The sequence below is a fragment of the Chamaea fasciata genome, unplaced genomic scaffold (genome assembly GCF_029207755.1).
Source record: "Chamaea fasciata isolate MVZ Bird 193981 ecotype frontalis unplaced genomic scaffold, bChaFas1.0.hap1 SCAF_31, whole genome shotgun sequence".
Classification (NCBI taxonomy): domain Eukaryota; kingdom Metazoa; phylum Chordata; class Aves; order Passeriformes; family Sylviidae; genus Chamaea; species Chamaea fasciata.
The window spans coordinates 175,066-286,307 of record NW_027094116.1 but is presented as its reverse complement, the minus strand read 5'-3'; the positions used below and the strand labels follow the sequence as shown (position 1 = coordinate 286,307).

The following is a 111,242-nucleotide window of genomic DNA, read 5'->3' as shown; positions in this document are numbered from 1 at the left end:
CCCACATCTCCATGCCCCACAGCCCCCACACACCCATATCCCTTGGATCCCATGCATTGACACCTCACACCTCCCAATGCATCCACCTCTCTCAGCTCCCACGTATTCCTGATGATTCCTGTGGCCAGCACCAGCCCAGCCCAGTGTGTGGAGCCACACTGAGGGTCCTCATCCTTCTTTCCCCCCACCCAGAAGCAGGAGAAAATCACCCACGGGAATGTCTCTGCTGAGAAGGGTCTGCTGGCAGTGCTGACATCGGCCACTGGCTGCCTGAGCTTGCAGAAGGAACAACCCCTTCCTTCCTGCCTTCCTGCCTTCCTGCCTTCCTGCCTTCCTGCCTTCCTGCCTTCCTGCCTTCCTGCCTTCCTGCCTTCGTTCCTGCCTTCCTTCCTGCCTTCCTTCCCGCCTTCCTTCCCGCCTTCCTTCCTGCTTTCTCCCTTCCTTTCCCTTCCCTTCCTCCCTCTCACCCGGGACCCGGGGGTGCACTGGGAAGTGGGGATGGCAGAGATGGAATGGTGGCAGCGGAGAGGGTTCCTGGGTTGAGACAAGGACCAGGAGAGATCACTCATCAAATCCTGTAATAGGTAAAACAGCATCAGAATTGGAGAGAAAAAGTCCTTTCAAGGATCTAAAGACAGGTTTATTAAGAAAACTACAAGAGAGAAAAAAAAATAACAAGAATCACAAAAATACCTTCAAAACACTTCCCCTCTTCCCCAAAAACTCCTTTCTTTCTCTCTGACAACATGCAGAGAAAACAAAACTTAGACTTCATGTCAGTCACTACCTCTAAAATAGTCTTTCATCAGTTCTCTCAGAGAGACAAGTCTCATTGGGTCTGTCATGGAAACTTCCCCACAAGAAAGAACAGTTCTCTTGTGGCTTTTTCATTCTCACAAAACCAGCCGCCTCTGAATCTGCATTTGTGAAGTCCCTCCCATATCACACAGCCTTCCCACAGCTGCGTAATGGGCCATGTAAACTCATGGGGTACCATTTTAAAGATGAACGGTTCAAAAGCAAAGGTTTTCTTCAACTCTAGGAACAGGGATCTTTCTCTTTTTGGGGGCAGGTCTTCTTCTCTTCTCATCTCTCTCTCTCTATTCAAGCGTCTCATAAGATCACAACTACTTCAGTATTTACTTTGTTGACCACAAATGCCTTTGCTCAGATCTACAATTTGAATACTCCCATCTCGCCATCCATGCCTTCCATGACTTAGAGGGATATTCTAGGATATCACAGTCCATTCCCATGGCTTACAAAAGAATTTCAGCCGAAAACCAAGGCATCTTCTCCTTCTCTTGCCATCTAAGATTCAGCTCCTCCTTCACTGACTATATCGTCATATTGTCTCTCTATTTGTCTTCCCTCTGTCTTTGTGTCTCACTTAAGAGAGGATTAGTGGTTTGTAAGTTCCATCCCTGCAGAGGAAGAGTTTCCATTCTCCCAGTCTGCAGAGGCCGTGATGGTTCTCCCGGGCAGTGGCCGAAGGTGGTAAATTCAGGCCGTGCTGGGGCTGGGCCAGGATCTCCGGGGTTCTGGCTGCATTCAATTTCCAGCTGCGGGGCCGCTCCGCACGGCTGCAGAGCTGCCCCTGCTCTTGGCCGCAAGATCTCTCCAGCTGCTGGGGCCTCTCCCTCCGCAAGGGGTCTTGGTGCCGGTGTCTGGAGCTGTTCATAGTAAAGAATTCTTCCAAAGCCGCGCTGGGGGCTTCCCCCGTTCCTCTGCCCGGCTGCGCTGGGGGCCCGGCCCGGCCCTGCGAGGCCTCCCGGGGCCGCCATGGGGGCGGCTTTAGCGGCAGGATGTCAGCAGCCGCTGGAGGCCCGATCCGGCCGGGACGGGGCGTTCTCTCTTCCCCTGCCCTGCCCGGGCGCCGCCGGGCCCAGCCCTGCCAAGGCTCCAGCAGCGGCCGGGCCCGGCCAGGCCGCACCAGGCCCGGGGCCACGCGGCGGAGCGGGGCCGACCCCGCCGGCACCTGGGGACCTCTGCCCAGGTGGGAAGGGAAGAGAACTTTCCCGGGATTCTTCTGATTTCAACCTGTGTGGCCACAGAGGCGTACCTAGCTCATTAATTTGTTCAATAGGTTGTCGATTTTCAAAGATAATCGCTGATTTTTTTGGCCAAAGCTATTCTTCAATCAATGCAAAACCAGCACAGGCATGTACTATAAGAGAATGAGTCATGGGTGAAACCAAGCAAAAGAACTCCCAGAACATGTAAACTCGAAAGTATTTTTGAAATATGCATAATCTTCTTGAATATGTATTCAATCAATACAATGAAAAAGGTACACAAGAAGAATTGTTATAGAGAACTGTGCGCCTTGGGCTGTTGCCCAGCACCCAGCACGCTGTTTGCTGTCCCTTTTCTACCTTATTAATATTTAAAGATAGTAAGGAGTGTGCCTTGTTTCTCACACAGTTTAATCAAAATGCTGAAGTTCAGGTACAGTAGAAGGAAAAGGGTCATGGGCCGGCCCAGCACTGGGTGAGGGAAGGACGAGCCCAGTGGGGTGCCGTGAAGAGGAAGAAGGGACCGCTGAGGGGAATCGATGTCCCCCAGCGCTGCCAGTGTCCCCAGTGTCACAGCCCACTCTCAAAGGTGTCATGGGGATCCTACTGTCCCTCATGGGGTCCTGGCAGGTCTGCGTTGGTCACTTGTGGATCCCGAGGTGTGGCAGGACCAGGGGACACCAGTGGGGGCCCTGAGAGTGACACCAGTTGTGGGGACCTGAGTGGGGGGTGACACCTGGGGATGATGTTTCTGTGTCCCCCCTGTACTCACCCCCTGTCTGCTCAGTGCCCATGACGTGGGGGTCCAGCACTGCCCCCTCCTCTGGGGGGGTCCTGTGGGGATAAGAGGGGTCTGAGGGGTGTCTGGGGAGGGGCAAAGGAGAGTCCCAGCCAGAGCCCCCCACTCACCTGTCCTGGGGCTTCCTGGCAGCTGCAAGATTAAGGAGAGAGGGTGACCTTGGGGACCCCAGGACCACTGAACCTTCCTGGGAACTTGGCAGCGTCAAACACCCACAGGACCCCTAATTTCCACTGAAGCCCTGATTCCCAACAGACACCTGATTCCCCCCCAGTCACTCCAAGCACCCCTGGAACCCCCCAAAACTTCTGCAGTGCCCCCACCACCCCTCAGTGTCTGTGACCCACTGTGCCCCAGAACCCCAAGCCAGGCAGAGAGAGGCACCCCCCAAACTCCCCCAGGCCACCAGAAAGATCCCCCAACATCCCTGCATGGCCCTTGAAGACGTCCCCAAACCATCCAGGAGTTCACAGTGGCACCCCAATGCTCCTCAAAGCCCACCCAGGGATGGCCCTGGAACACAACTAATTCTCCAAATTCTCCAAATTCCCCCCGAATCCCCCAGGACCCCCAGCCGAGCTCACTGTGGGCTCAGTTTTCCCCAGCTCAGGGGCCCTGGGTGCTGGCCCAGCTCTGCTCCCACTCTGGGGGCTTCCCCTCACTCCAGGACCCCCATTCCCCCCGTTGTCACCCACCCCAGCGGTGCCAGCAGTGACAGCCCCCGATGACAGCCAGGAGCAGGAGCAGGAACAGGAGGGTCCTGCCGACATTCACAGCCACTGCTGGGGACAGAGGGGGACACATTGGGGTCAGTGTGAACCCTGGGGGTCCTGAACACCCCGGTGACCCCTTGTGAGCCCACCTGTGACCCAGGGTGAGTCAGGGGTCACCTCCAGGGCCAGCTCAGGGCTGAGTGCCCGGAACACGCTGTGCCCGTCCTGTCCCAGCTGGTTGGTGGCCACGCACTGGTAGGTGCCTGAATGTTCCACACTGATTTTCCCAAGCTCCAGAACGGGACCCTTGGCCACCTCCTGGCCATTGTGCAGCCAGGTGAAGGTGACAGGGGCTGAGCCCACCTGCACCGAGCAGCGCAGGGTCACGGGGTCACCTGCATGCACCTGGTGTGACAGGGGACCGGGGGTGATGGTGACATTGGCCACGGGCACTGTGGGGACACAGACAGGGCTGGCATCTGGTGAGGTGGGATGGGGGTGCTGCGGTTGGGATCACCCCCAGCCCGAGGGTCCTGCTCACCCAGGACGGTGACATTCAGGGGGACACTCTTGGCCACGCTGTCCCCATCACTGACCCGGCAGTGATACTGGCCACTGTCATTGTCCCCAACGCGGCGCAGCTCCAGGTTGGGGCCGGTGCCCAGCAGTGTCCCTTAGCCCCCACGGTGCCAGGTGAAGGACAGGGGACCTGTCCCCGCGGCCACCGCACAGCTCAGCACCAGGCAGTCCCCCAGTGCCACCTGTCCCCCGGGGGGCTGTGCTGACACGGACACCCCCGAGAGCAGGATCTCTGTGGGAGAGGGGACAGCAAGGGTCAGTGAGGGACACCAGGGGACAATGAGGAACACGGGGCAGGAGGGGGGGGTGGAGAGGGGCAGGGGAATCCCAGTGAATAAGAGGGGGGGGCAGAGCCTGGAAAGGAACCCTAAAGAACATGGGGGGGTTCAGGGAGGGGACACCTGGAGAGGGGGGGGGGAACCCAGGGAGGGTGTGGGGACCCAGGGAGGGGATGGTGTGACCTGGGGACCGTGAGGGCAGAGCAGGGAGGGGTGGGGTTGACTCAGAGATGGGCGAAGCGACCCAGTGAGGGATGTGTAGATGAGGAGGGAGACTCAAGCAGTGATGGGGGGACATAGGAAAAGTTTACAGGAAAGATGGGGGTGCCCACGTAGGGCTGGGGGATCCTGTGAGAGAGCCGGGAATGGATTCAAGACACGTAGCAGAGATGGGGGATGTCAGCAGTAATGGGGGTCTGCAGGCAGTGCTGGGGGTCCCCAACCAGGGGACCCAGGGAGGCTGTGGGGGTGAGGCTCACCGTGCACTGTCACTGTCACCGGCGCTGACTCCTGCCACCCCCGTGATACCCCGGAGTTCACCCAGACCCGGCAGCGGTAGCGGCCGCTGTGGTGCAGGTGCAGAGGGGACAGGGACAGCTCGGTCCTGGGGAGGGTCTTAATCAGCTCCTTGTTCCCACGGTAGAATCGCACCTCAGTGACCAACAGGTCCCACCGGCATTGGCAGCGCAGTTTCACCGTGTCCCCCTCCAGCAGTGGCCGTGCCGGCACCTGCAGCACCAAGGGGCCTATGGGACAGAGGGGTCCCATCACACTGGGGTGGTCTCGTTTTTGTGGGGACCCCATTGGGTCACAGCCAGAGCACCAGGGGTCCCCAATTCCACAAACAGGGTCCCCCCGCACTGGGATGCTCTGGGATGTCCCCGTGTGCAGGGGACAGGCTCAGGCCACACCAAGAAGTGACCTATGGAGCGGAGCCCACCCAGAGCCCTTGGGGTGCCACAGGTGGTGGGTTGAGGACACCCAAATCCCCCTCACCGTCTGAGACTGTCACGGGGGGGCTGAGCCCACTGCCAGGTCTGTCACACTCGTAGCTGCCACTCTCGGTAACAGTGAAGTGATCGGGCCCCTCCAGCCACCAGCGCTGCCCGTCCCTGTACCAGGTGGTGGCACCGGCAGGCCCCAAGCCCAGGCAGGTCAGTGTCACCCGGTCCCACGGCACCGCCGGCCTCCAGGGGGGCTCCACCAGGAGCTGGGTGGTCTGGGCACCTGCGGGTGACAGAGGACACCAGCCTGCCAGGGCCACCATGGGGCTGGGGACAGCAGGGTGGGGACATGGCATCCCCTGAGGACTCACCAGCGAGGCCGAGGGTCTGGGCTGGAAGGGAGAAGGGACAGGGCTGGGTGGGGACAGCAGCACCTGGGGGACATGGTGTGGTGTCTGTCCCCAGACTGTCTGCAGTGGGAACACTGGTGTAGCACAGAGGTCTTGAGGACAGTGACACCTCGGTCACCCTGGGCTGAGGCAGGACATGGGGACACTGTGGACACCCCATTCTCCTCCAGGTCACCACCACCATCCTCACAGCCCTGGTCCCATCAGCAACATCCCCATGGCCCGTCATCCCATTCTAATGGAACTTATCCCCACAGCCCATCTGCATTGTACATGGCTCTTGTCCCTGGCCCTGCATCCCTGTGCCCCTGTCCCTGTCCCCACAACTGCTACAGCCCCAAGGTTCCTTTGCCACATCCTTGTCCCCACATCTCTATCCCCCTTTTCCTGTCCCCACATCCCATTTCCCCTCTTCTTGTCCCCCTTTTCCTGTCCCCACAACCACCCCACTCCTCTGCTCACACTGGGGTCCATGCCCATGCACTGGCTCTGCTGGCCTTGGGGACCTCAGGGGACCCCCCAGCCCCCCTGTGCCCCCTCCCCACCGGTCTCTGCCTCACCAGGGCCCATCCCCGGGGTGTCAGGCCCGTGCCCGGGGCACTCACCCCACAGGAGCAGCGCCACCTTCCCGGCCATCCCTGTGTCCCTGGCCATGTGCACTGGCTGTCACTCACTGCCAGGGGTGGCTGTTGGCTGAGTGGCAGTTCTTTGGCAAAATGGGAAGGAAGTGAGGTCAGGTCTCATCCTCATGCGTAGGTGGCACTTGCTGGGGTCAGGTTGGCCACAAGCTGGTGACAGGCTGTGGGCAGGGTGGGGACAGGGTGGGGACAAGGCTGGGTGGCACAAGATGGGACAGGGGGTTCCAGGAGTGGGGGGCTTAATGGTTTTGGGGAGCCAAGGATGGGTGTCCAGGGGAATGGAGCTACTGAGGAGTGGGAGTCACCAGGGATGGGGGTGTCATGGGACTTGGGGTCCCCAGGGCTGGGGGACTCAGGGATGAGAGTCCCAGGGGAACATGGGCTCCAGGGACTTCAAGTCATGGGATGGGTGTACTAGGAATGGAGTGCAGGGGGAATGGGTCAGGCTCGTGGGAATGGGGATCTTCTGTGAGAATTCATGTCCTGGGGGAAGGGGGGTTGTAGGGCATGTCATTTGTGGAGAGGGTTCCTCTGAATGGGGGTCCTGGGCCATGGAGATCTTAGGGAATGTAAGTACTCGGGTGGGGGTTCCAGGGAGAGGGGACATAGGAAATGGAGGTCCTATGTTTGAGTTCCCATGGGAATGGGGGTCCAGGGATGGACAGTGGCCCGATGAGCCCATGGGTCACAGCTCCTTCAAGGGGTGTACCTCACCTTTTGGGTAGACCCAGGGACCTGCACTGACCCCCTCATATGTGTCTGGTTTGGGGGAGGCACGACAAGGCAATTCTGAGGGGCTAATCCCCAGTGATATTTTCCTCTCCACATTATCCATTTTCTTCCTCATTCCCCTCAATTTCACAACGCCCCAGTTCATGCCTTGATAACCCTGGGGGGGACCTGAGCAGGGAACGGGTTGGGAGAACCCCACCATGGGGGAAGCAGGGGTGAGGGGTCTACAGGGAGGGGTGGGAGGCTGTGGGGGATGGGGGTGTCGGGCTGTGTCCCTCAACACTTTCACTTTCTCTCTCCTGCAGCAGAAGGAAGAGGCCGTTTGTGCTGAGTGTGACACGGGGGGTGGGTTCTGCCTCACAGGGGACACATGCTGGCCAAGGGGTCCTGTCCTGGGGGATGGCAGCTCCGGGAGGGGTCCAGACTTCTCCATTCTCACTCATCCCCTGCAGGATGTGAGCCAGCAAGAGCAGCTTGGGAATGGAGCCCCAGGCAGGAAGGAGCTCCCCAACTCCTCCTCCTTGAAGCCAGTGGCCATCCAAGTGCGGGGCCCAGCCATGGCCCAGCCCCAGTGCACAGGGATGGGCGTTGGCCAGCCCTGCTCTGGCCAGCCCCAGGTGGCAGCCACGACCTGAGGCTCCCCCCGCCCCCTTGGCTTTGATTCTGGCAGCTTTCGAGCTGCTGCAAAGGTGACAATTCTGTGGCAGGAAAAGGCCTGGCTGTGGTTTGCTGGGCCCTGCAAGAAGCACAAAAGCCAATGGGAGCCCAAGCAGTGGCTCTGCGAGGGCCTTGGATGGTTTTCAGAGCAGGGCTGGCTGCAAACCCCCCTGCAGGGGCAGCTGTGAGGGAAGCAGTCCGGAAATGCAGCAATTGATCATTTTGTCCCTCTCAGCAAGGGGCTGAGAGAGCCCCAGAAGTTCTGCAGATCCCACACCCATCTGCTCAACAACACGACCGGGACCCTCCTTCCTGAACAAAACCTGCAGCCCTTTGGAACCTCCCAGAAAGAATGTTTGTGTTCTGGATGTGGACACCAGAAGAGGGAAAAGTGTGGAAATACTGAGCAGGGGCTCCAGCCGTGGATCTGGTGAACAGGGGTGTCCCAGCAGGAGCAGGGAGTGCCCAGGCAGGGGAATTCAGGGCAGGGTGGAGTGCATTTCCCAGGGAAGCAGACCCTGAGGGACACACGGGCATTTCCACGGATTCCTGTGCTCTGTTCCAAGGATGGACAGAGTTTCTCCCCTGTTGGGAGCAGAAGCCATGGGAAGTAAATCAAGTTTCAGGGTGGGAAGGAGGAAAATGGGCAGAGTTCCTAAATGTGGCCCAACCAAAGCCTTCCCTGTGGGCTGGGTTGCTACCCGCAGGCCGGGAATAATCCCATGGACCTGCTGGACACTCAGGGAGATTCCACACTCCGTGTTATCCACAAGCAAACGCTGCTCTGGGATGCACCAATGGGCTCCTAAAGGGAACCAGAAAGTCTCGTTTCTCTGTGATTTGTTTATGTTTTTATTGTGACTTGCTGGGAGGACAACAATTAAAAGTATTCTGTCAGCCAGATCGTTTTCTACATTTTCAGCGTGATTTTGCTGATTTTTTTTTTCACTGGGATAAAAATGCTGTGGGGAAACATTTTTGCCTTTATTTCCTGCATGTCTAATTTTGTCTCAACCAACTGGGCGTCTGGTAATTAGAGCAAATTCACCTCCATCTCTGAATTCCCTCTAGACATGGAGACCCCCATTCCTTCGGACCCCCATTCTCAAGAACACCCATTTTTGGCTCTCCACAACCCCTGAGACCCCCACTCCTGGGAACACCATCCCCCACTTAGCCGCCAGACCATCCCATAATGTCCCCAGCCTGTCCCCTGCTGTGTCTCCACCTTTCCCCCACCCTGCCCCCACCAACACGTGGGGATGAGGTGCGACCTTTCTCTTCATCCGAAGAGCCGCCACCCAGGGGACCGGTGGCCACAGCAGCGAGTGACAGGCAGTGCACATGGCCGGAGACACGGGGATGGCCGGGAAGGTGGCGCTGCTCCTGTGGGGTGAGTGCCCCGGGCACGGGCCTGACACCCCGGGGATGGGCCCTGGTGGGGCAGAGACCGGTGGGGAGGGGGCACAGGGGGGCTGTGGGGTCCCCTGAGGTCCCCAAGGCAGGGACAGGGGAACAGGGATGCAGGGACAGGGACAAGGGTCACATACCATGGGGATGGGGCATGAAGACAGGTGCCATTAGAATGGGATCATGGGCACAGGGCAATGACGATGTGGCTGTTGGGACAGGAGCTGTGAGGATGGTGGTGGTGTCCTGGATGAGCATGGGGTGTCCACAGTGTCCCCATGTCCTGCCTCAGCCCAGGGTGACTGAGGTGTGTCTTACCTCAACACCTCTGTGCTACACCAGTGTTCCTTTGGGGACAGTCTGCAGCGAGACACCGCACCGGATTCCCCAGGTGCTGCTGTCCCTGCAGGGCCCCCCCCATCCAGCCATTGTCCCTTCTCCCTTCCAGCCCAGACCCTCGGCCTCGCTGGTGAGTCCTCGGGGGATGCCATGTCCCCACCCCACTGTCCCCAGACCCGTGGTGGCCCTGGCAGGCTGGTGTCCCCTGTCACCCACAGGTGCCCAGACCACTGAGATCCTGGTGGAGCCTCCCTGGACACCAGCAGTGCTGTGGGACCAGGTGACACTGACCTGCCAGGGCTCAGGGACTGCCGGTGCCACCACCTGGTACAAGGATGGGCAGCGTTGGGGACAGCAGAGATCCGGACACTTCACTGTCACCGAGAATGGCAGCTACGAGTGTGACAGACCCGGCAGTGGGCGCAGCCCCCCCGTTAGAGTCTTAAATGGTGAGGGGGGATTCAGGGTCTCCAGCCTGGCACCTGCAGGGTCCCCGAGGGCTCTGGGTGGGCTCTGCTCTATGGGTCACCTCCTGGTGTGACCAGAGTCCGTCCCCTGCACACGGGGACATCCCAGAGCATCCAGGTCTGAGGGGACTCTTCCCTTGCAATGGGTGGCCCCTGATGCCCCCCAGTGTCATCAGGACTCTTCAGATGCCCCCGGTGTGACAGGACCCCTCTGTCCGCCAGACTGGCTGGTGCTGCAGGTGCCGGCGCGGCCGCTGCTGGAGGGGGACAGGGTGACACTGCGCTGCCGGAGCTACCAGGACAAATCGCTCACCAATGTGCACTTCTTCCGTGAAGGGAAGGATCTGGGAGGGCCCCATGACAGGACCGAAATGTCCCTGTCCCCTCTGCACCTGCACCACAGCGGCCGCTACCGCTGCAGGGGCTGGGTGGGGGCTATAATTCCACAGTGGAGGGAGTCGCAGCTGGTGACAGTGACAGTGCGCAGTGAGTGCAGGAATGGGGACAGGCAACCCTGACATCCTCCAAGGGTTTCCCCCCTCTACCTGCATCCTTCATCCTTCCCTTCACTCCTCCCTGCGTCACCCAAAATTTCCCAAGTGCCTCCTTGTTCCCCCATGACTGCCCAGTTCCCTCTTCACATCCCTCATCCCTCTCTCTCTGTCCCCCCACCCCTCCCTGGGATCCCACACCCCTTCCAAGTTCCCCGCTCAACCCTCTGGTTGCACTTCCGTCCCTGGGTCCACCCACCCCTCTCCAAACCCCACATCATTCCCTGAGTCTCCTCAGTCTCTTGTGTAGTCCCCCATCCCTGCCTGACTCTCTCCACCTTTCCATGGGGTCACTCCATGGTCACCAGATCCCAACGCACCTCTCAGGGTCCACTTCTCCCTGAGGTCCTCTGTGCTCCCCTCCAATCCCCCCTCCTTCCCGTCTTGTGTCCTCCACCCATCATGGCAAGATCATCTTACCTGTGTCTCCCCGCAGAGGTCCCCGTCTCGGGGGTGTTTGTGTCAGTGTGGCCCCCCGGGGGACAGGTGGCACTGGGTGACCGCCTGGTGCTGAGCTGTGCCATGGCCATGGGGACAGGTCCCCGGTCCTTCACCTGGCACCGGGGGGGCTCAGGGACACCGCTGGACAGTGGCCCCCACCTGGAGCTGCGCCATGTTGCGGACAATGACAGCGGCCAATACCAGTGCCGGGTCAGAGATGGGGATAGCGTAGAGGAGAGTGTCCCCCTGAATGTCACCGTCCTTGGTGAGTGTGACCCTCGGGCTGGGGGTGGCCTCACCCACAGCATGCTCCAGGAAACTCTCATCCCCGTGTCCCTGTCCCTCTTGCTGGCTGCCAGCCCCTCCCCCCACCCTCACCCTGTCTGTGTCCCCACAGTGCCCGTGGCCGATGCCACCATCACCCCCGGTCCCCTGTCACACCAGGTGCACGCAGGTGACCCCGTGACCCTGCGCTGCTCGGTGCAGGTTGGCTCAGCCCCTGTCAACTTCACCTGGCTGCACAATGGCCAGGAGGTGGCCCGGGGTCCTGTCCTGGAGCTTGGGGACATCAATGTGGGACATTCGGGCACCTACCAGTGCGTGGCCACCAACCAGCTGGGACAGGACGGACACCGTGTATTCCGGGCACTCAGCCACAAGCTGGCCCTGGAGGTGACCCCTGGCTCACCCTGGGTCACAGGTGGGCTCACACAGCATCATCCTGGTGGTCTGACACCCCCGGGTTGTCGGTGACCTCAGTTTTCCCCCACTCTCTCTCTGGCTGTGACAGAAAGGGAACAGGAAACAGGAGGGGTCACCTGAGGTCACAATGTTTGCAGGACCCCTGGGGTGATGGGTGACCCCTCTGTGTTCCCCTTTGTCCCCAGCAGTGGCTGCAGGGGTCAGTGGTTCCCTGTTCTTGCTCCTGCTCCTGGGTGTCATCATGGCCTGGCACTGGTGGCACCGCATTGGTGGGTGACCATGGGGGGGACGGGGTTCCCCGAGAGGGGTGGGAAGCCCCCAGACTGAAGGGGTGATAGGGTGGTACCCACAGCTCCTGACTTGGGTTGTGCTGAGCCCCCAGTGTCCTTGGCTGAGTGTCCTGGGCGATTTGGGCAGGTGTGGGAGGGTCACACAGCAATGTTGGGTTTTCTTTTGGGGTCCTGGGGGATTTTTGAGGGTCTCCCTCCCTGCTGCGCTTGGGGTACTGGGTACTCAGGGCACCGGTTCAGGGGTTCTGGGGGGCTCTAGAGATGCTCAGAGGTCCTGTGGGAATTGAGGGTCTGGTGGTGATTCAGGCTTCCCACGGGTGGTCAGGGCCCTGGGGATCCCACAGTCACCCCTTCCCTCTCCTTTGCAGCCACCAGGAAGAAGCAGGAAAGGTGAGTGGGGGGCTTCATTCACAGCCCCTCTTCTACTCTCACACCCTGAACCCTCCATGTGCTCCCAAAACCCCTCCATCCCCACAGGGCACATCCACAGCCCCTGGCCCCCCCAGAGGAGGAGGAGGTTCTGTACACCCATGTTGTGAAAACCGAGCGGGCAGGGGGTGAGTACGGGGACAGGGAAATACAGGGACACGTCACCCGCTGGTGTCACCCCCAGCCGGGTCCCCCCAGCCAGTGTCTCTCACAGGGCTCCCCAGTGCTGCCCCGCCCAAGGACACCACGGTGACCTATGCAGAGCTGCCAGGACCCCATGGACGACCACAGGATACCAGCAACATCTACGAGAGTGTGCCGTGACACTGAGGAAACTGGGGGGCACTGGGGGACACCGGGGATCCCCTCACCCTGGGCTTCTGTGGTTGCCATCCAGCCTGAGGTGGTGGTCAGGAGAAGGGGCTGGTGCACAGAGCACCCAGTGCTCCCCATTCCATCTCCCAGTACACCCAGGGGCTCCCCCTTTCCCTTCCCAGTACTCCCATAGTCCCAGTGGCGGCACATTCCCCCTCCCAGTGCAAGGAGGGCACACGGTCGGTTTCGATACACTTCAGCCCAAAATGCAGCTTTTTGGTTAAACTGGCACAAGTGGTGTTTGTTCAGCCCTGTTGGGCTTTAGGAATGGAATTCTCCAGTTCTGGCTTCCACTAAACAACCAGGGGCCTGGAGAGCCCCGAGGGTGGAGGGCCCGAAACGGCCAAGGGGAGACCCCGGCAGGGCAGGGGAGCAGAGACCCTGGGCTGGGCTCTGCAGAAAGGAGGGACTGGCACGGTGGTCCCAGAGCACGGGGAAGGGGCCCAGCTGCCATGGCGCTGCGAGTGCCGGGACTGTCACGGCGCGCATGAACCGACTGTGAGAGCGTGTCCCAAGCCACTGTCGCCATGTGTCGGGACAGCCCGTGGCCAGGGTGACGCCCCCACAGCTTTGGGCACTCGGAATGGGCGGGGCAGGGGCGGGGCAGAGCCCTGTCCATTCCCCGTGCCCTGTGCAGGTGAGGAGGGCAGGGATGGAGCAGCTTTGGGGACACCTGGGATCAATACAAGGTCATTCCCCACAGCAACACCATGACTGTGGGCAGAGCCCCGGCTCAACATTGCCACACTTTTCCCTCTGGTCTGGTGGCTGCAGCCAGAACCCAAATATTCTTTCCATGAGGTTCCAAAGGGCTGCAGGTTTTGTTCAGGAAGGAGGGTCCCGGTCAGGTTGTTGAGCAGATGGGTGTGGGATCTGCAGAACTTCTGGGGCTCTCTCAGCCCCTTGCTGAGAGGGACAAAATGATCAATTGCTGCATTTCCGGACTGCTTCCCTCACAGCTGCCCCTGCAGGGGGGTTTGCAGCCAGCCCTGCTCTGAAAACCATCCAAGGCCCTCGCAGAGCCACTGCTTGGGCTCCCATTGGCTTTTGTGCTTCTTGCAGGGCCCAGCAAACCACAGCCAGGCCTTTTCCTGCCACAGAATTGTCACCTTTGCAGCAGCTCTCAAGCTGCCAGAATCAAAGCCAAGGGGGCGGGGGGAGCCTCAGGTCGTGGCTGCCACCTGGGGCTGGCCAGAGCAGGGCTGGCCAATGCCCATCCCTGTGCACTGGGGCTGGGCCATGGCTGGGCCCCGCACTTGGATGGCCACTGGCCTCAAGGAGGAGGAGTTGGGGAGCTCCTTCCTGCCTGGGGCTCCATTCCCGAGCTGCTCTTGCCGGCTGACATCCTGCAGGGGATGAGCGAGAATGGAGAAGTCTGAAACCCTCCTGGAGCTGCCATTCCCTAGGACAGGACCCCCTGGCTGTGCCCCCCAGGAGAGAACCCGCCCCCCCATTTCACAGTCACTGCCCATCGCTGGGTCCCCCTTTCCCCTGGGAACTAAACCGTGGCGTCCTCATTCCTTATGTTCCCCCTCCCGTGCAGCCCCATCTCAGGATTGCCATTTCACCAGGATCTCCGTGGCCCCAGAGCCCCATTCCCAAGGAACCCTCTCCACAAATTCCATCCCCTACAATGCCCCTTCCCCCAGGACCTGGATTCTCTCAGGACCCCTCATTCCCACAGGACCCTCCCTTCACCCTGCACTCCATCCCTGGCACACCCATCCCATCACCCCAAATCCCTGGAGCCCACGCTCTCCTGGGACTCCCTGCACTGAGTCCCCCGAGCCCTGGGGTCCCCCATTCCCATGGCACCCCTCTCCTGAGTGACTCCCCCTCCTCGGGACTCCCATTGCCCTGGATGCCCATCCCTGGTTCCCCAAACCCCCTGAGCCCCCCACTCCTGAGAACCCCCTGTCCCACCTTGTGCCACCCAGCTTTGTCCCCAGCCTGCCCACAGCCTGTGGTCACTCTGCCACCAGCAAAGGCCACAGCCATGTTGGGGACGCGGCCTGATGTCACTTCCTTCCCCATTCTTTGGAAGAGCCACCACCCAGGGGACCGGTGGCCACAGCAGCGAGTGACAGCCAGCCTGGATGGCCAGGGACACGGAGATGGCCGGGAAGGTGGCGCTGCTCCTGTGGGGTGAGTGCCCCGGGCACGGGCCTGACACCCCGGGGATGGGCCCTGGTGAGGCAGAGACCGGTGGGGAGGGGGCACAGGGGGGCTGCGGGGTCCCCTGAGGTCCCCAAGGCCAGCAGAGCCAGTGCATGGGATGACCAGGGTCATGGGCTGGCAATGGGGACAGGAGAAGGGGGACAGGACGGGAGGGGCCAGAATGTGGGGAGAGGAATTATGGGGCTGGTGCAGCTGTGAGGACAGGGACAGGGAAACAGGGATGCAGTGACAGGGACAAGGGGACAAGCACCATGCAGATGGAGCATGGGGACAGAGGCTGTGGGACTGGGGGGGTGACCTGTGCCAGCACGAGGTCCCCATGTCTGGGGTGTCCTTAGTGTCCCCATGTCCTGCCTGAGATGGGGTGACTGCAGTTCCCCAATCTCCGAGACATCTGTGCCACACCAGTGTCCCCATGGGGACAGTTCAGGGACAGCCCCCACACCCTGTGCCCCCATACCTGTCTCCATGGGGCCACCCCACCCAGCCCTGTCCCTTCTCCCTTCCAGCCCAGACCCTCGGCCTCGCTGGTGAGTCCTCGGCAGATGCCATGTCCCCACCCCGCTGTCCCCAGCCCCGTGGTGGCCCTGGCAGGCTGGTGTCCCCTGTCACCCGCAGGTGCCCAGACCACCCAGCTCCTGGTGGATCCCCCCTGGAGGCCGGAGGTGCCGTGGGACCGGGTGACACTGACCTGCCAGGGCTCGGGGACTGCTGGTGACACCACCTGGTACATGGATTGGCAGAGCTGGTGGCCGAACGGACCTGAAAATGTCAGTGTCACCTATTCTGGCACCTACCGCTGTTACAGACGTGGCAGTGGGCTCAGCCCCCCTGTGACAGTCTCAAATGGTGAGGGGGCTTTGGGTGTCCCCAGCGTGGCACCTGTGGGACCCCGAGGGCTCTGGGTGGGCCCCGCTCCATGGGTCACCTCCTGGTCTGACCAGAGCTCGTCCCCTGCACACGGGGACACCCCAGAGCATTCCAGTGCAGGGGGACCCTGTTTGTGGAATTGGGGACTCCTGGTGCTCTGGCTGTTACCCAATGGTGGGTCCCCATGAAAATGGGACCCCTGTGGTGTGACAGGACCCTCGTGTCCCCCAGACTGGCTCGTGCTACAGGTGCCGGTGCAGATGCAGCTGTAGCGGGGGACACAGTGACACTGCACTGCCGATGGCGGCAGGGCCTGTCAGTCACCGAGGTGTGATTCTACCGTGGGGATGAGGAGGTGAGGATGTCCCTCAATGGCACCGAGCTGTCCCTGTCCCCTCTGCAGCTGAGCCACAGTGGCCGCTACCGCTGCGGGGGCCGGGTGTCCTCTGACGTATCATCAGAGTTGCAGGAGTCGGCGCCACTGACAGTGACAGTGCACGGTGACCCTCCCCGGGTCCCCTGGTTGGGGACACTCTGCCCCGTCTGGGGACCCCCAGCCCTGCCTGCAGTCCCCCATTACTGCCCAGACCCCCCATCCCTGCCACGGGTCCCTCATCCATCCCCGGGTCTCTCACAGGGCTGTCAGATCAGTGGTGGCCACACTTGTATCAGCAGGTTCCGAGCACTCAGAACCAGCGCTGGCGGAGGCAGCCATGCGCCGCGCACCGCGCTTTTCCAGGGCCAGGTGCCTCTGGCGGCAGGGGCGGCCCGGCGGTGCAGAGGAGCCGTGGGGGCCGCCGTGGGTAGCGGCGAGCGGGGAGCGGGTTGCGGCGAACGGGGACCCGGCACAGGAACTCCCGGCAGTCACCAACCCAGCGGAACTGACCCAGTGGGATGGGATTCACCAGACCACAGGAGAGTTGTTTATTTCCTTTTGTTTTCCAGGGAGAAAGAATGGTCTGTTTTTCTCTTTTTTTCCTCTCGTTTCCTTTCTTTCCTTTTTTTCCCTTTCCTTTTCCTTCTGGCTGATTGGGAAGGTGGGCCTTGTCAGGTGAGCCTGTAGTTGGCTGGTTGGGAAGGCGGGCCTTGTTCAGAGGGCCTGTGATTGGCTGGTTGGGAAGGCAGGTTTTGTTGGGAAGTGCTGTGGTTGGCTAGTTGGGAAGGTGGGTCTTGTGGAGAAGATTGTGATTGGCTGGTTGGGAAGGCCTGTGGTTGGCTGGTTGGGAAGGTGTGTTTTTTCAGGAGACCTGTGACTGGCTGTCAGAAGAGGACTGGGAGCAAATAGAGAATCCCCAAGGAGAAAAGAAGGAATTGAAGAGATATCAACACACATACCCCCCAAACAGCCCCCTGGGCAGTAGCCAAACCCAGTGGAGATGTAACCTGAACACCAGGAGTGAAAATAAGGTGTTGGGGCTTGGTTTCTTTTTCTTTCATTTTCTTTCCTTGTTACCTGTGAGACTTTTTCTCCCATTGAGTTGCTAAGAAGCACTGATGGCTGCGTGCTTGAGATGGCAGGGATGGGAAAACTCTCGGCAGGGATGGGAAACTCTCATTCACTCGATCTGCGCCTTTGGATGGTGACGGTGGAGCGGCTGCTTGGGGAAAGGAATTCACTGCTGCTGCAGATGCCCGGCTCAGTCCTGTTTCTTCTGGTGTGGGGTGAGCCTCTGCTCCTGGGAGCAGCCATGGAACTGGGATCTTGTTATTGCCTGCCTCACTAAAAGTAGGGCCTGTCGCTGTGCTGGCAGCAGGGTGGCTGTTGTCCCTCCTCCTGCTGTTTCTTCAGCACTGCTCTGAGTCTTTTCACTACTCTGTAGCCCACAACCCCTGCCTGCTGAGACATCCTGCATCTTCAGCCACAGCTTGGGAGTTCCTGATCCATCCCTTCCATTCCTTCAGCCTCAGCTCTGGAGTTTCTGATCTATCCCTTCCATCCCTTCCCATCTGGGACAGAGCCACCATGACTGTGCGCTCCCTGAGCCCACCCCAAGCGCCCCCTGCAGCCGCAGAGGGATCACCTGCCCCGCCCACCGGAAGCCACCAGCGCCCCTGCTGGCTGTGCCCGGAACTGCACCAAAAGGGAAAGTGCCGCGCTCAGGGAAGCTGTTACGGGCTTCCTGGTTCTGTTTATTATTAATGCTGTGGTTGTTGCTGGTTGTTTGCCTTGTTATACATACCAGTAAAGATCTGTTATCCCTATCCCCATATCTTTGCCTGAGAGCTCCTTAATTTTTCATAATTATGATAACTAGGAGGGAGGAGGTTTGCATTCCCCATTCCAAGGGACGCCCTGCTCTCCCCAGAAGACACCTGTCTTTCAAACTAAGACATACTGGCAGCCAAAAATTGACGAATTCTGTTCCTAAAGCCTGACAGAGCTGAGCAAAGAAAAACATTTGTGTCCGTTTAACCAAAAAGCTGCATTTTTGTTCCAGGAGCAGGAAACCAGGTCCTGTGCTGTGGCCCTGGTTGGTGCCTGAGGTGTTTTGGTTTCTTGAAATTCCTTTCCCAGGGAATTTTCTGTAAACAAGAGACATGTTTTGGTAAGGGCAAATTGTTTGCGTTTCTTTCCCTAGGAGGGACTTCTTCTTGACGTCCCTCTACTCTGACCAATGTGATTGAGGAGGTTTGTCTTTGTTTCATGAATCCAATTGGTCTCTGTAGAATAGCATGAGAAGGGAGACACATCCCAAGAATGAAGGAGTAATTTTCGGCCTTCTCAAGTCAGAGTCTTTGTGTTGTTCTGGTGCACAACAGCGTCACTGTGCTCCTTTGGAAATGGGATGGGCAATGGTAAGCCACGTAGTGTACTGGGAACATTGGGAAGGGGATTGCAGGGCCACGGGGAGCATGGGGGTTGAGAGGACTCAATCTGATTTTCATTTCTGTCTCAACACACGCTATACATGAGCAAATAAAAGCAGTTAACCGTGACACAAAAGCAGCAATTTTGCTTTGGGTCTCTTGGGGGGATCAGGGGCTTGCTTGGAGGTTCAGCTTGGTCCTCCTCTCTGCCTCGCCTTTTCCTCCCGGTGGTCCTTCTCTGTCTGCAGCCGTTCTTCCCTGCTTTGCTGCTTCTGCGAGGCAGCTCATTCCTGTGACGACCTGGTGCTCTACCGCTTCCCCAACTTGGTGCTCCTCTGCTTCCCCAACACGGTGCTCCACAGCTTCCCCAGCGGAGCAGAGGCTGCCTGCACACACCTGCCATCTCTGCCATTTTGCCCGTGTTCCCCGCAGCAACGAGCCTGCTGCACCCCAGAACCTGCCTGTAGCAGCCAGCCCAAAGCCACCAGTGCCACAGCACTAGCCCACAGCCAGCACACAGCCATGACTCAGCGTTGCCAGAGACACGCAGGTGCCGCCACTTGGAAATCCCACCCAGCCACTGACAAAAGCCACGAGGGCTCACCACACACACACTCCATCGGCCGAGCTGATGCCAAAAGTGCGCCCGGGGTTCTTGTGGTAATGCTGTCCCTGTCTTCTGTTTCTCTCTCTGTCTCTTTCCCTCTCTATTCTCTCTTCTATCTCCCTCCCATAAGAACACTTAGCCTCCTTTATCAATAAACAGTTCTCAGATATAATATTGCCGCATTTGTGCTTCATTTTAATCCGAGAAATCGATCAGAAAGAATCCGCCCCGACTGCCCCTTTTACAGTGAGATGGGACAGGGAGAGTGGGAGGGGGAATGTGGAACCCCTGGGTGTGCTGCCAGCACTGTGGGGAGAGAATGGGGAAGCCACTGAGGGTACTTGGAGCATTTGGATGGGGGTTGGGGAGGGGATGGGGGAGCCCCTGGGGGCACTGGGAGAGGAAATGAGGAGCACAGTTTGCCCTGTGTAGCCTCCCCCTGACCCATGACCACCTCCCTTGGAAGGATGGGCAACCACAGGAGCCATGGAGGGAGCACCTCCAGTGCCACCCAGTGCCTCCCGCTACCCAGAGTGTCATGACGGTTGATGTAGAGTGTCATAGATGTCACTGGGCTCCCATGGTTGCCCGTGTGGCCCCTGCAGCTGCATGTAGGTCGCCTGAGGATCCTCCCTGGGGGATGCCAGGGGCTCCGGGGGGGCCCTGTGGGAAGAAGTGAGTGTGTGGAAGGGGATGAAAGGTTCTGGTGGTTTGGGTAAAAGATGCATCATGCCTGGAGCCTGCACTCACCTTTCCTGGTGCTTACTGGTATCTGCAAAGGAAAACTGAAGTGGTAACTTTGGAGTCCCAATAGGCCCCCATCCACCCACAGGAATCCTGAACGACCCCCAGGCCTTCAATTCTCCCCCAGGTCCCCCCAGTATCCCTGATGGCCCCCAGAACCCCTGATTCACCACAGTGCTCTGGACCACTTGAGATCCCAGAATCCAGAGCCTGGCAGGGAGGGGAACTTTCCAAATTCCCCCAGGATCACGGAGAGAAACCCCAACATGCCTGCAAGACCCTCCAACACCACCCCAAATCCTGGAGGATGCTGAGCAAAAGGCCTGAGCACTCAGCGCTGCCCAAGTCATTGACTGTTGGTGCCACCAATCACCCTCACATTCCAGGTGACCTCCCACCTCCCCAGGGCCCCTGTTGCCCCCATTGTCACCCACCCACGTTGTTCCACCGATGCCAGCCCACAGCTCCAACAATGAGCACGACCAAGGACAGGACGGAACAAGCAACCCCTGTGGCCAATGCTGGGGACAGAGGGGGACGCATTGGGGACACTCTGAACCCTGGAGGTCCTGAACACCCCGGTGACCCCGTGTGACGCCACCTCTGCTCCAGTGTCCACGTGGTGTCACCTCCAGGGCCAGCTCGGGGCTGAGTGCCCGGAACATGCGGTGCCCGTCCTGTCCCAGCTGGTTGGTGGCCACGCACTGGTAGGTGCCTGAATGTCCCACATCGACGTCCCCAAGCTCCAGGACGGGACCCCGGGCCACCTCCTGGCCATTGTGCAGCCAGGTGAAGGTGACAGGGGCTGAGTCCACCTGCACCGAGCAGCGCAGGGTCACGGGGTCACCTGCGTGCACCTGGTGTGACAGGGGACCGGGGGTGATGGTGGCATTGGCCACGGGCACTGTAGGGACAGAGACAAGGCTGATGCTGGGGGGAGGGGCTGGCAGCCAGCAAGAGGGACAGAAACAGGGGAATGATCGTGTCCTGGAGGATGCTGTAGGTGGTGTCACTCCCAGTCTGAGGGTTCTGCTCACCCACGACGGTGACGTTCACACGGACACTCTCGGCCACACTGTCCCCATCGCAGACCCGGCAGTGATAGTGGCCACTGTCATTGTCCCCAATGTGTCACAGCTCCAGGGGAGGGCTGGTGCCCAACAGTGTCCCCAAGCCCCCCCGGTGCCAAATGAAGGACAGGGGACCTGTCCCCACGGCCACCGCACAGCTCAGCACCAAGTGGTCCCCCAGTGCCACCTGTCCCCCGGGGGGCTGCACTGACATGGACACCCCTGAGACAGGGACCCCTGTGGGAGGGGGCAACAGCAGGTGACAGTGAGGGACACGGGGGGAATGAAGAGAGGCAGGGGGACCCCAGTGAGAAAGAGGGGGTTCAGAGCTGGGGGGGGCTTGAAAAGGACCCCAAGGAAGGATGGGGGGTTTGGGGAGGGGACACCTGGAGAGGGATGGGGGGACCCCAGGGAGGGTGTGGGGACCCAGAGAGGGGATGGTGGGACCTGGGGACCGTGGGGGCAGAGCAGGGAGGAGTGGGGTTGACTCAGAGACGGGCAAAGCGACCCAGTGAGGGATGGGGGGATGAGGAGGGGGACTCAAGCAGTGATGGGGGACATAGAAAACGTTTACAGGAAAGATGGGGGTGCCCACGTAGGGCTGGGGGATCCTGTGAGAGACCCGGGAATGGATGAGGGACCCGAGGCAGGGATGGGAGATCTGGGCAGTAATGGGGGTCTGCAGGCAGGGATGGGGGTCCACAAACGGGGCAGAGTGCCCCAACCACGGGACCCGGGGGGCTGTGGGGGTGAAGCTCACGGTGCACTGTCACTGTCACCGTCACCGGTGCCGACTCCCGCCACTCCCATGACTGTGATACGCAGGAGTGCATCTGGCCCCCGCAGCGGTAGCGGCCACTGTGGCTCAGCTGCTGACGGGACAGGGACAGCTCGGTGCCATTGAGGGACATCCTCACCTCCTCGTTCCCACGGTAGAATCGCACCCCGGTGACCGACAGGTCCTGCCGCCATCGGCAGCGCAGTGTCACCGTGTCCCCCTCCAGCAGCAGCCGCGCTGGCACCTGCAGCACCAGCCAATCTGGGGGACACGGGGGTCCTGTCACACCACAGGGGTCCCGTTTGTGCGGGGAGCCCCCATTGGGTCACAGCCAGAGCACCAGGGGTCTCCAATTCCACAAACAGTGTCCCCCCGCAGACTGGGATGCTCTGGGATGTCCCCGTGTGCAGGGGATGGGCTCTGGTCACTCCAGGAGGTGACCCATGGAGCGGAGCCCACCCAGAGCCCTCGGGGTCTCACAGGTTCCCGGCTGGAGACCCTGAAACCCCCCTTACCATTTAAGACTGTCACGGGGGGGCTGAGCCCACTGCCACGTCTGTAACAGCGGTAGGTGCCACTCTTTGTGACATTGAAGTGGCCGAGTCCCTCCTGCCGCCAGCTCCACTCATCCATGTACCAGGTGATGTCACCGGCTGTCCCCGACCCCTGACAGGTCAGTGTCACCCGGTCCCACAGCACTGCCAGAATCCAGGGAGGCTCCACCAGGAGCTGGGTGGTCTGGGCACCTGCAGGTGACAGGGGACACCAGCCTGCCAGGGCCACCATGGGGCTGGGGACAGTGGGGTGGGGACATGGCATCCCCTGGGGACTCACCAGCGAGTTCGAGGGTCTGGGCTGGAAGGGAGAAGGGACAGGGCTGGGTGGGGGTGGCACCATGGGGAGACAGGTGACGGGCCACCGGGTGTGAAGCTGTCCCTGAACTGTCAGCGGGGGGACACTGGTGTGGCATAGATATCTCGAAGATCGGGGAACTGCAGCCACCCCATCTCAGGCAGGACATGGGGACACTAAGGACACCCCAGACATGGGGAGCCCGTTCTGGCACAGGTCACTCCCCCAGTCCCATGGCCTCTGTCCCCATGGCCCATCTGCATGGTGCTTGTCCCCTTGTCCCTGTCCCTGCATCCCTGTTTCCCTGTCCCTGTCCTCACAGCCGCACCAGCCCCATAATTCCTCTCCCCACATTCTGGCCCCTCCAGTCCTGTCCCCCTTCTCCTGCCCCACCGGCATCCCACAACACTGATTACCTAATTGCACTGGCTTTGCTGGCCTTGGGGACCTCAGGGGACCCCACAGCCCCCATGTGCCCCCTCCCCACCGGTCTCTGCCTCACCAGGGTCCATCCCCGGGGTGTCAGGCTCGTGTCCGGGGCACTCACCCCACAGGAGCAGCGCCACCTTCCCAGCCATCTCCGTGTCCCTGGCCATCCAGGCTGGCGGTCGCACACTGGCAGTGGCGGCTGTCCCCTGGGTGGTGGCTCTTCGGCCAGTATGGAAGGAAGGGTGGTCAGGTCTCATCCTCATGCGTAGGTGGCACCTGGTGGGGGCAGGGTGGCCACAAACTGGGGACAGGATGTGGGCAGGCAGGGACAAGGCTGGGTGGCACATGGTGGGACATGGGGCTCTCAGAAGTGGGGGGCTCAGGGGTTTGCGGAGCCAGGGATGGGTGTCCAGGGGAATGGGGGGTCCCAGGGATGGGGGGACTCAGGGCTGGGAGTCCCAGAAGAATGTTGGCTCCAGGGATTTGGGGGTCATAGGATGGGGGTCCCAGGGATGAGGGTGCCGGGGGAATGGGGGATTATGTGGGAATGTGAGGGTCCTGGGAGAAACAAATCCATGGGTGAAGAGGGATTGTAGGGGATGGAATTTGGGGGAGACTGTTCCTTGGGAATGGGGGTCCTGGGCCATGGAGATATTGGAGAATGGCAGTCCTGGGATGGGGGTCCCAGGGAGGTGGAACATAAAGAATGGGGGTCTGTTGGTTGGGTTCCCAAAGGAATGGGGGTCCAGGGATGCGCACTGGCTGGTTGGGTCCATGGATTGCAGCTCCTTTCCTGGCTACCTCAGATCTTGGGGTGACCCAGAGCCACGCAGAGCCCACTCAAGGTGCTGGTGACCTGGGGATCACCACAGGCAGATTCCGAGGGGCTCTGGGTCGCTGTCTCCCCAGCCCCCCAGGAGCTTTTTCATCTCTTCTTTTCCATTTCCTTCTTTTCTCCCACAGTTTCACACCTCTCAGTTGCATGGCTTGATGATTCAGGGGAGCACCTGAGCAAGGAACATGTTGAGGCGACTCTGGGGAAGAGGAAAAGTGGGTTCTGGGCCAGCAGGAGGAGATATGGGGGCTGTGGCGGATGGGGGTATCCAGCGTTGCCCCCCCCCCAACACTTTCTCTCTCCTGCAGCAGAAGGAAGATGCCGTTTGTGCAGAGGGAAGAGTTCTATTCTGGGGTCATCCAGGAGGGTTGTGTCCTGTTCAGGGGTTCCTTGTTCTGGGAGTGAAACATCCTGGGGGGATCCTGTCCTGGGGGGGACACATGCTGGCCAATGGGGTCCTGTCCTGGGGGATGGCAGCTCCAGGCGGGGTCCAGACTTCTCCATTCTCACTCATCCCCTGCAGGATGTGAGCCGGCAAGAGCAGCTCGGGAATGGAGCCCCAGGCAGGAAGGAGCTCCCCAACTCCTCCTCCTTGAAGCCAGTGACCATCCAAGTGCGGGGCCCAGCCATGGCCCAGCCCCAGTGCACAGGGATGGGCATTGGCCAGCCCTGCTCTGGCCAGCCCCAGGTGGCAGCCACGACCTGAGGCTCCCCCCGCCCCCTTGGCTTTGATTCTGGCAGCTTGAGAGCTGCTGCAAAGGTGACAATTCTGTGGCAGGAAAAGGCCTGGCTGTGGTTTGCTGGGCCCTGCAAGAAGCACAAAAGCCAATGGGAGCCCAAGCAGTGGCTCTGCGAGGGCCTTGGATGGTTTTCAGAGCAGGGCTGGCTGCAAACCCTCCTGCAGGGGCAGCTGTGAGGGAAGCAGTCCGGAAATGCAGCAATTGATCATTTTGTCCCTCTCAGAAAGGGGCTGAGAGAGCCCCAGAAGTTCTGCAAATCCCACACCCATCTGCTCAACAACCTGACCAGGACCCTCCTTCCTGAACAAAACCTGCAGCCCTTTGGAACCTCCCAGAAAGAATGTTTGTGTTCTGGATGTGGACACCAGAAGAGGGAAAAGTGTGGAAATACTGAGCAGGGGCTCCAGCCGTGGATCTGGGGAACAGGGGTGTCCCAGCAGGAGCAGGGAGTGCCCAGGCAGGGGAATTCAGGGCAGGGTGGAGTGCATTTCCCAGGGAAGCAGACCCTGTGGGGCACACGGGCATTTCCACGGATTCCTGTGCTCTGTTCCAAGGATGGACAGAGTTTCTCCCCTGTTGGGAGCTGAAGCCATGGGAAGTAAATCAAGTTTCAGGGTGGGAAGGAGGAAAATGGGCAGAGTTCCTAAATGTGGCCCAACCAAAGCCTTCCCTGTGGGCTGGGTTTCTGCCAGCAGGCCGGGAACAATCCCATGGACCTGCTGGACACTCAGGGAGATTCCACACTCTGTGTTATCCACAAGGAAACGCTGCTGTGGGATGCACCAATGGGCTCCTAAAGGGAACCAGAAAGTCTCATTTCTCTGTGATGTGCTTGCGTTTTTATGGTCAGTGACTAGTTGGGAGGGCAATGATTAAAAGGATTCTATCGATCAGACCATTTTCTACTTTGTTAGTTTGATTTTTGCTGAGTTTATTTTTTCTTGGGAAAAAATGTGATTTGGGAAAATATTTTTGCCTTTATTTCATGGTTGTATAATTTTGTCTCAACCAATTGGGCAACAGGGAATACAAGCAAATTTCGCCTGGCATTTACCATCATCAGGGCAAGATTCCACTAGATGCCCCCTTAAGTTTGGGCAGCGCAGAGATCACAGGGCCCCACTGGGGCCGGAGGGAATGCTCAGGGTTCCCCCCAGGACAGAGGCCCCCAGGATGTGCCACCTCTGGGACAGGAATCCCCAAGGACATGGCACCCCCAGAATGAGGAACCCTCTGGGACAAGACCCTGGGACACGACCCAGGTGTCACCACAGCAGAGGAGCCCTTTTCCCTCAGGGCAGGACCCCTCTGGATGTGTCCCCCAGGACAGAACCCACGGCCTCAGCTCAGCATAAACGGCCTCTTCCTTCTGCTGCAGGAAAGAGAAAGTGAAAATCTTTCATCCCCCACAGCCCCCAAACACTGCCTGCACCCTCCAGCTCCCTTGGCCCCTTCCTGGGATCCCCCCACCGTTACCTGCTCAGGTGTTCCCTGGGATGGCTGAGCCAGGAAATGAAGGGATGGGAAAAGCCCAGGGGTGTGTGGGGCACAGACCCAGAGCCTCCACCCTGGGGTGCCCCCCTGGCCATGAGCACACTGTGGGGGCTGTGCTGGGCTCTGAGTCACCCCAAAATCTGAGGCACCCAGGGCAGGAGCTGAGACCCCCGTGCCCACCCAGCCACTGCCCATCCCTGGGACCCCCATTCCCCTGGGAACCCAACCATGGGACCCCCATTCCCTTGGTCTCTGCTCCCTGGGACCCCCATCGCAGCACTTCCATTGCACAGGACCACCATTGCCTTGATCCCATCCCATGGAATGCTTCTCCTTACTCTCAGAACCCCAATTCCCAGGGACCCCCTTTTCTCCCCTGGACCCCCAACCCTGGGACCCATATTCCATGACCCAAAACCCCTGGGGAAAAATTTTCCTGCAGGACCCCCATCCGTGAATCCCCCGAGACATGGAGACCCCAATTCCCCTGGACCCCCATTCTCCTGGACACCCGGCCTTGGTTCCCCACATCCCCTGAGGTCCCCACTCCTGGGAACAGCATCCCCCGACTGAGCCCCCAGACTATCCCATAATGTCCCCAGCCTGTCCCCTGCTGTGTCTCCACCCATCCCCCACCAAGGGCCACCTACACGTGGGGACGAGGTGTGATCTTTCTTCCTTCCTCCTCATCCGAAGAGCCGCCACCCAGGGGACCAGTGGCCACAGCAGCGAGTGACAGCCAGTGCACATGGCCGGGGACACGGGGATGGCCGGGAAGGTGGCGCTGCTCCTGTGGGGTGAGTGCCCCGGGCACGGGCCTGACACCCCGGGGATGGGCCCTGGTGAGGCAGAGACCGGTGGGGAGGGGGCACAGGGGGGCTGTGGGGTCCCCTGAGCTCCTCAAGGCCGGGACAAAGGAACCAGGATGCAGGGACAGGGACAAGAGTCACGCACGTACCATGCAGATGGGCCAGCAGGACTGGTGCCATGGGAAAGGGATCACAGACGTGGGGCCATGGGGGTGTGGCTGTCGGGACAGGTGCTGTGAGGATTGCGGTGGTGACCTGTGCAAGCATGGGGGGTCCACAGTGTCCCCATGTCCTGCCTCAGCCCAGGATGACTGAGGTGTCTCTGTCAGCAAAACCTCTGTGCTGCACCAGTGTTACCCTTGGGGAGAGTTTGGGGACAGACATCACACCATGTCCCCCCAAATGGTGCTGTCCCTCCAGTGCCACCACCGCCCTGATCCCTTCCCTTCTCCCTTCCAGCCCACACCCTCGGCCTCGCTGGTGAGTCCTTGGCAGATGCCATGTCCCCACCCCACTGTCCCCAGCCCCGTGGTGACCCTGGCAGGCTGGTGTCCCCGGCAGGCTGGGGTCCCCTGTCACCTGCAGGTGCCCAGACCACCCAGCTCCTGGTGGAGCCCCCCTGGACACCGGCGGTGCTGTGGGACCGGGTGACACTGACCTGCGAGGGCTCAGGGACTGCTGGTGCCACCACCTGGTACAAGGACAGGCAGCGCTGGGGGCAGGTGTTCTGGGAGAACTTCGTTGTCACTGAGAGTGGCACCTACACATGTGACAGACCCGGCAGTGGGCTCAGCCCCCCCATGATGGTCTTAAATGGTGAGGGGGGATCTTAAATGATATGGGTTCTTCCCTGAGAGGTCTGGGGGGCTCACTTACAAGGATTGCCTCACACCTGTCGTGTGGCAAGAGCCTGTCCCCTGCACTCAGGGACATCCCATTGTATCCCAGGGTGATGGGACACCCATGGTTACACGTGTGCCGTGGGGTTGCTCCTGGTGCCCCTGAGATCCTCCCATGCCATGGAGACTCCTCCCAGATGTCCCCGGTGCCATGGGTGCCCACCTTGGACCTGTCTGGTGCATCTCAGTTCAATGGGACTCTCCTGTCCCACAGACCAGCTGGTGCTGCAGGTGCCAACACAGACAGTGCTGGAGGGGGACACGGTGACACTGCACTGCCGGGTCAGGCCAGACACATCGGTCAGCAGGGTGCAGTTTTACAAGGACAAGAAGGATCTGGGGATGTTCCTCAGGGGGACCGAGCTGTCCCTGTCCCCTCTCCAGCAGAACCACAGCGGCCGCTACCACTGTGAGGGTTTGGTGAGCTTGTGGCCATTATCATCATCTCCAGTGACAGTGGCAGTACACGGTGAGCGCACCCACGGCTGGAATTCCAGTATCCTGAAACCTCCAAAGCCACATCCCAGGGGACTCAGAATCAGTCCTTCCCTCATCTCCTTCCCAGAGCTCTTCACGGTGCCGGTGCTGGAGGGTCCCCCCGAGCCCATCGAGGGGTCCCCCCTCAATCTCAGCTGCCTCAGCACCACCAGCCCCCTGCGGCCCCCAGCCCACCTCCTGCACCTCTTCTACCGGGACGGGCAGTTGGTGGGGGGCCCGCAGGTGTCCCCGCAGCTCCTGGTGCCCGCCGTGGGGTCTCCTACTCGGGGAATTACAGCTGCCATGTGCGCTCCGAGGGGGAGGCCGTGCAGAAGAGCAGCGCCCTGCTCCACGTCACGGTGCACAGTGAATGCAGGGATGGGCACGGGGAGCCCCCACAGCCTCCTCGTGTCCCCTGCCATGCCTCGGGACCCCCATTCCTGCTTGGACCCCCCATGCCTGTCGGAGGACATGCATCCTTTCCCAACTCCCTCGCCAAGTGCGCCAGCCCTTCCTGGGTACCCCCATCTTTCTGATGAAATTTTTCCACGTCCTTGTATCACTGCTCAGGTCCCCCTCCATGTCCCTCCATCCCTCTCTGGGTCCCTTCACCCATTCCTGGTTCATCCCCACTCTCCTCTGATCTCCCCTCATGGTCCCCAGGTCCCACCATACCCTCCCTGTGGTGCCCCCTCAGCCCGTTCCAGCTGTCCCCTCCCTGAACTCCCCACCATTTCTTGGGTTTTTTTCCAAGCCCCCCATCAGCTCTGGGCCCTCTCTTCCTCACTGGGGTCCCCCTGCCCCTCGAAAAATCCACCCGTGTCCCTCACTGTCCCCTGGTTTCACTCCCTCCCGCAGGGGTCCCGCTCTCGGGAGTGTTCATGTCAGCGCAGCCCCCCGGGGGACAGGTGGCACTGGGTGACCGCCTGGTGCTGAGCTGTGCCGTAGCTGCAGGGACAGGCCCCCTGTCCTTCACCTGGCACCGGGGGGACTTGGGGACACCGCTGGGCACCGGCCCCTGCCTGGAGCTGCAGCATGTTGAGGACAATGTCAGCGGCCAATACCAGTGCCGGGTCAGTGATGGAGACAGTGTGGCTGAGAGTGTTCCCCTGAATGTCACCGTCGTGGGTGAGTGTGACCCTCAGGCTGGGGGTGGCCTCACCCACAGCATGCTCCAGGAAACTCTCATCCCCGTGTCCCTGTCCCTCTTGCTGGCTGCCAGCCATTCCCCCATCCTCAGACCCATCTCTGTGTCGCCACAGTGCCCGTGGCCAATGCCACCATCACCCCCGGTCCCCTGACACACCATGTGCACGCAGGTGACCCCGTGACCCTGCGCTGCTCGGTGCAGGTGGGCTCAGCTCCTGTCAACTTCACCTGGCTGCACAATGGCCAGGAGGTGGCCCGGGGTCCCATCCTGGAGCTTGGGAACATCAGTGTGGGACATTCGGGCACCTACCAGTGCGTGGCCACCAACCAGCTGGGACAGGACGGGCACCGCGTGTTCCGGGCACTCAGCGCTGAGCTGGCCCTGGAGGTGACACCACGTGGACAGTGGAGCAGAGGTGGGGTCACATGGGGTCATTGGGATTGCAGGACCCCCAAAACGACAGGTGACCCCACTGTGTCCCTTCTGTCCCCAGCAGTGGCCACAGGGGTTGGCGTGTCCCTCCTGTTCCTGGTCCTGCTCGTGGGTGCAGCTGCGGGCTGGCACCGGTGGAGCAACATAGGTGGGTGACAATGGGGGCAACGGGGGCCCTAGGGAGGTGGGAGGCCACCTGGAATGTGGGGGTGATGGGTGACACCCACAGCTCCTGGTTTGGGCAGTGCTGAGTGCTCAGGGTCCTCAAGGATTCTGGGTGTTGTTGGAGGGTCTTGCAGGGATGTTGGGGGTTCTCTCAGGGATCCTGGGGGAATTTGGAGGGTCCCCCTCCCTGCCAGGATTGGCTTCTTGGCACTCACAAGGTCCAGAGCACTTGGGTGGTTCAGGGGTTCTGGGGGCCATCAGGGATGCTCAGGGGTTCTGGGAGACTCTGAGGGCCCAGTAGGGTGCCAGGATTTCTGAGGGGGCCTTGGGGATCCCGCAGTTACCTTTCCCCTCTTTCCTTTCTAGAGTCCAGGAAGCAGCAGGAAAGGTGAATGTGGGCTCAAACCACACTGTCCCCTTTTACCCCAACCCCAAGACCTCCCATTCCCCCCCACACATCCCCTTTATCCCCGCAGGGCCCCCCCGGATCCCCCGGCCTCCCCAGAGGAGGGGGAGTTGCTGTACACCCACGTCGTGAGCACCAGGCAGACGGGGGGTGAGTACAGGGTGGGACACACACACAGGGACACGTCACCCATGAGTGTCACCCCCACCCAGATCCCACAGCCAGTGTCTCTCGCAGCGTCCCCCCGTGCCACCGCGCTCCAGGATCCCCAGGTGACCTACGCGGAGCTGCGGGGACCCCATGGGCGACAGCGGGAACTCAGTGACACCTACGGGAATGTGCTGTGACACTCGGGGCTCCAGTGGGCACTGGGGGGCTCTGGGGGAACTGGGGGGCAGTGGGGGACCCCACCCATGGGCAGTCACACATGTGTCCCCCCTCCTGCTCCCATGGGTGCTCAACATTCACGGGTAGATGAGCACAAGGGGGTGGTTACGTGTGAGGCTGCACAAGGCACCCAGAACTCCCCATGCCCCCAGAATGTCCAAGGGCTTCCCCACCCTCCTTCCACTACCACAACTGGCTTCCCATTCCACATCCAAGTGCTCCCAGCGCCCTCAGAGACTTCCCCATTCTCTCCTCACTGTGCTCCCAGTACCCTCAGGGGCTCCCTATTTCCCCTCCCAGTGCCTCTCCATTGCTCCCAGTAGATCCGGGTGTTTTCCATTCTGTCTCCCAGTACCCCTGTGCTCCCACTGGCTCTGCAATCCCCCTCTCAGCACTCTGAGAACACCCATGGACTCGTTTCCCTGTTATTTGGCCCAAAATGCAGCTTTTGGTTCAACTGGCAGAAATGGTGTTTCTTTGTTCAGTTCTGTCGGGCTTTAGGAATGGGATTCTCCAGTTCTGGGCTGACACTAGAACCAGGGGCTGCTGCCCCTCCCCTTGCCAGTAGAGGCACAAAAGGCAAATGTCCCAAAGGGCTGACAGAAAACAATTTCCTGCAAACAGCAATGACAGAACAAAACCAACAGCAGCAAGGTTCAGAATCCCTGAGGGTCAAAAAAGGAACAATTTCCAGGGAAAGCCCCTGAAAGGGGAAAACTCGGGATCCTTCCCCCAGATAGTTTCTTCCACCAGAGGAACCTGGCAGGGCCCTGGACCTTCATTGCTCTGATGGCCAAAGCAGCTTTCAGGAGGCTCTGGATTCTCTTCTCCCCTGTCCCAAACATGTCCTCTGCTGTGTTCCGCACACGATGATGTCTCAAAGGCCCTGTGGGTGTTCCCGAGCCTCCCCCTTTTCCAAGCCTGTCAGAATGAGTGAGTCCATGGCACAGGGTGGGTCTGAGTTTCCAGTCGGTTCCAGAGCTCTGGACATCCCTCCAGCTCAAGGCAAACTGTGACCTGCCCTCTGCTGCCAAAAAGATGTATCCTGCTGTAAAGGTGTCTGCCAAGGCAGGCTGGAACCTGCCTTGGAATGGAAAATTTGACCACCTTCCCTCCAAAGTATTATCATTTTGAAGTTAAGGGGCTTCCAGGCAAAGACATGGGAAGAGGAATAACAGTTCTTCACTAGAATATCTATAACAAGACAAACAAACAACACCGCCACCAACAACAAACAAAAGCACAAACCCAGTCCCAGCCCTCTCGGGGCTGCAGGCACTTCCCCTGCGGTGCAGTTCCGGGCACAGCCGGCAGGGGCGCTGGTGGCTCCCGGCCGGGCAGGGCGGGTGCGATGATTCCCCCGCGGCTGCAGGGGGCGCTGTGGCAACAGCTCGGCTGTCTCTCTCTCCATGGTTAATGGAGACTCAGCGGGCGGGAGAGAGAGAGAAGCGTCCTTCCCTCACTGACGGGGCTGGGGGGCAGCTGGGAACGGTGCCGCTCCGGATGGCAAAATGGGCTGCGGCAGGAACCCTCGGAGTGGCGGCTGGAACGGTGGGAGGAGGCACACCCAGGGTGGCAAAGGAAGTTTATCAAAACCTCCCAAGCTCTAGCATGAGCTACGAGGCTCAGGTGGGACACGGGTTGTTGGGTTCAAGTGTAGGAAAAGCCAAAGCAGCCACAGAAAACAGCGGAGCTGGGCAGCCACAGCCGTGCTCCAGCAAAACAGCTGCCGCACGCAGCCAGGAGCCTTGTTTCTCGCAGTTTAATCAGAAAGCTGAATTTTGGGTACAATAAGAGGGAAAAGGGTCACGTGCCAGCCCGGCACTGGGCGAGGGAACGAGGAGTCCTGTGGGGTGCAGTGAAGAGGAAGAAGGGACTGCTGAGGGGAACCGGTGCCTCCCAGTGCTGCCGGTGTCCCCAGTGTCACAGCACACCCTCAAAGGTGTCATCAGGGTCCTGCTGTCGCTTGTAGGGTCTCGGCAGCTCCATGTTGGTCACTTGTGGATCCCGAGGAGGGGCAGGGCCTGGGGTCACTTGGGGAGGCCCTGAGAGTGACACTGGTTGTGAGGGCCTGGGTGAGCGGTGACACTGGTGGGTGACGTGTCCCTGTCCCCCCCTGTACTCACTCCTTGCCCACTCGGTGCCATCAATGTGGGGTCCCAGCACTTCCCCCTCTTCTGGGGGGGTCCTGTGGGGATAAGGAAGGTCTGAGGGGTGTCTGTGGAAGGGGGAAAGGGGAGTCCTTGCTGGAGACCCCCACTCACCTTTCCTGGGGCTTCGTGGTTGCTGCAAGGAAAAGGAGAGGGGGTGACCATGGAGACCCCGAGACCCCTGAACCTTCCTGGGACCCCAGCAGGTCCAACCAGCCACAGGACGCCTAAACTCCCCCAGGACCCCAGAAAGATTTCCCTAAATCCCTGCACAGCCCTCCAAGAGCTGCCCAAACCCTCCAGGAGCTCCCAATGCCACCCCAATGTTCCTCAAAGCCTACCCAGGGATGGCCCTGGAGCCCAACCAAGACCATCGAAATTCCCCCCAGACCCCCCAGGACCCCCAGCCGACATCACTGTGGGCTCCGTTTCCCCCAGCTCAGGGGCCCTGGGTGCTGCCCTGTCTCTGCCCCCACTCTGGGGGCTTCCCCTCACTCCAGGACCCCCATCCCCCCCATTGTCACCCACCCTGGCGGTGCCAGCAGTGACAGCCCCCGATGACAGCCAGGAGCAGGAGCAGGAACAGGAGGGTCCTGCCGACATTCACAGCCACTGCTGGGGACAGAGGGGGACACATTGGGGTCACATTAAACCTCGGCGATCCTGAACACCCCGGTGACCCCATGTGACCTCACCTGTGACCCAGGGTGAGCCAGGGATCACCTCCAGGGCCAGCTCAGGGCTGAGTGCCCGGAACACGCGGTGCCCGTCCTGTCCCAGCTGGTTGGTGGCCACGCACTGGTAGGTGCCCGAATGTTCCACACTGACGTTCCCAAGCTCCAGGATGGGACCCTGGGCCACCTCCTGCCCATCACGCAGCCAGGTGAAGGTGACAGGGGCTGAGCCCACCTGCACCGAGCAGCGCAGGGTCACGGGGTCACCTGCGTGCACCTGGTGTGACAGGGGACTGGGGGTGATGGTGGCATTGGCCACGGGCACTGCGGGGACACAGACAGGGCTGAGGCCAGGAGGAGGGGCTGTACCCGGCCTGGGGGAATGAGGGAGTCTGTGTGGTGGCACCTGGAGACAGAGGGTCTCCTTCAGCCAGGACAGTGACCCCATGGGGTGGAGCCATCATGTGCTGTGGGATGAGGGCATGTGATGGATGAGGGGGGAGGGCTGAGGATGGGATGAGGCTGAGGTGAGGATGGGATGAGGGCTGCTGTGTCCAAGGGTGGTGGTGGCCGTCACCTCGTGGGGGGCACGGAATGGCGTGGGTGGGATGTGATGGGTCTGATGACGCAAAGCAATGGGGACATCACCCCAGTGCCAAGGGACTCACTCGCCTGGAGAGTCACGCTCAGTAGGGTGAATGTGACCTGATGGGGAGTGGGGCATGTGACAGCTGGCATTAGGGATCCATGGCCTGGATGTCCTGGGTGGGGACACCTGGAGCCAGACGGTCCCAGTTCCCCTGGGCTGTGACAGCCAGGGGTGGGGGCTGTGACCTGGGGTGGATTGGGGATGGTGTGGGGGGTTGGGGTGGAATGGGAATGTGTGGAATTGGGGATGCTGTGGGTGGGATCACCCTCAGCCCAAGGACAGTGAGGTTCCATGTGGGGCTCTTGGCCACACTGTCCCCATCACTGGCCCAGCACCAGTGTGGCTGTTCTCCTAGTCCCCAAAGTGCCACAGCTCCAGGTGGGGGCTGGCACCCAGCAGTGCCTCTGAGCCCCTCCGGTGCCAGGTGAAGGACAGAGGACCTGTCCCTGTGGCCACTGCACAGCTCAGCATCAGGCAGTCACCCTGTGCCACCTGTCCCCCAGGGGGCTGCACTCCCCCCGAGAGTGGGACACCTGCGGGTGGACACACGAGGGATTGGGGACATGGGATGAGGAGTGGGGGACACCAGGGAGCAGAGAAGGACTTAGGGAGGGGGAGGATCAGAGAGGGATGGGGGGATCCCTGTGAGGAAGAAAGGGGCCCAGAGATATGAAAGAGGCTTGGAAAAGACTGGAAGGGACCCCAGGGCAGGGTGAGAGATTCAGCCAGGAGACACATAGAGAGGGTTGAAGGGAGCCACAGGGAAGGTTTTGGGGACCCAGACAGGGATAGTGGGACCTGTGGACAATGGAAGGACCTCAGAGAGGGAGAGGTGCAGCTGGGGAGGGGTGAGGGGACCTGGTGAGGGATGCAGGCAGCAGGGAAGGTGATGGGAGGACGCAGGGAGAGCCCAGGGAAGGCAGGGCAAGACACAGAGGGTTGAGCAAGGATGGGAGACCTGGGATGGCTGTGGGGGCTCCCCGTGCCCATCCCCGCACTCACTGCGCACCGTGACGTGGAGCCGGGCGCTGCTCTTCCGCACAGTCCCCTCCTCGGAGTGCACCTGGCAGCTGTAATTCCCCGAGTTGGAGACCCCCACGGCGGGCACCAGGAGCTGCGGGGACACCTGTGGGCCCCCCACCAACTGCCCATCCCGGTAGAAGAGGTGCAGGAGGGGGCCTGGGGGCCGCAGGGGGCTGGGGGTGCTGAGGCAGCTGAGATTGAGGGGGGACCCCTCGATGGGCTCCGGGGGACCCTCCAGCACCGGCACCGTGAAGAGCTCTGGGAAGGAGAGGAGAGGTGAGGGCTGTGACTCTGAGTCCCCTGGGAAGTGACTTTGGGGGTGTCAGGATATTGGAGTTCCAGCAGTGGGGGTGCTCACCGTGCACTGTCACTGTCACTGGTATTGACAGTGACAGCCCGAAGCTCATCAAGGCCCCACAGTGGTAGCGGCCACTGTGGTTCAGCTGCAGGGGGGACAGGGACAGCTCGGTCCCAGTGAGGAACCCTCCAGGATCCTTCCCGTCCTGGTAAAACCGCACCCTGCTGAACGACATGTCCTGCCTGACCCGGCAGCGCAGTTTCACCGTGTCTCCCTCCAGCAGTGTCTGTGCTGGCACCTGCAGCACCAGCCGGTCTGTGGGACAGGAGAGTCCCTTCAAACTGAGTGGCACGGGACCTCTCCAAGTTGGGTGCCCATGGCACTGCGGAAATCTGGGTGGAGTCTCCATTGCACGGGAGGATCCCAGGAACACCAGGAGATGCTCCGTGGCACAGGTGTCACCACGGGGGCCCCATCACACTGGGATGCACTGGGATGACCCTGAGTGCAGGGGACAGGCTCTAGCCACACGAGCGGTGTAAGGCGACACTTGGAGTGGAGCCCACGCAGACCCAACAAGAGGCCACCCTGATCATTTAAGATCCCCCCTCACCATTCATGACTCTCAAGGCAGGGCTGGACCCACTGCCAGGTCTGTCACATGTGTAGGTGCCACTCTCGGTGACAGTGAAGCGGTCGCTTCTGTTCTGCCCCCAACGCTGCCCGTCCTTGTACCAGGTGGTGGCACCGGCGGTCCCCAAGCCCTGGCAGGTCAGTGTCACCCAGTCCCACAGCACCGCCGGCCTCCAGGGGGGATCCACGAGGAGCTGGGTGGTCTGGGCACCTGCGGGTGACAGGGGACACCAGCCTGCCAGGGTCAGTGCGGGACTGGGGACAGTGGGATGGGGACATGGCATCCCCTGAGGACTCACCAGCGAGGCCGAGGGTGTGGGCTAGAAGGGAGAAGGGACAGGGTTGGGTGGGAACAGCAGCACCTGGGGGACATGGTGTGGTGTCTGTCCCCAGACTGCCTGCAGTGGGAACACTGGTGTAGCACAGAGGTCTTGAGGACAGGGACACCTCAGTCACCCTGGGCTGAGGCAGGACATGGGGACACTGTGGACATCCCATTCTCCTCCAGGTCACCACCACCATCCTCACAGCCCTGGTCCCATCAGCAACATTCCCATGGCCCGTCATCCCATTCTAAAGGAACCCATCCCCACAGCCCATCTGCATGGTACATGGCCCTTGTCCCTGTTCCTGCATCCCTGTGCCCCTGTCCCTGTCCCCACAACTGCTACAGCCCCAAGGTTCCTTTGCCACATCCTTGTCCCCACATTTCTATCCCCCTGTTACTGTCCTCACATCCCAGTTCCCCTCTTCTTGTCCCCCTTTTCCTGTCCGCACAGCCACCCCACTCCTCTGCTCACACTGGGGTCCATGCCCATGCACTGGCTCTGCTGGCCTTGGGGACCTCAGGGGACCCCGCAGCCCCCCCGTGCCCCCTCCCCACCGGTCTCTGCCTCACCAGGGCCCATCCCCGGGGTGTCAGGCCCGTGCCCGGGGCACTCACCCCACAGGAGCAGCGCCACCTTCCCGGCCATCCCCGTGTCCCCGGCCATGTGCACTGGCTGTCACTCGCTGCTGTGGCCACCGGTCCCCTGGGTGGCGGCTCTTCGGATGAAGAGGAAGGAAGAAAGGTCACACCTCGTCCCCACGTGTAAGTGGCCCTTGGTGGGGGATGGGTGGAGACACAGCAGGGGACAGGGTGGGGACATTATGGGATAGTCTGGGGGCTCAGTGGGGGATGGTGTTCCCAGGAGTGGGGGCCTCAGGGGATGTGGGGAACCAAGGGTGGGTGTCCAGGGGAATGGGGGTCCAGGGGAATTGGGGTCTCCATGTCTTGGGTGATTCAGGGATGGGGGTCCTGCAGGAAAAGGTTTCCCCAGGGGTTTTTGGTCATGGAATATGGGTCCCAGGGTTGGGGGTCCAGGGGAGAAAAGGGGACCCTTGGAAATTTGGGTTCTATGGGAACAAGCAGCCCATGGGATGGGATCAAGGCAGTGGTGGTCCTGGGCAATGGGAGTCCTGGGATGGGGGTCCCAGGGAGCAGAGACCAAGGGAATGGGGGTGCCATGGTTGGGTTCCCAGGGGAATGGGGGTCCCAGGGATGGGCAGTGGCTGGGTGGGCATGGGAGTCTCAGCTCCTGCCCTGGGTGCCTCAGATTTTGGGGTGACTCAGAGCCCAGCACAGCCCCCACAGTGTGCTCATGGCCAGGGGGGCACCCCAGGGTGAAGGCTCTGGGTCTGTGCCCCACACACCCCTGGGCTTTTCCCATCCCTTCATTTCCTGGCTCAGCCATCCCAGGGAACACCTGAGCAGGTAACAATGGGGGGATCCCAGGAAGGGGCCAAGGGGGCTGGGGGGTGCTGGCAGTGTTTGGGGGCTGTGGGGGATGAAAGACTTTCACTTTCTCTTTCCTGCAGCAGAAGGAAGAGGCCGTTTATGCTGAGCTGAGGCCGTGGGTTCTGTCCTGGGGGACACATCCAGAGGGGTCCTGCCCTGAGGGAAAAGGGCTCCTCTGCTGTGGTGACACCTGGGTCGTGTCCCAGGGTCTTGTCCCAGAGGGCTCCTCGTTCTGGGGGTGCCACATCCTTGGGGATTCCTGTCCCAGAGGTGGCACATCCTGGGGGCCTCTATCCTGGGGGGAACCGTGAGCATTCCCTCCGGCCCCAGTGGGGCCCTGTGATCTCTGCGCTGCCCAAACTTAAGGGGGCATCTAGTGGAATCCTGCCCTGATGATGGTAAATGCCAGGCGAAATTTGCTTGTACTCCCTCTTGCCCAATTGGCTGAGACAAAATTAGACACCCAGGAAATAAAGGCAAACGTCTTTTTCCCACACCCTTTTTTCCCACTAAAAAGAAAATCACTAAAATCAGATGACATGCAAAATTGTCTGGTCGATATAATCCTTTTAATTGCTACTCTCCCAAAAAGTCACTCATAATAAAAGCACAAACAAATCCCACAGAAATGAAACTTTCTGGTTCAGTTTAGGTGCCCATTGGATTCTGGCAGCTTTCGAGCGGCTGCAAAGGTGACAATTCTGTGGCAGGAAAAGGCCTGGCTGTGGTTTGCTGGGCCCTGCAAGAAGCACAAAAGCCAATGGGAGCCCAAGCAGTGGCTCTGCGAGGGCCTTGGATGGTTTTCAGAGCAGGGCTGGCTGCAAACCCCCCTGCAGGGGCAGCTGTGAGGGAAGCAGTCCGGAAATGCAGCAATTGATCATTTTGTCCCTCTCAGCAAGGGGCTGAGAGAGCCCCAGAAGTTCTGCAGATCCCACACCCATCTGCTCAACAACCTGACCGGGACCCTCTTTCCTGAACAAAACCTGCAGCCCTTTGGAACCTCATGGAAAGAATATTTGGGTTCTGGCTGCAGCCACCAGACCGGAGGGAAAAGTGTGGAAATGTTGAGCCGGGGCTCTGCCCACAGTCATGGTGTGGCTCTGGGGAATGACCTTGTATCGATTCCAGGTGTCCCCAAAGCTGCTCCATCCCTGCCCTCCTCACCTGCACAGGGCACGGGGAATGGACAGGGCTCTGCCCCGCCCCTGCCCCGCCCATTCCGGGTGCCCAAACCTGTGGGGGCGTCACCCTGGCCACGGGCGGTCCCGACACATGGCGACAGTGGCTTGGGACACGCTCTCACAGTCGGTTCATGCGCGCCGTGACAGTCCCGGCACTCGCAGCGCCATGGCAGCTGGGGCCCTTCCCCGTGCTCTGGGACCACCGTGCCGGTCCCTCCTTTCCGCAGAGCCCAGCCCAGGGTCTCTGCTCCCCCGCCCTGCCAGGGTCTCCCCTCGGCCGTTTCGGGCGCACCACCCTCGGGGCTCCCCAGGCCCCTGGTTTTTAGTGGAAGCCAGAACTGGAGAATTCCATTCCTAAAGCCCAACAGGGCTGAACAAACACCACTTGTGCCAGTTTAACCAAAAAGCTGCATTTTGGGCTGAAGTGTATCGAAACCGACCGTGTGCCCTCCTTGCACTGGGAGGGGGAATGTGCCGCCACTGGGACTATGGGAGTACTGGGAAGGGAAAGGGGGAGCCCCTGGGTGTACTGGGAACAATGGGAGGGGGAATGGGGAAGCCGTGGTGGTACTGGGAGATGGAATGGGGAGCACTGGGTGCTCTGTGCACCAGCCCCTTCTCCTGACCACCACCTCAGGCTGGATGGCAACCACAGAAGGCCAGGGTGAGGGGATCCCCGGTGTCCCCCAGTGCCCCCCAGTTTCCTCAGTGTCACGGCACACTCTCGTAGATGTTGCTGGTATCCTGTGGTCGTCCATGGGATCCTGGCAGCTCTGCATAGGTCACCGTGGTGTCCTTGGGCGGGGCAGCACTGGGGAGCCCTGTGAGAGACACTGGCTGGGTGGACCCGGCTGGGGGTGACACCAGCGGGTGACGTGTCCCTGTATTTCCCTGTCCCCGTACTCACCCCCTGCCCGCTCGGTTTTCACAACATGGGTGTACAGAACCTCCTCCTCCTCTGGGGGGGCCAGGGGCTGTGGATGTGCCCTGTGGGGATGGAGGGGTTTTGGGAGCACATGGAGGGTTTAGGGTGTGAGAGTAGAAGAGGGGTTGTGAATGGAGCCCCCCACTCACCTTTCCTGCTTCTTCCTGGTGGCTGCAAAGGAGAGGGAAGGGGTGACTGTGGGATCCTCAGGGCCCTGACCACCCGTGGGAATCCTGAACCACCACCAGACCCTCAATTCCCACAGGACCTCTGAGCATCTCTAGAGCCCCCCAGAACCCCTGAACCGGTGCCCTGAGTACCCAGAACCCCAAGCGCAGCAGGGAGGGAGACCCTCAAAAATCCCCCAGGACCCCAAAAGAAAATCCAACATCGCTGTGTGACCCTCCCACACCTGCCCAAATCGCCCAGGACACTCAGACAAGGACACTGGGGGCTCAGCACAACCCAAGTCAGGAGCTGTGGGTACCACCCTATCACCCCTTCAGTCTGGGGGCTTCCCACCCCTCTCGGGGAACCCCGTCCCCCCCATGGTCACCCACCAATGCGGTGCCACCAGTGCCAGGCCATGATGACACCCAGGAGCAGGACCAGGAACAACAGGGAACCACTGACCCCTGCAGCCACTGCTGGGGACAAATGGGAACACAGAGGGGTCACCCATCACCCCAGGGGTCCTGCAACCATTGTGACCTCAGGTGACCCATCCTGTTTCCTGTTTCCTGTTCCCTTTCTGTCACTGCCAGAGAAAAAGTGAGAGAAAACTGAGGTCAACGACAATCCGGGGGTGTCAGACTACCAGGGTGACGCCGTGTGAGCCCACCTGTGACCCAGGGTGTGCCAGGGGTCACCTCCAGGGCCAGCTCGGGGATGAATGCGCGGAACACACGGTGTCCATCCTGTCCCAGCTGGTTGGTGGCCGCGCACTGGTAGGTGCCCGAATGTCCCACACTGATGTCCCCAAGCTCCAGGACGGGACCCCGGGCCACCTCCTGGCCATTGTGCAGCCAGGTGAAGGTGACAGGGGCTGAGCCCACCTGCACCGAGCAGCGCAGGGTCACGGGGTCGCCTGCGTGCACCTGGTGTGACAGGGGACCGGGGGTGATGGTGGCATTGGCCACGGGCACTGTGGGGACACAGACAGGGTGAGGGTGGGGGGAGGGGCTGTCAGCCAGCAAGAGGGACAGGGACACGGGGATGAGAGTTTCCTGGAGCATGCTGTGGGTGAGGCCACCCCCAGCCTGAGGGTCACACTCACCAAGGACGGTGACATTCAGGGGGACACTCTCGGCCGTGCTGTCCCCATCACTGACCCGGCACTGGTATTGGCCGCTGTCATTGTCCCCAACATGGCGCAGCTCCAGGTGGGGGCCGGTGCCCAGCGGTGTCCCAGAGCCCCCACGGTGCCAGGTGAAGGACCAGGGACCTGTCCCCATGGCCACCGCACAGCTCAGCACCAGGCGGTCCCCCAGTGCCACCTGTCCCCCGGGGGGCCGCACTGACACGAACATCCCCGAGACGGGGACCCCTGCGGGGAGACACAGGTAAGATGATCTTGCCATGATGGGTGGAGGACACAAGACGGGAAGGAGGGGGGATTGGAGGGGAGCACAGAGGACCCCAGGGAGAAGTGGACCCTGGGAGGTGCGTTGGGATCTGGTGACCATGGAGTGACCCCATGGAAAGGTGGAGAGAGCCAGGCAGGGATGGGGGACTACACAAGAGATTGAGGAGACTCAGGGAATGATGTGGGGTTTGGGGAGGGGTGGATGGACCCAGGGGCGGAAGTGCAACCAGAGGGTTGAGTGGGGACCTTGGAAGGGGTGTGGGATGCCAGGGAGGGGTGGGGGGGCAGAGAGAGGGATGAGGGATGTGGAGAGGGAACCGGGCAGTCATGGGGGAACAAGGAGGTACTTGGGAAATTTTGGGTGACGCAGGGAGGAGTGAAGGGAAGGATGAAGGATGCAGGTAGAGGGGGGAAGCCCTCGGAGGATGTCGAGGTTGCCTGTCTCCATTCCTGCACTCACTGTGCACTGTCACTGTCACCAGCTGTGACTGCATCCACTCTGGCATTACAGCCCCCACCCAGCCCCTGCAGCGGTAGCAGCTGCTGTGGTGCAGCTGCAGGGGGAACAGGGACAGCTCGGTCCTGTCATGGGGCCCTCCCAGATCCTTCCGTTCATGGAAGAAGTGCACGTTGGTGAGCGATTTGTCCTGGTAGCACCGGCAGCGCAGTGTAACCGTGTCCCCCTCCAGCAGCAGCCGCGCCGGCACCTGCAGCACCAGCCAGTCTGGGGGACAGAGGGGTCCTGTCACACCGGGGGCATCTGAAGAGTCCAGATGGCACTGGGGGGCATCAGGGGCCACCCATTGCACGGGAAGAGTCCCCTCAGACCTGGATGCTCTGGGATGTCGCCGTGTGCAGGGGACGGGCTCTGGACACACCAGGAGGTGACCCATAGAGTGGAGACCACCCAGAACCCTCGGGGACTGTGCAGGTGCCAGGCTGGAGACCCTGAATCCCCCCTCACCATTTAAGATCTTCATGGGGGGGCTGTGCCCACTGCCGGCTCTGTCACACTCGTAGCTGCCACTCCTCGTGACAGTGAAGTGGTCAGGTCCCCTCTGCCACCAGTACTGCCCATCCTTGTACCAGGTGGTGGCACCGGCGGTCCCCGAGCCCTGGCAGGTCAGTGTCACCTGGTCCCACAGCACTGCTGGTGTCAAGGGGGACTGAACGTGGAGCTGGGTGGTCTGGGCACCTGCGGGTGACAGGGGACACCAGCCTGCCAGGGTCACCACGGGGCTGGGGACAGTGGGGTGGAGACATGGCATCTGCCGAGGACTCACCAGCGAGGCCGAGGGTCTGGGCTGGAAGGGAGAAGAGACAAGGGCTGGATGGAGGGGGCCCTGCAGGGACAGCAGCACCTGGGGAATCCGGTGCGGTGTCTCGCTGCAGACAGTCCCCAAAGGAACACTGGTGTAGCACAGAGGTGTTGAGGTAAGACACACCTCAGTCACCCTGGGCTGAGGCAGGTCATGGGGACACTGTGGACACCCCATGCTCATCCAGGACACCACCACCATCCTCACAGCTCCTGTCCCGACAGCCACATCGTCATTGCCCTGTGCCCATGATCCCATTCTAATGGCACCTGTCTTCATGCCCCATCCCCATGGTATGTGGCCCTTGTCCCTGTCCCTGCATCCCTGTTCCCCTGTCCCTGCCTTGGGGACCTCAGGGGACCCCGCAGCCCCCCTGTGCCCCCTCCCCACCGGTCTCTGCCCCACCAGGGCCCATCCCCGGGGTGTCAGGCCCGTGCCCGGGGCACTCACCCCACAAGAGCAGTGTCACCTTACCGTCCAGCCCCGTGTCCCCGGCCATCCAGGCTGGCTGTCACTCGCTGCTGTGGCCACTGGTCCCCTGGGTGGCGGCTCTTTGGACAAAGGGGAAGGAAATGAGTTCACGTCTCGTCCTCATGTGTTGGTGGCCCTTGGTGGGGGCAGGGTGGGGGAACAGGCTGTGGGCAGGCTGGGGACACTGAGGGACATGTGGGTGATGGTGGGACGTGGTGGGGACCCGGTAGGGCCACGTTGTTGCCAAAATTTGAAGGCTGGGAGCTGTAGGAAGCCAAGCATGGATGTCCGGGGGGAATCAAGGTCCCCAGGCTGCGGGGTCCCCTGAGGTTTCCAGTGGAGGTCCCAGGGGCTGGAATTCCCAGGATGGGGGTCCTTGGGAATGGAGGTCCTGAGGAATGGCACTCCCGGGATGGGAGACCCAGGGAGGGGGGGCAGAAGGAATGGGGGCTCCCATGGTTGGGTTGGCAGGGAAATGGGTGTCTCAGGGATGGGCAGTGGCTGGGTGGGCCCGTGGGTTGCAGCTCCTTCCCTGGCTGCCTCAAATTTTGGGGTGACCCACGGCCCAGAGCTGCCCCCCTGGTGTACTCGTGGTTTTCTGGAGGTCACTACAAGTGGATTCTTAGGGGTTCTGGGTCTGTGACCCCCCCAGACCCCAGAGCCTTTTTTCTCTTCATTTCCATTGCCCTCCTTTTTTCTGTCACATTCGCATCCCCCCAGTTCCCTGCTCAGCGATCCTGGGGAGCTCCTGAGCAGGTACCGAGTTCAGGGGTTCCCGGAGAGGGGAAAAGGAGGTGTGTGGGCTGAAGGGGAGGTGGGGGATTTGGGGGCTGGGAGTGTCCGGCCGTGTCCCCCCACACTTTCACTTTCTCTCTCCCGCAGCAGAAGGAAGAGGCTGTTTGTGCTGAGTCAGACAGGGAGGGGCGGGTTCTGTCCTCGTGGGACACATCCAGGGGGTCCTGTCCCTGTTCAGGGGTGTCCCTGTTCTGTGGGTGAGACATCCTGGGGGTGGCACATCCCAGCCGGTGGCGTCCTGTCCTGGGAGAAGGGCAGGGAGGGCTCAGTCCGCGAGCTCCGTCACGGCCGAAACGGACTCGACTTGGGGAAGTGAATTGAATTTATCATTCCTCAGTTCAGAGCTGAAAAAGGAGAAGTGAAACACCTTCCCCTCTCGGGAACTGCTCCAGCGGGGGCTTCCCAGCCCTGGCAGCGCGATGGCAGCCGCGACGTGCGACAGTGACCCGAGGCCGGGACTCGGCTCCCGCCGTGCCGGGGGCTCCTCCCCGGGCTCCCGGGTCCCCTCGGCCCTCCCGGCACCTCCGTCCCGGCGCCCCCCGCCCGCCCCGGGGCCGCGCCCGGCGGAGGCTCCGCGGCAGCTCCGGGGCTCAGACGCCGCTCGGGGAGCGCCGGGTGCGGGGCTTTGGGCACCGGGGGGCTCCGGGGGGCACCGGGCAGGGCTGGGGCTGGGGCGGGCTTTGGGGTTGGATTTGGGGACACCTCCGGCTGCCCTCAGCTCTGTCCCGGGGCTCCAGCTCGGCCCGAGGGCTTCGGCAGCTGCGGGATCGGTGCCCGTGGCCACGGGGCGGCACCGCCGCAGGACCCCGAGCCCTTGGCCGGTGTCACCGAGAGGGGACAAACAGGGAGCGGCAGCTCCTTCCCCTGAGCGGGGCAGCTGCGACGGAACCAGTCCGGAAATGCCCCAATTGATCATTTTGTCCCTGTCCCCAAGGGACTGAGGGAGTCCCAAAAATCCTGCAAATCCCACACGGATCTGCTCAACAACCTGACCGGGACCCTCCTCCGTCCGAGCTGACCGGGCACAGCTGAACAAACAAAAACCATTTGTAGAAGATAAGCTGTATTTGAATCATCCAGACTGAGCCATATTTCTGAGGCCTCTAGGCTGTGGCACTGAGGCCTGTAGAGGTTGTGGCGCAGTTAGAAATTCAGTGCCAGGAGTGTGTCGCATTTAGGAATTATCACTTAAGGTGTTAACAAGGGTCAAAGGGTTTTATAGTAGTTAGTAAGTATCGTAATTGGCGTGGACACAGTAGCTACCTTAAACAGTTTATTAAACAATAAGTGTTTGCATTCTTTCCTGTGCCGTGTGCCTATTAGAATTCACTTGTAACTGTAAACTATATAGAGTGTATAAAACTGGCCCTCTTACACACAATAAAAGAGAAATGTAGCAGTAATCATATTGATCGAACCTGCATTTGCTTTGACGATTTCCCTTCATTATCGGGGTTCCCCTGCGACTTCGACCATTTCTCCCGGTTTAATCAAAAAGCTGCGTTTTGGGTGCAATGGGAGGGACAAGGGTCCTGTGCCCCCTGGCACTGGGGGAGGGAGTGGGGAGTCCCTGGGGGTACTGGGAGCACTGGGAGCACTGGGACGGGGAGCTCTTGGAAGCCCCACATGGGACCCCCCACTCGTGGCCCCCACCCAGGCACGGTGGGCACCACGGGAGCTGGGGGGGACACACACGGGAGTTGCCCTCACACAGGGGCCCCCAGTGCCCCCAATGCCCCCAGTGTCACAGCATGTTCCCGTAGATGTCACTGGGGTCCTGCTGTCGCCTGTGGGATCCCGCCAGCTCCGCGTAGGTCACCTGGGGGGATGTGACACGGGGGGGCCCTGCAAGAGACATCGGGTGTGGGGACATGGGTGGGGGGTGACACCCGTGGGTGACGTGTCCCTGTGTCCCCACCCTGTACTCACCCCCTGCCCGCTCGGTGCTCAGAACGTGGGTGTAGAGCACCTCCCCCTCCTCTGGGGGGGCCGGGGGATCCGGGGGAGCCCTGCGGGGATAAGGGGGTGTCTGTGGGGATGAAGGGAGATTGGGGTGAGGGTAAAATGGGGGGTCAGACCTGGAGCCCCCCACTCACCTTTCCTGCTGCTTCCTGAGGGCTGCAAAGGGAACAGGGAAGCATGAATGGGGGGTCCTCAGGGCCTCTGAACACCCCCGGGACCCCTGACTACCCCCAGGACTCCCAAGCATTCTTGAAGCTCCCAGAAATCTTTGAAGCACCCCTTGAACCCCCTGAGCCTCCAAATCCCACAAACTTCCCAAAAACTCGCATCCAAAGACTCTGGGGGCTCATCTTCACCCAAGTCAGGAGCTGTTGTTGGCACCCTATGACCACATACTCTGGGTGGGCTTCACCCTAATTCCTGGGACCCCCATTCCTACTCATTGTCACCCACCCAGGCGGTGCTGCCGGTGCCAGCCCACGATGACAGCCACGAGCAGGACCAGGAACAGGAGGGACCCGCCGACCCCGGCGACCACTGCTGGGGACAGAGAGGGACACAGTGGGGTCACCCAGAACCCCGGGGTCCTGCATCCCCCGTGTGACCCTGTGTCAGCCCACCTGTTACCCAGGGTGAGCCAGGGGTCACCTCCAGGGCCAGCTCAGGGCTGAGTGCCCGGAACACGCGGTGCCCGTCCTGTCCCAGCTGGTTGGTGGCCACGCACTGGTAGGTGCCCGAATGTCCCACATCGACGTTTCCAAGCTCCAGAATGGGACCCTGGGCCACCTCCTGGCCATTGTGCAGCCAGGTGAAGTTGACAGGGGCTGAGCCCACCTGCACCGCGCAGCGCAGGGTCACGGGGTCACCTGCATGCACCTGGTGTGACAGGGGACCGGGGGTGATGGTGGCATTGGCCAGGGGCACTGTGGGGACACAGACAGGGTGAGACTGGGGCGGGGGGCTGCCAGCCAGCAAGAGGGACAGGGACACGGGGATGAGAGTTTCCTGGAGCATGCTGTGGGTGAGGCCACCCCCAGCCTGAGAGTCACACACACCAAGGACAGTGACATTCAGACGGACACTCTCAGCAACGCTGTCCCCATCGCTGGCCCGGCAGTGATACTGGCCGCTGTCATTGTCCCCAACGTGCCGCAGCTCCAGGTGGGGGCCAGTGCCCAGCGGTGTCCCAGAGCCCCCACGGTGCCAGGTGAAGGACCGGGGACCTGTCCCCATGGCCATGGCACAGCTCAGCACCAGGCGGTCCCCCAGTGCCACCTGTCCCCCGGGGGGCCACACTGACACGAACACCCCCGAGACGGGGACCCCTGCGGGGAGACACAGGTAAGATGATCTTGCCATGATGGGTGGAGGACACAAGACGGGAAGGAGGGGGGATTGGAGGGGAGCACAGAGGACCCCAGGGAGAAGTGGACCCTGGGAGGTGCGTTGGGATCTGGTGACCATGGAGTGACCCCATGGAAAGGTGGAGAGAGCCAGGCAGGGATGGGGGACTACACAAGAGACTGAGGAGACTCAGGGAATGATGTGGGGTTTGGAGAGGGGTGGGTGGACCCAGGGACGGAAGTGCAACCAGAGGGTTGAGCAGGGACCTTGGAAGGGGTGTGGGATCCCAGGGAGGGGTGGGGGGACAGAGAGAGGGATGAGGGATGTGGAGAGGGAACCGGGCAGTCATGGGGTAACAAGGAGGTACTTGGGAAATTTTGGGTGATCCAGGGAGGAGTGAAGGGAGGGATGAAGGATGCAGGTAGAAGGGGGAAGCCCTCAGTGGATGTCAGGGTTGCCTGTCCCCATCCCTGCACTCACTGCGCACTGTCACTGTCACCAGCTGCGACTCCCTCCACTGTGGCATTGCAGTGCTCACCCTGCCCCTGCAGTAGTAGCGGCCGCTGTGGTGCAGCTGCAGGGGGGACAGGGACAGCTCGGTCCTGTCGTGGGGCCCTCCCAGGTCCTGCTCCTCATGGTAAAATCGTACTCCAGTGGCTGTGCTATCCTGCCAGCACCGGCAGCGCAGTGTCACCGTATCCCCCTCCAGCAGGGCCCGTGCTGACACCTGCAGCACCAGCCAGTCTGGGGGACAGAGGTTTTCCGTCACACCGGGGGCATCTGGAGGGTCCTGATGTCACCGGATGCCACCAGAGGCCACCCATTGCAAGAGAGGAGCCCCCTTGCACTGTTATGCTTTGGGATGTCCCCGTGTGCAGGGGACGGGCTCTGGTCACACCAAGAGGTGACCCATGGACTGGAGCCCACCCAGAGCCCACGAGGTCCCTGCAGGTGCCAGGCTGGGGACACACAACCTCCCTCACCAATGACCACTCTCACAGGGGGGCTCCGCCCACTGCCAGGTCTGCTACACCTGTAGGTGCCACTCTCCGTGACAGTGAAGCGGTCGCGTCTGTTCGGCCCCCAGCGCTGCCCGTCCTTGTACCAGGTGGTGGCACCGCGGTCCCCAAACCCTGGCAGGTCAGTGTCACCTGGTCCCACAGCACCGCCGGCCTCCAGGGGGGCTCCACCAGGAGCTGGGTGGTCTGGGCACCTGCGGGTGACAGGGGACACCAGCCTGCCAGGGCCAGCACGGGGCTGGGGACAGCAGGGCGGGGACATGGCGTCGCCCGAGGACTCACCAGCGAGGCCGAGGGTCTGGGCTGGAAGGGAGAATGGACAGGGCTGGGTGAGGGTGGCCCTGGTGGGAAAGAAGCGACAGCAGGCACAGCACAAAGTGTGGTGCCTGCCCCATACTGCCCCGAATGGAACTCTGGTGTAGCACAGAGGTCATGAGGACAGGAACACCTCAATCACTCTGGGCTGAGGGAGGACATGGGGACACTGTGGACATCCCATGTTTGCACAGGTCCCCCCGAGCATCCTCAGAACGCCTGCTCCCACAACCACATCCCCATGGCCCGGTGCCCGTGATCCCATTCCGAAGGCACCTCTCCCCATATGGCATATGCATGGTACGTGGCCCTTGCACCTGTTCCCGCATCACTGTTTCCCTATCCCTGTCCCAACGCTGGCACAGCCCCAAGGTTCTTTTTGCCACATCCTTGACCACACATCTCTATCCCCCTGTACCTGTCCCCACATCCCAGTTCCCCTGTTACTTTCCCCATGGCCATCCTGTAACTGTGGTGACATGATGGACTAGCTCTGCTGGCCTTGAGGAGCTCAGGGGACACCCCAGCCCCCCTGTGCCCTCTCCCCACCGGTCTCTGCCTCACCAGGGCCCATCCCCGGGGTGTCAGGCCCGTGCCCGGGGCACTCACCCCACAGGAGCAGCGCCACCTTCCCGGCCATCCCCGTGTCCCCGGCCATGTGCACTGGCTGTCACTCGCTGCTGTGGCCACCGGTCCCCTGGGTGGCGGCTCTTCGGATGAAGAGGAAGGAAGAAAGGTCACACCTCGTCCCCACGTGTAAGTGGCCCTTGGTGGGGGATGGGTGGAGACACAGCAGGGGACAGGCTGGGGACATTATGGGATGGTCTGGGGGCTCAGTGGGGGATGGTGTTCCCAGGAGTGGGGGCCTCAGGGGATGTGGGGAACCAAGGGTGGGTGTCCAGGAGAATGGGGTCCAGGGGTATTGGGGTCTTCATGCCTGGGGGGACTCAATGATGGGGGTCCTGTGGGAGCATAGACCTCAGAGATTTCAGGTCATGGGATGTGTGTCCCAGGGTTGGGGGTCCAGTAGAGAAAAGGGGACCCTGAGGAATTAGGGTTCTGAGGGGAAGGAGAAGCAGCCCATGTGATGGGATCAAGGCAATGGTGGTCCTGGGCAATGGGAGTCCTGGGATGGGGGTCCCAGGGAGCAGAGACCAAGGGAATGGGGGTCCCATGGTTGGGTTCCCAGGGGAATGGGGGTCCCAGGGATGGGCAGTGGCTGGGTGGGCACGGGGGTCACAGCTCCTGCCCTGGGTGCCTCAGATTTTGGGGTGACTCAGAGCCCAGCACAGCCCCCACAGTGTGCTCATGGCCAGGGGGGCACCCCAGGGTGGAGGCTCTGGGTCTGTGCCCCACACACCCCTGGGCTTTTCCCATCCCTTCATTTCCTGGCTCAGCCATCCCAGGGAACACCTGAGCAGGGAACGGTGGGGGGATCCCAGGAAGGGGCCAAGGGGGCTGGGGGGTGCAGGCAGTGTTCAGGGGCTGTGGGGGATGAAAGATTTTCACTTTCTCTTTCCTGCAGCAGAAGGAAGAGGCCGTTTATGCTGAGCTGAGGCCGTGGGTTCTGTCCTGGGGGCACATCCAGAGGGGTCCTGCCCTGAGGGAAAAGGGCTCCTCTGCTGTGGTGACACCTGGGTCGTGTCCCAGGGTCTTGTCCCAGAGGGTTCCTCGTTCTGGGGGTGCCACATCCTTGGGGATTCCTGTCCCAGAGGTGGCACATCCTGGGGGGGCACTGAGCATTCCCACTGTCCCCAGTGGGGCCCTGTATCCTCTGGGGTGTTTAAACATAAGTGGGCATCTGTTACGACCTTACCCAGATGATGGTAAATGCCCGGCTAAATTTGGTTCAATTCCCTGATGGCCAATTGGCTAAAACAAAATTATACAACCATGAAATAAAGGCAAAAATACTTTCCCAAATCACATTTTTTCCCAAGAAAAAATAAACTCGGCAAAAATCAAACTAACAATGTAGAAAATGGTCTGATCGATAGAATCCTTTTAATCATTGCCCTCCCAACTAGTCACTGACAATAAAAACACAAACAAATCCCATAGAAATGAGACTTTCTGGTTCCCTTTAAGAGCCCATTGGTGCATCCCATAGCAGCGTTTCCTTGTGCATAACACTGAGTGTGGAATCTCCCTGAGTCTCCAGCAGGTCCATGGGTTTGTTCCCGGCCTGCTGGGCAGCAACCCAGCCCACAGGGAAGGCTTTGGCTGGGCCACATTTAGGAACTCTGCCCATTTTCCTCCTTCCCACCCTCAAACTTCATTTATTTCCCATGGCTTCAGCTCCCAACAGGGTTGAAACTCTGTCCATCCTTGGAACAGAGCACAGGAATCCGTGGAAATGCCTGTGTGTCCCTCAGGGTCTGCTTCCCTGGGAAATGCACTCCACCCTGCCCTGAATTCCCCTGCCTGGGCACTCCCTGCTCCTGCTGGGACACCCGTGTTCCCCAGATCCACGGCTGGAGCCCCTGCTCAGTATTTCCACACTTTTCCCTCTCTTCTGGTGTCCACATCCAGAACACAAACATTCTTTCTGGGAGGTTCCAAAGGGCTGCAGGTTTTGTTCAGGAAGGAGGGTCCCGGTCGTGTTGTTGAGCAGATGGGTGTGGGATCTGCAGAACTTCTGGGGCTCTCTCAGCCCCTTGCTGAGAGGGACAAAATGATCAATTGCTGCATTTCCGGACTGCTTCCCTCACAGCTGCCCCTGCAGGGGGGTTTGCAGCCAGCCCTGCTCTGAAAACCATCCAAGGCCCTCGCAGAGCCACTGCTTGGGCTCCCATTGGCTTTTGTGCTTCTTGCAGGGCCCAGCAAACCACAGCCAGGCCTTTTCCTGCCACAGAATTGTCACCTTTGCAGCAGCTCGAAAGCTGCCAGAATCAAAGCCAAGGGGGCGGGGGGAGCCTCAGGTCGTGGCTGCCACCTGGGGCTGGCCAGAGCAGGGCTGGCCAATGCCCATCCCTGTGCACTGGGGCTGGGCCATGGCTGGGCCCCACACTTGGATGGCCACTGGCTTCAAGGAGGAGGAGTTGGGGAGCTCCTTCCTGCCTGGGGCTCCATTCCCGAGCTGCTCTCACTGGCTCACATCCTGCAGGGGACAAGTGAAAATGGAGATATCTGGACCCTGCCTGGAGCTGCCATCCCCCAGGACAGGATCCCCTTGGCCAGCATGTGTCCCCCCCGGGACAGGATCCCCCCAGAACAGGACCCCCCTTGCTGTTCCCCCCAGGACAGAACCTGTCCCCCCGTGTGTCAGCCACTGCCCATCCCTGGGACCCCCGTTCCCCTGGGAACCCAACCATGGGACCCCCATTCCCTTGGTCTCTGCTCCCTGGGACCCCCATCCCAGGACTCCCATTGCCCAGGACCACCATTGCCTTGATCCCATCACATGGGCTGCTTCTTCTTCCATAACCACTCTTCCCAAGGGTCCCCTATTTTTTTCCCCTTCACCCCCAACTCTGGGACCTACATCCCATTATCCGAAATTCATGGGGACCATGATCACCCCGGAGCCCCATCCCTGAATATCCCCAGGCATGAAGACCCCAATTCCCCTGGATCCCCATTCTCTTGGACACCCCTCCTTGGTTCCCCACATCCCCTGAGCCCCCCACTCCTGGGAACACCATCCCCCACTGTGCCCCCAGACTATCCCATAATGTCCCCAGCCTGTCCCCTGCTGTGTCTCCACCCATCCCCCACCAAGGGCCACCTACTCATGGGGACGAGGTGTGACCTTTCCTCCTTCCTCTTCATCCGAAGAGCCGCCACCCAGGGGACCGGTGGCCACAACAGCGAGTGACAGCCAGTGCACATGGCCGGGGACATGGGGATGGCCGGGAAGGTGGCGCTGCTCCTGTGGCGTGAGTGCCCCGGGCACGGGCCTGACACCCCGGGGATGGGCCCTGGTGAGGCAGAGACCGGTGGGGAGGGGGCACAGGATGGCTGGGGTGTCCCCTGAGGTCCCCAAGGCCAGTAGAGCCAGTGTATGGGCATGGACCCCAGTGTGAGCAGAGGAGTGGGGTGGCTGTGGGGACAGGAAAAGGGGAACTGGGATGTGGGAGCAGGAGCAGGGAGATAGAGATGTGGGGACCAGGATGTGGCCAAAGGAACCTTGGGGTGGTGCAGCAATGGGAACAGGGACAGAGGAACAGGGCTGCCAGTACAGAGAGAAGGGCCATGTACCATGCAGATGGGCTGTGAGGACAGGAGCTGTGAGGCTGGTGGTGGTGACCTTTGAAAACATGGGGTGGCTGTGGTGTCCCCATTCCCGGAGTGTCCACAGTGTCCCCGTGTCTTGCCTCAGCCGAGTTGCCAGGATGTCTCTGTCCTCGAAATTTCCATGCCAAACCATTCCCCATTGGGACAATTCTGTGATAGTCTCCACATCCCATCCCCCAGGAGCTTCTCTTGCTGGCCTGCCACCCCAACCCAGCCCTGTCCCTTCTCCCTTCCAGCCCAGACCCTCGGCCTCGCTGGTGAGTCCTCGGGCGACGCCACGTCCCCACCTCGCTGTCCTCAGCCCTGCGCTGACCCTGGCAGGCTGGTGTCCTCTGTCACCTGCAGGTGCCCAGACCACCCAGCTCCTGGTGGAGCCCCCCTGGAGGCCGGCGGTGCTGTGGGACCGGGTGACACTGACCTGCTGGGGCTTGGGGCCCACCGGTGCCACCACCTGGTACAAGGACGGGCGGCGCTGGGGGCAGAAGGGATCTGACCGCATCCTTGTCACCAGGAGTGGCAACTACACATGTGACAGACCCGGCAGTGGGCTCAGCCCCCCCGTGTCAGTATTAAATGGTTAGTGGGGCTGTGAGGTTGGTGCCCCATGAGGGCTCAGCGTGGGCTCCTGTCCACGTGTGGCTTCATGTCCCAGTCCCCAGCACATGTGGACATGCCAGTGCATCCCACTGTACCCCTGTGCACACCAATTTGTTCCAGTGCACACCAGTTCATCCCAGGGTGATGGGTTTCCCCCTGGTATTCCTAGGGGCCTCTGGTGTAATGGGGACCCCCCGGACCCCTCTTGAGTCCCTCAGTGTGAGAACCCCCCTGCCCCACAGACCGACTGGTGCTGCAGGTGCCAACACAGACACTGCTGGAGGGGGACACGGTGACACTGCGCTGCCGGGTCACGCAGGACATGTCGGTCACTGGGGTGCGATTTTACCACAAGGAGATGGATCTGGGGCGGCCCGTCAGTGGCACCGAGCTGTCCCTGTCCCCCCTGCAGCTGCACCACAGCGGTCGCTACCTCTGTGGGGGCTTGGTGGGCTCGGGAATGTCACAATGGCACAACTCAGCACCAGTGACAATGACAGTGCATGGTGAGCATCCGCACAGCTGCCACCTTGATATCCCAACACCCCAACACCTTATGCCTTGACAATCCCAAAGCCACTTCCCAGTGGACTCAGAGTCACAGTCCTAACCTCCTGTCTCCTTCCCAGAGCTCTTCACTGTGCCGGTGCTGGAGGGTCCCCCCGAGCCCATCGAGGGGTCCCGCCTCCATCTCAGCTGCCTCAGCACCCCCAGACCCCTGCGGCCCCGAACCCGCCTCCTGCACCTCTTCTACCGGGATGGGCAGTTGGTGGGGGGCCCGCAGGTGTCCCCACAGCTCCTGGTGCCCGCCGTGGGGGTCTCCGACTCGGGGAATTACACCTGCCAGGTGCGCTCTGAGGAGAGGAAGGTGTGGAAGAGCAGCGCCCGGCTCTGCGTCACAGTGCACAGTAAGTGTGGGGATGGGCACGGGGAGCCCCCAGAGCGTCCCTGGGTCCCCCAGCCCTGCCTGGAGACCTCTATTACTGTCCGGACACCCCACACCGGTGGTGGGTCCCCCATGCTTTCCTGGATCCTTTGCCGGGTTCCCCAGCCCTGCGTGGGTACCCCCATCTATCCTGTAAACTTTTTCCATGTTCCCCAATCACTGCTCTGGTCCCCCTCCATGTCCCCCCTATCCCCTCCCTGCATCCCCACACCCTCCCTGGAGTCTACCATCATCCTTCTCCAGGTGTCCCCTCCCTGAACCCCTCATCATTTCTTGGCATTCATTCCTAAGCCCCTAGCTCTGCATCCCCTTTTCCTCACTGGGAATCCTCTGCTCCTCCCAGAACATCCCCAAGTCCCTCACTGTCCCCTGGTGTCCCCCTCTCCCCTCAGGAGTCCCACTCTCAGGGGTGTCCGCGTGGGCACAGCCCCCCGGGGGACAGGTGGCACTGGGGGACCGCCTGGTGCTGAACTGCACAGTGGCCGAGGGGACAGGTCCCCGGACCTTCTCCTGGCACCGGGGGGGCTCAGGGACACCACTGGGCAGTGGCCCCCACCTGGAGCTGCGCCGCGTTGGGGACAATGACAGTGACCACTACCAGTGCCGGGTCAGCGATGGGGACAGCATGGCCGAGAGTGTCCCCCTGAATGTCACCGTCCTGGGTGAGTGGGACCCTCGGACTGGGGGTGATCCCACCCACGGCACCCCCAGCCCACCTTGCCAGGTGCCAGCCCTGTCTGTGTCTCTGCAGTGCCCGTGGCCAATGCCACCATCACCCCCGGTCCCCTGTCACACCAGGTGCATGCAGGTGACCCCGTGACCCTGCGCTGCTCGGTGCAGGTGGGCTCAGCCCCTGTCAACTTCACCTGGCTGCACAATGGCCAGGAGGTGGCCCAGGGTCCCATCCTGGAGCTTGGGGACATCGATGTGGGACATTCGGGCACCTACCAGTGCGTGGCCACCAACCAGCTGGGACAGGACGGGCACCGCGTGTTCTGGGCACTCAGCCCTGAGCTGGCCCTGGAGGTGACCCCTGGCTCACCCTGGGTCACAGGTGGGCTGACACAGGGTCACACGGGGGATACAGGACTTCTGGATTTCTCGGTGACCCCACTGTGTCCCCCTCTGTCCCCAGCAGTGGCTGCAGGGGTCGTCGGGTCCCTCCTGTTCCTGCTCCTGCTCCTGGCTGTCATCGTGGGCTGGCACCGGCGGCACCGCCTGTGTGGGTGACAATGAGGGGGAATGGGGGTCCCAGGGATTAGGATGAAGCTCCTCCAGAACACACGGGCCATATGGTGTCACCAACAGCTCCTGATTTGGGTGAAGCTGAGCCCCCAGAGACCTTGACTGGGGGCCCTGGGAGATTTGGGGAGCTCCTGGAGGGTCATGCAGGGATGTTGCGGGTTCTGTCAGGGTTTTAGGGCAGTTTAGGGGCTCATGGGGTTCAAGGGTAGTTCGAGGTTTTTTAGGAGCTTCAGAGATGCTCGAGGCTCCCAGGGGCAGTCAGGGGACCCGATGTTATTCAGAGCCCGTGAGGACCCCACCAGTCACCCTCCCCTCTTCCCTTTGCAGCCCTCAGGAAGCAGCAGGAAAGGTGAGTGGGGTCTCAAGATCTGACGCCTCATTTTACCCTCACCTGAGACTCCCCCCAGCCCCACAGACACTCCCTTATCCCCACAGGGCCCCCCAGGATCCTCCGGCCGCCCCAGAAGTGGAGGATCTGCTGTATACCCACATCGTGGGCATCGAGCAGGCAGGGGGTGAGTACAGGAGGGGCCAGGGACACGTCACCCACGGGTGTCACCCCCCACCCAGGTCCTCATATCTGGTATCTCTCGCAGGGCCGCCCCGGGCCACATCCCCCCAGGTGACCTACATGGAGATGCTGGGACCCCACAGGTGACAACGGGACCCCAGTGACATCTATGGGAATTTGCTGTGACACTGGGGGACACTGGGAGCACTGGAGGTCCCTGTCCAAGGACACCCCCTCTGTGTGCCTCTCCCAGCTCTTGTGGGTGCCCACCGTACCCAGGGGGTGGCCACGAGTGGTGGGTCCCATGTTGGCCCCACAGCTCCCCGTTCCAGTGCTCCCAGTGCTCCCAGTACCCAGAGGGGTTCCCCATTCTCTCCCTCAGTGCCAGGGGGCACAGGACCCTTGTCCTTCTCATTGGTTCCAAAATGCAGATTTTTGGTTAAACTGGGAGAAATGGTTTTTGTTTGTTCAGCACTGCCAGGTCAGCTCGGATGGAGGAAGGTCCCAGTCAGGCTGTTGAAGAGATTGGTGTGGGGTTTACAGAGATATGGGAACAGGAATAACAATTCTTCACTAGAATATCTATAACAAGACAAACAAACAACAACACCGCCACCAACAACAAACAAAAGCACAAACCCAGTCCCAGCCCTCTCGGGGCTGCAGGCACTTCCCCTGCGGTGCAGTTCCGGGCACAGCCGGCAGGGGCGCTGGTGGCTCCCGGCCAGGCAGGGCGGGTGCGATGATTCCCCCGCGGCTGCAGGGGGCGCTGTGGCAACAGCTCGGCTGTCTCTCTCTCCATGGTTAATGGAGACTCAGCGGGCGGGAGAGAGAGAGAAGCGTCCTTCCCTCACTGACGGAGCTGGGGGGCAGCTGGGAACGGTGCCGCTCCGGATGGCAAAATGGACTGCGGCAGGAACCCTCGGAGTGGCGGCTGGAACGGTGGGAGGAGGCACACCCAGGGTGGCAAAGGAGGTGTAGCAAAAACTCTGAAGCTGTAGCAGGAGCCGTGGGGCTTGGGTGGGGCACGGGGTGTTGGGTTCAAGGGTAGCAAAAAGCCCAAAGCAGTCACAGAAAACAGCGGAGCTGGGCAGCCACAGCCGTGCTCCCGCAAACAGCTGCCGCACGCAGCCAGGAGACGCGCCCTCTGGGAAGGGTGAGGTGCTCTGGGTGCTGGGTTCTCCTCTGAGACACCTGAGAATATGGTGAGGGTCCTTTCCCTGAGGGAGTTTAAAAGATGCCAGTTCAAGGGCTGCCCTTCTCAGCAAAGCCTCACTCATGGTAGGAGAAGCAGTGAAGGGTGGAACTCTGCGGTGGCGGCCAATTGTCCCCAGAGCAACAGCAGCACTGTCCCACCTCCAGTGCCAGGAGCAAGAGAGAGAGGAGCCAAGATCAGCCACTCACCCTCCAGCCAAAATCTCGTGGTATGTCTGCCCTTGCCAACAGATGTTGTTCCTGCACCCTGAGGAGCCCCACAGCAGAAGGGTCCTGGGAGAACCCCAGGCAGAGATTGAGCTGTGGAATTCCCTCTGTCTCCACAACAGCTCTGCCAATGCCCAACGAAGTCTTTTGGGCTCCCTGAAATCCCCTCTCCTGGGAGAATCAGTGCCAAGGATTCCTGGGGCAGAGTCTGACATCATAGAAGGGAAATATGTGACATCACAGAGTGGGCTGTGACATCACAGGGCAGCTGTGTATGACATCACAGAGCACGTGATGACATCCTATGATAGTTGTTTGACATTCACAGAGATGACTGTGACATCTCAGAGTGGTGGTGTCACATCATAGAGGAGGTTGTTACATCACAGAGCAGGCTCACAGCAGGTCTTTGAGGTCACTGGATTGGTCACTGCTGCACTCCCCTCTCAAAGCTGCCCTGCAGAGAAGCCCCCCTGTGCTCCTCATGCAGAGTCTGGTTCCCTGTCCTCCTAGGTTCCCTCCTGCCCCCCAGCAGCACAGCCTGCCCCGGAGGACGTTCCACAAGATCAGTCCCCAGAACCTGACATGGGGATGACGGCTGGAGCCACAGATGGGGTGGGACCGGAGAACAGGGACCCCCCAGCAGCATTCCCGTCTCACCCCGTTGGGGAGCCTGGGCCAGGGCTCCTTCCCCAGAGCTACAAAGGCCCCAGACAGGACCAGGATGAGGAGGACAGACCCCGCCAGCCCCCAGTGGTGTTCGAGGTCATGGACAGCAACCACCAAAAGGGCCTTCAGGGGAGGGGCTTTCACAGCACTCCCCTCCCCAACCTGTCCTGTAACCCTGTCCACTGACTCTCAGGCATCCATATCCCACATCTCCATGTCCCACAGCCCCCACACACCCATATCCCTTGGATCCCATGCATTGACACATCACACCTCCCAATGCATCCACCTCTCTCAGCTCCCACATATTCCTGGTGATTCCTGTGGCCAGCACCAGCCCAGCCCAGTGTGCGGAGCCACACTGAGGGTCCTCATCCTTCTTTCCCCCCACCCAGAAGCAGGAGAAAATCACCCATGGGAATGTCTCTGCTGAGAAGGGTCTGCTGGCAGTGCTGACATCGGCCACTGCCTGCCTGAGCTTGCAGAAGGAACAACCCCTTCCTTCCTTCCTGCCTTCCTGCCTTCCTGCCTTCCTTCCTTCCTTCCTGCCTTCCTTCCTGCCTTCCTTCCTGCCTTCCTTCCCGCCTTCCTTCCTTCCTTCCTTCCCGCCTTCCTTCTCGCCTTCCTTCCTGCTTTCTCCCTTCCTTTCCCTTCCCTTCCTCCCTCTCACCCGGGACCCGGGGGTGCACTGGGAAGTGGGGATGGCAGAGATGGAATGGTGGCAGCGGAGAGGGTTCCTGGGTTGAGACAAGGACCAGGAGAGATCACTCATCAAATCCTGTAATAGGTAAAACAGCATCAGAATTGGAGAGAAAAAGTCCTTTCAAGGATCTAAAGACAGGTTTATTAAGAAAACTACAAGAGAGAAAAAAAAAACAAGAATTGGAAAAATACCTTCAAAACACTTCCTCTCTTCCCCACAAACTCCTTTCTTTCTCTCTGACAACATCCAGAGAAAACAAAACTTAGACTTCATGTCAGTCACTACCTCTAAAATAGTCTTTCATCAGTTCTCTCAGAGAGACAAGTCTCATTGGGTCTGTCATGGAAACTTCCCCACAAGAAAGAACAGTTCTCTTGTGGCTTTTTCATTCTCACAAAACCAGCCGCCTCTGAATCTGCATTTGTGAAGTCCCTCCCATATCACACAGCCTTCCCACAGCTGCGTAATGGGCCATGTAAACTCATGGGGTATCATTTTAAAGATGAACGGTTCAAAAGCAAAGGTTTTCTTCAACTCTAGGAACAGGGATCTTTTCTCTTTTTGGGGGCAGGTCTTCATCTCATCTCATCTCTCTCTCTCTATTCAAGCGTCTCATAAGATCACAACTACTTCAGTATTTACTTCGTTGACCACAAATGCCTTTGCTCAGATCTAAAATCTGAATACTCTGATCTCGCCATCCATGCCTTCCAGGACTTAGAGGGATATTCTAGGATATCACAGTCCATTCCCATGGCTTACAAAAGAATTTCAGCCAAAATAAAGGCATCTTTTCCTTCTCTTTCCATCTAAGATTCAACTTCTCCTTCACCGACTTTGATGTCTTCATATTGTCTCTCTATTTAGCTTCACTCTGTCCTTTTGTCTCACTTAAGAGAGGATTAGTGCTTTGCAAGTTCCATCAGAGCAAAGGAGGAGTTTCCATTCTCCCAGTCTGCAGAGGCCGTGATGGTTCTCCCGGGCAGTGGCCAAAGGTGGCAAATTCAGGCCGTGCCGGGGCTGGGCCAGGATCTCCGGGGTTCTGGCTGCATTCAATTTCCAGCTGCAGGGCCGCTCCGCACGGCTGCAGAGCTGCCCCTGCTCTTGGCCGCAAGATCTCTCCAGCTGCTGGGGCCTCTCCCTCCGCAAGGGGTCTTGGTGCCGGTGTCTGGAGCTGTTCATAGTAAAGAATTCTTCCAAAGCCGCGCTGGGGGCTTCCCCCGTTCCTCTGCCCGGCAGCGCTGGGGGCCCGGCCCGGCCCTGCGAGGCCTCCCGGGGCCGCCATGGGGGCGGCTTTAGCGGCAGGATGTCAGCAGCCGCTGGAGGCCCGATCCGGCCGGGACGGGGCGTTCTCTCCTCCCCTGCCCTGCCCGGGAGCCGCCGGGCCCGGCCCTGCCAAGGCTCCAGCAGCGGCCGGGCCCGGCCAGGCCGCACCAGGCCCGGGGCCACGCGGCGGAGCGGGGCCGACCCCGCCGGCACCTGGGGACCTCTGCCCAGGCGGGAAGGGAAGAGAACTTTCCCGGGATTCTTCTGATTTCAACCTGTGTGGCCACAGAGGCGTGCCTAGCTCATTAATTGGTTCAATAGGTTGTCGATATTCAAAGCTAATCGCTGATTTGTTTTGCCAAAGCTATTCTTCAATCAATGCAAAACCAGCACAGGCATGTACTATAAGAAAATGAGTCATGGGTGAAACCAAGCAAAAGAACTCCCAGAACATGTAAACTCAAAAGTATTTTTGAAATATGTATAATCTTCTTGAATATGTATTCAATCAATACAATGAAAAAGGTACACAAGAAGAATTGTTATAGAGAACTGTGCGCCTTGGGCTGTTGCCCAGCACCCAGCACGCTGTTTGCTGTCCCTTTTCTACCTTATTAATATTTAAAGATAGTAAGGAGTGTGCCTTGTTTCTCACACAGTTTAATCAAAATGCTGAAGTTCAGGTACAGTAGAGGGAAAAGGGTCATGGGCCGGCCTGGCACTGGCTGAGGGAAGGACGAGCCCAGTGGGGTGCAGTGAAGAGGAAGAAGGGACCACTGAGGGGAATCGATGTCCCCAGCGCTGCCAGTGTCTCCAGTGTCACAGCCCACTCTCAAAGGTGTCATGGGGATCCTACTGTCCCTCATGGGATTCTGGCAGGTCTGCGTTGGTCACTTGTGGATCCCGAGGTGTGGCAGGACCAGGGGACACCAGTGGGGGCCCGGAGAGTGACACCAGTTGTGGGGACCTGAGTGGGGGGTGACACCTGGGGATGATGTTTCCGTGTCCCCCCTGTACTCACCCCCTGTCTGCTCAGTGCCCATGACGTGGGGGTCCAGCACTGCCCCCTCCTCTGGGGGGGTCCTGTGGGGATAAGAGGGGTCTGAGGGGTGTCTGGGGAGGGGCAAAGGAGAGTCCCAGCCAGAGCCCCCCACTCACCTGTCCTGGGGCTTCCTGGCAGCTGCAAGATTAAGGAGAGAGGGTGACCTTGGGGACCCCAGGACCACTGAACCTTCCTGGGAACTTGGCAGCGTCAAACACCCACAGGACCCCTAATTTCCACTGAAGCCCTGATTCCCAACAGACACCTGATTCCCCCCCAGTCACTCCAAGCACCCCTGGAACCCCCCAAAACTTCTGCAGTGCCCCCACCACCCCTCAGTGTCTGTGACCCACTGTGCCCCAGAACCCCAAGCCAGGCAGAGAGAGGCACCCCCCAAACTCCCCCAGGCCACCAGAAAGATCCCCCAACATCCCTGCATGGCCCTTGAAGACGTCCCCAAACCATCCAGGAGTTCACAGTGGCACCCCAATGCTCCTCAAAGCCCACCCAGGGATGGCCCTGGAACACAACCAATTCTCCAAATTCTCCAAATTCCCCCCAAATCCCCCAGGACCCCCAGCCGAGCTCACTGTGGGCTCAGTTTTCCCCAGCTTAGGGGCCCTGGGTGCTGGCCCAGCTCTGCCCCACTCTGGGGGCTTCCCCTCACTCCAGGACCCCCATCCTCCTCATTGTCACCCATCCCAGCGGTGCCAGCAGTGACAGCCCCCGATGACAGCCAGGAGCAGGAGCAGGAACAGGAGGGTCCTGCCGACATTCACAGCCACTGCTGGGGACAGAGGGGGACACATTGGGGTCAGTGTGAACCCTAGGGGTCCTGAACACCCCGGTGACCCCTTGTGAGCCCACCTGTGACCCAGGGTGAGTCAGGGGTCACCTCCAGGGCCAGCTCAGGGCTGAGTGCCCGGAACACGCGGTGCCCGTCCTGTCCCAGCTGGTTGGTGGCCACGCACCGGTAGGTGCCCGAATGTCCCACACTGATTTTCCCAAGCTCCAGAACGGGACCCCGGGCCACCTCCTGGCCATTGTGCAGCCAGGTGAAGGTGACAGGGGCTGAGCCCACCTGCACCGAGCAGCGCAGGGTCACGGCGTCACCTGCATGCACCTGGTGTGACAGGGGACCGGGGGTGATGGTGACATTGGCCACAGGCACTGTGGGGACACAGACAGGGCTGGCATCTGGTGAGGTGGGATGGGGGTGCTGCGGTTGGGATCACCCCCAGCCCGAGGGTCCTGCTCACCCAGGACGGTGACATTCAGGGGGACACTCTCCTCTACGCTGTCCCCATCGCTGACCCGGCAGTGATACTGGCCACTGTCACTGTCCCCAACGCGGCGCAGCTCCAGGTTGGGGCCGGTGCCCAGCAGTGTCCCTGAGCCCCCACGGTGCCAGGTGAAGGACAGGGGACCTGTCCCCGCGGCCACCGCACAGCTCAGCACCAGGCAGTCCCCCAGTGCCACCTGTGCCCCAGGGGGCTGTGCTGACACGGACACCCCCGAGAGCGAGACCTCTGTGGGAGAGGGGACAGCAAGGGTCAGTGAGGGACACCAGGGGACAGTGAGGAACACGGGGCAGGAAGGGGGGGTGGAGAGGGGCAGGGGAATCCCAATGAATAAGGGGGGGGGGCAGAGCCTGGAAAGGAACCCTAAAGAACATGAGGAGGTTCAGGGAGGGGACACCTGGAGAGGGCGGGGGGAACCCAGGGAGGGTGTGGGGACCCAGGGAGGGGACGGTGTGACCTGGGGACCGTGAGGGCAGAGCAGGGAGGAGTGGGGTTGACTCAGAGATGGGCGAAGCGACCCAGTGAGGGATGTGTAGATGAGGAGGGGGAGTCAAGCAGTGATGGGGGGACATAGGAAAAGTTTACAGGAAAGATGGGGGTGCCCACGTAGGGCTGGGGGATCCTGTGAGAGAGGCGGGAATGGATTCAAGACATGTAGCAGAGATGGGGGATCTGGGCAGTAATGGGGGTCTGCAGGCAGGGCTGAGTGTCCCCAGCCAGAGGACCCAGGGAGGCTGTGGGGGTGAGGCTCACCATGCACTGTCACTGTCACCGGCGCTGACTCCTGCCACCCCCGTGATACCCCGGAGTTCACCCAGACCCGGCAGCGGTAGCGGCCGCTGTGGTGCAGGTGCAGAGGGGACAGGGACAGCTCGGTCCTGGGGAGGGTCTTAATCAGCTCCTTGTTCCCACGGTAGAATCGCACCTCAGTGACCAACAGGTCCCACCGGCATCGGCAGCGCAGTTTCACCGTGTCCCCCTCCAGCAGTGGCCGTGCCGGCACCTGCAGCACCAAGGGGCCTATGGGACAGAGGGGTCCCATCACACTGGGGTGGTCTCGTTTTTGTGGGGACCCCATTGGGTCACAGCCAGAGCACCAGGGGTCCCCAATTCCACAAACAGGGTCCCCCCGCACTGGGATGCTCTGGGATGTCCCCGTGTGCAGGGGACAGGCTCAGGCCACACCAAGAAGTGACCCATGGAGCGGAGCCCACCCAGAGCCCTTGGGGTGCCACAGGTGGTGGGTTGAGAACACCCAAATCCCCCTCACCGTCTGAGACTGTCACGAGGGGGCTGAGCCCACTGCCAGGTCTGTCACACTGGTAGCTGCCACTCTCGGTGACAGTGAAGTGGTCGGGCCCCTCCAGCCACCAGCACTGCCCGTCCTTGTACCAGGTGGTGGCACCGGTGGTCCCCAAGCCCTGGCAGGTCAGTGTCACCCGGTCCCATGGCACCGCCGGCCTCCAGGGGGGCTCCACCAGGAGCTGGGTGGTCTGGGCACCTGTGGGTGACAGAGGACACCAGCCTGCCAGGGCCACCATGGGGCTGGGGACAGCGGGGTGGGGACATGGCATCTGCCGAGGACTCACCAGCAAGGCCGAGGGTCTGGGCTAGAAGGGAGAATGGACAGGGCTGGGTGGGGACAGCAGCACCTGGGGGACATGGTGTGGTGTCTGTCCCCAGACTGTCTGCAGTGGGAACACTGGTGTAGCACAGAGGTCTTGAGGACAGGGACACCTCAGTCACCCTGGGCTGAGGCAGGACATGGGGACACTGTGGACACCCCATTCTCCTACAGGTCACCACCACCATCCTCACAGCCCTGGTCCCATCAGCAACATCTCCATGGCCCGTCATCCCATTCTAATGGAACCCATCCCCACAGCCCATCTGCATGGTACATGGCTCTTGTCCCTGTCCCTGCATCCCTGTGCCCCTGTCCCTGTCCTCACAACTGCTATAGCCCCAAGGTTCCTTTGCCACATCCTTGTCCCCACATCTCTATCCCCCTTTTCCTGTCCCCACATCCCAGTTCCCCTCTTCTTGTCCCCCTTTTCCTGTCCCCACAACCACCCCACTCCTCTGCTCACACTGGGGTCCATGCCCATGCACTGGCTCTGCTGGCCTTGGGGACCTCAGGGGACCCCGCAGCCCCCCTGTGCCCCCTCCCCACCTGTCTCTGCCTCACCAGGGCCCATCCCCGGGGTGTCAGGCCCGTGCCCGGGGCACTCACCCCACAGGAGCAGCGCCACCTTCCCGGCCATCCCCGTGTCCCCGGCCATGTGCACTGGCTGTCACTCACTGCCAGGGGTGGCTGTTGGCTGAGTGGCAGTTCTTTGGCAAAATGGGAAGGAAGTGAGGTCAGGTCCCATCCTCATGCGTAGGTGGCACTTGCTGGGGTCAGGTTGGCCACAAGATGGTGACAGGCTGTGGGCAGGGTGGGGACAGGGTGGGGACAAGGCTGGGTGGCACAAGATGGGACAGGTGGTTCCAGGAGTGGGGGGCTTAATGGTTTTGGGGAGCCAAGGATGGGTGTCCAGGGGAATGGAGCTACTGAGGAGTGGGAGTCACCAGGGATGGGGGTGTCATGGGACTTGGGGTCCCCAGGGCTGGGGGGACTCAGGGATGAGAGTCCCAGGGGAACATGGGCTCCAGGGACATCGAGTCATGGGATGGGTGTACTAGGAATGGAGTGCCGGGGGAATGGGTCAGGCTCGTGGGAATGGGGATCTTCTGAGAGAATTCATGTCCTGGGGGAAGGGGGGTTGTAGGGCATGTCATTTGTGGAGAGGGTTCCTCTGAATGGGGGTCCTGGGCCATGGAGATCTTAGGGAATGTAAGTACTCGGGTGGGAGTTCCAGGGAGAGGGGACATAAGAAATGGAGGTCCTATGTTTGAGTTCCCATGGGAATGGGGGTCCAGGGATGGACAGTGGCCCGATGAGCCCATGGGTCACAGCTCCTTCAAGGGGTGTACATCACCTTTTGGGTAGACCCAGGGACCTGCACTGACCCCCTCATATGTGTCTGGTTTGGGGGAGGCACCACAAGGCAATTCTGAGGGGCTAACCCCCAGTGATATTTTCCTCTCCACATTATCCATTTTTTTCCTCATTCCCCTCAATTTCACAACCCCCCAGTTCATGCCTTGATAACCCTGGGGAGCACCTGAGCAGGGAACGGGTTGGGAGAACCCCAGCGTGGGGGAAGCAGAGGTGAGGGGTCTGCAGGGAGGGTGGGAGGCTGTGGGGGATGGGGGTGTCGGGCTGTGTCCCTCAACACTTTCACTTTCTCTCTCCTGCAGCAGAAGGAAGAGGCCGTTCGTGCTGAGTGTCACACGGGGGGTGGGTTCTGCCTCACAGGGGACACATGCTGTCCAAGGGGTCCTGTCCTGGGGGATGGCAGCTCCGGGAGGGGGCCAGACTTCTCCATTCTCACTCGTCCCCTGCAGGATGTGAGCCGGCAAGAGCAGCTCGGGAATGGAGCCCCAGGCAGGAAGGAGCTCCCCAACTCCTCCGCCTTGAAGCCAGTGGCCATCCAAGTGTGGGGCCCAGCCATGGCCCAGCCCCAGTGCACAGGGATGGGCATTGGCCAGCCCTGCTCTGGCCAGCCCCAGGTGGCAGCCACGACCTGAGGCTCCCCCCGCCCCCTTGGCTTTGATTCTGGCAGCTTGAGAGCTGCTGCAAAGGTGACAATTCTGTGGCAGGAAAAGGCCTGGCTGTGGTTTGCTGGGCCCTGCAAGAAGCACAAAAGCCAATGGGAGCCCAAGCAGTGGCTCTGCGAGGGCCTTGGATGGTTTTCAGAGCAGGGCTGGCTGCAAACCCCCCTGCAGGGGCAGCTGTGAGGGAAGCAGTCCGGAAATGCAGCAATTGATCATTTTGTCCCTCTCAGCAAGGGGCTGAGAGAGCCCCAGAAGTTCTGCAGATCCCACACCCATCTGCTCAACAACCTGACCGGGACCCTCCTTCCTGAACAAAACCTGCAGCCCTTTGGAACCTCCCAGAAAGAATGTTTGTGTTCTGGATGCGGACACCAGAAGAGAGGGAAAAGTGTGGAAATACTGAGCAGGGGCTCCAGCCGTGGATCTGGGGAACAGGGGTGTCCCAGCAGGAGCAGGGAGTGCCCAGGCAGGGGAATTCAGGGCAGGGTGGAGTGCATTTCCCAGGGAAGCAGACCCTGAGGGACACACGGGCATTTCCACGGATTCCTGTGCTCTGTTCCAAGGATGGACAGAGTTTCTCCCCTGTTGGGAGCAGAAGCCATGGGAAGTAAATCAAGTTTCAGGGTGGGAAGGAGGAAAATGGGCAGAGTTCCTAAATGTGGCCCAACCAAAGCCTTCCCTGTGTGCTGGGTTTCTGCCAGCAGGCTGGGAACAATCCCATGGACCTGCTGGACACTCAGGGAGATTCCACACTCTGTGTTATCCACAAGCAAACGCTGCTGTGGGATGCACCAATGGGCTCCTGAAGGGAACCAGAAAGTCTCATTTCTGTGGGATTTGTTTATGTTTTTATTGTGACTTGTTGGGAGGGCAACAATTAAAAGTATTCTGTCAGCCAGATCATTTTCTACATTTTCAGCGTGATTTTGCTGGTTTTTTTCACAGGGATAAGAATGTTGTGGGGAAACATTTTTGCCTTTATTTCCTGCATGTCTAATTTTGTCTCAACCAACTGGGCATCCGGCAATTAGAGCAAATTCACCTCCATCTCTGAACTCCCCCTAGACATGGAGACCCCCATTCCCTCGGACCCCCAATCTCAAGAACACCCATTTTTGGCTCTCCACAACCCCTGAGACCCCCACTCCTGGGAACACCATCCCCCACTTAGCCGCCAGACCATCCCATAATGTCCCCAGCCTGTCCCCTGCTGTGTCTCCACCTTTCCCCCACCCTGCCCCCACCAACACGTGGGGTTGAGGTGCGACCTTTCTCTTTGTCCAAAGAGCCGCCACCCAGGGGACCGGTGGCCACAGCAGCGAGTGACAGCCAGTGCACATGGCCGGGGACACGGGGATGGCCGGGAAGGTGGCGCTGCTTCTGTGGGGTGAGTGCCCGGAGCACGGGCCTGACACCCCGGGGATGGGCCCTGGTGGGGCAGAGACCGGTGGGGAGGGGGCACAGGGGGGCTGCGGGGTCCCCTGAGGTCCCCAAGGCATGGACAGGGGAACAGGGATACAGGGACAGGGACAAGGGTCACATGCCATGCGGATGGGGCATGAAGACAGGTGCCATTAGAATGGGATCATGGGCACAGGGCAATGACGATGTGGCTGTCGGGACAGGAGCTGTGAGGATGGTGGTGGTGTCCTGGATGAGCATGGGGTGTCCACAGTGTCCCCATGTCCTGCCTCAGCCCAGGGTGACTGAGGTGTGTCTTACCTCAACACCTCTGTGCTACACCAGTGTTCCTTTGGGGACAGTCTGCAGTGAGACACAGCACCGGATTCCCCAGGTGCTGCTGTCCCTGCAGGGCCCCCCCCCATCCAGCCCTTGTCCCTTCTCCCTTCCAGCCCAGACCCTCGGCCTCGCTGGTGAGTCCTCGGCAGACGCCATGTCTCCACCCCACTGTCCCCAGACCCATGGTGGCCCTGGCAGTCTGGTGTCCCCTGTCACCCACAGGTGCCCAGACCACTGAGATCCTGGTGGAGCCTCCATGGACACCAGCAGTGCTGTGGGACCAGGTGACACTGACCTGCCAGGGCTCGGGGACTGCCGGTGCCACCACCTGGTACAAGGATGGGCAGCGCTGGGGACAGCAGAGATCCGGACACTTCACTGTCACCGAGAGTGGCAGCTACGAGTGTGACAGACCCGGCAGTGGGCGCAGCCTCCCCGTTAGAATCTTAAATGGTGAGGGGGGTTTCAGGGTCTTCAGCCTGGCACCTGCACAGTCCCCGAGGGCTCTGGGTGGTCTCCACTCTATGGGTCACCTCCTGGTGTGACCAGAGCCCGTCCCCTGCACATGGGGACATCCCAGAGCATCCCAGTCTGAGGGGACTCTTCCCTTGCAGTGGGTTGCCCCTGATGCCCCCCAGTGTCATCAGGACTCTTCAGATGCCCCCGGTGTGACAGGACCCCTCTGTCCCCCAGACTGGCTGGTGCTGCAGGTGCCGGCGCGTCCGCTGCTGGAGGGGGACACGGTGACACTTCCCTGCCGGAGCTACCAGGACAAATCGCTCACCAACGTGCACTTCTTCCGTGAAGGGAAGGATCTGGGAGGGCCCCACGACAGGACCGAGCTGTCCCTGTCCCCCCTGCAGCTGCACCATAGCGGCCGCTACCGCTGCAGGGGCGGGGTGGGGGCTATAATGTCACAGTGGAGGGAGTCGCAGCTGGTGACAGTGACAGTGCGCAGTGAGTGCAGGGATGGGGACAGGCAACCCTGACATCCTCCGAGGGCTTCCCCCCTCTACCTGCATCCTTCATCCCTCCCTTCACTCCTCCCTGCATCACCCAAAATTTCCCAAGTACCTCCTTGTTCCCCCATGACTGCCCGGTTCCCTCTCCACATCCCTGTAGTAGTTTGAAGGCAAAACAAATCAGAGGCTCTAAGTCAGAGATACAATTTAATAGGGAAAAAAAAAAAAAGGAAAGAAAGTAAAATAAAATCGATGCAATAATACAAAAGACCACTGACAGAGTCAGAATACAACCTGAGCGTAGTGATGGAAGCAGTCCAGATGAGGTGGTCTTCCTGAAGCAGTGATCCTGTAGAAAGGTCTGGTAGCTCGGGTCCTCTGGGAATCCAGTGGGTAAGCGCCCCTCTGGTGTTCAGAGTCTCAGCTTATATCCAGGCTGGAATGCTTGGTTTCTCCCTCTGGGCGGAGCATCCCACAATGGGATGGTGAGTCATGTGATAAGGCCTGATGGGCCCATTAACAGGAGGTAGTCCAGGAGGGGGTTATCTGTGAGCTGTGTAGCAAAGGTGCTGATGGGCCCATTAACAGAAGATAAGCCAGAGTGGAGGAGGCAGGGAGCACTGCCTCACCTGGTTTCAACAGTTCATGAAGATGGTGATAGAATATACTTCAACCCAGGACATTATCCACCCCTTATTCTATTACCATCTACATCATCCCAAATCAATACCTTCCTTAAACTACACACACACACACATATATATATAATGAAATCCTACACACAGTTCTCACTTAAAATAAGGTCTCCTTGTGGTACACAGTGGGTGTCCCCATCCTTTTGCATCACCCACCAAGTGTAACCAGGTCCTTGTGCAAAGACAACCCCACGGATGGGTTTGCCCTTGCCCGAGGTGGGATTAATCCAAACAGTCTTTCCTAACATACCTCTCATGTGTACCACAGGGACCCTATCTCCATCCACTGTATGCAAGGATTCAGACTGGGCAGGACCAGCTCGATTGATGGACCCTCGGCTATTGACCATCCAGGTGGCCTTCGCTAAGTTCTGTTCCCAATTTTTGAAGGTCCCTCCACCAAGTGCCTTAAGGGTAGTTTTAAGCAGTCCATTGCAGCGTTCCACCTTCCCAGCAGCTGGTGCATGGTATGGGATATGGTATATCCATTCGATTCCGTGTTCTGTGGCCCAAGTGCTTATGAGGCCATTCTTGAAATGAGTCCCGTTGTCTGACTCAATTCTCTCAGGGGTGCCATGTCTCCACAGGACCTGCTTTTCCAGGCCCAAGATGGTGTTCCGGGCAGTAGCATGAGGCACAGGGTAGGTCTCCAGCCATCCAGTGGTTGCTTCCACCATGGTGAGCACGTAGCGCTTGCCTTGGCGGGTTTGGGGAAGGGTGATGTAGTCAATTTGCCAGGCTTCCCCATACCTATACTTTGACCATCGTCCGCCATACCACAGAGGCTTCACTCGCTTGGCCTGTTTGATCGCAGCACAGGTCTCGCAGTCATGGATAGCCTGGGAGATGCTGTCCATAGTAATGTCCACCCCTCGGTCATGAGCCCATCAATATGTTGCATCTCTCCCTTGATGACCAGAGGCATCATGAGCCCAACGAGCTAGGAATAATTCTCCTTTGTGCTGCCAGTCTAGATCAACCTGAGATACTTTCACCTTGGCAGCTCGATCCACCTGCTCGTTGTTGTGATGTTCTTCATTAGCCCGACTCTTGGGTACGTGCGCATCCACGTGTCGAACCTTCACGGTCAGCCTTTCTACTCGGGTGGCGATGTCCTGCCAAATCTCAGCAGCCCAGATGGGTTTCCCTCTGCGCTGCCAGTTGGCCTTTCTCCAGCGGTCCAGCCATCCCCACAGAGCATTAGCTACCATCCATGAGTCAGTGTAGAGATAGAGCTTTGGCCACTTCTCTCGTTCAGCAATATCCAAAGCCAGCTGGACAGCTTTAAGCTCTGCGACCTGACTCGATCCACCTTCTCCCTCGGTAGCTTGTGCAACTCGTCGTGTGGGGCTCCATACAGCAGCTTTCCATTTCCGGTTAGCACCTACAATTCGGCAGGAACCGTCGGTGAAAAGGGCATATCGTCTCTCGCTCTCTGGTAGCTCGTTATATGGTGGGGCTTCCTCGGCCCGTGTCACTTGCTCCTCCTCTTCAGAGGATAATCCAAAGGTCTCACCTTCAGGCCAGTTTGTTATAATTTCCAGAATCCCAGGGCGATTCAGGTTTCCAATACGGGCGCGCTGCGTGATCAGGGCGATCCATTTGCTCCACGTGGTGTCGGTGGCGTGATGTGTGGTAGGAACCTTTCCCTTGAACATCCACCCCAGCACCGGTAGTCGAGGTGCCAGAAGCAGCTGTGCTTCAGTACCAATCACCTCTGAGGCAGCTTGGACTCCTTCATAGGCGGCTAAGATTTCCTTCTCTGTGGGAGTGTAGTTGGCTTCGGATCCTCTGTAGCTTCGGCTCCAGAATCCCAGTGGTCGTCCCCGAGTCTCACCCGGCACCTTCTGCCAAAGGCTCCATGACAGACCGTGGCTCCCGGCTGCAGAGTAAAGCACATTCTTCACCTCTGATCCCGTCCTGACTGGGCCAAGGGCTACCGCATGAGCGATTTCCTGCTTGATCTGGGCGAAAGCTTGCTGCTGTTCTGGGCCCCAGTGGAAATCGTTCTTCTTGCGGGTAACCAGGTAGAGAGGGCTCACGATTTGGCTATACTCGGGAATGTGCATCCTCCAGAAGCCTATGGCACCTAGGAAAGCTTGTGTTTCCTTCTTGTTGGTCGGTGGAGACATTGCAGTGATCTTATTGATGACTTCAGTGGGAATCTGACGCTGTCCATCTTGCCACTTCACTCCCAGAAACTGGATCTCTCGAGCAGGTCCCTTGACTTTGCTCCTCTTGATGGCGAAGCCGGCCTTCAGGAGAATCTGAATGATCTTCTCTCCCTTCTCAAAGACTTCTGTTGCAGTGTTTCCCCACACGATAATGTCGTCAATGTATTGCAGGTGTTCTGGAGCCTCACCCTTTTCCACTGCAGCCTGGATCAGTCCATGGCAAATGGTGGGACTGTGCTTCCACCCCTGGGGCAGTCGGTTCCAGGTGTACTGCACGCCCCTCCAGGTGAAGGCAAACTGAGGCCTGCATTCTGCTGCCAGAGGAATGGAGAAAAAGGCATTTGCAATATCAATGGTCGCATACCATTTTGCTGCCTTGGATTCCAGCTCATACTGAAGCTCCAACATGTCTGGTACGGCAGCGCTCAGTGGTGGTGTGACTTCATTCAGGCCACGGTAATCCACTGTCAGTCTCCATTCTCCGCTGGACTTACGCACGGGCCATATAGGGCTATTAAAGGGTGAACGAGCCTTGCTTACCACCCCTTGGCTCTCCAGCTCACGAATCATCTTATGGATGGGGACCACTGAGTCTCTGTCGGTGCGATATTGCCTACGGTGCACTGTTGCTCGGGCGATCGGCACCTGTTGTTCTTCAACTTTCAGTAGTCCCACAGCAGAGGGGTCGTCTGAGAGTCCAGGCAAGGTACTCAGTTGTCTGATGCCTTCTGTCTCTAGAGCAGCTATGCCAAAAACCCAGCGGTATCCTCTTGGGTCTTTGAAATACCCATTTCTGAGATAGTCTATGCCCAAAATGCATGGGGCCTCTGGACCAGTCACAATGGGGTGTTTCTGCCATTCTTTCCCAGTTAGACTTACTTCAGCTTCCAGTACAGTCAGCTCCTGGGATCCTCCTGTCACCCCAGAAATGGAAATGGGTTCTGCTCCCACGTACCTTGATGGCATCAGAGTACACTGAGCACCGGTATCAACCAGAGCCGTATATCTTTGTGGGTCAGATGTTCCAGGCCATCGGATCCACACAGTCCAGTAGATCCGATTGTCCCTTTCCTCTACCTGGCTAGAGGCAGGGCCCCCCTATTCCTGGTCATGGCATACATTGCTCTCTTCTTGTAAATATGTTTCTGAGGTTCCTTCAAGAGGATCAGTCATATCATCATTCCTGTACTGTCTGGAGTTCTGTGCACGAGAGACCGGAGCAACATTGATTCTAGATGGGCTCTTTGTGGTAGGTGTTTCTCTTTTCAGTTCACGTACCCGGGCTGCTAAGGAGGAGGTGGGTTTTCCATCCCACTTCCTCATGTCTTCTCCATGCTCCCGAAGAAAAGACCAGAGGTTACCTCGGGGTGTGTATCCTCTCTCCCTGGCTGGGGAGCGCCTGCTCCTAATGGCAGAGACTCTCATTGGCTCTGGCTGGATATGGTAAATTTCTTCCTTAAGTTCTTTTTTCAGTTTCTGATGGCCTTCTTCAATCAAGTTCCGGACTTGCTCAGCCAGTCTTGTTTCCACAGACGAGACATGGGTACGAACTGGGGCAGTGACAGTGTCCTCGTAAATTCTTAGTTTATTAGCCAAGACACCTACCCTGTCCTCACCTTCCCTCCATTGCAGTGTTGCCAGGTAACGTGAGTACATCTCGGGTCCAAGCCGTGCAAATCTCAACCACATCTGTGATGTGCACTGGACACCATCTGGGTTTTTAGGAAATCTCTCATCTTCTGAAAAAAGGATTTCCAACACAGCCAATTCCCTCAGGCATCGGATACCTTGTTCTATTGTGTTCCATTTTCCTTGGTGCACTTGGAGGTCTTCTTTACAAAGGTATCTATCCTTCACACTTGTTAGCAGTCGCTGCCAGAGGCTGAGAGGTTCTTGGCTTTTCCCAATCCCCTGGTCAATGACCACATCCCGGGACAACGATCCCAGTTGCCTGGCCTCACTTCCATCCAGAATGGTGTCATTGGCTGCAGCGTCCCAGATGCGGAGCAGCCAGGTCAGGATGGACTCGTTGGTCTGGCGGGTGAATTCCCTTCGTAGGTCACGCAGCTCACCCAGAGATAGAGAGCGAGTGATGATTTCTGGCTCTGTCTCTTCTGCTGATTGTGAAGGTCCTGCTGCACCCTCATCAGTCACTATGCGGACTGATTTGGTCCTTGATTTCTTCTTCTGAACGGGGGCAACTGCTACTGGTTTAGGCTGTTCCGGTTCGGTGATGGTTTGTGTGGAGATGCTGATGGCACCTTTGGTCCCTTTCTCCTCTGTGACAGTCTGCGTAGATGTGGACACTGTTGCCTCACTTTTGGCTTCTTTCTCCTCTGTGACGGTCTGTGTAGATGAGGACACTGTTGCCTTGCCTTTGGTTCCTTTCACCTCTGTGACACTCTGTGTAGACACTGATATTGTTGCTCTGCTTCTTTTTCCCTCTTCCTCTTCCTTCAGAACACGCTGTATCACACCATGTAGTGTTTTGATTCTAAGCATGGTGCGGGCCGTGCAGAGAAGACAAAGCAGGACTAACAACAACATCATGCTGTCCTTGGCATCCAGAGGGTATTCCATATTTTCAAAAACTGCTGTGTCATGCCTGAAAAGCTGGAAAAAATCATTCTTCACCCCTCCCCACAGGGGCTGGGTGAGATTGTTGAGGCCCCAGATGTAGCATCCTAGACCAGAACAAGAAAACAAAAGTGGGTGTATATTCTGAATAATGTTCATTGCCTCAGAGTTTATCAAGCAATGGACATAATAGACTACTAAAGCAATTTTAGTACCATACCCTGGTCTACGCAGGAGCATTAAGACTGGCAGATAGTACCCCAGTTGTGGAAAAATATAGAGAGATAGATATAAGACACATGTAAACATGTTGAGCATCATAGTGAGCAGGTGTCTTCTTCAATACAAAATTGTAATTCTGACTTTTCTCAGTGCCTTGTGCCGCACGTTGGGCGCCAAAAATGTAGTAGTTTGAAGGCAAAACAAATGAGAGGCTCCAAGTCAGAGATACAATTTAATAGGGAAAAAAAAAAAAAAGGAAAGAAAGTAAAATAAAATCGATGCAATAATACAAAAGACCACTGACAGAGTCAGAATACAACCTGAGCGTAGTGATGGAAGCAGTCCAGATGAGGTGGTCTTCCTGAAGCAGTGATCCTGTAGAAAGGTCTGGTAGCTCGGGTCCTCTGGGAATCCAGTGGGTAAGCGCCCCTCTGGTGTTCAGAGTCTCAGCTTATATCCAGGCTGGAATGCTTGGTTTCTCCCTCTGGGCGGAGCATCCCACAATGGGATGGTGAGTCATGTGATAAGGCCTGATGGGCCCATTAACAGGAGGTAGTCCAGGAGGGGGTTATCTGTGAGCTGTGTAGCAAAGGTGCTGATGGGCCCATTAACAGAAGATAAGCCAGAGTGGAGGAGGCAGGGAGCACTGCCTCACCTGGTTTCAACAGTTCATGAAGATGGTGATAGAATATACTTCAACCCAGGACAATCCCTCATCCCTCTCTCTGTCCCCCCACCCCTCCCTGGCATCCCACACCCCTTCCAAGGTCCCCGCTCAACCCTCTGGTTGCACTTCCGTCCCTGGGTCCACCCACCCCTCTCCAAACCCGACATAATTCCCTGAGTCTCCTCAGTCTCTTGTGTAGTCCCCCATCCCTGCCTGACTCTCTCCACCTTTCCATGGGGTCACTCCATGGTCACCAGATCCCAACACACCTCCCAGGGTCCACTTCTCCCTGGGGTCCTCTGTGCTCCCCTCCAATCCCCCCTCCTTCCCGTCTTGTGTCCTCCACCCATCATGGCAAGATCATCTTACCTGTGTCTCCCCGCAGAGGTCCCCGTCTCGGGGGTGTTCGTGTCAGTGCGGCCCCCCGGGGGACAGGTGGCACTGGGGGACCGCCTGGTGCTGAGCTGTGCGGTGGCCATGGGGACAGGTCCCCGGTCCTTCACCTGGCACCGGGGGGGCTCAGGGACACCGCTGGGCAGTGGCCCCCACCTGGAGCTGCGCCATGTTGGGGACAATGACAGCGGCCAATACCAGTGCCGGGTCAGTGATGGGGACAGCATGGCCGAGAGTGTCCCCCTGAATGTCACCATCCTTGGTGAGTGTGACCCTCAGGCTGGGGGTGGCCTCATCCACAGCATGCTCCAGGAAACTCTCATCCCCGTGTCCCTGTCCCTCTTGTTGGCTGCCAGCCCTCCCCCCACCCTCACCCTGTCTGTGTCCCCACAGTGCCCGTGGCCAATGCCACCATCACCCCCAGTCCCCTGTCACACCAGGTGCACGCAGGTGACTCCGTGACCCTGCGCTGCGCGGTGCAGGTGGGCTCAGCCCCTGTCAACTTCACCTGGCTGCACAATGGCCAGGAGGTGGCCCAGGGTTCCGTCCTGGAGCTTGGGGACATCAATGAGGGACAGTCGGGCACCTACCAGCGCATGGCCACCAACCAGCTGGGACAGGACGGGCACCGCGTGTTCCGGGCACTCAGCCCTGAGCTGGCCCTGGAGGTGACCCCTGGCACACCCTGGGTAACAGGTGGTCTCACAGGGGGACACCCTGGTGGTCTGACACTCCCGAATTGTCGGTGACCTCCGTTTTCCCCCACTCTCTCTGGCAGTGACAGAAAGGGAACAGGGAACAGGGAAAAGGAGGGATCACCTGAGGTCACAGTGGTTGCAGGACCCCTGGGGTGATGGGTGACCCCTCTGTGTTCCCATTTGTCCCCAGCAGTGGCTGCAGGGGTCAGTGGTTCCCTGTTGTTCCTGGTCCTGCTCCTGGGTGTCATCATGGCCTGGCACTGGTGGCACCGCATTGGTGGGTGACCATGGGGGGGACGGGGTTCCCCGAGAGGGGTGGGAAGCCCCCAGACTGAAGGGGTGATAGGGTGGTACCCACAGCTCCTGACTTGGGTTGTGCAGAGCCCCCAGTGTCCTTGGCTGAGTGTCCTTGGCGATTTGGGCAGGTGTGGGAGGGTCACACAGCAATGTTGGGTTTTCTTTTGGGGTCCTGGGGGATTTTTGAGGGTCCCCCTCCCTGCTGCGCTTGGGGTTCTGGGTGCTCAGGGCACCGGTTCAGGGGTTCTGGGGGGCTCTAGAGATGCTCAGAGGTCCTGGGGGAATTGAGGGTCTGGTGGTGATTCAGGATTCCCATGGGTGGTCAGGGCCCTGGGGATCCCACAGTCACCCCTTCCCTCTCCTTTGCAGCCACCAGGAAGAAGCAGGAAAGATGAGTGGGGGGCTCCATTCACAGCCCCTCTTCTACTCTCACACCCTAAACCCTCCATGTGCTCCCAAAACCCCTCCATCCCCACAGGGCACATCCACAGCCCCTGGCCCCCCCAGAGGAGGAGGAAGTTCTGTACACCCATGTTGTGAAAACCGAGCGGGCAGGGGGTGAGTACGGGGACAGGGAAATACAGGGACACGTCACCCGCTGGGGTCACCCCCAGCCGGGTCCCCCCAGCCAGTGTCTCTCACAGGGCTCCCCAGTGCTGCCCTCCCCAAGGACACCACGGTGACCTATGCAGAGCTGCCAGGACCCCATGGACGACCACAGGATACCAGCAACATCTACGAGAGTGTGCCGTGACACTGAGGAAACTGGGGGGCACTGGGGGACACCGGGGATCCCCTCACCCTGGGCTTCTGTGGTTGCCATCCAGCCTGAGGTGGTGGTCAGGAGAAGGGGCTGGTGCACAGAGCACCCAGTGCTCCCCATTCCATCTCCCAGTACCACCAGGGCTTCCCCATTCCCCCTCCCATTGTTCCCAGTACACCCAGGGGCTCCCCCTTTCCCTTCCCAGTACTCCCATAGTCCCAGTGGCGGCACATTCCCCCTCCCAGTGCAAGGAGGGCACATGGTCGGTTTCGATACACTTCAGCCCAAAATGCAGCTTTTTGGTTAAACTGGCACAAGTGGTGTTTGTTCAGCCCTGTTGGGCTTTAGGAATGGAATTCTCCAGTTCTGGCTTCCACTAAACAACCAGGGGCCTGGGGAGCCCCGAGGGTGGTGCGCCCGAAACGGCCGAGGGGAGACCCCGGCAGGGCGAGGGAGCAGAGACCCTGGGCTGGGCTCTGCGGAAAGGAGGGACCGGCACGGTGCTCCCAGAGCACGGGGAAGGGGCCCAGCTGCCATGGCGCTGCGAGTGCCGGGACTGTCACGGCGCGCATGAACCGACTGTGAGAGCGTGTCCCAAGCCACTGTCGCCATGTGTCGGGACAGCCCGTGGCCAGGGTGACGCCCCCACAGCTTTGGGCACTCGGAATGGGCGGGGCAGGGGCGGGGCAGAGCCCTGTCCATTCCCCGTGCCCTGTGCAGGTGAGGAGGGCAGGGATGGAGCAGCTTTGGGGACACCTGGAATCGATACAAGGTCATTCCACAGAGCCACACCATGACTGTGGGCAGAGCCCCAGCTCAACATTGCCACACTTTTCCCTCTGGTCTGGTGGCTGCAGCCAGAACCCAAATATTCTTTCCATGAGGTTCCAAAGGGCTGCAGGTTTGAGATAAGAAGGAGGAGGGTCCCGGTCAGGTTGTTGAGCAGATGGGTGTGGGATCTGCAGAACTTCTGGGGCTCTCTCAGCCCCTTGCTGAGAGGGACAAAATGATCAATTGCTGCATTTCCGGACTGCTTCCCTCACAGCTGCCCCTGCAGGGGGGTTTGCAGCCAGCCCTGCTCTGAAAACCATCCAAGGCCCTCGCAGAGCCACTGCTTGGGCTCCCATTGGCTTTTGTGCTTCTTGCAGGGCCCAGCAAACCACAGCCAGGCCTTTTCCTGCCACAGAATTGTCACCTTTGCAGCAGCTCTAAAGCTGCCAGAATCAAAGCCAAGGGGGCGGGGGGAGCCTCAGGTCGTGGCTGCCACCTGGGGCTGGCCAGAGCAGGGCTGGCCAATGCCCATCCCTGTGCACTGGGGCTGGGCCATGGCTGGGCCCCACACTTGGATGGGCACTGGCTTCAAGGAGGAGGAGTTGGGGAGCTCCTTCCTGCCTGGGGCTCCATTCCCAAGCTGTGGTGACACCTGGGTCTTGTCCCAGGCCCTTGTCCCGAGGGGTTCCTCGTTCTGGGGGTGCCACGTCCTTTGGGATTTCTGTCCCAGAGGTGGCATATCCTGGGCACCTCGGTCCTGGCGGGCCCGTCAGCATTACGTCTGTCCCCAGTGGGACCTTGTGACTTCTGGGGTGCCCAAATTTACGGGGCACCTGTTACAACTATGCCCTGGGAATGGTAAATGCCAGGCTAAATTTGATTCAATTCCCTGATGCCAAATTGATTGAGATGAAATTATACATCCAAGAAATAAGGAAATTGAGCCAGGAAATAGGGGGATGGAAAAAGCCAGGGGTGTGTGGGGCACAGACCCAGAGCCTCCACCCTGGGGTGCCCCCCTGGCCATGAGCACACTGTGGGGGCTGTGCTGGGCTCTGAGTCACCCCAAAATCTGAGGCACCCAGGGCAGGAGCTGAGACCCCCGTGCCCACCCAGCCACTGCCCATCCCTGGGACCCCCATTCCCCTGGGAACCCAACCATGGGACCCCCATTCCCTTGGTCTCTGCTCCCTGGGACCCCCATCCCAGGACTCCCTTTGCCCAGGACCACCATTGCCTTGATCCCATCCCATGGGCTGCTTCTTCTTCCATAACCACTCTTTCCGAGGGTCCTCTATTTTTCCCCTCTGCACCCCCAACTCTGGAACCTACACCCCATTACCGGAAATCTCTGGGGACCATGTTTTGGATGACCCCCATCCCTGAATCCCTCCTGGAATGGAGACCCCAATTCCCCTGGACCCCCATTATCTTGGACACCCGGCCTTAATTTCCCACATCCCCTGAGGCCCCCACTCCTGGGAACACCATCCCCCACTGAGCCCCCAGACTATCCCATAATGTCCCCAGCCTGTCCCCTGCTGTGTCTCCACCCATCGCCCACCCTGCCCCCACCAAGGGCCACCTACACGTGGGGACGAGGTGTGACCTTTCTTCCTTCCTCTTCATCCGAAGAGCCGCCACCCAGGGGACCAGTGGCCACAGCAGCGAGTGACAGCCAGTGCACATGGCCGGGGACACGGGGATGGCCGGGAAGGTGGCGCTGCTCCTGTGGGGTGAGTGCCCAGGCACGGGCCTGACACCCCGGGGATGGGCCCTGGTGAGGCAGAGACCGGTGGGGAGGGGGCACAGGGGGGCTGGGGTGTCCCCTGAGCTCCTCAAGGCCGGGACAAAGGAACCAGGATGCAGGGACAGGGACAAGAGTCACGCACGTACCATGCAGACGGGCCAGCGGGACTGGTGCCATGGGAAAGGGATCACAGAGGTGGGGCCATGGGGGTGTGGCTGTAGGGACAGGTGCTGTGAGGATTGCGGTGGTGACCTGTGCAAGCATGGGGGGTCCACAGTGTCCCCATGTCCTGCCTCAGCCCAGGATGACTGAGGTGTCTCTGTCAGCAAAAGCTCTGTGCTACACCAGTGTTACCCTTGGGGAGAGTTTGGGGACAGACATCACACCATGTCCCCCCAAATGGTGCTGTCCCTCCAGTGCCACCACCACCCTGATCCCTTCCCTTCTCCCTTCCAGCCCATACCCTCGGCCTCGCTGGTGAGTCCTTGGCAGATGCCATGTCCCCACCCCACTGTCCCCAGCCCCGTGGTGACCCTGGCAGGCTGGTGTCCCCGGCAGGCTGGGGTCCCCTGTCACCTGCAGGTGCCCAGACCACCCAGCTCCGGGTGGAGCCCCCCTGGAGGCCGGCGGTGCTGTGGGACCGGGTGACACTGACCTGCCAGGGCTCGGGGACTGCCGGTGACACCACCTGGTACAAGGACAGGCAGCGCTGGGGGCAGGAGGTCCGGGAGAAGTTCGTTGTCACTGAGAGTGGCACCTACACATGTGACAGACCCGGCAGTGGGCTCAGTCCCCCCATGATGGTCTTAAATGGTGAGGGGGGATCTTAAATGATATGGGTTCTTCCCTGAGAGGTCTGGGGGGCTCACTTACAAGGATTGCCTCACACCTGTCGTGTGGCAAGAGCCTGTCCCCTGCACTCAGGGACATCCCATTGTATCCCAGGGTGATGGGACACCCATGGTTACACGTGTGCTGTGGGGTTGCTCCTGGTGCCCCTGAGATCCTCCCATGCCATGGAGACTCCTCCCAGATGTCCCCGGTGCCATGGGTGCCCACCTTGGACCTGTCTGGTGCATCTCAGTTCAATGGGACTCTCCTGTCCCACAGACCGGCTGGTGCTGCAGGTGCCAACACAGACAGTGCTGGAGGGGGACACGGTGACACTGCGCTGCCGGGTCAGGCCAGACACATCGGTCAGCAGGGTGCAGTTTTACAAGGACAAGAAGCATCTGGGGATGTTCCTCAGGGGGACCGAGCTGTCCCTGTCCCCTCTCCAGCAGAACCACAGCGGCCGCTACCACTGTGAGGGTTTGGTGAGCTTGTGGCCATTATCGTCATCTCCAGTGACAGTGGCAGTACACGGTGAGCGCACCCACGGCTGGAATTCCAGTATCCTGAAACCTCCAAAGCCACATCCCAGGGGACTCAGAATCAGTCCTTCCCTCATCTCCTTCCCAGAGCTCTTCACGGTGCCGGTGCTGGAGGGTCCCCCCGAGCTCATCGAGGGGTCCCCCCTCAATCTCAGCTGCCTCAGTCCCCCCAGCCCCCTGCGGCCACGAACCCGCCTCCTGCACCTCTTCTACCGGGATGGGCAGTTGGTGGGGGGCCCGCAGGTGTTCCCGCAGCTCCAGGTGCCCGCCGTGGGGGTCTCTGACTCGGGGAATTACAGCTGCCAGGTGCGTTCTGAGGGGGGGGCCGTGCAGAAGAGCAGCGCCCGGCTCCGCGTCATGGTGCGCAGTGAGTGTGGGGATGGGCACGGGGAGCCCCCACAGCCTCCTCGTGTCCCCTGCCTTGCCTCGGGACCCCCATTCCTGCTTGGACCCCCCATGCCTGTCGGAGGACATGCATCCTTTCCCAACTCCCTCGCCAAGTGCGCCAGCCCTTCCTGGGTACCCCCATCTTTCTGATGAAATTTTTCCACGTCCTTGCATCACTGCTCAGGTCCCCCTCCATGTCCCTCCATCCCTCTCTGGGTCCCTTCACCCATTCCTGGTTCATCCCCACTCCCCTCTGATCTCTCCTCATGGTCCCCAGGTCCCACCATACCCTCCCTGTGGTGCCCCCTCAGCCCGTTCCAGCTGTCCCCTCCCTGAACTCCCCACCATTTCTTGGGTTTTTTTCCAAGCCCCCCATCAGCTCTGGGCCCTCTCTTCCTCACTGGGGTCCCCCTGCCCCTCGAAAAATCCACCCATGTCCCTCACTGTCCCCTGGTTTCACTCCCTCCCGCAGGGGTCCCGCTCTCGGGAGTGTTCGTGTCAGCGCAGCTCCCCGGGGGTCAGGTGGCACTGGGTGACCGCCTGGTGCTGAGCTGTGCCGTAGCTGCAGGGACAGGTCCCCTGTCCTTCACGTGGCACCGGGGGGACTTGGGGACACCGCTGGGCACCGGCCCCTGCCTGGAGCTGCACAATGTTGAGGACAATATCAGTGGCCAATACCAGTGCCGGGTCAGTGATGGAGACAGTGTGGCTGAGAGTGTTCCCCTGAATGTCACCGTCCTGGGTGAGCATGACCCTCAGGCTGGGGGTGGCCTCACCCTCAGCACCCTCCAGAAAACTCTCATTCCCGTGTCCCTGTCCCTCTTGCTGGCTGCCAGCCACTCCCCCATCCTCAGACCCATCTCTGTGTCCCCGCAGTGCCCGTGGCCAATGCCACCATCACCCCCGGTCCCCTGACACACCATGTGCACGTAGGTGACCCCGTGACCCTGCGCTGCTCGGTGCAGGTGGGCTCAGCTCCTGTCAACTTCACCTGGCTGCACAACGGGCAGGAGGTGGCCCGGGGTCCTGTCCTGGAGCTTGGGAACGTCAGTGTGGGACATTCGGGCACCTACCAGTGTGTGGCCACCAACCAGCTGGGACAGGACGGGCACCGCGTGTTCCGGGCACTCAGCCCTGAGCTGGCCCTGGAGGTGACACCACGTGGACAGTGGAGCAGAGGTGGGGTCACATAGGGTCATTGGGATTGCAGGACCCCCAAAACGACAGGTGACCCCACTGTGTCCCTTCTGTCCCCAGCAGTGGCCACAGGGGTTGGCGTGTCCCTCCTGTTTCTGGTCCTGCTCGTGGGTGTAGCTGTGGGCTGGCACCGGTGGAACAACATGGGTGGGTGACAATGGGGGCAACGGGGGCCCTGGGGAGGTGGGAGGCCACCTGGAATGTGGGGGTGATGGGTGACACCCACAGCTCCTGGTTTGGGCAGTGCTGAGTGCTCAGGGTCCTCAAGGATTTTGGGTGTTGTTGGAGGGTCTTGCAGGGATGTTGGGGCTTCTTTCAGGGATCCTGGGGGAATTTGGAGGATCCCCCTCCTTGCCAGCATTGGCTTCTTGGCACTCACGAGGTCCAGAGCACTTGGGTGGTTCAGGGGTTCTGGGGGCCATCAGGGATGCTCAGGGGTTCTGGGAGAATCTGAGGGCCCAGTAGGGTGCCAGGATTTCTGAGGGGGCCTTGGGGATCCCACAGTTACCTTTCCCCTCTTTCCTTTCTAGCCTCCAGGAAGCAGCAGGAAAGGTGAGTGGGGGGCTCAAACCACACTGTCCCCTTTTACCCCAACCCCAAGACCTCCCATTCCCCCCCACACATCCCCTTTATCCCCGCAGGGCCCCCCCGGATCCCCCGGCCCCCCCAGAGGAGGGGGAGGTGCTGTACACCCACGTCGTGAGCACCAGGCAGATGGGGGGTGAGTACAGGGTGGGACACACACACAGGGACACGTCACCCATGAGTGTCACCCCCACCCAGATCCCACAGCCAGTGTCTCTCGCAGCGTCCCCCCGTGCCACCGCGCTCCAGGATCCCCAGGTGACCTACGCGGAGCTGCGGGGACCCCATGGGCGACAGCGGGAACTCAGTGACACCTACGGGAATGTGCTGTGACACTCGGGGCTCCAGTGGGCACTGGGGGGCTCTGGGGGAACTGGGGGGCAGTGGGGGACCCCACCCATGGGCAGTCACACATGTGTCCCTGCTCCTGCTCCCATGGGTGCTCAACATTCACGGGTAGATGAGCACAAGGGGGGGGTCACGTGTGAGGCTGCACAGGGCACCCAGAACTCCCCATGCCCCCAGAATCTCCAAGGGCTTCCCCACCCTCCTTCCACTACCACAACTGGCTTCCCATTCCACATCCAAGTGCTCCCAGCGCCCTCAGAGACTTCCCCATTCTCTCCTCACTGTGCTCCCAGTACCCTCAGGGGCTCCCTATTTCCCCTCCCAGTGCCTCTCCATTGTTCCCAGTAGATCCGGGTGTTTTCCATTCTGTCTCCCAGTACCCCTGTGCTCCCACTGGCTCTGCAATCCCCCTCTCAGCACTCTGAGAACACCCATGGAGTCGTTTCCCTGTTATTTGGCCCAAATTGCAGCTTTTGGTTCAACTGGCAGAAATGGTGTTTCTTTGTTGAGCTCTGTCAGGCTTTAGGAATGGGATTCTCCAGTTCTGGGCTGACACTAGAACCAGGGGCTGCTGCCCCTCCCCCTGCCAGTGGAGGCACAAAAGGCAAATGTCCCAAAGGGCTGACAGAAAACAATTTCCTGCAAACAGCAATGAGAGAACAAAACCAACAGCAACAAGGTTTAGAATCCCTGAGGGTCAAGAAAGGAACAATTTCCAGGGAAAGCCCCTGAAAGGGGAAAACTCGGGATCCTTCCCCCAGATAGTTTCTTCCACCAGAGGAACCTGGCAGGGCCCTGGACCTTCATTGCTCTGATGGCCAAAGCAGCTTTCAGGAGGCTCTGGATTCTCTTCTCCCCTGTCCCAAACACGTCCTCTGCTGTGTTCCGCACACGATGATGTCTCAAAGGCCCTGTGGGTGTTCCCAAGCCTCCCCCTTTTCCAAGCCTGTCAGAATGTGTGAGTCCATGGCACAGGGTGGGTCTGAGTTTCCAGTCAGTTCCAGAGCTCTGGACATCCCTCCAGCTCAAGGCAAACTGTGACCTGCCCTCTGCTGCCAAAAAGATGTATCCTGCTGTAAAGGTGTCTGCCAAGGCAGGCTGGAACCTGCCTTGGAATGGAAAATTTGACCACCTTCCCTCCAAAGTATTATCATTTTGAAGTTAAGGGGCTTCCAGGCAAAGACATGGGAAGAGGAATAACAGTTCTTCACTAGAATATCTATAACAAGACAAACAAACAACACCGCCACCAACAACAAACAAAAGCACAAACCCAGTCCCAGCCCTCTCGGGGCTGCAGGCACTTCCCCTGCGGTGCAGTTCCGGGCACAGCCGGCAGGGGCGCTGGTGGCTCCCGGCCGGGCAGGGCGGGTGCGATGATTCCCCCGCGGCTGCAGGGGGCGCTGTGGCAACAGCTCGGCTGTCTCTCTCTCCATGGTTAATGGAGACTCAGCGGGCGGGAGAGAGAGAGAAGCGTCCTTCCCTCACTGACGGGGCTGGGGGGCAGCTGGGAACGGTGCCGCTCCGGATGGCAAAATGGGCTGCTGCAGGAACCCTCGGAGTGGCGGCTGGAACGGTGGGAGGAGGCACACCCAGGGTGGCAAAGGAAGTTTATCAAAACCTCCCAAGCTGTAGCATGAGCTACGAGGCTCGGGTGGGACACGGGTTGTTGGGTTCAAGTGTAGGAAAAGCCAAAGCAGCCACAGAAAACAGCGGAGCTGGGCAGCCACAGCCGTGCTCCCACAAACAGCTGCCGCCTGAAGCCAGGAGCCTTGTTTCTCGCAGTTTAATCAGAAAGCTGAATTTTGGGTACAATAAGAGGGAAAAGGGTCGCGTGCCAGCCCGGCACTGGGCGAGGGAACGAGGAGTCCTGTGGGGTGCAGTGAAGAGGAAGAAGGGACTGCTGAGGGGAACCGATGCCTCCCAGTGCTGCCAGTGTCCCCAGTGTCACAGCACACCCTCAAAGGTGTCATCAGGGTCCTGCTGTCTCTTGTAGGGTCTCGGCAGCTCCATGTTGGTCACTTGTGGATTTCGAGGAGGGGCAGGGCCTGGGGTCACTTGGGGAGGCCCTGAGAGTGACACTGGTTGTGAGGGCCTGGGTGAACGGTGACACTGGTGGGTGACGTGTCCCTGTCCCCCCCTGTACTCACTCCTTGCCCACTCGGTGCCATCAATGTGGGGTCCCAGCACTTCCCCCTCTTCTGGGGGGGTCCTGTGGGGATAAGGAAGGTCTGAGGGGTGTCTGTGAAACGGGGAAAGGGTAGTCCTTGCTGGAGACCCCCACTCACCTTTCCTGGGGCTTCGTGGTTGCTGCAAGGAAAAGGAGAGGGGGTGACCATGGAGACCCCGAGACCCCTGAACCTTCCTGGGACCCCAGCAGGTCCAACCAGCCACAGGACCCCCAAACTCCCACAGGACCCCAGAAAGATTTCCCTAAATCCCTGCACAGCCCTCCAAGAGCTGCCCAAACCCTCCAGGAGCTCCCAATGCCACCCCAATGTTCCTCAAAGCCTACCCAGGGATGGCCCTGGAGCCCAACCAAGACCATCGAAATTCCCCCCAGACCCCCCAGGACCTCCAGCCGACATCACTGTGGGCTCCGTTTCCCCCAGCTCAGGGGCCCTGGGTGCTGCCCTGTCTCTGCCCCCACTCTGGGGGCTTCCCCTCACTCCAGGACCCCCATCCCCCCATTGTCACCCACCCCAATGGTGCCAGCAGTGACAGCCCCCAATGACAGCCAGGAGCAGGAGCAGGAACAGGAGGGTCCTGCCGACATTCACAGCCACTGCTGGGGACAGAGGAGGACATGTCAAGGTCACATTAAATCTCGGGGATCCTGAACAACCCAGTGACCCCTTGTGAGCCCACCTGTGACCCAGGGTGAGCCAGGGATCACCTCCAGGGCCAGCTCAGGGCTGAGTGCCCGGAACACGCGGTGCCCGTCCTGTCCCAGCTGGTTGGTGGCCACGCACTGGTAGGTGCCCGAATGGCCCACACTGACATTCCCAAGCTCCAGGACGGGACCCTGGGCCACCATCTGCCCATCACGCAGCCAGGTGAAGGTGACGGGCTGAGCCCACCTGCACCGAGCAGCGCAGGGTCACGGGGTCACCTGCGTGCACCTGGTGTGACAGGGGACTGGGGGTGATGGTGGCATTGGCCACGGGCACTGTGGGGACAGAGACAGGGCTGAGGCCAGGAGGAGGGGCTGCACCCAGCCTGGGGGATTGAGGGAGTCTGTGTGGTGGCACCTGGAGACAGAGGGTCTCCTTCAGCCAGGACAGTGATCCCATGGGGTGGAGCCATCATGTGCTGTGGGATGAGGGCATGTGATGGATGAGGGGGGAGGGCTGAGGATGGGATGAGGCTGAGGTGAGGATGGCATGAGGGCGGCTGTGTCCAAGGGTGGTGGTGGCCGTCACCTCGTGGGGGGCACGGAATGGCGTGGGTGGGATGTGATGGGTCTGATGAGGCAAATCAACGGGGGCATCACCCCAGTGCCAAGGGACTCACTCCCCTGGAGAGTCACGCTCAGTAGGGTGAATGTGACCTGATGGGGAGTGGGACATGTGACAGCTGGCATTAGGGATCCATGGCCTGGATGTCCTGGGTGGGGACACCTGGAGCCAGACGGTCCCAGTTCCCCTGGGCTGTGACAGCCAGGGGTGGGGGCTGTGACCTGGGGTGGATTGGGGATGGTGTGGGCAGTTGGGGTGGAATGGGAATGTGTGGAATTGGGGATGCTGTGGGTGGGATCTCCCTCAGGCCAAGGACAGTGAGGTTCAGTGTGGGGCTCTTGGCCACACTGTCCCCATCACTGGCCCAGCACTGGTGTGGCTGTTTTCCTAGTCCCCTAAGTGCCACAGCTCCAGGTGGGGGCTGGCACCCAGCAGTGCCTCTGAGCCCCTCCGGTGCCAGGTGAAGGACAGAGGACCTGTCCCTGTGGCCACTGCACAGCTCAGCACCAGGCAGTCACCCAGTGCCACCTGTCCCGCAGGGGGCTGCACTCCCCCCGAGAGTGGGACACCTGCGGGTGGACACACGAGGGATTGGGGACATGGGATGAGGAGTGGGGGACACCAGGGAGCAGAGAAGGACTTAGGGAGGGGGAGGATCAGAGAGGGATGAAGGGATCCCTGTGAGGAAGAAGGGGGCCCAGAGATGGGAGAGAGGCTTGGAAAAGGCTGGAAGGGACCCCAGGGCAGGGTGAGAGATTCAGCCAGGAGACACATAGAGAGGGTTGAAGGGAGCCACAGGGAAGGTTTTGGGGACCCAGACAGGGATAGTGGGACCTGTGGACAATGGAAGGACCTCAGAGAGGGAGAGGTGCAGCTGGGGAGGGGTGAGGGGACCTGGTGAGGGATGCAGGCAGCAGGAAAGGTGATGGGAGGACGCAGGGAGAGCCCAGGGAAGGCAGGGCAACATACAGAGGGTTGAGAAAGGATGGGAGCCCTGGGATGGCTGTGGGGGCTCCCCGTGCCCATCCCCACACTCACTGCGCACCGTGACGCGGAGTCGGGCGCTGCTCTTCCGCACAGTCCCCTCCTCGGAGCGCACCTGGCAGCTGTAATTCCCCAAGTCAGAGACCCCCACGGCGGGCACCTGGAGCTGCGGGGACACCTGCGGGCCCCCCACCAACTGCCCGTCCCGGTAGAAGAGGTGCAGGAGGGGGGCTGGGGGCCGCAGGGGGCTGGGGCTGCTGAGGCAGCTGAGATTGAGGGGGGACCCCTCGATGGGCTCTGGGGGACCCTCCAGCACCGGCACCGTGAAGAGCTCTAGGAAGGAGAGGAGAGGTGAGGGCTGTGACTCTGAGTCCCCTGGGAAGTGACTTTGGGGGTGTCAGGATATTGGAGTTCCAGCAGTGGGGGTGCTCACCGTGCACTGTCACTGTCACTGGTATTGACAGTGACAGCCCGAAGCTCATGAAGGCCACACAGTGGTAGCGGCCACTGTGTTTCAGCTGCAGGGGGGACAGGGACAGCTCGGTCCCAGTGAGGAACCCTCCAGGATCCTTCCCATCCTGGTAAAACCGCACCCTGCTGACCGACATGTCCTGCCTGACCCGGCAGCGCAGTTTCACCGTGTCTCCCTCCAGTAGTGTCTGTGCTGGCACCTGCAGCACCAGCCGGTCTGTGGGACAGGAGAGTCCCTTCAAACTGAGTGGCACGGGACCTTTCCAAGTTGGATGCCCATGGCACTGCGGACATCTGGGTGGAGTCTCCATTGCGCGGGAGGATCCCAGGAACACCAGGAGACGCTCCGTGGCACAGGTGTCACCACGGGGGTCCCATCACACTGGGATGCACAGGGATGACCCTGAGTGCAGGGGACAGGCTCTTGCCACACGAGCGGTGTAAGGCGACACCTGGAGTGGAGCCCACGCAGACCCAACAAGAGGCCACCCTGATCATTTAAGATCCCCCCTCACCATTCATGACTCTCAAGGCAGGGCTGGACCCACTGCCAGGTCTGTCACATGTGTAGGTGCCACTCTCGGTGACAGTGAAGCGGTCGCTTCTGTTCTGCCCCCAACGCTGCCCGTCCTTGTACCAGGTGGTGGCACCGGCGGTCCCCAAGCCCTGGCAGGTCAGTGTCACCTGGTCCCACAGCACTGCCGGCCTCCAGGGGGGCTCCACCAGGAGCTGGGTGGTCTGGGCACCTGCGGGTGACAGGGGACACCAGCCTGCCAGGGCCATTGCATGGGGCTGGGGACAGTGGGGTGGGGACATGGCATCCCCTGAGGACTCACCAGCGAGGCCGAGGGTGTGGGCTAGAAGGGAGAAGGGACAGGGTTGGGTGGGGACAGCAGCACCTGGGGGACATGGTGTGGTGTCTGTCCCCAGACTGCCTGCAGTGGGAACACTGGTGTAGCACAGAGGTCTTGAGGACAGGGACACCTCGGTCACCCTGGGCTAAGGCAGAACATGGGGACACTGTGGACACCCCATTCTCCAACAGGTCACCACCACCATCCTCACAGCCCTGGTCCCATCAGCAACATCCCCATGGCCCGTCATCCCATTCTAATGGAACTCATCCCCACAGCCCATCTGCATGGTACATGGCCCTTCTCCCTGTCCCTGCATTCCTGTGCCCCTGTCCCTGTCCCCACAACTGCTACAGCCCCAAGGTTCCTTTGCCACATCCTTATCCCCACATTTCTCTCCCCCTGTTACTGTCCTCACATCCCAGTTCCCCTCTTCTTGTCCCCCTTTTCCTGTCCGCACAGCCACCCCACTCCTCTGCTCACACTGGGGTCCGGGTCCATGCCCATGCACTGGCTCTGCTGGCCTTGGGGACCTCAGGGGACATCCCAGCCCCCCCGTGCCCCCTCCCCACCGGTCTCTGCCTCACCAGGGCCCATCCCCGGGGTGTCAGGCCCGTGCCCGGGGCACTCACCCCACAGGAGCAGCGCCACCTTCCCAGCCATCCCCGTGTCCCCGGCCATGTGCACTGGCTGTCACTCGCTGCTGTGGCCACCGGTCCCCTGGGTGGCGGCTCTTCGGATGAAGAGGAAGGAAGAAAGGTCACACCTCGTCCCCATGTGTAGGTGGCCCTTGGTGGGGGCAGGGTGGGGGATGGGTGGAGACACAGCAGGGGACAGGCTGGGGACATTATGGGATAGTCTGGGGGCTCAGTGGGGGATGGTGTTCCCAGGAGTGGGGGCCTCAGGGGATGCAGGGAAACAAGGAGGGGTGTCCAGGAGAATGGGGGTCCAGGGGAATTGGGGTCTCCATGTCTCCGGTGATTCAGGGATGGGGGTCCTGCAGGAAAAGGTTTCCCCAGGGGTTTTTGGTCATGGAATATGGGTCCCAGGGTTGGGGGTCCAGGGGAGAAAAGGGGACCCTTGGAAATTTGGGTTCTATGGGAACAAGCATCCCATGGGATGGGATCAAGGCAATGGTGGTCCTGGGCAATGGGAGTCCTGGAAGGGGGGTCCCAGGGAGCAGAGACCAAGGGAATGGGGGTCCCATGGTTGGCTTCCCAGGGGAATGGGGGTCCCAGGGATGGGCAGTGGCTGGGTGGGCACGGGGGTCTCAGCTCCTGCCCTGGGTGCCTCAGATTTTGGGGTGACTCAGAGCCCAGCACAGCCCCCACAGTGTGCTCATGGCCAGGGGGGCACCCCAGGGTGGAGGCTCTGGGTCTGTGCCCCACACACCCCTGGGCTTTTCCCATCCCCCCATTTCCTGGCTCAGCCATCCCAGGGAACACCTGAGCAGGGAACGGTGGGGGGATCCCCGGAAGGGGCCAAGGGGGCTGGGGGGTGCAGGCAGTGTTCAGGGGCTGTGGGGGATGAAAGATTTTCACTTTCTCTTTCCTGCAGCAGAAGGAAGAGGCCGTTTATGGTGAGCTGAGGCCGTGGGTTCTGTCCTGGGGGGCACATCCAGAGGGGTCCTGCCCTGAGGGAAAAGGGCTCCTCTGCTGTGGTGACACCTGGGGCTTGTCCCAGGGTCTTGTCCCAGGGGATTCCTCGTTCTGGGGGTGCCACGGCCTTGGGGATTCCTGTCCCAGAGGTGGCACATCCTGGGGGGCCCTGAGCATTCCCGCTGTCCCCAGTGGGGCCCTGTGACCTCTGGGCTGCCCAAACTTAAGGGGGCATCAAGTGGAATCTTGCCCTGATGATGGTAAATGCCAGGCGAAATTTGCTTGTATTCCCTGTTGCCCAATTGGCTGAGACAAAATTAGACACCCAGGAAATAAAGGCAAACGTCTTTTCCCACACCCTTTTTTCCCACTAAAAAGAAAATCACCAAAATCAAACAGATGACATGCAAAATTGTCTGGTCGATATAATCCTTTTAATTGCTACTCTCCCAAAAAGTCACTCATAATAAAAGCACAAACAAATCCCACAGAAATGAAACTTTCTGGTTCAGTTTAGGTGCCCATTGGATTCTGGCAGCTTTAGAGCGGCTGCAAAGGTGACAATTCTGTGGCAGGAAAAGGCCTGGCTGTGGTTTGCTGGGCCCTGCAAGAAGCACAAAAGCCAATGGGAGCCCAAGCAGTGGCTCTGCGAGGGCCTTGGATGGTTTTCAGAGCAGGGCTGGCTGCAAACCCCCCTGCAGGGGCAGCTGTGAGGGAAGCAGTCCGGAAATGCAGCAATTGATCATTTTGTCCCTCTCAGCAAGAGGCTGAGAGAGCCCCAGAAGTTCTGCAAATCCCACACCCATCTGCTCAACAACCTGACCGGGACCCTCCTCCTTCTTGTCTCAAACCTGCAGCCCTTTGGAACCTCATGGAAAGAATATTTGGGTTCTGGCTGCAGCCACCAGACCAGAGGGAAAAGTGTGGAAATGTTGAGCCGGGGCTCTGCCCACAGTCATGGTGTGGCTCTGGGGAATGACCTTGTATCGATTCCAGGTGTCCCCAAAGCTGCTCCATCCCTGCCCTCCTCACCTGCACAGGGCACGGGGAATGGACAGGGCTCTGCCCCGCCCCTGCCCCGCCCATTCCGAGTGCCCAAAGCTGAGGGGGCGTCACCGTGGCCACGGGCTGTCCCGACACATGGCGACAGTGGCTTGGGACACGCTCTCACAGTCGGTTCATGCGCGCCGTGACAGTCCCGGCACTCGCAGCGCTATGGCAGCTGGGCCCCTTCCCCATGCTCTGGGACCACCGTACTGGTCCCTCCTTTCCGCAGAGCCCAGCCCAGGGTCTCCGCTCCCCCGCCCTGCCGGGGTCTCCCCTCGGCCATTTCGGGCCCTCCACCCTCGGGGCTCCCCAGGCCCCTGGTTGTTTAGTGGAAGCCAGAACTGGAGAATTCCATTCCTAAAGCCCAACAGGGCTGAACAAACACCACTTGTGCCAGTTTAACCAAAAAGCTGCATTTTGGGCTGAAGTGTATCGAAACCAACCGTGTGCCCTCCTTGCACTGGGAGGGGGAATGTGCCGCCACTGGGACTGTGGGAGTACTGGGAAGGGAAAGGGGGAGCCCCTGGGTGTACTGGGAACAATGGGAGGAGGAATGGGGAAGCCGTGGTGGTACTGGGAGATGGAATGGGGAGCACTGGGTGCTCTGTGCACCAGCCCCTTCTCCTGACCACCACCTCAGGCTGGATGGCAACCACAGAAGCTCAGGGTGAGGGGATCCCCGGTGTCCCCCAGTGCCCCCCAGTTTCCTCAGTGTCACGGCACACTCTCGTAGATGTTGCTGGTATCCTGTGGTCGTCCATGGGGTCCTGGCAGCTCTGCATAGGTCACCGTGGTGTCCTTGGGGAGGGCAGCACTGGGGAGCCCTGTGAGAGACACTGGCTGGGGGGACCCGGCTGGGGGTGACCCCAGCGGGTGACATGTCCCTGTATTTCCCTGTCCCCGTACTCACCCCCTGCCCGCTCGGTTTTCACAACATGGGTGTACAGAACCTCCTCCTCCTCCGGGGGGGCCAGGGGCTGTGGATGTGCCCTGTGGGGATGGAGGGGTTTTGGGAGCACATGGAGGGTTCAGGGTGTGAGAGTAGAAGAGGGGTTGTGAATGGAGCCCCCACTCACCTTTCCTGCTTCTTCCTGGTGGCTGCAAAGGAGAGGGAAGGGGTGACTGTGGGATCCCCAGGGCCCTGAGCACCCACGGGAATCCTGAACCCACCACCAGACCCTCAATTCCCACAGGACCTCTGAGCATCTCTGGAGCCCCTCAGAACCCCTGAACCGGTGCCCTGAGCACCCAGAACCCCAAGCGCAGCAGGGAGGGGGACCCTCAAAAATCCCCCAGGACCCCAAAAGAAAACCCAACATTGCTGTGTGACCCTCCCACACCTGCCCAAATCGCCCAGGACACTCAGCCAAGGACACTGGGGGCTCAGCACAACCCAAGTCAGGAGCTGTGGGTACCACCCTATCACCCCTTCAGTCTGGGGGCTTCCCACCCCTCTCGGGGAACCCCGTCCCCCCCATGGTCACCCACCAATGCGGTGCCACCAGTGCCAGGCCATGATGACACCCAGGAGCAGGACCAGGAACAACAGGGAACCACTGACCCCTGCAGCCACTGCTGGGGACAAAGGGGAACACAGAGGGGTCACCCATCACCCCAGGGGTCCTGCAACCATTGTGACCTCAGGTGACCCCTCCTGTTTCCTGTTCCCTTTCTGTCACTGCCAGAGAGAGAGTGGGAGAAAACTGAGGTCACCGACAATCCGGGGGTGTCAGACCACCAGGGTGACCCCCTGTGAGCCCACCTGTGCCTCCATGTCCCCACGATGTCACCTCCAGGGCCAGCTCAGGGCTGAGTGCCCGGAACACGTGGTGCCCGTCCTGTCCCAGCTGGTTGGTGGCCATGCACTGGTAGGTGCCTGAATGTCCCACATCGACGTTCCCAAGCTGCAGGACAGGACCCTCGGCCACCTCCTGCCCATTGTGCAGCCAGGTGAAGTTGACAGGGGCTGAGCCCACCTGCACTGAGCAGTGCAGGGTCACGGGGTCACCTGTTTGCACCTGGTGTGACGGGAGACCTGGGGTGATGGTGGCATTGGCCACGGGAACTGTGTGGACAGAGACAGGGCTGATGATGGGGGGAGGGGCTGGCAGCCAGTGTTGGGCGGCTGGGACAGGGTGGATGAGGGTGGGATGAATTTTGCCTTGTAGAATGTGAGGGTCACATGGGGGCTGTTGTGCCTGGGGACACCAACAGACAGAGGGTCCCAATGTGGCAGTGGTTGTGGCCAACAGTGGATGTGGGAGGCAGGGATGCCATGGGTGCAATGAGGATGGAGTGGGAGGGGGATGGGGCAGGCTGGGGCAGGCTGTGGGTGGAATCACCCCAATCACGAGGGTCCCGCTAACCTGTGACGGTGACATGGAGTGGCAGTGATGGTGACCTGGTGTGGGGGATGGATGTTACAGGTGGGAGGAGAGAGCCACGGGTGGGATGTCCTGGGTGGGGGACGTGGAGCCCGAGGTTCCAGTCACATGGGACCATGATTTGCAGTGGCGGGGGCTGTGGCCTGGGATGGGACAGGGATGGTGTGGGGAACATGAGGGTTGGATGAGGTTGGCATGGGTGGGGTGGGGGTTTCCACAGGTGGGGTCATCACAAGCTAAGTAGTTCTGTTCCCCAGGATGGTGGTGTGCAATGGGGGCTCTCAGCTGCACTGTCCCCATCGCTGACCCGGCACTGGTAGTAGCCGCTGTCATTGTTCCCAATGTGCCACAGCTGCAGGTGGGCGCCGGTGCCAAGCAGTGCTCCTGAGCCCCCCTGGTGCCAGGTGAAGGACAGAGGACCTGTCCCTGTGGCTACTTTGCAGCTCAGCACCAGGCGGTCCCCCAGTGCCACCTGTCCCCCGGGGCGGCTGAACGCACAGGGACACTCCTGAGAGTGAGACCCTTGCTGGGGGACACAGGAGGGACTGGGGACAAAGGAAGGGTAGGGGACATGGGGAGGGGAAAGAGGGGGCTTAGGAGGAGGATGGAGAGATCTTCAGGGAGCAAGAAGGGCACCCAAGGAGGAGTGCAGGGACCCCAGAGAGGGATTAGGGTTACATGGGAGAATGGGGTTTGAAGGACCCAGGTAACAAAAGAAGATCAAAGGATGGAGCAGGGACCTGAGAAGGGATGTGAGATGCCAAAGAGGGATGGAGGTCCCCAGGCTGAGTAGGGGACCCGAGGAGGCTGTGGGGGCTCCCCGTGCCCATCCCCGCGCCCATCCCCGCACTCACTGCGCACCGTGACACGGAGCCGGGCGCTGCTCTTCTGCACGGCCCCCCCCTCGGAGCGCACCTGGCAGCTGTAATTACCCGAGTCAGAGACCCCCACGGCAGGTACCAGGAGCTGCGGTGACACCTGCGGGCCCCCCACCGACTGCCCGTCCCGGTAGAAGAGGTGCAGGAGGGGGGCTGGGGGCCGCAGGGGGCTGGGGGTGCTGAGGCAGCTGAGATTGAGGGGGGACCCCTCGATGAGCTCGGGGGGACCCTCCAGCACCGGCACCGTGAAGAGCTCTGGGAAGGAGAGGGGAGGGGGATTTGTGACCATGAGCCCCTGCGGAGGGGCTGTGGGGGTTCTGGGGTGGCAGTTGTGGGGTGCTCACCGTGCACTGTCACTGTCACCGGTACCGACTGCACCCACGGTGACAGCTCAGAGTTCACCCGGCCCCCGCAGCGGTAGCGGCCACTGTGGTTCAGATGCAGAGGGGACAGGGACAGCTCGATCCCACGGAGGGACCTCCTGACCTCCTTGAATTCATGGTAGAATCGCATCCCAGTGACCAACATGTCCCGAAAGCCCCGGCAGCGCAGTGTCACCGTGTCCCCCTCCAGCAGTGGCTGGGTCGGCACCTGCAGCACCAGCTGGTCTGGGGGACGCGAGGGTCCTGTCACACCAGAGGGATCCCGTTTTCATGGGGACCCCTCATTGGGGCACACAATATACCACGGGTCCCCAATTCCAGAAATAGGGTCCCCCCAAACTGGGATTGTCTGGGATGTCCCCATGTGCAGGGGACAAGCTCTGGTCACACCAATGGAGCGGAGTCCACCCAAAGCCCTCGGGGTCCCTGCAGAGGGCAGGTTGGGGACACCCAAACTCCCCTCACCATCTAAGATTCTCACAGAGGCGCTGTGCCCACTGCCAGGTCTGTTACACGTGTAGGTGCCACTCTCAGTGACAGTGAAGTGGTCGGGTGCCTCCAGCCACCAGCGCTGCCCATCCTTGTACCAGGTGGTGTCACTGGCGGTCCCCGAGCCCTGGCAGGTCAGTGTCACCCGGTCCCACAGCACCGCCGGCCTCCAGGGGGGCTCCACCAGGAGCTGGGTGGTCTGGGCACCTGTGGGTGACAGAGGACACCAGCCTGCCAGGGCCATCATGGGGCTGGGGACAGCGGGGTGGGGACATGGCATCTGCCGAGGACTCACCAGCGAGGCCGAGGGTCTGGGCTGGAAGGGAGAAGGGACAGGGCTGGGTGGGGACAGCAGCACCTGGGGGACATGGTGTGGTGTCTGTCCCCAGACTGTCTGCAGTGGGAACACTGGTGTAGCACAGAGATCTTGAGGACAGGGACACCTCAGTCACCCTGGGCTGAGGCAGGACATGGGGACACTGTGGACACCCCATTCTCCTACAGGTCACCACCACCATCCTCACAGCCCTGGTCCCATCAGCAACATCTCCATGGCCCAGTGCCCGTCATCCCATTGCAATGGCGCCTGTCTTCATGCCCCATCAGCATGGTACACGGCCCTTGTCCCTGTTCCTGCATCCCTGTCCCCCTGTTCATGTCCCCACAGCCACCCCACTCCTCTGCTCACACTGCGGTCCATGCCCATACACTGGCTCTGTGGGCCATGGGGACCTCAGGGGACACCCCAGCCCCCCTGTGCCCCCTCCCCACCGGTCTCTGCCCCACCAGGGCCCATCCCCGGGGTGTCAGGCCCGTGCCCGGGGCACTCACCCCACAGGAGCAGCGCCACCTTCCCGGCCATCCCTGTGTCCCCGGCCATGTGGACTGGCTGTCACTCGCTGCTGTGGCGGCTCTTCGGATGAAGAGGAAGGAAGAAAGGCCACACCTCCCCCCCCCATGTGTAGGTGGCCCTTGGTAGGGGCAGGGTGGGGGATGGGTGGAGACACAGCAGGGGACAGGCTGGGGACATTATGGGATAGTCTGGGGGCTCAGTGGGGGATGGTGTTCCCAGGAGTGGGGGCCTCAGGGGATGTGGGGAACCAGGGGTGGGTGTCCAGGAGAATGGGGGTCCAGTGGAATTGGGGTCTCCATGTCTCCGGTGATTCAGGGATGGGGGTTCTGCAGGAAAAGTTTTCCCCAGGGGTTTTTGGTCATGGAATATGGGTCCCAGAGTTGGGGGTCCAGGGGAGAAAAGGGGACCCTTGGGGAGAGTGGTTATGAGGGAAGAAGCAGCCCATGGGATGGGATCAAGGAAATGGTGGTCCTGGGCAATGGGAGTCCTGGGATGGGGGTCCCAGGGAGCAGAGACCAAGGGAATGGGGGTCCCATGGTTGGGTTCCCAGGGGAATGGGGGTCCCAGGGATGGGCAGTGGCTGGGTGGGCACGGGGGTCTCAGCTCCTGCCCTGGGTGCCTCAGATTTTGGGGTGACTCAGAGCCCAGCACAGCCCCCACAGTGTGCTCATGGCCAGGGGGGCACCCCAGGGTGGAGGCTCTGGGTCTGTGCCCCACACACCCCTGGGCTTTTCCCATCCCCCCATTTCCTGGCTCAGCCATCCCAGGGAACACCTGAGCAGGGAACGGTGGGGGGATCCCAGGAAGGGGCCAAGGGGGCTGGGGGGTGCAGGCAGTGTTTGGGGGCTGTGGGGGATGAAAGACTTTCACTTTCTCTTTTCTGCAGCAGAAGGAAGAGGCCGTTTATGCTGAGCTGAGGCCGTGGGTTCTGTCCTGGGGGGCACATCCAGAGGGGTCCTGCCCTGAGGGAAAAGGGCTCCCCTGCTGTGGTGACACCTGGGTCGTCTCGCAGGGTCTTGTCCCAGGGAGTTCCTCGTTCTGGGGGTGCCACGTCCTTGCGGATTCCTGTCCCAGAGGTGGCACATCCTGGAGGGCCCTGAGCATTCCCGCTGTCCCCAGTGGGTCCCAGTGATCTCTGCGCTGCCCAAACTTAAGGGGCCACCAGATAGAATCTTGCCCTGATGATGGTAAATGCCCAGCTAAATTTGGTCGAATTCCCTGATGCCCAATTACCTGAGACAAAATTATACAACCATGAAATAAAGGCAAAAACATTTTCCCAAAACACTTTTTTTCCCAATAAAAAATAAGCTCAGCAAAATCAAACTAACAATATAGAAAATGGTCTGGTTGATAGAATCCTTTTAATCATTGCCCTCCCAACTAGTCACTGACAATAAAAACACAAATAAATCCCACAAAAATGAGACTTTCTGGTTCCCTTTAAGAGCCCATTGGTGCATCCCACAGCAGCGTTTGCTTGTGGATAACACAGAGTGTGGAATCTCCCTGAGTGTCCAGCAGGTCCATGGGATTGTTCCCGGCCTGCTGGGCAGCAACCCAGCCCACAGGGAAGGCTTTGGTTGGGCCACATTTAGGAACTCTGCCCATTTTCCTCCTTCCCACCCTCAAACTTGATTTACTTCCCATGGCTTCTGCTCCCAACAGGGGAGAAACTCTGTCCATCCTTGGAACAGAGCACAGGAATCTGTGGAAATGCCCGTGTGTCCCTCAGGGTCTACTTCCCTGGGAAATGCACTCCACCCTGCCCTGAATTCCCCTGCCTGGGCACTTCCTGCTCCTGCTGGGACACCCCTGTTCCCCAGATCCACGGCTGGAGCCCCTGCTCAGTATTTCCACACTTTTCCCTCTCTTCTGGTGTCCACATCCAGAACACAAACATTCTTTCTGGGAGGTTCCAAAGGGCTGCAGGTTTTGTTCAGGAAGGAGGGTCCCGGTCAGGATGTTGAGCAGATGGGTGTGGGATCTGCAGAACTTCTGGGGCTCTCTCAGCCCCTTGCTGAGAGGGACAAAATGATCAATTGCTGCATTTCCGGACTGCTTCCCTCACAGCTGCCCCTGCAGGGAGGTTTGCAGCCAGCCCTGCTCTGAAAACCATCCAAGGCCCTCGCAGAGCCACTGCTTGGGCTCCCATTGGCTTTTGTGCTTCTTGCAGGGCCCAGCAAACCACAGCCAGGCCTTTTCCTGCCACAGAATTGTCACCTTTGCAGCAGCTCTCAAGCTGCCAGAATCAAAGCCAAGGGGGCGGGGGGAGCCTCAGGTCGTGGCTGCCACCTGGGGCTGGCCAGAGCAGGGCTGGCCAATGCCCATCCCTGTGCACTGGGGCTGGGCCATGGCTGGGCCCCGCACTTGGATGGCCACTGGCTTCAAGGAGGAGGAGTTGGGGAGCTCCTTCCTGCCTGGGGCTCCATTCCCAAGCTGCTCTTGCCGGCTCACATCCTGCAGGGGACGAGTGAGAATGGAGGAGTCTGGAACCCTCCTGGAGCTGCCATCACCCAGGACGGGACCCTCTTGGCCAGCATGTGTCCCCCCCAGAACAGGATCCCCGCAGGATGTTTCACTCCCAGAACAAGGAACCCCTGAACAGGACACAACCCTCCTGGATGACCCCAGAATAGAACTCTTCCCTCTGCACAAACGGCATCTTCCTTCTGCTGCAGGAGAGAGAAAGTGTTGGGGGGGGCAAAGCTGGATACCCCCATCCGCCACAGCCCCCATATCTCCTCCTGCTGGACCAGAACCCACTTTTCCTCTTCCCCAGAGTCACTTCAACCTGTTCCCTGCTCAGGTGCTCCCCAGACTCATCAAGCCATGCAACTGAGAGGTGTGAAACTGTGGGAGAAAAGAAGGAAATGGAAAAGAAGAGATGAAAAAGCTCCTGGGGGGCTGGGGAGACAGCGACCCAGAGCCACTCGGAATCTGCCTGTGGTGATCCCCAGGTCACCAGCACCTTGAGTGGGCTCTGCGTGGCTCTGGGTCACCCCAAGATCTGAGGTAGCCAGGAAAGGAGCTGCAATCCATGGACCCAACCAGCCAGTGCGCATCCCTGGGCCCCCCATTCCCCTGGGAACCCAACCAACAGACCCCCATTCTTTATGTTCCACCTCCCTGGGACCCCCATCCCAGGACTGCCATTCTCCAATATCTCCATGGCCCAGGACCCCCATTCCCAAGGAACAGTCTCCCCCAAATTCCATCCCCTACAATCCCTCTTCACCCATGGATTTGTTTCTCCCAGGACCCTCACATTCCCACATAATCCCCCATTCCCCCGGCACCTTCATCCCTAGGACCCCCATCCTATGACCCCAAATCCCTGGAGCCAACATTCTTCTGGGACTCCCAGCCCTGAGTCCCCCCATCCCTGGGACCCCCCATTCCCCTGGACACCCATCCCTGGCTCCGCAAACCCCTGAGCCCCCCACTTCTGAGAGCCCCATGTCCCACCATGTGCCACCCAGCCTTGTCCCCAGCCTGCCCACATCCTGTCCCCAGTTTGTGGCCACCCTGCCCCCACCAGGTGCCACCTACGCATGAGGATGAGACCTGACCACCCTTCCTTCCATCCTGGCCGAAGAGCCACCACCCAGGGGACAGCCGCCACTGCCAGTGTGCGACCGCCAGTCTGGATGGCCAGGGACACGGGGATGGCCGGGAAGGTGGCGCTGCTCCTGTGGGGTGAGTGACCCGGACACGAGCCTGACACCCCGGGGATGGGCCCTGGTGAGGCAGAGACCGGTGGGGAGGGGGCACATGGGGGCTGTGGGGTCCCCTGAGGTCCCCAAGGCCAGCAAAGCCAGTGCAATATGGTGACCAGGGCTGTAGGTTGGCTGTGGGTTCAGGAGATGGGGCAGGGACTGGAAAGACAGGAATGTGGGGAGAGGAATTATGGGGCTGTGGCAGCAGTGGGGACAGGCATGGGGCACAAGGATGATGGGACAGGGACAAGGGGACAAGCACCATGTGGATGGGCCGTGGGGACAGAGGCCTTGGGGCTGGTGGGGCTTATCTGTGACAGCATGGGTTGGCTGAGGTGTCCCTGTCCCCGAGAGGTCCATGCTACACAAGGACAGTTTGTGGCTAGGCCCCACACTCCATGTCCCCATGACATCTGTCTCCACGGGGCCACCCCACCCAGCCCTGTCCCTTCTCCCTTCCAGCCCAGACCCTCGGCCTCGCTGGTGAGTCCTCAGGGGATGCCATGTCCCCACCCCGCTGTCCCCAGCCCCGTGGTGGCCCTGGCAGGCTGGTGTCCCCTGTCACCCGCAGGTGCCCAGACCACCCAGCTCCTGGTGAATCCGCCCTGGACACCAGCAGTGCTGTGGGACCAGGTGACACTGACCTGCCAGGGCTTGGGCGCAGCCGGTGACACCACCTGGTACAAGGACGGGCAGCGATGGGGGCAGGAGGGACGCGACAACTTCTTTGTCACTGAGCGAGGAATCTACACGTGTGACAGACCTGGCAGCGGGCTCAGCCCCCCCGTGAGAGTCTTAAATGGTGAGGGGGGTACGTGTCCCCAGCCTCGCACCTGTGGGGATGCCCAGGGCTGTGGATGGGCTGGACTCCATGGGTCACCTCCTGGTGTGACCAGAGCCCATCCCCTGCACACGGGGACATCCCAGAGCATCCCAGTGCAGGGGGACCCTGTTTATGGAATTGGGGACCTCTGGTGCTCTGGCTGTGACCCAATGGGGGGCTCCATCAGGATCTCCCGGGCCTCCGCTATGTGACGGAACCAACATGTCCCCCAGACTGGCTGGTGCTGCAGGTGCCGGCGTGGCCACTGCTGGAGGGGGACACGGTGACACTGCGCTGCCGATTCCGGTGGGACATGTTGGTCACTGGGGTGCGATTCTACCATGTGAATGAGGAGGTCAGAAAGTCCCTCCGTGGGACTGAGCTGTCCCTGTCCCCTCTGCACCTGCACCACAGCGGCCGCTACCGCTGTGGGGGCCAGATGGACTCCGTGGTATCACGGGGGTGGCAGGAGTCAGCGCCGGTGACAGTGACAGTGCACGGTGAGCACGCCCCAGCCCCCAGCCCGACACCCCCAGAGCCCCTCCCTGTGGACTCAGGGTCACAAATCCTCCTCCCCTCTCCTTCCCAGAGCTCTCTCCGGTGCTGGAGGGTCCCCGCAAGCTCACCGAGGGGACGCCCCTCCATCTCAGCTGCCTCAGCAGCCCCAGCCCCCTGCAGCCCCCAGCCCCCCTCCTGCACCTCTTCTACCGAGACGAGCAGTGGGTGGGGGGCCCGCAGGTGTCCTCGCAGCTCCTGGTGCCCGCCGTGGGGGTCTCCGACTCGGGGAATTACAGCTGCCAGGTGCGCTCCAAGGGGGGGACCGTGCGGAAGAGCAGCGCCCGGCTCCGCGTCACGGTGCGCAGTGAGTGCGGGGATGGGCACGGGGAGCCCCCACAGCCTCCCTGGGTCCCCCAGTGCTACGTGGGTACTCCCATCTTCCTCTTAAACTTCTTCAACGTCTCCCCATCACTGCTCAGGTCCCCCTCCATGTCCTCCCATCTGGAGGTCCCTTCACAGCTACATGGCTCTCCACATCCCTCTCTGATCTCCCAGCTTGGTCCCCAGGTCCCATCATGTCTTTCCTGTGTCCCCATACCCTCCCAGGTGTCCCCCCCATCCCTCTTTAAGTGTTGTCTCCCTAAACTCCTCATCCTTTATTGGGGTTCCTCTCCAAGCCCCCTATAGCTCTGTGCCCTTTCTTCCTCACTGGGTCCTCCTGCCCTTCTCTGTTCTGCCTGCCCCCGCGGGTCCCTGAGTGTCTTCTGGTGTCCCCTCTCCCACAGGGGTACAACTCTCGGGTGTGTCCGTGTCAGCACAGCCTCCCGGGGGACAGGTGGCACTGGGGGACCGCCTGGTGCTGAGCTGTGCCGTGGCCATGGGGACAGGTCCCCTGTCCTTCACCTGGCACCGGGGGGGCTCGGGGACACCACTGGGCACCGGCCCCCGCCTGGACCTGCAGCATGTTGGGGACAATGACAGTGGCCAATACCAATGCCGGGTCAGTGATGGGGACAGCGTGGCCAAGAGTGTCCCCCTGAATGTCACCATCCTGGGTAAGCGGGACCCTCGGGCTGGGGCTGACCCAATCCACAGCACTCCCATCCCACCTCCCGAGGTGCCAGCCCTGTCTGTGTCCCCACAGTGCCCGTGGCCAATGCCACCATCACCCCCGGTCCCCTGTCACACCAGGTGCAAGCAGGTGACCCTGTGACCCTGCGCTGCTCGGTGCAGGTGGGCTCAGCCCCTGTCACCTTCACCTGGCTGCACAATGGCCAGGAGGTGGCCCGGGGTCCCGTCCTGGAGCTTGGGAACGTCAGTGTGGGACATTCGGGCACCTACCAGTGCGTGGCCACCAACCAGCTGGGACAGGACGGACACCGCGTGTTCCGGGCACTCAGCCCTGAGCTGGCCCTGGAGGTGACCCCTGGCACACCCTGGGTCACAGGTGGGCTCACAAGGGGTCACCGGGGTGTTCAGGATCCCCTGAGTTCAAGGTGACCCCAATGTGTCCCCCTCTGTCCCCAGCAGTGGCTGTGAATGTCGGCAGGACCCTCCTGTTCCTGCTCCTGCTCCTGGCTGTCATCGGGGGCTGTCACTGCTGGCACCGCTGGGGTGGGTGACAATGGGGGCGATGGGCGTCCTGGAGTGAGGGGAAGCCCCCAGCGTGGGGGCAGAGACAGGGCAGCACCCAGGGCCCCTGAGCTGGGGGAAACGGAGCCCACAGTGACCTCGGCTGGGTTGCTGAGGGTTGTGGGGTAAATTTGGAGGGTCTTGGTTGGGCTCCAGGGCCATTTTTGGGTGGGCTTTGAGGGACATTGGAATGGCATTGAGAGCTTCTGGTGGGTTTGGAGAACTCTTGGAGAGCCGTGCAGGGACGTTGGGTGATCTTTCTGGGGTCCCGTGGGAGTTTGGGGGGTGACCCTCCCTGCTGATCTTGGGATTCTGGGGCTCAGAAGGTGCGGGACGCTGGGGGAATTGGGGGCACTGAGGTGGTGTAGAAGTTCTGGGGGGTTCAGGGGTGCTTCTAGTGGCCTAGGGGACTCAGGGGGCTAGTGGGAATCAGGGCTCCAGTGGGGATTTGGGTGTCCTATGCGTGGTTGGGGCTGCCGAGGTCCCAGGAAGGTTCAGGGGTCCCGAGCTCCCCACGGTCACCCCCTCCTTTTTTCCTTGCAGCCGTCAGGAAGCCCCAGGACCGGTGAGTGGAGGGCTCCAGCCAGGACTCCCCTTTCCCCCTCCCCAGACACCCCTCAGATCCCCCTTATCCCCACAGGACCCCACCCAGTGGAGGTGGCAGTGCTGGACCCCCACATCGTGAGCACCGAGAGGGCAGGGGGTGAGTACAGGGGGACACAAGGAAACGTCACCCACGGGTGTCACCCTCCACCCAGGTCCTCACACAAGCAGTGTCACTCTCAGGGCCCCCACAGGTATCCCTGCGCCCCGCCCCACCTCTGGATCCACCAGTGACCAATGTGGAGCTGCTGGGAACCCACGCAGGACAGCAGGACCCCAGTGACATCTATGAGAACGTGCTGTGACACTGGGGGCACTGGGGGCATTGCCGGTCCCTGCACAAGGGCACCCCCAGTGTGTCGCCCCCGCCCACACCCGGCTCCCATGGGTGCCCACCGTGCCTGGGTGGGGGCCACGAGTGGGGGGTCCCATGTGGAGCTGCCCAGAGCTCCCCGTTCCAGTGCTCCCAGTGCTCCCAGTACCCCCAGGGACTCCCCACTCCCTCCCCCAGTGCCGGGCGGGCACAGGACCCTTGTCCCTCCCATTGCACCCAAAACGCAGCATTTTGATTAAACCGGGAGAAATGGTTTTTGTTTGTTCAGCTGTGCCCGGTCAGCTCGGACGGAGGAGGGTCCCGGTCAGGTTGTTGAGCAGATCCGTGTGGGATTTGCAGGATTTTTGGGGCTCTCTCAGTCCCTTGGGGACAGGGACAAAATGATCAATTGGGGCATTTCCGGACTGGTTCCCTCGCAGCTGCCCCGCTCAGGGGAAGGAGCTGCCGCTCCCTGTTTGTCCCCTCTCGGTGACACCGGCCAAGGGCTCGGGGTCCTGCGGCGGTGCCGCCCCGTGGCCACGGGCACCGATCCCGCAGCTGCCGAACCCCTCGGGCCGAGCTGGAGCCCCGGGACAGAGCTGAGGGCAGCCGGAGGTGTCCCCAAATCCAACCCCAAAGCCCGCCCCAGCCCCAGCCCTGCCCGGTGCCCCCCGGAGCCCCCCGGTGCCCAGAGCCCCGCACCCGGCGCTCCCCGAGCGGCGTCTGAGCCCCGGAGCTGCCGCGGAGCCTCCGCCGGGCGCGGCCCCGGGGCGGGCGGGGGGCGCCGGGACGGAGGTGCCGGGAGGGCCGAGGGGACCCGGGAGCCCGGGGAGGAGCCCCCGGCACGGCGGGAGCCGAGTCCCGGCCTCGGGTCACTGTCGCACGTCGCGGCTGCCATCGCGCTGCCAGGGCCGGGAAGCCCCCGCTGGAGCAGTTCCCGAGAGGGGAAGGTGTTTCACTTCTCCTTTTTCAGCTCTGAACTGAGGAATGATAAATTCAATTCATTTCCCCAAGTCGAGTCCATTTCGGCCGTGACGGAGCTCGCGGGCTGAGCCCTCCCTGCCCTTCTCCCAGGACAGGACGCCACCGGCTGGGCTGTGCCACCCCCAGGATGTGTCACCCACAGAACAGGGACATCCCTGAACAGGGACAGGACCCCCTGGATGTGTCCCCCGAGGACAGAACCCGCCCCTCCCTGACTCAGCACAAACGGCCTCTTCCTTCTGCTGCGGGAGAGAGAAAGTGAAAGTGTGGGGGGACACGGCCGGACACTCCCAGCCCCCAAACCCCCCACCTCCCCTCCAGCCCACACACCTCCTTTTCCCCTCCCCGGGTTCCCCTGCACCTGGTACCGGCTCAGGAGCTCCCCAGGGTTTATCAAGGCATGAACTGGGGGGCTGTGAAATTGAGGGACAAAAGGAAGAATATGGAAATGAGGAGAGGAAAAATGCTCCTTGGGGGCAGGGGAACACAGACCCAGAGCCCCTCAGAATCCACCTGTGGTGACCCCCAGCAAACCACGAGCACACCAGGGGGGCAGCTCTGGGCCGTGGGTCACCCCAAAATTTGAGGCAGCCAGGGAAGGAGCTGCAACCCACAGGCCCAGCCAGCCACTGCCCATCCCTGGGAGCCCCATTTCCCTGCCAACCCAACCATGGGAGCCCCCATTCCTTCTGCCCCCCCTCCCTGGGTCCCCCATCCCGGGAGTGCCATTCCTCAGGACCTCCATTCCCAAGGACCCCCATCCTGGGAATTCCAGCCCCTGGGACCTCCACTGGGGACCTCAGAGGACCCCACAGCCTGGGGACCTTGATTCCCCCAGGAGACCTATACTTGGCTTCCTACAGCTCCCAGCCTTCAAATTTTGGCAACACCGTGGCCCTACCGGGTCCCCCCCGTGTCCCCACCACGTCCCACCATCACCCACATGTCCCTCAGTGTCCCCAGCCTGCCCACAGCCTGTTCCCCCACCCTGCCCCCACCAAGGGCCACCTACACGTGGGGAAGAGATGTGAACTCGTTTCCTTCCCCTTTGTCCAAAGAGCCGCCACCCAGGGGACCGGTGGCCACAGCAGCGAGTGACAGCCAGTGCACGTGGCCGGGGACACGGGGATGGCCGGGAAGGTGACGCTGCTCCTGTGGGGTGAGTGCCCCGGGCACGGGCCTGACACCCCAGGGATGGGCCCTGGTGAGGCAGAGACCGGTGGGGAGGGGGCACAGGGGGGCTGTGGGGTCCCCTGAGGTCCCCAAGGCAGGGACAGGGTAACAGGGATGCAGGGACAGGGACAAGGGCCACATACCATGGGGATGGGGCATGAAGACAGGTGCCATTAGAATGGGATCATGGGCACAGGGCAATGACGATGTGGCTGTTGGGACAGGAGCTGTGAGGATGGTGGTGGTGTCCTGGATGAGCATGGGGTGTCCACAGTGTCCCCATGTCCTGCCTCAGCCCAGGGTGACTGAGGTGTGTCTTACCTCAACACCTCTGTGCTACACCAGTGTTCCTTTGGGGACAGTCTGCAGTGAGACACAGCACCGGATTCCCCAGGTGCTGCTGTCCCTGCAGGGCCACTCCCATCCAGCCCTTGTCCCTTCTCCCTTCCAGCCCAGACCCTCGGCCTCGCTGGTGAGTCCTCGGCAGATGCCATGTCCCCACCCCACTGTCCCCAGACCCATGGTGGCCCTGGCAGGCTGGTGTCCCCTGTCACCCACAGGTGCCCAGACCACTGAGATCCTGGTGGAGCCTCCCTGGACACCAGCAGTGCTGTGGGACCAGGTGACACTGACCTGCCAGGGCTCAGGGACTGCCGGTGCCACCACCTGGTACAAGGATGGGCAGCGCTGGGGACAGCTAAGATCCGGACACTTCACTGTCACCAAGAGTGGCAGCTACGAGTGTGACAGACCCGGCAGTGGGCGCAGCCCCCCCGTGACAGTCTTAAATGGTAAGGGGGGTTTCAGGGTCTCCAGCCGGGAACCTGTGAGACCCTGAGGGCTCTGGGTTGTCTCCACTCCATGGGTCACCTCCTGGTGTGACCAGAGTCCGTCCCCTGCACACGGGGACATCCCAGAGCATCCAGGTCTGAGGGGACTCTTCCCTTGCAATGGGTGGCCCCTGATGCCCCCCAGTGTCATCAGGACTCTTCAGATGCCCCCGGTGTGACAGGACCCCTCTGTCCCCCAGACTGGCTGGTGCTGCAGGTGCCGGCGCAGCCGCTGCTGGAGGGGGACACGGTTACACTGTGCTGCCGGAGCTGGCAGGACAAATCACTCACCAGTGTGCAGTTCTTCCATGAAGGGAAGCATCTGGGAGGGCCCCATGACAGGACCGAGCTGTCCCTGTCCCCCCTGCACCTGCACCACAGCGGCCGCTACCGCTGCAGGGGCTGGGTGGGGGCTATAATTCCACAGTGGAGGGAGTCGCAGCTGGTGACAGTGACAGTGTGCAGTGAGTGCAGGAATGGGGACAGGCAACCCTGACATCCTCCGAGGGCTTCCCCCCTCTACCTGCATCCTTCATCCCTCCCTTCACTCCTCCCTGCGTCACCCAAAATTTCCCAAGTACCTCCTTGTTACCCCATGACTGCCCGGTTCCCTCTCCACATCCCTCATCCCTCTCTCTGTCCCCCCACCCCTCCCTGGGATCCCACACCCCTTCCAAGGTCCCCGCTCAACCCTCTGGTTGCACTTCCGTCCCTGGGTCCACCCACCCCTCTCCAAACTCCACATCATTCCCTGAGTCTCCTCAGTCTCTTGTGTAGTCCCCCATCCCTGCCTGGCTCTCTCCACCTTTCCATGGGGTCACTCCATGGTCACCAGATCCCAACGCACCTCCCAGGGTCCACTTCTCCCTGGGGTCCTCTGTGCTCCCCTCCAATCCCCCCTCCTTCCCGTCTTGTGTCCTCCACCCATCATGGCAAGATCATCTTACCTGTTTCTCCCCACAGGGGTCCCCGTCTTGGGGGTGTTCGTGTCAGTGTGGCCCCCCGAGGGACAGGTGGCACTGGGGGACCGCCTGGTGCTGAGCTGCTCGGTGGCCATGGGGACAGGTCCCCGGTCCTTCACCTGGCACCGGGGGGGCTCTGGGACACCGCTGGGCATTGGCCCCTGCCTGGAGCTGCGCCATGTTGGGGACAATGACAGCGGCCAATACCAGTGCCGGGTCAGTGATGGGGACAGCACGGCCGAGAGTGTCCCCCTGAATGTCACTGTCCTTGGTGAGTGTGACCCTCAGGCTGGGGGTGGCCTCACCCACAGCATGCTCCAGGAAACTCTCATCCCCATGTCCCTGTCCCTCTTGCTGGCTGCCAGCCCCTCCCCCCACCCTCACCCTGTCTGTGTCCCCACAGTGCCCGTGGCCAATGTCACCATCACCCCTGGTCCCCTGTCACACCAGGTGCACGCAGGTGACCCCGTGACCCTGCGCTGCTCGGTGCAGGTGGGCTCAGCCCCTGTCACCTTCACCTGGCAGCACAATGGCCAGGAGGTGGCCCGGGGTCCCGTCCTGGAGATTGAGGAAGTCAATGTGGGACATTCGGGCACCTACCAGTGCGCGGCCACCAACCAGCTGGGACAGGACGGGCACCGTGTGTTCCGGGCACTCAGCCCTGAGCTGGCCCTGGAGGTGATCCCTGGCACACCCTGGGTCACAGGTGGGCTCACAGGGGGTCACCCTGGTGGTCTGACACTCCCGGGTTGTCGGTGACCTCAGTTTTCCCCCACTCTCTCTGGCAGTGACAGAAAGGGAACAGGGAACAGGAAACAGGATGGGTCACCTGAGGTCACAATGGTTGCAGGACCCCTGGGGTGATGGATGACCCCTCTGTGTTCCCCTTTGTCCCCAGCAGTGGCTGCAGGGGTCAGTGGTTCCCTGTTGTTCCTGGTCCTGCTCCTGGGTGTCATCATGGCCTGGCACTGGTGGCACCGCATTGGTGGGTGACCATGGGGGGGACGGGGTTCCCCGAGAGGGGTGGGAAGCCCCCAGACTGAAGGGGTGATAGGGTGGTACCCACAGCTCCTGACTTGGGTTGTGCTGAGCCCCCAGTGTCCTTGGCTGAGTGTCCTGGGCGATTTGGGCAGGTGTGGGAGGGTCACACAGCAATGTTGGGTTTTCTTTCAAAGTCCTGGGGGATTTTTGAGGGTCTCCCTCCCTGCTGCACTTGGGGTTCTGGGTGCTCAGGGCACCGGTTCAGGGGTTCTGGGGGGCTCTAGAGATGCTCAGGGGTCCTGGGGGAATTGAGGGTCTGGTGGTGGTTCAGGATTCCCATGGGTGGTCAGGGCCCTGGGGATCCCACAGTCACCCCTTCCCTCTCCTTTGCAGCCACCAGGAAGAAGCAGGAAAGGTGAGTGGGGGGCTCCATTCACAACCCCTCTTCTACTCTCACACCCTGAACCCTCCATGTGCTCCCAAAACCCCTCCATCCCCACAGGGCACATCCACAGCCCCTGGCCCCCCCAGAGGAGGAGGAGGTTCTGTACACCCATGTTGTGAAAACCGAGCGGGCAGGGGGTGAGTACGGGGACAGGGAAATACAGGGACACGTCACCCGCTGGTGTCACCCCCAGCCGGGTCCCCCCAGCCAGTGTCTCTCACAGGGCTCCCCAGTGTTGCCCTCCCCAAGGACACCACGGTGACCTATGCAGAGCTGCCAGGACCCCATGGACGACCACAGGATACCAGCAAAATCTACGAGAGTGTGCCGTGACACTGAGGAAACTGGGGGGCACTGGGGGACACCGGGGATCCCCTCACCCTGGGCTTCTGTGGTTGCCATCCAGCCTGAGGTGGTGGTCAGGAGAAGGGGCTGGTGCACAGAGCACCCAGTGCCCCCCATTCCATCTCCCAGTACCACCACAGCTTCCCCATTCCCCCTCCCATTATTCCAGTACACCCAGGGGCTCCCCCTTTCCCTTCCCAGTACTCCCATAGTCCCAGTGGCGGCACATTCCCCCTCCCAGTGCAAGGAGGGCACACGGTCGGTTTCGATACACTTCAGCCCAAAATGCAGCTTTTTGGTTAAACTGGCACAAGTGGTG

The 111,242-nt window shown here is 60.6% G+C and overlaps 10 protein-coding genes, 2 long non-coding RNA genes and 2 pseudogenes across 14 annotated transcripts; 6 read left to right on the top strand and 8 right to left on the bottom strand.

Moving 5' to 3' along the window:
- Positions 1 to 2,129: 2,129 nt before the first annotated feature.
- On the bottom strand, positions 2,130 to 6,374 carry LOC136302893 (Fc receptor-like protein 2; annotated as a pseudogene).
- Positions 6,375 to 9,109: 2,735 nt separating this feature from the next.
- LOC136302892 (Fc receptor-like protein 4) lies at positions 9,110 to 12,718 on the top strand. The gene is made up of 10 exons (XM_066206481.1): positions 9,110 to 9,158; positions 9,624 to 9,644; positions 9,733 to 9,963; positions 10,204 to 10,467; positions 10,969 to 11,238; positions 11,428 to 11,673; positions 11,861 to 11,944; positions 12,334 to 12,355; positions 12,443 to 12,522; positions 12,609 to 12,718. Exons 1-10 carry the CDS (start codon positions 9,110 to 9,112, stop codon positions 12,716 to 12,718), a joined length of 1,377 nt encoding a protein of 458 aa, XP_066062578.1.
- A 3,865-nt stretch (positions 12,719 to 16,583) lies between these two features.
- LOC136303053 (uncharacterized) lies at positions 16,584 to 19,383 on the top strand. Of its 3 annotated transcripts, XR_010724155.1 has the most exons (5): positions 16,584 to 17,224; positions 17,357 to 17,479; positions 17,638 to 18,363; positions 18,485 to 18,613; positions 19,058 to 19,383. It is a non-coding gene; the product is annotated as an uncharacterized lncRNA (long non-coding RNA). The 3 variants fall into 3 exon arrangements; XR_010724154.1 differs by having other exon boundaries at positions 16,584 to 17,479; positions 18,490 to 18,613; XR_010724153.1 differs by having other exon boundaries at positions 16,584 to 17,479.
- Positions 19,384 to 20,088: 705 nt separating this feature from the next.
- On the bottom strand, positions 20,089 to 23,254 carry LOC136302891 (low affinity immunoglobulin gamma Fc region receptor III-like). The gene is made up of 6 exons (XM_066206480.1): positions 23,224 to 23,254; positions 22,659 to 22,679; positions 22,340 to 22,570; positions 21,807 to 22,085; positions 20,606 to 20,880; positions 20,089 to 20,118 (listed from the first exon to the last, which is right to left on the bottom strand). The coding sequence occupies exons 1-6, from the start codon at positions 23,252 to 23,254 to the stop codon at positions 20,089 to 20,091; spliced, it is 867 nt and encodes a 288-aa protein (XP_066062577.1).
- Positions 23,255 to 26,922: 3,668 nt separating this feature from the next.
- LOC136303051 (Fc receptor-like protein 4) lies at positions 26,923 to 31,355 on the top strand. The gene is given in 10 exon segments (XM_066206641.1): positions 26,923 to 26,971; positions 27,443 to 27,799; positions 28,097 to 28,351; positions 28,448 to 28,627; positions 28,630 to 28,725; positions 29,622 to 29,924; positions 30,003 to 30,089; positions 30,473 to 30,494; positions 30,583 to 30,662; positions 30,750 to 31,355. Coding segments are annotated over 10 exon segments (1,539 nt in total). The 3' UTR covers positions 30,860 to 31,355.
- A 1,304-nt stretch (positions 31,356 to 32,659) lies between these two features.
- On the bottom strand, positions 32,660 to 36,932 carry LOC136302890 (Fc receptor-like protein 3). Its single transcript, XM_066206479.1, has 10 exons — positions 36,920 to 36,932; positions 36,626 to 36,646; positions 36,307 to 36,537; positions 35,754 to 36,008; positions 35,375 to 35,653; positions 33,745 to 34,047; positions 33,578 to 33,664; positions 33,164 to 33,185; positions 33,026 to 33,087; positions 32,660 to 32,944 (listed from the first exon to the last, which is right to left on the bottom strand). The coding sequence occupies exons 1-10, from the start codon at positions 36,930 to 36,932 to the stop codon at positions 32,823 to 32,825; spliced, it is 1,395 nt and encodes a 464-aa protein (XP_066062576.1). The 3' UTR covers positions 32,660 to 32,822.
- An 8,707-nt stretch (positions 36,933 to 45,639) lies between these two features.
- On the bottom strand, positions 45,640 to 48,480 carry LOC136303052 (Fc receptor-like protein 2). The gene is made up of 7 exons (XM_066206642.1): positions 48,166 to 48,480; positions 47,397 to 47,666; positions 46,962 to 47,264; positions 46,795 to 46,881; positions 46,476 to 46,497; positions 46,309 to 46,388; positions 45,640 to 46,224 (listed from the first exon to the last, which is right to left on the bottom strand). The coding sequence occupies exons 1-7, from the start codon at positions 48,209 to 48,211 to the stop codon at positions 46,124 to 46,126; spliced, it is 909 nt and encodes a 302-aa protein (XP_066062739.1). The 5' UTR covers positions 48,212 to 48,480; the 3' UTR covers positions 45,640 to 46,123.
- Positions 48,481 to 48,964: 484 nt separating this feature from the next.
- Positions 48,965 to 56,774, top strand: LOC136302889 (Fc receptor-like protein 2). Its single transcript, XM_066206478.1, has 12 exons — positions 48,965 to 49,033; positions 52,797 to 52,878; positions 53,492 to 53,512; positions 53,601 to 53,831; positions 54,095 to 54,358; positions 54,482 to 54,760; positions 55,191 to 55,460; positions 55,550 to 55,852; positions 55,934 to 56,020; positions 56,371 to 56,392; positions 56,479 to 56,558; positions 56,640 to 56,774. The coding sequence occupies exons 1-12, from the start codon at positions 48,965 to 48,967 to the stop codon at positions 56,699 to 56,701; spliced, it is 1,770 nt and encodes a 589-aa protein (XP_066062575.1). The 3' UTR covers positions 56,702 to 56,774.
- Positions 56,775 to 61,367: 4,593 nt separating this feature from the next.
- Positions 61,368 to 65,221, bottom strand: LOC136303228 (Fc receptor-like protein 2). The gene is made up of 9 exons (XM_066206924.1): positions 65,191 to 65,221; positions 64,547 to 64,567; positions 64,228 to 64,458; positions 63,711 to 63,977; positions 62,916 to 63,185; positions 62,524 to 62,826; positions 62,362 to 62,443; positions 61,776 to 61,799; positions 61,368 to 61,558 (listed from the first exon to the last, which is right to left on the bottom strand). Exons 1-9 carry the CDS (start codon positions 65,219 to 65,221, stop codon positions 61,477 to 61,479), a joined length of 1,311 nt encoding a protein of 436 aa, XP_066063021.1. The 3' UTR covers positions 61,368 to 61,476.
- A 15,042-nt stretch (positions 65,222 to 80,263) lies between these two features.
- LOC136303235 (Fc receptor-like protein 4) lies at positions 80,264 to 84,210 on the top strand. Its single transcript, XM_066206934.1, has 9 exons — positions 80,264 to 80,312; positions 80,783 to 81,139; positions 81,437 to 81,691; positions 81,788 to 82,066; positions 82,963 to 83,265; positions 83,344 to 83,430; positions 83,814 to 83,835; positions 83,925 to 84,004; positions 84,092 to 84,210. Exons 1-9 carry the CDS (start codon positions 80,264 to 80,266, stop codon positions 84,199 to 84,201), a joined length of 1,542 nt encoding a protein of 513 aa, XP_066063031.1. The 3' UTR covers positions 84,202 to 84,210.
- A 1,954-nt stretch (positions 84,211 to 86,164) lies between these two features.
- LOC136303045 (uncharacterized) lies at positions 86,165 to 86,527 on the bottom strand. Its single transcript, XR_010724151.1, has 3 exons — positions 86,505 to 86,527; positions 86,367 to 86,428; positions 86,165 to 86,285 (listed from the first exon to the last, which is right to left on the bottom strand). It is a non-coding gene; the product is annotated as an uncharacterized lncRNA (long non-coding RNA).
- A 465-nt stretch (positions 86,528 to 86,992) lies between these two features.
- Positions 86,993 to 92,911, bottom strand: LOC136302887 (Fc receptor-like protein 3). The gene is made up of 8 exons (XM_066206477.1): positions 92,839 to 92,911; positions 89,966 to 89,986; positions 89,645 to 89,827; positions 89,092 to 89,346; positions 88,713 to 88,991; positions 87,297 to 87,385; positions 87,113 to 87,253; positions 86,993 to 87,004 (listed from the first exon to the last, which is right to left on the bottom strand). The coding sequence occupies exons 1-8, from the start codon at positions 92,909 to 92,911 to the stop codon at positions 86,993 to 86,995; spliced, it is 1,053 nt and encodes a 350-aa protein (XP_066062574.1).
- A 431-nt stretch (positions 92,912 to 93,342) lies between these two features.
- Positions 93,343 to 97,642, bottom strand: LOC136302886 (Fc receptor-like protein 4). The gene is made up of 10 exons (XM_066206476.1): positions 97,594 to 97,642; positions 97,058 to 97,078; positions 96,739 to 96,969; positions 96,235 to 96,498; positions 95,867 to 96,145; positions 94,391 to 94,693; positions 94,117 to 94,203; positions 93,705 to 93,726; positions 93,539 to 93,618; positions 93,343 to 93,452 (listed from the first exon to the last, which is right to left on the bottom strand). The coding sequence occupies exons 1-10, from the start codon at positions 97,640 to 97,642 to the stop codon at positions 93,343 to 93,345; spliced, it is 1,446 nt and encodes a 481-aa protein (XP_066062573.1).
- A 3,641-nt stretch (positions 97,643 to 101,283) lies between these two features.
- LOC136302885 (Fc receptor-like protein 5) lies at positions 101,284 to 110,911 on the top strand (annotated as a pseudogene).
- The last annotated feature ends 331 nt before the right edge of the window (positions 110,912 to 111,242 follow it).

Coding starts and splice junctions, on each gene's coding strand:
- LOC136302892 (XM_066206481.1), top strand. CDS start 9,110: ATGGCCGGAGACACGGGGATGGCCGGGAAGGTGGCGCTGCTCCTGTGG. Junction 10,468..10,968: donor GGTGACAGTGACAGTGCGCA/GTGAGTGCAGGA, acceptor GTCTCCCCGCAG/AGGTCCCCGTCTCGGGGGTG. Junction 12,356..12,442: donor ACCAGGAAGAAGCAGGAAAG/GTGAGTGGGGGG, acceptor CCATCCCCACAG/GGCACATCCACAGCCCCTGG.
- LOC136302891 (XM_066206480.1), bottom strand. CDS start 23,254: ATGGCTGGGAAGGTGGCGCTGCTCCTGTGGG. Junction 22,086..22,339: donor CCCCGTGACAGTCTTAAATG/GTAAGGGGGGTT, acceptor CGTGTCCCCCAG/ATTGGCTGGTGCTGCAGGTG. Junction 20,881..21,806: donor GGTGACAGTGACAGTGCACC/GTGAGCTTCACC, acceptor CTGTCCCTACAG/TGCCCGTGGCCAATGCCACC.
- LOC136302890 (XM_066206479.1), bottom strand. Junction 36,538..36,625: donor CCACACCCTCGGCCTCGCTG/GTGAGTCCTCAG, acceptor TGTCACCCGCAG/GTGCCCAGACCACCCAGCTC. Junction 34,048..35,374: donor GCTCCACGTCACGGTGCGCA/GTGAGTGCGGGG, acceptor GTGTCCCCGCAG/TGCCCGTGGCCAATGCCACC.
- LOC136303052 (XM_066206642.1), bottom strand. CDS start 48,211: ATGCCACAGTGGAGGGAGTCGCAGCTGGTGACAGTGACAGTGCGCA. Junction 46,882..46,961: donor TGGCTCACCCTGGGTAACAG/GTGGGCTGACAC, acceptor CTCTGTCCCCAG/CAGTGGTCGCCGGGGTCGGC. Junction 46,389..46,475: donor CTCAGGAAGCAGCAGGAAAG/GTGAGTGGGGGG, acceptor TTATCCCCGCAG/GGCTCCCCCGGATCCCCCGG.
- LOC136302889 (XM_066206478.1), top strand. CDS start 48,965: ATGGCGTCGCCCGAGGACTCACCAGCGAGGCCGAGGGTCTGGGCTGGA. Junction 53,832..54,094: donor CCCCGTGTCAGTATTAAATG/GTTAGTGGGGCT, acceptor CCTGCCCCACAG/ACCGACTGGTGCTGCAGGTG. Junction 54,359..54,481: donor AGTGACAATGACAGTGCATG/GTGAGCATCCGC, acceptor TCTCCTTCCCAG/AGCTCTTCACTGTGCCGGTG.
- LOC136303228 (XM_066206924.1), bottom strand. CDS start 65,221: ATGGCCGGGAAGGTGGCGCTGCTCCTGTGGG. Junction 63,978..64,227: donor CCTCGTGACAGTCTCAGACG/GTGAGGGGGATT, acceptor TCTGTCCCATAG/GCCCCTTGGTGCTGCAGGTG. Junction 61,800..62,361: donor GGCTGTCACTGCTGGCACCG/CTGGGATGGGTG, acceptor TCTCCTTAATCT/TGCAGCTGCCAGGAAGCCCC.
- LOC136303235 (XM_066206934.1), top strand. CDS start 80,264: ATGGCCGGGGACACGGGGATGGCCGGGAAGGTGGCGCTGCTCCTGTGG. Junction 81,692..81,787: donor AGTGACAGTGGCAGTACACG/GTGAGCGCACCC, acceptor TCTCCTTCCCAG/AGCTCTTCACGGTGCCGGTG. Junction 82,067..82,962: donor GCTCCGCGTCATGGTGCGCA/GTGAGTGTGGGG, acceptor GTGTCCCCGCAG/TGCCCGTGGCCAATGCCACC.
- LOC136302887 (XM_066206477.1), bottom strand. CDS start 92,911: ATGGCCGAGGGGAGACCCCGGCAGGGCGGGGGAGCGGAGACCCTGGGC. Junction 89,987..92,838: donor TCTGCGGAAAGGAGGGACCA/GTACGGTGGTCC, acceptor TCTCCCTTCTAG/CCCACACCCTCGGCCTCGCT. Junction 89,828..89,965: donor CCACACCCTCGGCCTCGCTG/GTGAGTCCTCAG, acceptor GGAGGCCGGCAG/TGCTGTGGGACCAGGTGACA.
- LOC136302886 (XM_066206476.1), bottom strand. CDS start 97,642: ATGGCCGGGGACACAGGGATGGCCGGGAAGGTGGCGCTGCTCCTGTGG. Junction 94,694..95,866: donor GCTCCGTGTCACGGTGCGCA/GTGAGTGCGGGG, acceptor CTGTCCACACAG/TTCCCGTGGCCAATGCCACC. Junction 94,204..94,390: donor GTGGGGACATGGAGGCACAG/GTGGGCTCACAG, acceptor CTTTGTCCCCAG/CAGTGGCTGCAGGGGTCAGT.